Consider the following 118,022-nt stretch of genomic DNA (forward strand, 5'->3'; position numbering starts at 1 on the left):
GGTTTGGAGAAGAGCGACCCTCGAAAAACGTGTTTCGATTTTATTGTGTCCAAGCGCGGTGGGACTGGTTTTGTTCGGCACGCGTGACCGTGGCTCGCGCCCCGTGTGTGCACGTGGTGACCCGGGCGAGCGCAGTGAGGGGAGGTGACTGGGGCCGGGATGCACCCCCGGCAGCAGGCCCCCCACGCCCTGTCCCCGATCTGCACAGCTTGTGGGGGTGGGGACGCCGCTTCACCCAGGAAAAAGTGAGACCTGAAGGAAAACGGCCGCGTGGCACTCATTGCCGCGCTCGGTTCTGCGCAGGCATTTCCCTGCCGATCGCCTTGCGGGCCTGTCGGCGCCGTAACAAGCCATAAACGGCCTTCACTTGGCAAAGGGAGCGTGTCCTGCCGCCACCGTTGTGTGAAATTGTGAACGCGTGACCTCGCAGAGCAGGCTCTGAGCACCGCAGGCCCCTTCCACGTGTGACCCCTTTTAGACGCCATGCAGGAAACAGCTGGTGACATGGACGTGTGGGCTGCGGGCTGTGACACGGTGACACTGAGTGTCACCACAGCTCCCTGCGCCTGGCCGTCAGCGCCCCCGGACTCCTCCTGCCAACAGGCTAGGCTTCTTAAAATGTGCATTTTTAGGCATTTTTCGGAGTCGTTATTCCTGTGCCTCTAAACAGAGAAAAAGAGGGGAAGCTGATAAAAATCCAAGGCACACTTCCCCTCAGAGCCCCCCCTCTGCTCAGTGCCGCCTGGGGGCCCGCCAGGAGCCGGGTGTGCCCCCCACGCAGGGCCCCCGTGGCCGCCTGTCCCGGAGAACAGCCGTGACAGGGCGGAGGACCTCAGGACTGAGCCGTCCCCGCGCCCAGCGCGCCCGGCAGGGCTCACTGCCTGCAAAGCGGGAGAGAGGGTGGCTTCGGGTGGCTGAGCTCAGCGTCTCAGACCCGGGCCTTCCCCCTTCTCCCTGCCCTGGGCTTTCTGGGGTCAGTTCTGGCCCAAGGCTGGTCCCGTTCTTGATGACAATGTGGCTGGAGCCATCCCAGGACCTCTGCTCGTATCCTGTGTCCAGAGCAGAGAGAGGGCGCGGCCTCCACTGGCTGCAGTTGTTTCTCTTATTTGGAAAACGTCCTCGAGTTCTAAGCCCGTGTCAGGGACAGCTTCGGACTATGGTGCATGGATGGCTCTGCGCCCAGCGGCCCTGAGGGGACACCTGTGGCCTCCCCTTCACCCCCCCAGACTTGCTGATGAGTCAGGGCCCATATGCACTAACTCAACAGCTTCCACAGAGAGCGTCCCAGGCTGGGGACATGTGCTGAGGCCAGTTTGTGATCATGGTTTTTTCCATCAGTCTAATGAGAGCGACATCCAGGGCACACGTGACCTCCGCGTCTTGCATCCCACGTCCCTGGCTAAAAAATAAACAGTGTTGCTGAAGCAGGTAATAGGGGTAAGTGCCCGCTGAAGATGCTCCCGTGGGCTGTCACCCCCACACTGTCTGTCTCCCTCTGCAGCTGCACGTGAAGGCGACGTCAGGACAGCCCTGATCAGACGCAGCAGCTGGGCGGCCAAGAAGGGACTCAGGATCCCACGGAAATGGTGCACGTCACCTAAGGACGCACCGAGAGAAGCACTGCCACCCACCTCCCTTCCTTAGATATAAGGAAAAGAGATCTTGATATTTTAAGCACTTGCTATTCTTGAGACATTTAAATGTGGTGACCTCAAAAATGAGCCAAGGCAGGCAAGGGAGGGAGTGCCAACGTTCCCCGGGCCACAGTCACCACAGGTAAAGCAGGCCCTCCAAAGGCCACTGGCACGTTCGGCCACCCAACCTCGTGAAGCCGCACGTGCCTGGCCAGGAAGGTGCGGTCGGGTTGTTCCGCTGAGCCTGCGTGATCCTAAAAGCCCTATGGGAACCGAGATCTGGGGGACATTAGGAGTTCTTTGAGACCAAAGAGGGTATTGAGTACAGAAGGGGACAATTTGAAAAGGAACGTATCACTTTGCCCACTGACGTGGAGCTCTGACCCATTGGTGTTGCCCAGAAGGGTAAGTCTGGCAAGGCAGGCCCCCCCCCACAATGCTCTTTCCCTCCCCTGCTTGTAATTTCCCCCCTAGAAGTGAGGGGTTCCTATTAAAATGCTGTAGGGTGGGCTCTCTGCCTCTGCCCAGAGCCCACCTTCTACCAGAAAGGATACAAATACCACGTGTTCACTGCCCCACTGCAGCCAGACCACGGGCATGAGATCCAACCCTGGGCCATAGAATCTGAACACCATGATGGCACGATTTCCACTCTATACACACACAGGCCCACACACACGCACTCGCCCAGTGTCCCGCTTCTGAGACAGGATCCGGTTTTGTCTACATTTGAACTTGCAGTTGAACCAACCCTGGAACCATCCACACCTCTTACTATGTGAGTTCATGTACAATTCAAGATCGTTGCAGAACACAGACCACTAGCAAAGGAGTCACTGAAGAGTTTGATAGACTACAGATAAAGGAAGGGCACAGAGAGAGAGAACCTGCAGGACTAAAACTGAGAAATTCCTATTGGTGTCTAGGTATTCACGGTAATATTCTAAAAACAAGTATCTTTCATTTTATGCCAAGGCACTCAATGGGTATAACAATGCTACATGAATAATTCTCGTTTGTTATCCTTCCTATCTTTACATCACCAGTACCTTAAAATGGGCACCGCTGTTAAGACTTTATCATATGGCACCCTTTCAAAAACATGCAGGGCCCAATTTTTTCTTTTTTTTAATATATCTTTATTTATTTCAGGGAGAGAGGTAGAAACATCAATGATGAGAGTCGTTGATCGACTGCCTCCTGCAGACCCCCAACTAGGGATCGAACCCACAACCTGGGCATGTGCCCTGACCGGGAATCGAACCGCGGTCTCCTGGATCCTAGGCCGATGCTCAACCGCTGAGCCACGCCTGGCCGGTCTTTTCTCATTTTCTTAACAGACTTGAGAGCATTTGTTTTTCTAGTTCCATTCTGTACTGTGAACTCAGAAGTTCCCTGTTTCATGAATATTGAGAAAAATCAGTATGTGCTACAGGGGAGTCAGGAAGACCTTGGACTAAACGCTAACCAGGCACGCACCCCGCGAGGGACTCGGGCTCACCCCTCACCTTCCCTTTATCCTTCCCTCCACCTCCCGCATGCTTCAGGGCCTCCGCATGCCCAGCTCCAGGAGCTCGCTTTGATTAATCTAACACAGTTAGTAGAATGGGTCCTGCCCAGGGGTTGGCCCTTTACCGTCACCTATGGCATCCCCAGGACAACAAGCCTGGTTCAGGAATGAGTGTACAACCCAGTTTGTGCCAATGCCATGGAAGGGGGGCTATTGGGAGGGACTTTCTGGGTGGTGGCACTTAGTCCGGAACTCCAACAGGCACTCTGCCACGATGACACTGTTGAGTCACTGGATTAAGCCCACCCTCAAAACTGTCTGTCCCGGCCAGGCTGGGCAAGAATACGGACTCATCCTCAACTACAATCTCTGCCAATTTGCCAGAGCTGATCTCTCACTCACAGTCGGCTGTGGGTCTAGGTCACAGTCCAGGAGAGCCGTCCTCCGGTGGCAGAACCACCCTATGAACACGTCATTCCACAGTCGCCGGGCACGTGGAGAGAGCGTGAGGCTTCCTAAATGTTCCTCCAGGAGTAAGCATGCATCACATTTGCTGTCATTCATGTGACATGCCTCACACCAAGAGGTCACATGTCTGGAAAGGAAAATTACGTGCCAGGAATGTCTCTTGCTCTCCTTAACCCCCAGGCTGTCGCTCAAGCCAATACTCCCGTTTATGGCCTATGCAGCTGAAAGCCGGGCGTACGTGGTTACTTTCAACCGAAAGTGTCTTATATCTCAATGGAAGCAACTGCTACCGTTTTCACTCAGAGGGTGAAGAAATTTCTCAATATGCTCACAGCTCAGCTGGGCGCCCGTTTCTGGATTCCCAAGCGGGGAGAAAACCTGGCCACTGTGGCATCGGCAGTGGCCACGAGCCAGCATGGCCTGCAGGTCGCAGTGACGCCTTTTGAACAGAAACCCGCGTCCAAAAATGTACAGCCTTGGCCATGAAAGCACGGGATCCTTCCAGAGCCTTCTCAGGCGGGTCTCGCTGGCGCCCACGTCGGCCTATTCTGAGACGTGTTTTAAATAAAGCCCTGGCAGCAGGGCCCCGAGCTTCAGAAATACACACTGGCTCCTCCGATCAGTCACTCGCCCCTCTCTGAATGCGGCCCAGCGGTTCATTCGCCCCCCGAATTACTTTGTATGTGATCAGCCAAGGAATTGAACTTTCCAAATAAAGATTTAAAAGACACCCCTTCTGTTGGAGGTGAAGTGTCTGCTGGCTGGGTTGAGTCTCTTGAAAAGCACCTGGACACACTGTCCGCCTGTATGTCCGGGCACCGGTGCCCCCTTCTAGCCAAGACTGGCCTTGTCCTGGCAATGACCTTGGCTCCGAGTGGGACACCCTCTTCCCGGTGCTGCCAGGGAAATGCGTAGCAGGGAGCACGTGAACGTGTCTTTTGGGATTCTCCCATATGCCTTTTCTTCCCACTTAGCTTCAGAAATATATGTAGGCGCTTGCAAACCTGCCTTAAAAGGAGGGAGAGTCTGTGAGGAGCTCTCCAGACGGCGGCGTATGTAAGCGATGGGTGTGTTGTGGAATTCAGACCATGAAAACGACCACTGTGTCTCCACGCGGCCACCGTCTTCTGCATGGTGTCCCGAGCTCCCCTGCAGGACACTGATTGGGGATGAGCTGGCATGCTTGGCTTCCTCCTTAGGAGCTGACACCTCCTGCAGGAACACAGGGCGCTGCCCCCGGGGCCTTCTGCTCCTGGAATTCACCCCGTGGCATCTTCACCCATTCACATCATTGTAAGTGGAGCAGCCCCATTAGGCCAAATGGAGCCATTTCCACGTCTAAAGGCACCCATCTGTCTTTTGTCTCTTTAGGTTTAAGTTCGAGTCTCTGTCCAGATGCCCAGGCCTCCAACAGGCGGCAGTGTCTCTCGATGCCCAGTGGGGAAGGGCCAACCACCCTTCAGATCTAAGATGCCCATTGCCAGTGCCCTGCTCCCATACCACCTCCCAAACTTGCCAGAAATTATAACCGACCCTACAGTGTTTAAAGTTAAATTTTAAAGGTTCCATTGGTTGTTAGCAAAAGAACAAAACTACAGAATTAGGGGCAGTCACAGAGGCCCCAAATGTGTGAATTCTCACCAGGAGTAGAGTCCCTTCCTTGACGTGGGATTCGACACAGACGGCGTCTCTTTGTCCGCTTTTTTTTTTTTTGTTTAATGTTTTTATTGACTTTTAGAGAGAGGGGAAGGGAGAGGGAGAGAGAGAGAAACATAGATGAGAGAGAAACATCGATCGGCTGCCTCCTGCATGGCCCGTACTAGGGATCGAGCCCGCAACCCGGGCATGTGCCCTGACCGGGAATCGAACTGGCGGCCTCCTGGCGCACTTTGGTACCCAGGACCAACTGAGCCCCACCGGCCGGGCTCCCGGCCCCCATTTGCGTGGCTCTCACTGCTGCACATCCTACCTCAGATCCCGGCCCACTCCTGTCGTCCCCCCTAGATGCCCGACTTCAGGGACGTGTCGGGACTGTTAGGACAGGGGAAATGTGCAGTGAGGGTGTCTCCAAGGACTCTGCCCGCTGCCGGCGCTCACAGCTAGGCTGGAACCGGAGAAGCAGACCTCCGGGGCGGGGGACACGGCCTGAAGGGCATGCAAGCTGCCTCCTGAAGGGCATGCAAGCTGCCTCCTCTTTGCTTGTCCCACGAAGACCAGCGACTGCTGCACAGACCCGTGGGAGCCCTTAGGGCAACAGGCCGGCGGCGAAGACGGGGGAGGGACAAACAAGTCGCTTTCGTTATCGCCTTTTACGTTTCCATCCATCAGAATTATAGGCCTCATGAGAAATCGATACGGGAAATGCCTGGTTTCAGACCACATATGCCCACAGGTCATGCCCACTGAAACCAGAAAGTGGACCCAAGCGTTCCAAGCAGCCACGTGTTCGGAGAAGAGCCTCGCTCCTGACATGAGGGCCCTGGGCCTCGGACAAGCAGAAGGAAGGTAAACAGGACTGACGTCACGGGGTGGGGTGGGGGGCAGAAGACCAGGTGACGGCTGAGTCCTTCAGCCGTGGGCTTTGTGAAACTAAACACCAACCAGACAAACACAAAAGCCTATTTATTCCCACCTATTGGTTCTCTAGGTGGCTAGAGCGAGGGAGTCGGGCACCGTCCCTTGAGCTTGGCCGAGACTCAGGCAGGCAGGGGAGTGGGAAAGCTTTTAAATGGGAAAAAAGAGAAGACTTTTGGCGTTAAGTGGATTGGAGGCTGGAGGCGGGCCGACCGGAAGTGGGGTATCCTGTGTGACTGGTTAGGGGTGTCTTTGGTTTTCTCTGGCTGGTTCTACGTTGGAAGCGGAGCGGGGCAAACATTGGGGAAGCTGTTAGCTGTTAATGGAGTCCCGGCTAATTTTAGCCGATTGTTGCCGAAATGATTGTTTAGCTTCCTGGGTTGTCATGGTGACTCGAGGTCGCAATCTGACTTCTGGTGGGTCTGGCTGAGAGCAGGCCGGCTTCCCTGCTGGTGATTGTAGAGCAGGGGGTTGGCGGGTTAGGCGGCGGAGCTCTAGCTTTATGTATGGTCTGGACGTTTCCCTTTTATATTCAGTCTCTCGGTTGGGAATCACCGATGTGAAAATGCTGGTCAGAGCCATAGAATTGGGAGCTAGAAGGAAAAGCGAGAATCCTTGGCACCAGCCCCAACTGTCATAAGCGCGCACACACATACACGCACTCATACACACAGACACATCAACACGCATAGACACACAAACACGCATGTATATACATATGCATGCACACATAGAGACACATGCCTGCACATACACACATACATGTGCACATGCATGCATACAAATATACAAACATGTGTGTGCGTGCAGACACATGTATATACACGCATGTACACATATAGAGTCATATAAGCAGGCACATGCACGCACACATATACATATACAAACATGCATGTGTGCATGCAGATGCATGTATATACACACACATACACATATACACATATAGAGGCCTATAAGCAGGCACATGCATGCACACGCATGCATATAGACACATACACAGGCAGACACACAGACACACGCAAATGCACGTACACATACGCATACAGACACAGGCCCACATCTCTGTCTCGGCGGGCTGTTGGGGGGCCCCACGGACAGCCCCTCTTCCAGAAACCACACAGAGCCCCAGCCGTCCGGAGCCAGCTTGCTGCTCCAGGCCCCGGGATGCTCGGGGCCTGGGCTTTACCCTCACTCTGCATCCACTACGGTAAAATTAGCATCTAAATCCCGCTGCTGCGGCTCGGGGCGCCCCGTGTCTGCCTGAATTGTCCTGTACCCGTCTCAGGGGCGAGAGGGTGGCTGCCTCTGTCTGCTGCCTTTTAAGAAGAGCGTCAAGGCCCGTAAGCCCAGAGCGTTCCCCAAGGAGCAGCCCATCAGGCCTGTGACACCCAGGACGCAGAGCTCCGAACCCCGCCCGGTCCTGCGTCCCCTGTCCCCAGGCACAGCCCCCGCGGCTCCCCCGGCTGCGCTGCTCTTTTTAGCCCAGCTTTCGGGGGGCGGGTGCGCAGTGCACCTGGCCGCACCCAGGCCCGCAGGGACCGAGGGCATCCTGCCTGCGCTCCCGGAGCCCCACTGCCGCCCATCCTTGGGCCCCTGTGCAAATGCAGGTGTGCTGATAAAGGTCACGGCCTCAGAATAAGAGGGGGGGTGTCAGGGACAGGGAGGGCGCCCCCACCCCTGCCTTGGGAGCGGGGTTACTTATCACTGGGGGCTCGCCCTCTCCAGCCCCAGGGCCCCTATTTTTTTCCACGACTCTACCAACTTCACTCCTACAAGTGGGGTCACTTTGATCCACCTGGGGACGCCCCCTTCGCATCCTCGATGTGGTAGGAGCGGAGCCCCTACCTCCCTGGGCACCCCCTCCGGACTCAGGAGCACCCTCCCAGTGTTACCAAAAGGCTCTGGGCTGCCTGTCGCCGTATCCAAGTCACCGTAGGCAGGGCTGAATCATATAAGGCCGGCCAACCAAGAAGACGGAGCAGAGGAGCATCCAAAACCTGTCCTAAGGAGTGGCCGGAGGGATGGGTGATGCAGGGAAATGGGGCAAACCGAGGCTGGGGATGGAAAGCAGCCAGCGCAGGAAGTCATTCTTTTGATCTTGTTTGCCTGGGGGATGTCTCCATAAGGTGATGTCTTCACTCCTTTGATCTTGGTGCCTGGGGGATGTCTCCATAAGGTGATATCTTAACCCTTTGTTCGCAGCTGCACCACCTCCTCAACTGCTTCAGGCCTGGATCCAGGGAAGTGCAGGGTGCAAAGGCCCAGGAGAAAGAAGCTTAAGAAAAAATAACTTAAATCCTTGCTTACAGAAGTCCATGTGCTCTACAATATCATAAGTATTCAGGTGCTCAATCTTTTGGAAATCACCATGGCTCAGATCCCCAGGCCCAGCTCTGTCCCAGCACAACCCTGGGGGTCCCCCGGCACCCCCTTTTAGAATGCGGTATTCACAGGCATTCAAAAACATAAAATTTTACACCCTCGCCATTTCTTTTTTTCAAGATCTGCTGTCCAAAAGGATTTTCATTCATGCTTTAACTAGAGCTCATTCAGGATCTGGTCAAATCACAGGGAGTGAATGTGGAATTTATACGATAGAGCAACACAGGCCGCTAGCACCCCGCTGCTCGGACTGGAATTAGCCAAGCGGTACCTGAGGCTATTCTGAGTCAGTGGACCAGGGAGGCGGTGGAACCGGGAGCTGAGTCTGAATTTCTTGCTTTTTTCTTTCTTTAACACCTATTTCCCTTTTTGAAAAATGTAGGATTCGATTTTTATTTTAGTTACATTTTTGCAATCGTCAGCTCAATAAAGGTAAAAGTATACGCTTTAAGGATGACCTAAAATTAAAATGGAAAGCGACAGCTAGAAATAAAGCCCGCGGGGATCCAGCTTCCTCCTCGGGGTCCTGATGCAAATGGCAAATCCAGACTCTTTATTCCGTATCTGCTGGTGAGGGTAGTGGTGGGGCCTCATTTTTTTTTTCCTGTAATGTGTGATTGCCGTAGAGTGTTTCCTGTCTAAACCTTATTTTATCTGGCACAGTTGCCTCTCTCCTAATCCTGCGCCTAGAAATAAAGCTTTGGGCAGAGGGGTGGGGTGGGGGGGCTAAGTGCTTAGAGTGCCCAGCGGATACGCCAAGGTTGCGGGTTCAATTCCTGGTCAGGGCGCATACAGGACTCAACCAATGGTGCATAAATAAGTGGAGCGACAAATCGATGCTTCTCTAAAAATCAATTTAAAAAAGCTTTTAGGGGACTTTTTGTTTGTTCCATGCCTCTTAGTTTTCTGGGTTGCTGGTTTCTCCAGCTTCTAGTCTGGGAGATACGAGGCAAAAAAAAAAAAAAACCCATGGAACTCACCGCCATGTCACCTTTCCAGAGTTTTAAGTACTTAGCCAGAGAACTACAGAAAGGCACGTCTCTTCCATCGTTCCAGAAGTGGAAGCCGTCAGTTTATTGAGATTGATCGATCAAAGATGCCAAAGGAACTCAACAGGAAAAAAGAGAGTCTTTCAACAAACGGTGCCAGAAAAAAAAATGGGCATCCAAATAAAACAAGAACCTTGGCCCTTGCTACATCATGTACAAAAATTTACTCAAAATGGATCTTAGACCTCAATGTAGGAGCTCAAACTACAAAGCTTCATGAGGGGGGGAAAAATTCTTAGTGACTGTGAATTTGGCAAAGATTTATTAGATGTAACATGGAAGTCCCAGTATAAAAGAAAGAAAACCAGCCCAGCCAGTGTGGCTCAGCGGTTGAGCATCAACCTAGGATCCAGGAGATTGCGGTTCGATTCCTGGTCAGGGCCCAGGGTTCGGGCTCCTCGATCCCCAGCAGGGGGCGAGCAGGAGGCAGCCAATCAATGACTCTCATCATTGATGTTTCTCTCTCTCCCCCTCTCTCTTCCTCTCTGAAATCAATAAAGATATATTTAAAAAGGAAGGGAGGGAGGGAGGGAGGGAGGGAGGGAGGGAGGGAGGGAGGGAGGGAGGGAGGGAGGAAGGAAGGAAGGAAGGAAGGAAGGAAGGAAGGAAGGAAGGAAGGAAGGAAGGGAAAGAAACAATACGTTGGACTTATTCAAAATAAAAATATTTTTGCTCTTCAAAGACACAGTTACAAAAATGCCATCCAAGTCTATGCAAGGCCTGCAGCTAACACACTTTTATTTAGATTATATAAAGAACTCATAACAAGAAAAAACAACCCAGTTTAAAAGGAGCAAAATATTTGAGCACACACTTTACCAAAGAAGATATGGAAGTGGCCAGCGAGCACGAGGAAAGACGCTCAGCATCACACGCCATTAGGGAAATGCAAATAAAAACCAGGTTCTCAATAGAAGAGCAGACGGGAAGAAATCTGACCGTCCGAGCGCCACCGAGGATCGGAAACCGCCACAACTACATTGCTGATTAGCATGAAAACTGAAACAGCCACTTTGGAAAACATCTTGGCTGTTTCTTAACCTAAAGACACACCAACCATAAGACCTAGCAGCCCAGCTCGCAGGCGTCCGCCCAGGAGAAACCACAGCACGTGCTCAGGCGGAGAATCGCACACCCGCACTCACAGCAGCTTCTCCGAAACGGCCCTAAGCTGGAGACAACCCAGACGTCCAAGAGGAGGCGATCAGATAAATTGTGGTGCATCCAGACAGCAAAGTGCTACTGGACAATAAAAAATGAACGCACGCCCTGGCCGGGTGTCTCAGTGGTTAGGGCGTCGGCCGGAGCACCAAAAGGTCTCGGGTTCAATCCCAGTCAAGGGCACATACCCGGGTTGCAGGTTCGATCCCCAGCCCCGGTAGGGCTACATACGGGAGGCAAACAGTCGATGTGTCTCTCTCACATCGACGTTTCTCTTTTTCTCTCTCAAATCAGTAAATAATTTTTAAAAAGAATTTTATGTACGTTTCTGAAGGTGGCCTCAGGTCCCCTGTGCAAGAATGTCATTCAACTGGGATACCATCCGGATCTTGTCTTTCCTAATTTAATTGTAACCTAGTTGGCTCAGAACAGCTTTTTTTTTTAATTATTAATATATCTTTATTGATTTCAGAGAGAGGGAGAGAGAGGGAGAGAGAGAGATAGAAACCAATGATCAGAGAGTCATTGATCGGCTGCCTCCTGCAAGCCCCCAACTGGGGATCGAGCCCGCAACCCGGGCCTGTGCCCTGACCAGGAATCGAACCTTGATCTCCCGGATCCTAGGTCGATGCTCAACCGCTGAGCCACGCCGGCCGGGCTCACAGCAGCCTTTTGTCGCCTGTGATATTGATTGAATCACTGAGCATTGGAGGAAGTCGTTTAATGAGTGTATGTGTCCCTGCGCTATCCCAATCTGTTGCTCTTTTTTTTTTAAATTCTCACCCGAGGATATTTTTTCCATTGCTTTTCAGAGAGAGTGGAGGGGAGAGGGAGAGAGAGAGAAACATCGATGTGAGAGAGACACGTCGATTGGTCGCCTCCCGCACGCGCCCCCACGGGGCCGAGCCTGCCACCCGGGACCCTTCAGGCCTCGGGCCAGCGGGCTAACCGCTGGGCCAAACCGGCCAGGGCTGCTGCTCCTCTTTCTGTGAAAAGCCCGAGGCCTGCTGGACGACCCTGGGAGGGAGGGCAGAGCCGGCCCGCGTGGGCCTGGGCCCAGCGCCTGACCCGGGAGCTGGGGGGCCGGGGCCCGGCGCCGGGCGAGGGAGCGGATGAGCAGAGGCGCAGGCGCCAGCTCCGCTCTGGTCGAGCCGCACGATGCCCCCGGGGCGGCGGCCGGGGCGCCCGCCCGGCTTCGCGACCTTCGGTAGGAAGGGGAGGCTGGTTTACTGGCTCTGGAGGTCAGCACCCGCCTGTTCTGAGACTCTGCGTGTCCTCTGAGGCCCGGGAATGGTACCAGCGGTTCTGAGGCACAAACACAGGGAAAGATCAAAGAGAAAGGCACCGAACAGGGGAGACTGGTGGGTCCGGAGGAGAAAAGAGGGAAACAGGGGAGACATCGGCTTGACAGGCGAGAAGCTGAAACCTGACGGGAGAGGGGACAGAAAACATCGGAGAGGAGGCTTGAATGGAAGGTCCCACTGGCTCCCGAGCAGACGGGGTCCCGCGCCAGCTCTGTTTCAGAGCCTACAGCCCAGTGGACAAGTGTGTCCCCTTTGCCTTGGAAGCCACCTACAGCCTGACCACGTGAAACAAGAGGAAGGAGGCTTTCCTCCCGAGTCACATCTGCCCGGCCTTGGCGCGCAGCCCGGATTTGCAAATAGGCCGTGTCTGCTGAAGCCGCGCAGCCTGCAGACGGAGAGCGGGCTGAGGGGGCGGGAGGAAGGCACGGCCGAGGAACGGGAGCCTGCGGCACATAGAGATAGACAGATGATGATAGATGATGATAGATAGATATAGATAGATAGATAGATACATAGGTAGATGATAGATTAGATAGATAGATACATAGATAGATGATAGATTAGATGATAGATACATAGATTGATGATAGATAGATGATAGATAGATGGATAGATAGATAGATGATAGATGACAGAGATGATAGATATAGATAGATGATGATAGATAGATAGATGATAGATAGATAGATGATAGATAGATAGATAGATGATAGATAGATAGATGATAGATAGATGATAGATAGATAGATAGATAGATAGATAGATAGATAGATAGATAGATAGATAGATGATAGATAGATAGATGATATAGATAGATAGATAGATAGATAGATAGATAGATAGATAGATAGATAGATAGATAGATGATAGATAGATAGATGATAGATAGATAGATAGATAGATAGATAGATAGATAGATAGATGATAGATGATAGATAGATGATGATAGATGATGATAGATAGATATAGATAGATACATAGATAGATGATAGATAGATGATAGATGATATAGATAGATAGATGATAGATAGATAGATGACAGATAGATGACAGACAGACAGACAGATAGATAGACAGATGGATAGATAGGCAGATAGATAGCTAGATGATGATAGATAGATAGATAGATAGATGATAGATAGATAGATGATAGATAGATAGATGATAGATAGATGATAGAGATAGATAGATAGATAGATAGATAGATAGATAGATAGATAGAGATAGATAGATTAGATAGATAGATGATAGATAGATAGATAGATAGATAGATAGATAGATAGATATAGATAGATAGATAGATAGATAGATAGATAGATAGATAGATAGATAGATAGATATAGATAGATAGATAGATGATAGATAGATAGATATAGATAGATGATAGATAGATAGACAGGCAGATAGATGATTAGATAGATAGATAGATAGATAGATAGATAGATAGATAGATAGATAGATGACAGATAGATGATAGATAGATAGATATAGATAGATAGATAGAGATAGATATAGATAGATATAGATTAGATAGATAGATAGATGATAGATAGATAGATATAGATATAGATAGATAGATAGATAGATAGATAGATAGATAGATAGATAGATAGATAGATAGATAGATATAGATAGATAGATAGATGATAGATAGATGACAGATGGATGATAGGTAGACAGATGTTAAATGAAACCCTTCCCTCCAGGTAGGTCAGAGCCCTGCCCCCTTTGGACACATTCAGACAGAAGCTCTCCTGTTCCTGTTCCACTGGGCACTGGGAGGTGGAGGCCTCTGCCTAAAGTTTATATAATTAGTGACGAGAGCAGAAAAGGAGATTGGGCTCCTCAGTTCTAAGCTATGGGTTTTTGGGGGGGTTTTCTGTTTTTCTCTCTCCCTCCCCCCTTCCTTCCTTCCGAGTGAATCAACTCTCTCTCTTCATGGAAAACTTGTGTGTTTTAACCCCACTATCAGTCACTCGCTTCATGGGGAAAGAGGCATCGCCCCGACTTCCCGTCCCCACCAGGCACAGGCTGCCACTCTGCAGGCGGTTCTTGCTGCGCAAGCCGCTGTGAGGTGCGTGTGGTAAACCCCACGTCGGCAGGTGCACGGCGACCCCGCGCCTTCCGACGCCGCTCTGCGAAGGAGAGACGGTCCGTTCTTTGAATGGGTTGCTGCCAACTGGGTCAGAGCTGCTCACGGGCCCAAATTCTTGCTTAATGGGGCCGGGGGGGCGGGCGGTGCTCTGCTAATGACCAGTGTAAAGAAAGGTTATATTTTGCAAACACTTTAATCTTCGGATAAAGTACATGTGTGTCTAATACACAAAGCTACAAAAAAGGACAGGCTGAAATGAGTTAGGAGCTTGCAGATAACTCATTTTTTTATATGTCCTATAATCCTATTATATTCCTTGTTACAGCTTAACAAACAAAGGGTTTATTGCTTTACGAAGAGATCTCATCGTAAGATTCCTCCAAAAATCAGCTCCCCTCTTGCAAAATAATTTAAGTTCAAATATTTAAATTAAAAAGAAGTGCCCTGGCCGGTGTGGCTCAGTGGGTTGGGTGTCGTCCTGGGCACCAAAAGGTTGCCGGTTCGATTCCCAGTCAGGACACATGTGAAAGTTGGGGGCTCAGTCCTGGTAGGGGGGCCTGCAGGAGGCGGCCGATGGATGTTTTGCTCTCACATCAGTGTTTCTCTCTCTCTCCCTTCCTCTCTCTAAAAAAATCAATAAAAATAGTGTTGTTGTTTTTAAAAAAAAAAAAAAAAAAGAGTATTCAGGGTGTGGGTATGTCCCATGCAATGTCCTCTGTCGAGCTTCATGAAGGACCCGATGGGAGTGACATCCCGGCCACCACCCCCTTTGCTGTTTAATTCCAGGGTTTAAATAACTTTGGGGGACTTGGGGGTAAAACATCTGCTTATCTTGGCCCAGGCTGCTCTCTCTGGTTTTGGTGCACAAAAAAGAATTAGGGCCCAGCCGGGCATGGCTCAGCGGTTGAGCGTAGACCTAGGATCCAGGCGATCGGGGTTCGATTCCCGGTCAGGGCTAGACAGCTGATCAATGACTCTCTCATCATGGATGTTTCTATCTCTCCCTCTCCCTCTCCTTTCCTCTCTCTGAAATCAATAAAGATATATTAAAAAAAAAAAAAAAAAAAGAATTAGGGCCTGTATCACCTGGGACCTACTCGGAGAGGGATGTGCTGGCCACGGAGCTGGCCCATTGCCTCCAAGTAAACCCACCGCACACGCTGACCACACAGCAGGCGGCCAAGGGGACAAGAGGCTACTGCAGGCTCAGGCCAGCAGAGCTGCTTTGTAAATATGTTGACACTGTTTTTTCCTGCAGGGAAATGAAGGCCCCCTAAAGCCAGCTTGCCCTTTGGTTGTCCGGCTAATGGCACGATTGCCTCGGGGAAATCAGGGGCCGAGGGCGGAGGGTGGGGAACTGGCCCCCAGGCCCGCAAAACGCCTGCGGCCGGCTCCCTCCTAAGAGCTGGAAGCGAGAGCGCAGATCGGAAAGGGAAGAGCCCAGGAACCTCCAGGTCCTCTTAGAGATAAAGGCTGAGGGGAAACAGTGGGAACTTCATGGGCAGCAGGCACTACGTTACACGTGGGAAATTGGGGGGATTTCTTTCTTAGATCAGCCGTCTCCAGATTCGTTTTTCCCCCCCTCCGCTTTTTTCGCAGCAGCTTTTTAAATTAAATTTATTGGGATAACAGTTCATAGCCTTGTCTATATTTCAGGTGTACAACTTTATCGTATTTCTGTATATCCTATTACGCGCTCACCGCCCCAAGTCCAGCCTCCTTCCATCGCCATGTCTTTGACGCCCTTTAATCTTAGTCCCCTCTCCAGCCCCCTTCTCTGGCAACCACCATGCTGTTGTCTGAGTTCCTTTTGTCGCTTGTTTGTTCACTGTTTAATTTTCATTTCCTATTTCGTATTATGAGTGAAATCGTACGGTTCTGGTTCTTTTTCCTCCGTCTGACTTATTTCATGTAGCATCATACTCTCAAGACCCATCCATGTTGTAGCTCGTGGTGATAGTTCGGCTTTTTGATAGCTGAGTAGTATTCCGTTGTGTATATATGTACCACATCTTTTTTTTTTTTTTTAATATATCTTTATTGATTTCAGAGAGAGGGAAGGAGAGGGAGAGAGAGAGATAGAAACATCAATGATGAGAGAGTCATTGATCGAGCCCACAACCCGGGCCTGTGCCCTGACCGGGAATCGAACCCCGATCGCCTGGATCCTAGGTCGATGCTCAACCGCTGAGCCACGCCCGGCCGGGCATGTAGCACATCTTTTTTTTTAAACCCTCATCCGAGGATATGTTTTTATTGACTTTTAGAGAGAGAGAGAGAAACATCGATCAGTTGCCTCCCAGGCCTAGAGCAGGTATTGAACCCACAACCTTTTGGCGTACAAGGCGATGCTCCAGCCACCTGAGCCACCCGGCTGGGGCTGTGCCACGTATTCTTTATCCAGTCATCCATCAAAGAACACTTGGGACATTTCCGCGTCTTGATTTAAAATGACCTTGTGGAAATTCAGGCTTGGTCCGTGTGGGTGGACCAGGTCCCGCGTCCCTTCCCAGTCCCCAGGCAAGCTGAGGAGGCATCGTGAAGGCACATAGTAGGAGCTCGACAATGGTCACGGTACTAAACTGAACAAAAATACTAACGGGGTACTTGGCATGTCTTATGAAAAAAAAAAGTAAAGGTTTTTTGTTATTTTTTTTTAAATATATCTTTATTGATTTCAGAGAGAGGAAAGGAGAGGGAGAGAGAGAGACAGAAACATCAATGATGAGAGAGTCCTTGATCGAGCCCGCAACCCGGGCCTGTGCCCTGACCGGGAATCGAACCCCGATCGCCTGGATCCTAGGTCAACACTCAACCGCTGAGCCACGCCCAGCCGGGCAAGGTGTTTTTAAATGTGCTTCCTACAGAAAGGGAATGGGGTGCACACCCGGGAGGGGGACTGCTGGGTCGTACAATAGCCCAAGTTTTTCAGGCCCCTCCGTGATGTCTGCTACGGGATCTGAAAGAGGGACCGGCACGCCCATGTTCACGGCAACATACTCACAACAGCCAAGGTATGGAACCCACCTGAATGCCCAGGCCGATGAGTGATAAAGGGTACAGATGTAATGGACCCTGCGCGGTGTGCTCAGTGGTTAGAGCTTCGGCCTGCGAGCCGAGGGCCCGAGAGTCTGATTCCCAGTCAACAGCAGGTACCTGGGCTGCAGGTTCAGCCCCAGCCCCCGCTGGGGCGCGTGCGGGAGGCAACCGACCGGTGTGTCTCTCTCACATCGATGTTTCTCTCTCCCCCTCCCTCCCTCCCTTTCACTCTCTCAAAAAATCAATGGAAAAAATATCCTCGGGTGAAGATTAATCAAAAAAAAAAAAAAAAGGTCAACCAATGAATGCATTCGTAAATAACAACAAATCGATGTTTCTCTCTCTCCCTTCCCATCGCTCTAAAATCAGTAAATAAATACGAAAAAGTGTAATGGATATCATGGAATATCCAGCCTTAAAACAGAAGGAAATTCTGCCATCTGCAGCGACATGGGTGAAGCTTGAGGACGTTAAGCTGAGTAAAGTAAGCCAGTTACGGGAAGACAGATATCTCATGATTCCATTTATATAAGGCATTTAAAATAGTTCAATTCACAGACTCGAGGAGCGGCCGGTGGCTGTCAGGGCCTGCGGGGAGGGGGCCGTGGCCGGTTACTAGTCAGCAGGCATGTGGATTCGGTCCCGTGAGATGAGTAAGTCCTAGGGGCCCGATGTATATAACATTGTACCCGGAGCCAACGCTAATGGGTCGTACGATTAAAGATGTGCTCAGCCCTCGCCGGTTGGCTCAGCGGTTAGAGCGTCAGCCGCAGACTGAAGGGTCCCGGGTTCGATTCTGGTCAAGGGCAGGTACCTCTGTTAGCAGGCTCCAGTGCAGGAGGCAGCCAATCGATGTGTCTCTCTCCCATCGATGTTTCTCTCCCTCTCTCCTTCCCACTCTCTTTGAAAAGCAGTGGAAAAAAATATGGTCGGGTCAGGATTTAAAGAAAAAAATCAGCCTGGCCGGGCGTGGCTCAGCGGTTGGTTGAGCGTCGACCTAGGATCCAGGCGATCGGGGTTCGATTCCCGGTCAGGGCACGGGCCCGGGTTGTGGGCTCGATCAGTGACTCTCTCATCATTGATGTTTCTATCTCTCTCTCTCCCTCTCCTTTCCTCTCTCTGAAATCAATAAAGATATATTTAAATTTAAAAAAAAAAGATTAAAAAAAAATTTAAAAGGTATGTTCAGAGCGAAGAGCACATGTGAAGCATTCCTACCGTCATAAAATAAAATTTTAAAGGAAGGGAGGAGGGCCGGAGGGAGGGAAGGAAGAAAAGGGGGCCTGCAAGAAAGACATTTAAGGTTCCTGAAGGAGAAAGAAGCCTGTGGGCTGCCGTGAGGACTCCGTGAATGGCAGGGGCGTGGGGAGGCCAGGGCGCAAACCCCGAGTAACCCCAGCGCTGTGGCCCTCGGAGGCGGGCGGGTCACCCAGCACCTGCAGAGCTCGGTCAGGGCTGCACTGTCTCTGCACAGCCTGCCGGTTCCCCCCAGGAGCCCGGCCTGTTCCCCCTGAAGGCCTGCGGGCTTCTTGTCCCCTCTCCCGGCCCGGCAAGGGTGATCTTTTGCTGGTGAAGAGCTCTCACCCCTTTTTCCAAGGACGGAAACAAATAGATAGGATGCAGCGGGCCAGGGAGGAAGAGCAAGGTTACCCTCTGACGGGACAGATTTCAAGCCGCTCCCTAAAATAGCCGCGCGTGGCTCCGTTTCTGGGGTGTGGGGTTCATGCATTTTCAGGAGCCCGTTTTAAGTTCTGTAACCACCTGAAAATGTGAGCAGGAACGTGTGGCTGGGAGGGGATATATTTGCTTCTGAAACCTGGGGTGTGGGGGGGGTTCAACGCCCCCAGGCAGCACCTGGAGCAAAACGGAGCAGAAAATAGACCAGGCCGTAGATTCAGAGCGTGTGTGGCTTGTTTCCTCTGAAAAATGAAAACCACATGCCACACTCTCAGGTCACACCCGCTTGGTTATTGCGTCAGTCCAGGCTCACCATGAGCAACACGCCAGACCCTGAAGGGCCCACAGACACGCTCAGAGGCAACGAAGGGGGACGTATAGCTCGCGCTTTGGCCCGGGCACCAGGAGGTCGCCGGTTTGATTCCCGGTCGGGGCATGTGCCTGGGTTGCCGGCTCCATCCCCAGTAGGGGGCGTGTGGGAGGCAGCCGGTCAATGTTTCTCTCTCTCTCAAATTAATAAAACTTTAAATAAGTAAAAGGAAACTCTAACCAGCTGAAAATAGTGTCCCTTTAGGGTTAACAAGGTTCAGAGAAGCAGGGGGTGTTGGGCCTGTTTGGGGGGGGTGTAGCTGAGAGGTGGATCGGGTCCTGGGTCCTCGAGGGTTTTTGTCCTGGTGATTTCTACCCTCTCCTCTGCCGGGATCTTCAGCTGGAAGAATCGCAAAGGATAGCAGAGACAGTTGATTCGGAAAGAAATTTAAAAAAATACATCTTTGCCCGGCCGGGCGTGGCTCAGCGGTTGAGCGTCCACCTAGGATCCAGGCGATCGGGGTTCGATTCCCGGTCAGGGCACAGGCCCGGGTTGCGGGCTAGCTGATCAGTGACTCTCATCATTGATGTTTCTATCTCTGTCTCTCCCTCTCCTTTCCTCTCTCTGAAATCAATAAAGATATATTAAAAAACAAAAAACAAAAAAAACCCATCTTCATTAGATTGTTCTAAGAACGCGGCTCTTGCTAGCTCGGTGTCGCCCTAAGTCTCTGCTTGTACAAAGTGAAGAGACCCGAAGACGGAAGAGAAACCTTCGTTTACGATCCAAGTTTCAGCAACGCCCCTCAGCCTTTCCCGGGGGGTCCCCTGGCCTTAAGTGTTGAAATGCAAGGGCATGAAAGATGCGTTTCTGCGCCAAACCCATTTCCCAGCGAGCCCCTTACTTAGAATTCTCACAGCAAATCCCACCGTGTTATTCATTCTATCTTGAAAAACACATAAATCTCTACCTCTAAAGAATGGTCGAGATAAAAATAAAATAAAATAAACCAGAACACGGAGTTTTTACAGCTATGACTGGCCCGCGTATATATGAAATTGAATCCTCAGCCGTCTGGAAAGCCGTGAGAATCACAGATAATGTCACCAGCTTTATCCTGGGGAGCGACGCGAGCAGCACAGAGCTTCCTAACACCGCTTGCAGCTATTTTCTGGAACGTCTTGATTCCTCGGCGAGCAAGCAGACGAAGGAAGGAAAGGGAGCTAGACACTACTGGCAGTTTTTTAAAAAGATTTCTTTTATTGATTTTTGAGAGAGAGAGGAAGGGAGAAGGAGCAGGAGAGGAACATGGATGTGATCGGCTGCCTCCCGCACGCCCCCTACTGGGGATGGAGCCCGCAGACCAGGCATGTGCCCCGGCCGGGAATCGAACCAGTGACCTCCTGGTGCATGGAAAGACGCCCAACCATTGAGCCAGGGCTGAAACATTGGCGGCTGGAATACTGGCATTTTGGGCATAGGCCAGAGACATGAACATTTGACGGAAGTGCAGGCGGGAAGATAAATGACGTGATCAGCTGTCTGGAAGAAACTACCATGATTGTGAAATGTTTCAAGCAGTTGGCAACTCACTTTTATTCAGTCCTCGCCATGTTCCAGGAACTGTGCCAAGCCTTTCGGTGCAAAGCTTCAACTGTCCTCTCCCCCCCCCACCGCCCCGAAAAAAGCAAACAATCTCACAAAAGCGTTTTGAATGTTATACTGGTTGGCAGATAAGTCCCCACGTGTCTCTGGGGTTTCTGCGTGATTTACAAGCAGAGGGACTGACTCTGCTTGATTGGGATCTACCCTTTGAAGGCTGTTGGTAAAGAGCCTTGGAGCTCAGAGACGGAGCAGAGCGGTTTTATGGTCCCGTATCGTAGAGATATCCGCCTCCGAGTATGAAAGGGTTTCTATCTACAGTGGAATTGGAGCACAGGACACAGAGGACCTCACGCATGCGCCCTCAGAAGAATAGAATTTGATTAATGACTGGGAGGTAAATGATTTCCCGTAAATGCCCGATTTACAAAAGGCGAGACTTACCTCCTGACCAGTGACCGTCTGCCAAGAATCTTTCCCCAGCCTCAAGCGAATGAACTTGCTTCTTGCACCCTGGCTGGACTGCCCCCTCTTTGCACTCCTTGCCCATAAATACAGCCCACCCCAAACCCTGAACAAACTTATCAGGTTCTTTTGTTCCCTCTACTTGCTTTGCATTTACTTAGCCTTTAAAAACATTTCTTAGTGCTATAAATTTCCCTCTCAGTGTTGCTATAGCTTAGCCTCACAGATTTTTTGTATGTTGTATTTTTATTTCCATTAAATTCAGTGCAATTTTATTTTATTTATTTTATTTTATTTTTTATTTTATTTTCATTCAACAAGTATTTATTGAGGGTACTTTTTTTTTTTTTTAACTTTCAATATTATTTTGTATTAGTTTCAGGCGTACAGCATAGTGGTTACATAATCCTATACTTTTTAAAATTTTCCATGAGGTTTCCTTTTTAACTCAAGGACTACCGAGGGATTAGGTCCAGAGAGTTTTCTGATATTCTACAGCATCTATTTTTCCTGCTATATTTCTAGTTTGATTCCTTGTGGTTGCAAAACACACTCTGTATGATTTCACTTCTTTTAAATTTGTTAAGGTTTATTTCATTTCACGGGTTACCGTCTCTCTTGGTATATTTCCCATCGTCGCTTGAAAAGAATATAAATTCTGCTCTTTCAGGGCAGAGTGTTCTCTCCTTTTTGTTGATGGCTTTATTGAGTTCTCTTACGTCCTACCCGATTTTCTGTACAGTTGTTCTTGTTCCTCTTTGACTGTTTTCATTATATATATGTTATCCCATCCTTTTATTTTCAACTTGCTTATATTGTTATATATTTGAAATGAGTTTCATTTAGACAGTCCATTTTTTAAATCCACTTTCTGCTTTTGAATTGGCATATTTAGACCACTTACATTTAATGTAATGATTTATGTGTTAGGCCTCAGTCTGCCATTAAACTTATTTTTTTCTGTTTGTTCTTTCTACTTTTAATTTCTCTGTGTGTTTTTTCCTGCCTTTCTGTGAATTATGTGAACATATTGTAGAATTTCATTTTATTTATCTGTTTTTGAGTGCCTCTCTTTGTATAATTTTTCAGATGTTGCATTTTATATATATTTATATATATACACACACACACATAACTTGTCATTGTCACATTTTACCAGTTTGCACGAAATGTAGAAAACTTTTATCCCTTTACATCCCCATATCCCCTGGCATTTATAATATATAATATATATTATAATATAATTTATAATATTTATAATTATAATATACATATAGTAATTAAGAACTACATCAGTGTTAAAATTTTTGCTTCAACCATTAAACATAGTTTAGAAAAAATAACACGAAGAAACTCCGTTATTTTTGACGGCTGCCGTCTTTCTTCCCGGCGTTCCAAGGTCCCTTCTTTCATTAGCTCCCTTCTGTTTTTGTCATTTCCTAGTCGCCCTGCTGGCAACAAATTGTCTTTGTCTTCTTCATCTGAGAGTGTTTTTATTAATTCCTCATTCCCACGGCACATTTTTCACTGGATGTAAGATTTTAGGTTGACAGGTCTTTCCTCTCAGAACTTTAAAATGTTGTGACATTTCCTTCTGGCCTCGCTGATTTCTAATGAGAAATCTGCTGTCGTCGGTGCCGCTTTTCCCTGTAGGCAGGCTATCATTTCTCTGTTGCTGCTTTTTAAATTTTTTTTTTCTATTTAGTTCTATTTTTGACTCGGTGTGTCTTGGTGTGAATTTCTTTGAGTTTATTTATTTTTTATTTTTATTTTTAATTCCCCCAGCTTCTTGAATCTGTAGGCCATGTCTATTTCCAGATCTGGGAAGTTTTCAAGCATCATTTCTTTAATTACTTTTTTAGTCCTGCGCTCTCTCTTCTCTGCTCTGGGACTCCGATGACACAAACGTTTGACCTTAAAGCCTGGATACTCTGTTCTTTTTTTCCTTCCTACTTTCCTCTCTTTTTTCATACTGGGTGGTTTCAGTTCTATTTCAAGTCTTTGATTTTTTTTTCTCTCTCTCTGCTCCTTCCTGTTGTTGAGCTGGCCCATGGAATGTTTTATTTCATTTGTTGTATTTTTGCCACAATCTTCTATTTTTTTATTTGTTTCAAGACTGCTCATAGTTGCTCACTGAAGCATTATTTTATGACAGCTGCTTTAAAACCTTTGTCTGATAATTCTAACATGAATTGTCATCTTGTCGTTGGTGTCTGTGGATTGTCTTCTCACTCAGTTTGAGATCCTCCTGGTTCTTGGTCTGATGGGTGATTTCTCACTGGGGCTTGGATATTTTGGTTATTAGGAGACCTTGGTTCTTATTTAAACCCTCTTTTAGATGGTTTCCTTTGACATCACTCTGGTAGGAGAAAGGGTGAGGTGCCACCTCATTATTGACAGGCGTTGGTGGGAGTTTGTGTTCCCCACTCACCCTCTTTTGACAACCAAGGAAGGAATGACTCCTTGTTACTGCTGGGTAAGGATAGGAATCTGAGCTCCCAGCTAGGCTTCCACTCACATATCCTTCACTGGGAAAGGTAGGAGTGACTCATAACTGCTCCCCCTGTGGTCTCCTTGACACCCTGAAGGGGGTGCGCGTGGCCACCTAGGAGATACGAAAGTCTCCATCCCCTACCTGACCTTTGTTAACGCCACCATGGTGCTGGTGCTGGAACATCTGGTCACAACCTTGAAAAGGTGGGAGAGTAGACTTCCCACCAGGCCTCTGATGGAACGGTTTGGGGTGGGGCACAGTTTTCCACGGTGTTTGTTTTCTTTCTGGCTAGACTGCCTGTTTTGGATCATTTTGCTAGAGGGAAGTCTTTGGGTGCACCCAGCTCTAATGCTGTGATATATGAGGCAAAAAGAAGTCCAAGGGGACTGACCACGATATTGTTCCTTGTGTGCTGGGGTCTTTAACCAGCCTCTCTTCCTCCACCTTTAAGGGTCTTCCTGTGTATATTTTGTATAAAATGTCCAGGGATTTTACTTGTATTCAGCAGGAGGAATGGGGGTGTATGTCTACACCATCTTCCTGGGGGGCAGAGGTCCAGTGTTGACCTTGGAACACAATGGACAGTGTGATTTTTTTTTTTAATTTTGTAAATGGGGAGCCTATGACAGCTCGAAGAGCAGGCAAGGCAGGGTTTCCAGACCACCACAAAGAGTGTTATGTTCTTGCCAGTTGGGTTCATTTATAATCGCCTTGTTCCAAAATTGATCCAAAGGGATCTTACGACTTACAAGCAATGCTACAAGCACAAAGTCAAGAATTTGGAGCCAGCGGAGTGAGGTGATATAACAATGCATGTAGGGGGAGACCTGTAGAATTACTAGAGATGGACCCGAGTTCCCCATCAACCCAGAGCAAACAGGAGGCGCAGGGCCAAGGCTGGGCTGGCCTAGTCGCTCTGAATTTCACACTTTCCAAGTTTTGTGCACTCTTAGGGGAGCAAGTAAGCATTACCCTGATATTCTAGCGTTAATCAGCTAGTAAGCGTGACCTGCACCGCCGAGCTCGGGATTGTTTCACGAGAAGCTCTCGGAGCAGACTCCAGGCCACCCCCTGAGGCCCGCTCAGGCTGGGACCAGGCCGGGAATTTGCAGCTGGACCTCCCGGTCAACTTCCTCTATTGTCGTGTGGAACTGCGCGTAAAATATTTACTGCAGGCGCTGATTCCTGTTTAATTATCTTTTCCAACAAGTGCAGCCTGAGTTTGACAAGCAACAGAAAAGGCAAGTTAATCGCGGGCATCTGCTCATTAGCATATTCCTCCTGTAATTACTCGGGGATGCTACGCAGCAGCTGGCCCCCCCCCACCTCCGCCGCGGGCGCAGGGCCCGGAGGCTGCTCCGAGGGCGCGCCGTTGGCCCCGGAGCCCACCCAGCGCTGATCTGGGGTCACGGCCATGCCGAGGGGCCCGTCACAGACGTCTGCTTGGCTACTAGGAGGAGCTGTTCCCAGGGCGAGGCAGGGGGAAATCCGGTCTTCCCCTCCATCCGTGTTTGCAATCTCTGGGTGCCCAATGAAGGCAAGGGGAGCGATGTTCTTGAATTTTCAAAACCGGGGATTATTTGGAAATGGCGGCTTCTGCCAAGATGGGCTGTCGTCTCGAGCACGGCCCACATGGCAGAGACACGAACAACTGAAAGTTTGCCGTTGTCCTCAGCCGCTGAGCTCCCGCGGGAGGTGCCAGCGGGGCTGCCTTTCCTCGGGGGGGGCTCAGGGGGCGGCCGGCCCAGGTTGACACCTGGCTCTGCCGCTCACTAGCGCCTGGGCCTCCAGTGAGTCACTCGGCCTCTCCCTGTGCCCCAGATTTCTCGTCGGAAACATGGGCCAAGAACAGGAGAACTGGACGCCCTGGCCGGTGTTGCTCAGTGGTTAAAGCCTCGGCCTGCACATCCAAGGGTGGCAGGTTTGATTCCGGGTCAAGGGCACGTACCTGGGTTGCAGGCTCCATCCCTGGGGCACGTGCAGGAGGCAACCAATTGATGGGACCCTCTCCCCTTCCCTTCCACTCTCTCTAAAAAGCAATGGAAAAAATACCCTTGGGTGAGGTTTTTTTAAAAACAAACAAACAGGAGAACTGGATAAAGGAATAGAGTATTTTAGGACGGTGCCTGCGCTGCGACTAGCCCTCTCTCTGTTTGTGATCTTTGTGGTTACTTGGCGGCAAGCTGCCTGGGGGCAAGGTGTTTGTGTGATTCCACAAATACCGCTCTATGCAGGAGCTGCGAAAGCTCAACCTTTGGATTTCAAAGGACTCGGAGATCATCCTACTAGGGACGTAGGACAAGGGGACTTTCTGGAACTGGAACACCTCCCCCCCTCCCAAACTTCCACCTCTAGGGGGGCCGGGAAAGGGAAGTCGCAGGACTGATGGCCACTGCCCCCCCGCCCCCCAGCACAGCAGGAGGTGACCCAGGGCGTCTCAGCCAGCGAGCAGAGCAGGTGCAATAGCTCATCTGGACTTTCAGGGGGTTCTTCACTCATTTCTGATCTAAAGGGACCTGTTCATCACCCAGTGGGCTGTAAAAGTGAGCCAGCCTTGGCCCGGCCTCCCTTCCCAGGGCTGCTCCAATCTCGTGCCCCGTCCAGGGGCTCGCTGATGCCAGTGACCTTGGTCTAAAACCCCAGACACTCAGGGCTGGTGCACACGCAGGGGTTTTATTGCATCGGAGAAATCGCGGCCCAAGCCAAGCACTTCTGCGCGAAAAAAAAATGAGGCAGCACCGAAAGGGGTCTATTATCTGCTTAGCAACGGTTCGCTATAAATAAGAGTGCCCTGTTTTGCTGTTTTATGATTAATAGCTCAACATTCTCACAGAAACATTGGCCTTGCTGGCATCCCGGTTTCTTGTTTGCAGCAGACCTGGAACATTGCATGACCTTTCTCTGAATGCAAATTAAGCGCACAGGATTTTAAACAAAAGAAACACCGCCTCTTACTACACACCGATCCGCAAAGTGCTCAGAGCTGCAGCGTTCGTGCCCGTGAATTTTTCTTTTTAAATCCTCGCTGAGGATATTTTTTCCATTGATTTTTAGAGAAAGTGGAAGGGAAGAAGGGAGAGAGAGATGTGAGAGAGACCCATCGATTGGTTGCCTCCTGCAAGCACCCCTACTAGGGCCAGGGATCAAGCCTGCAGCCCAGGTACATGCACCTAACCAGGAATCGAACCTGCGACCCTTTGGTGTGCAGGCCAATACTCTAACCACTTAGGCACAGGGCCATGCCCATGAATTTCTTATCTCTGGTCAAATAAGTCATCAGTTGTGCCATCTGAAGAGGATCCACTCTGGGCTCCTGTCATTTACGAACCCCAGACCTGTCCCCACCCCCACCCCCTGTGAAAACCACAGGACTGGTGCTGACCAGCAGGACCACTCACCGGACACCCCCACTGGGCCCTCTGCCCCACCCCGAGAGGTAGGCATTGTTTTCCCCTTTCTGCAGTTGAGTAAACTGAGGCACCAATCCATTCAGAAACTTGCAGATTCAGAGAGCAAGTCGGTGGAAAATGCAGGATTTGAGCCTGATTTCAACCCAGCTCTGTGTGGCCGGAAGGCCAGGTTGTCAACCGTCAACCCTTACTCCCCGGTCATCCGTGGTCACCTCAAGCCCTTGGGTATGACACTGTTGACCTGTGATGAGAACACGGGAACTCAGATCGGCTCCTCTCCCTGAGCAGACCAGCCTGCCCACGGCCTCACTTCCGCTGAAGAAAGCGTTCCGTCTAGGACAGGAGATATGCCTGATGCTCCAGGAACAGTGTATTATTTCAGGGAGCCTTTAGAGACCTCAGGGCTGCTCAGAATAAAAAAACCTGGAGGTATAACTAGAGAATTATGAGCGTTTTGTGGGGAAGCCGGCATTATCTTTGCACCCTGTCGGTGATGGACGCTCACGCTGATGAAACACCAACAAAGCATTAGGTGCCTCGGGATGGAGGCGCAGCATCCCTGCCCAACAGCCAGGGTCTGGTAACCATGGGGACGGGGGGGAGACGGAGACGGGGATGGGGACCGCCATCCATCCGCTTACCTGTCTCCCTGCCCACACTCTGAGCCCTGCTCCTCTGAGACAGGATCCGACTGTGGGCTTCTCCCTGCCTGTCTGTGGGTGTTGCTAACTCATGCTCAAATAAGGGGAGGCATAGGCACGGCCTCCAGGGAAATGGAACCTATAATAGTACACCCCCCCCCCCAAAAAAAAAAAGAAAAACAGAATCCTTTCTCATAGGATTCGGGAAGTGAACTGTCTCAGTTACAGGACTAATGAGCCTTCGAAGTGGTGATCTGGGTAGTTCAGGGGTTTTACCTGCACACGGGCCACCCAAGCCTCACTTATGAGCTTCACTTATTGGTGAAGACTGTGCAGCCCCGTGGAAAACGTGAGGCGGGAGTTCACTCAACAGGGGCCTCCTGAGCGTCGGGCCTGCCTTATGCTTCCTACTTGGCAATGGAAACCGACGCCTTCCTTCAGGAAAGTTAATTCCGAGGGGCACCAGCAGGGGGCAGTGTCCTACAGCCCTGGTAGAAATGGGCTGACCTGAATCGGCTCCCAGGCCCTGCTAGAAACCTGAACTGTTCCCACACTGTTCATGAGAAGGAGAGCTGAAGAGCTGAAGTACAGGGTCGTCGAGACAATCCGCCTGCCTGAGTCCTGGTTCTGTCACTTACCGCTGTGACGTCTCTCAGCCTCAGTGTTCTCTTCTGCGTAATGGGGAGATGATCATGTCTAGCTCCCAGGAACCCTGTAAGGATTAACGTAAGAAAAACATTTAGTTTTGTGTTGGTCTCATTCTGTCGATGGTGATGCTATCCGCTAGGAAAGCCTGGGGCACTCAGCAGAACCCAGAGGACTCAAGGCAGCCCCATAGTCACTTCCCGGACTGACCTGAGCTGACACTGTGGCTGGACAGCTTTTGTGTTCCTTATTATAATTGCAGGGTGCACCCCAGATGCAGCCATCAGGGAACTTTGAAAAAGAAAAAGGTTTATTACTCACATTCATTGGTTGATTCTTGTATGTGCCCTGACCCGGGATCGAATCCACAACCTTGGTGTATCAGGCTGATGCTCCAGCCAGCTGAGCTGCCAGGCCTGGCCATTCAGTTCTTTTTGGATGTCCCTGTCACATAAGATGGTTTCAATCAATTAATTTTTTTAAAGTAGCAGTCTATTTATTTTTTTATCTTTTATTTTTTTTAATGTATCTTTATTGACTTCAGAGAGAGGAAGGGAAAGGGGGAGAGAGAGACAGAAACATCAATGATGAGAGAGTCATTGATCGGCTGCAGCCCACAACCTGGGCATGTGCCCTGACCGGGAATCAAACCCCGATCTCTTGGATCCTAGGTTGACACTCAACCGCTGAGCCATGCCCGGCTGGGCTCAATCAATTATTTTTAACGGAGTTTCGCAGTATGGCGTACTCTATGAAATGTGTGTGTCTCCTGTAAGCCTGTCCCTTTACATATACAGTTTTCTTTAAAGGGATGATCAGTATCATCTCTTCCAGAACAAAAATGACCACGTATTAAGGTTTTATGGGGAAAAAACGTGGCTAAGCTTGTCTTGTATGAGAATAAAGAAAGGGGGGGGGGGGGAATTTTTTTTTTAAATGGCTTTTTCTATTTCATATGTGAACAGTGACATCTGCTGGTGAAAATATAGAAGCATTTTTTTACGCAGGCTCTGGGGTGAATTCCTTTGAGCCTTTTCATCATGACACCCAAAGGCCCCTGGTGAGACCCCAGAATAGAAGTTCATACCTGATGTCCATACGAGCGTTAGTCTGAAGCATCACAGAATCTGGAGGAGGGGGCTTATTTTTATTTTTTAAATTTTTATTGAATTTATTGGGGTGACATTGGTTAGTAAAATTATATAGGTTTCAGGTATAAGACATCATCAGTTCTGTAGCACAGCATCTGTATACTGTGTGCTCACCACCCCACGTCACGTCTCCTTCCATCACCATTTATCCCCCCTGTACCCTCTCCTACCTCCCTCAACTCCCCTTTCCCCCGGCAATCACCGTATTTACGTTGCCTGTGTCTATGAGGGTTTTTGTTTGTTTGTTTGTTTGGGTTTTTTTTTTTTTTTTTGCTTAATCCCTTCACGTTTGTCACCCAGCCTTCCAACCCCTCCCTTCTGTATCTGAGTCTGTTTCTGTTTGGTTTGTTAGAATATTTTGTTCATTAGATTCCACATATGAGTGAAATCATATGGTACTTGTCTTTCTCTGACTGGCTTATTTCACTCAGCGTAATACTCTCCAGGTCCATCCCTGCTGTTGCAAGGGGTAAGATTTCCTTTTTTTCAGCTGAGTAGTACTCCGCTGGAGCATCATGCAGTCTAACCAGACGATACATTGACACTTTCTTTAGCAGATTTACTAATCTAGCTTTTATTTTTTTCCAATTTTTTTAAAATTGATTTTTTTAATTTTTCATTTTTTTTACTTATTTATTTATTTTTAGAGAGAGAGAAATATCGATTTGCTGTTGTACTTCCTTATGCATTCATTGGTTGTTTCTTGTATGTGTCCTGACTGGGGATAGAACCCAAAACCTTGGCGTATCAGGTCAATGCTCTAACCAACTGAGCTACCGGACCAGGACCCTGGCTTCAACTTTTTTTAATTTTTATTTTATTTTATTTTTAATACATATTTATTGATTTCAGAGAGAGGAAAGGAGAGGGAGAGCTAGAAACATCAATGATGAGAGAGTCATTGATCGGCTGCAGCCCGCAACCCGGGCCCGTGCCCTGACCGGGAATCGAACCCTGATCGCCTGGATCCTAGGTCGATGCTCAACCGCTGAGCCAGGCCCTGCCGGGCCCTGGCTTCAACTTTTAATTGTCTTTCCCTTGGTGAATTTTTCGTGGAGTAGATGTCAGCTTAGTTCCCCCAGGCCTAGGGGAAGCGCTTGGGGGCGTCCGCCTCATCGCAGTCCAGTGGCCACGGGTTAATTTTGTTCCCGGTTCAGTTCTGCGTGGCTCCGCACCAGGGAACAAAGTGTGTGAAGAGAGGGCCCGTGTCCAGGCGCGGAGCCCAGGCCTGCCGGGCGCTGTCTGCCGCTCTCCCCCGCCACGATGCAGCTCGCTCGGGGTGAAGCGGCCGCCGGGAGCTGCGTGCCTCCCAGTGGCCTATTCAGAGTCACGCAAAGGCTGCTTCTCTTGGCCAACCTGGCTGCTCCGGACGATGCCAGGCCACGTCGTGTGGATCGAGCCCTGAGGAAAACAGAAATCCTTTGCCGCCACAAGCTGCAAACCTGGCACCAGACATCAGGACGGTTGTGTGACAATAGGGACTCCGGGAATTTCCTGTGGCTTGAAAGGAAAAGCCCAGCTCCACGCAAGGACTGTCCTAAGCACACAGGCACCAGGCACCAGGACCGTTCCCGGGAAGGCGGCCCCAGAATCCCTGTGGGTCACACCTGCCTCCGGGGCGCCCTCCTCGGACAAGCACACCCCCCGTCGCCTTCAGCTTTATCCATTCCTCCTCGTGTCTCAGATCGGCCTCCAAACAGGACTGCAGGCATCGTTTCCTTCCAGTTGCAGGTGTGGAAACTGAGGCTCAGAGAGCACCTTACCAAGTGCACACCGCTGACCGGACAGAGTCGGGATCCCACCCAGGATCTGCCTGGCTCTGAAAAGCATGCTTTTCCCATTAAACTCATGTCGCGGATTCCTCTGGTCTAAAAGCTTTCAGATTCCTCTTTCACTAAACTCAGCCAAAGCCACCCCCCCGGGTGCCAAGCCCTCCATGCCCGTCCTAACCTTGCTTCAGCCCTTCCCCTCCACTGACGTCCCCAAGCCCCACGCCAGGCCCAGCTTCCCCACGCCTGCCCCTTTCCTCATCTGAAATGTCCTCTCTGCCAGCCCACCGCCCCTTTCAAAGCCTCGCCCATCCGTCAAGACTTCTGTGGCTCCCCAGGGACGGCTCCTTCTCTTGCAAACTCATCCGCTTCCACAACACTTGTCTTTTTTTCCCTTAGTTATAATTCTCTGTGGAAAGAGTCTCCTCTTGCTAGACTCAGCACCCCAGGGAAAGAAGCTGTGCCTTTTAAAAAATATCTTTGTGCACAGCTAGCATGGCTCAGCGGTGGAGCATCGACCTAGGATCCAGGAGATCTTGGTTCAGTTCCCGGTCAGGGCACATGCCCGGGGTTGTGGGCCGCTCGATCCCGTCAGGGGTTTGTCGGAGGCAGCCGATCAATGACTCTCTCATCATTGATGTTTCTGTTTCTCGCTCCCTCTCCCTTGCTCTCTCTGAAATCAATAAAGATATATTTAAATATATATACCTTTGTATGGCCTTCAATCTTTAGAAAGGGTATCTGGCACTAAGTATAAATCAACAAATATTTGTTGGTTGCATGGAAGGATGGATGGATAAATGTATGGATGGGTGGATGATGGATGGATGGATGATAAATTAATAAAGTGTTTATCTGTTTAAGTTGTTCTCTCTCAGGATGCAGGAAAATACATCTGATTTACAGACATACAAATAAAAGAGACTACTTATGATGGTATACTAGAGCAATATTGTTTTGGAATAACGGTGAAGTGGTTAATGAATATATTTTACATCAAGGCTGTATCTATACCATTAGGCTAACAAGCCTGTAAGTTTCAACAGAGCGGGGACTAGAATTGTAACTACAGCTACAAGTAGAACTGAATTCAATAACGATCCCAGTCTTTCTTTCTTTACCAAGCCAGAAGGAAGAAATAAGATAGTCTCGACCTTAAAAAAAAAAAAAAAAAAAAAAGCTCCAATTCAGCCCTGGCCAGTGTGACTCAGTTGGCTGGAATATCGTCCTGTGCACTGGAGGGTCACGGGTTCGATCCCCGGTCAGGGCACATACAAGAATCGACCAATTATGTATAAATAAGTGGAGCAACAAATTGATGTGTTTGTCCCTCTAAAATCAATTTTTAAAAAAGCAGCAGCCCTGAGGGACAGATATTTGAGTGTTTCAAGGATCCATGTGTCTGAGTAGGACTCACATTCCATCCAACAGAGGGCAGTAGCAACATGTTTTTTAAATAAGCATTTAGAAGTCTGAAATCCAGAGTTAAAAAAAAGAATCGGAGGGCTGAGATGTAACATCTTTCTGTTCTCGTCAAAACCCAAGTTACCCAGCCATCCTTCTGGCAGTTATATGGAGTTAAATCCGACAAAAACCACCTTCCTGAGCATGCTAGATAAAATCAACTGTCAGCCCACCGGTCACATGCTACCGACTGCGAATTATAACTGACAATTCTGTGTTTTATTAGAAGGATCATTCATCTGTTAGGATTCTCCCTCTTGTCTGTTGGATTTAACTAGACTTAAGTGAGTAGTTGAATATAGTTTGTTTCCCACGTATCCGCTTTCTTGAAGAAAGAAAAATTGAACCCTCAGTTGATAACAATTGTTTAAGCACCACTTAACTGTTGGGATGTATTATGCTTTTGGTCATTACTACAAATCTAGTTTTCAAATTGAGAAAGCACTGATGTTAAAAACCAGTGGCTGGCCAGCCGGGCGGGGCTCAGCGGTTGAGCGTGGACCTGGGATCCAGGCGATCGGGGTTCGATTCCCGGTCAGGGCACAGGCCCGGGTTTCGGGCTCGATCAATGACTCTCTTATCATGGATGTTTCTATCTCTCTCTCTGCCTTTCCTTTCCTCTCTCTGAAATCAATAAAGATATATTTAAAAAAAAAAAACACAAAAAACAGTGGCTGGCCCTGGCCGGTGTTTCTCAGTGGTTAGAGCATCAGCCGGCACACTGAAGGGTCCGGGGTTCGATTCCGGGTCAAGTACCTGGGTTTCAGGTTCGATCCCTGGTGTGCAGGGGGCAGCCAATCAATGTCTCTCTCTCACCTCTCTCTCCCTCCCTCCCTTCCACTCCCTCTAAAAATCAATGGAAAAGATATCCTCCGATGAAGATTAACAAATTAATAATAATATTAATAATAAACGTAGTGCCTGGCCGGGCATGGCTCAGCAGTTGAGCGTCGACCTAGGATCCAGGCAATCGGGGTTCGATTCCCGGTCAAGACACAGGCCCGGGTTGTGGGCTCGATCAATGACTCTCTCATCATTGATGTTTCTGTCTCTCTCTCTCCCTCTCCTTTCCTCTCTCTGAAATTAATAAAGATATATTTAATAAATAAATAAATAAATAAACTTAGTATTTAAGTTATAGAAAAGTCAAATAGATAATGCAATATATCCCAATGGTAATTATATTCTGATATCAAATACCTATTAAAAAAAATAAGCTTATTTTTGTAATACTGCATAAAAAACAAATTTCTGGATTTTTTTTTCATTCTAATTTCATTCCCCCTTTTTGTTCTTGCTCTGCCCCAATCAAGGGTTTTCTGCTTGTCTACCATCATCACGCAGCTGAAAGGGATGACCTACGCCTCTTCTCCAGCAAGGAGACGCTGCTTTGCACAAACAGCATCCTGGGACGGCCACCTCGGGGGGCTCACGGGACTCCTGGATATTTTAGGTTTCCAAGGGAAACACAGCGACGCAAGGATGCCATACGCCTGGGGACCCGCTAGCCCGGGTAAGTCACCTTGAACGTTAAATCATTAGATGGCTGCGTTCCCCTCCGTGACGCCACGTCTTTGCAAAGCTGGGTTTGGGTAGCTGCTCCGGAGGATGTGGAGAGAAAGTGTCCAGTCTAATGCCAGCGCTTCGGAGCTGTTGGTACCCAACAGGCGCACCCACGTGCCCTTAGTGCGAGAAGTGGTTAAGAATAAAATTAAAGTATTATTTTTTGCTTTCAATTTGCACATAGTATTATATTTTATTATTCTTTTTAATCCACACCTTAGGATATGTTTATTGATCTTAGAGAGAGGAAGGGGTCGGAGAGAGAGAGAGAGAGAGAGGCCTCAGCGTGAGAGAGAACTGGATTTCCTTCCCCAGGATGGGGTCCAGGTCCCCTGCCTGTGGCCTTGTTCCGACCTGGAGGCTGCACTTGTGACCTGGTACAAGCCGAAGGGATCCCGTTACTGACCTGCGGAGACCCCAGGGCGAGGCTCTAGGATGGAGACACACACACACACGCACAAGACCAAAAATTGCCAGTGTTACAGACACCAAAACTTGAGAGATAAGCACAGAGCCACGAAGCCAATATTTTATTTTATTTTTTTAAATTGATGAGAGAGCCCGGCCGGGCGTGGCTCAGCGGTTGAACGTCGACCTAGGATCCAGGCGATCGGGGTTCGATTCCCGGTCAGGGCACAGGCCCGGGTTGTGGGCTCGATCAATGACTCTCATTATTGATGTTTCTATCTCTCTCTCTCCCTCTCCTTTCCTCTCTCTGAAATCAACAAAGATATATTTTTTTAAAAAAATTGATGAGAGAGAGAGAGAGAAAGAAACATCGATCGGCTGCCTCCCATACATGCCGACCCGGGGACTGAACCCCAAAACCTGGGCATGGGCTCTGACAGGGCAGGAAACTTGTGACCCCTTCTGTGCCCGGGAGGATGCCGGACCCACCGAGCCGCACTGGCCAGGGCGAAGTCAATCCATCATGGTGAATGCCGGAGGCCCTCCTGGAGGTGGTGTCTCCGTTCCTTCTGGCTGGTATATCAACCTACCCAACACTGGGTGGCGCGTAAAGAACAAAAAATGAATGTGCCAGGGTTTGGGGTCTGGGAATGTAAGAGCGGGTGCCGCGTGGTGGCGCCCTGGGGTGGGGTGGCGCCCTGGGGTGGGGCCCTGCCCGGGTCCCCTGCTGCGTCCCAGTCCCCGACGCCGGGGGTGGCCGGGGAGGGGGCCGCGTCTCCAGAGCCTCCGCCGCGTCTTTAACGCAGAGCCCCCCCCCCCCCGGGACAGTCCCCCCCCTTTCAGGCCGCAGCAGGGGGCCCGGGCGCAGCTGTCGCCCACCCGAGGGCGCGCGGCGCGGCGAGGTCCCCGGGCCCACCCTGCGCCCCGGCGCGCACCCCGCGTCCCCCGGGCAAAGCTGCGCTGGTTTTGCTCAGCCGGGCGCGCGGGCTGAGCTAATGCGATGCTTGGCTCCGGGAAGTGCTGAGATCAGGGCTCGGACCCGTCTCCAGCACCCGCCCGGGCTCCCAAGATCTGCCTCCAGGCTCGGACCCCGCGCACGAGGCGAGGCGGTGCCCTGGCGACGAGCCCGCCCTCGCCCCCGGGTCTGCGGGGGTCAGAGTGGCCGAGGGGCAGCCACCGTCTGCGGCCTGGGCGGTGGCCGAGCTCGCAGCTGAGACCCTCGTGGCCGCTGGGCTCCAGCTGCCCGGGGCGCATGGCATTGGCGACAGTGGGGGTGACCCGCATGGATGAGCTGAGTTTCAAGGGGCCCTGAAACTCAGGAGTTTCAAGGAGCCCGCCAGCTCCTCTCTAGGGCCCCAGTGTGGGGGAAATAGCAGCCAGGAATGCCCCTGGTGGGTGGGCAGGGTCGGGGTGCCACCCTGACCCAGGCCCCAGCCCAGGAGGCCTCTTGTCCCCATGGGCCCCAGACCCCCCTCCTCCTGCTGCAGACCCTGGGTAGCCAACCTGGGGAGACCCGCTCCCCTCGCCCAGGGAGCGGGGGAGCCAACAGGTAAATCCATCAGACCAAGGCTCTGAAATGTAGCTGATTAGGAAGGACAGCCCGGAAAAGGGGGAGCCAGGACCCCAGAGGCCCCCTAGACAGAGCAACTGCCTGCTAAAATGCAAGGCGTAAGTAGGACCCAGCATCTCCCACCACAATAGCCAAAATGCCCAGGGTGCAATAATAAAAATTTTTTTAAAATATATCTTTATTGATTTCAGAGAGAGGAAAGGAGAGGTTGAGCGAGAGAGAAACATCACTGATGAGAGAGTCATTGATCGAGCCCGCAACCCGGGCATGTGCCCTGACCGGGAATCGAACCCCGATCGCCTGGATCCTAGGTCCATGCTCAACCTCTGAGCCATGCCCGGCCGGGCCAATAATAAATTTTTTTTTTTTTTAAATATATCTTTATTGATTTCAGAGAGAGGAAAGGAGAGGAAGAGACAGAGATAGAAACATCAATGATGAGAGAGCCATTGATCAGCTGTCTAGCCCTGACCGGGAATCGAACCCCGATCGCCTGGATCCTAGGTTGATGCTCAACCGCTGAGCCACCCCCGGCCGGGCCAATAATAAAAATTTTTAAAAAATCACCCGCCCTGCCCAGAACCAAGAAAACCGCAATTCAAATAAGAAAAGACAACCTAGTGACATTAACACCGGGGCAGATGAGAGGTTGGAACCATCCGAGAAGGATTTTTAAACAGCTGTTATGAAAATGTTGCAACAATCAATAACAGGTTCTCTTAAAACAAATAAAACCCAGAGGATATGATGCTACGTGAAGCCAGACAGACAGAAAGGTGAAAACCATATGACTTCACTTACAGGTGGCATCTAAAAAACAAAATAAACCAAAACGGAAACAGACTTAGAGAGACAGAGGACAGACCGGTGGCTGCCAGAGGGGAGGGTTTGGGGCCCGGGTGAGAAAGGGGACGGGACTGAGCAGTGCAGACTGGGGGTCACAGGGGACGTAGTAATAATGTAGTAACTCTGTGTGGTGGCAGGTGGGTACCAAAAACATTAGGGGGATCTCTTTGTACAACATATGATTGTCTAGATTGTCTAGTCACTATGTTATACACCCGAAACTAATACCAAATGATATTCAATGTCAGCTGTAATTAAAAAATAAAATAAATACCATTCCATAATCACGGCAAAGAAATAGAAATTACCACTCCCCCCCCAAAAAAAAACAAACAGAAAACAACCAAAAAAAACAAAACAAAACCCCAAACAAATAGAAATTAGAAAAGTAAAAAATACAACAGCAGTTTTAAAAAAATAAATCTCACGGGACAGGCTCAGGGGTAGAATGGTTATGACAATGGATAGAATCCCTGAGCTTGAGGATATAATTTGCCCAATTTGAGCAGCCGATCTGATCGAGAGGGAGACATAGACTTAAAAAATGAACAGAGTCTTTCCTGGCCGGGCGGGGCTCAGCGGTTGAGCGTCGACCTAGGATCCAGGCGATCGGGGTTCGAGTCCCGGTCAGGGCACAGGCCCAGGGGGCGGGCTCCATCCGCAGTTGGGGGCGTGCAAGAGGCAGCTGATCAATGACTCTCTCATCATTGATGTTTCTATCTCTCTCCCTCTCCTTTCCTCTGTCTGAAATCAATAAAGATATATTTACAAATACATATATTAAAAAAAAAAAGAACAGAGTCTTGAGACCTAAGGTACTATTCAAAAAACAACACACAACAGTAATGTTTCTGTCATCAGAGTCCCAGAAAAAGAAAAGAGAGAGGAGCTGAAAGAGTATTTGAAAAAGTATTAATTGATACTATTGGGATATTCTGCTATAACTTTGCGAAGTATAATCACCGCTGGAGAAAGCGTCTCTACATTATTTCTCATAATCGCATATGAATCTATGGCCGTATCAGTAAGATTTTCAGTTGAAACTATTTTGCATGTTCAGAGTTGTTTTTAAAACACACATAGAGCCCTGGCCGGGAGGCTCAGGGGGTCGGAGCATTGTCCGGATACACCAAGGTTGCGAGTTCGATCCCTGGTCAGGGCACCTACAGGAATCAACCAGTGATGCCTAGATAAGTGGGACAGCAAATCGATGTTTCTCCCTCTGTCCCCAAAAAAATCAATAATGAAAAAAAAAAAAAAAAAAAGGAACAACAGAAGGGAGGCCCCGTGGTTCAGCCGCATCTCTGTGATGAATCACAGCCTTCTGCGTTCAACCTCGGGCGGCCGGGGCACCTACGTGCCTTTTAACGCGCGCAGAGGCTCGGCTTTCCCCGGGGCCGTCCACGCAGATTCTCCAGAAGCCTAGCAGGTCAGGCCGGCGCCTGGCTACGGGTTTCTATGGCGCAATATCGTACCACGGCAGGACAGCCTTGGTTTTTCTGTGCTTGTTTTTTAATACTCACCCAAGGATATTTTTTCCATTGATTTTTTTTTAGAGAGAGTGGAAGGGGGAGAGAGAGAGGGGGAAAAACATCATAGACTGGTTGCCTCCCGCACGCACCCTGACCAGGGCCGGGGATCAAACCTGCAATTCGGACTGGGAATCGACCCCTGCACCCCTCGACCCCTTGACTTCTAGGTGCTCTAACCGCTGAGCACACCGGCCAGGACACAGCGATGTTATTAATCACCTTCCTGCGCTTGGTGGCCTTTTGACACTGACGGACGTTAGGGATACAGGTTACTCAATTCCGCCCGCTCATTAGAGCAGGAGTGACATTGGTATGAGGCAAGGGGGCCCCGGCACCCGAGGGAAACCCCCCCCCCACCCCCGGGAGTATGGGCTTCCCTCGGATGACCTGCTGGCCCAGCAGCACCTATGGGAACAGGGGTCAGGGAGCCCCGCTGGCCCTTGACTTGGCCTTGGCTCCTTCCCGGGGAGCAGAGGCGCTGGTCTCAGTGCCTCGGCTCCTGTAATTAAAACCTTTCCTGTTTTTCTGGCTTTTCTTCCGCTTTCTGTCTTAAATGTCACGTCCCCCCCGGGGCTGGACCCCACGCTCCGTCATCAAGGACCTTACAGTTGCCACTTTCCAAAACGACCACCCTCTTCTCCTGCCAAGAATTTCCGGGGGACGTGGCAAAGCCGGGCTGTTTGGAGTCTCAAAACGTGTCCTGTGACTTGGCCCGCGGGGCCACTGCCCAGGTCCCAGCTTCGTCCGTCTTTTCTTGACTTTCCTGGGCACGGTCTCAGGTGGCTGCTTCATTCATTCATTCGCTTTTTCTACAAGAAAGGCAACTAACTGCCTTGTTCCACACACCCGGCTTGAAAGTTATAACTACACGTCCGGGGCCTAAGGCAGGGCTGTGGGGCTGGAGCTGCAGATTTAGTGTCATAGGAGCCAGAAGCAAGCGTGTTTTCAAGGTTTTTGTTTTTTAAATTCTTTTTCATTGATTGGACAGAGAGAGAGAGAGATTTGTCATTCCACTTACTCACTGGTTGATTCTTATAAGTGCCCTGACCGGGGATCGAACCCGGGACTTTTTCGGGTGTCCAGGCCGATGCTCCAGCCCACGGAGCCGCTGAGCCCTGGCTGTAGCCCATTTTCCTCGATGAACTCCCCATAGCTCTCCTCTCCCTGGTTTTCCTCCCTCTCTAAAAGTTAGTATTTAAAAACGACCAGAGAATGAATATTAGAAAACAAAGGACAGGTTGCTTTCCTGTGGACTCGTCTTTGCAAGCGTGTGGCCAGCCCCCCTGTGGCCAGAGGCCCTCAACGGACGGCTCCCCGGGGAGGAATTCGCCGCCCGCGCCCGTTAGAGCCCAACGTGAGTGCACTTTAGCTCAGCGCCTCGAGCCCGGCTCGCGGGGTAATTGCAAGCTCGCTCCGATTTGGGTTCCGATGTATTTACTGTTGTAATTGGGCTCCTAGAAACCACCAGCCTTATTAAATGGAGAGATAAACAGTATCCCTGTGTGTGCGGAGCGAGCCTTAAAAGCCACAGATAGCCCTACCTAGTTGAAAGGAAATGTAAGTTTATTTTCCCCACGCAGGCGTTACTCCTTAGCAACCTCAGTTCCAAACAGTTTCCATCAGTGCGATTCTGTAAGCGAAAGGCATTTTCAACTATTTCCCGAGGCCTCACTGCTAACGGAGGGGAGCGATAGCGATATGTGTGTTTTGCTTATAAGTGCATGGAAATGTACTCTTAGAGTCATCCTTGGAAATGTTGGATGAAGACATTTATTTTTATTTTTATTTTTGGTAAAAATGATACAGAAAAATCACACCCCGACTCTAGAGCTGCTCGTCCAGTGCAGTAGTCACTGGCCGCTTGCGGCTGTTTAAACTGAAATTACTGAAAATAAAAATAATATTCAGGTCCTCGGTCTCACTCGCCACATTTCGAGGGCTCAATAACTGCGTGTGGCCCAGGCCGGTGTGGCTAAGTGGTTAGGGCGTTGACCCCTCGCACCTAAGGGTCACGGGTTCAATTCCCGGTCAAGGGCATGCGGGAGGCAACTGATCGATGTGTCTCTCTAACATCGACGTGTGTGTCTCTCTCTCTCCCTTCCCCCCCTCCTTCCCCTCCACTCTCTCTAAAACAATCAACGGGGAAAATATCCTCCAGTGAGGATTAGGGGGGAAAAAACAAGACACGTGTGGCCCTGGTCGGGCGGCTCAGTTGGACGCAATGACCCTCCAACCACCTGAGCCACCCGACCGGGGCGACATCTTCTAACGTGTTCTAATGGACACTTGTGCTGATCAAGAACAGAGGCCAGGATGACTTCCAAGTAGATTCTGGTGAAAATGACCGGCATGGCCCTTCACAGCGAGGTCCCCAGGCACGTGTGTCCCTGCCATGGGACACCTGTCCTTACAGCGTCTCCCTCGGGGCGGTGATGCATTGAGGGCCAGCCTTGTTGCCTCCATTCAGTTTCCTTCTCTGAGATCTGTTGATTCCAAGTATTGTTTGTTTGTTTGTTGTTAATTTTTCCATTGATTTTTTAGAGAGAGAGGGAGGGAGAGGTGGAGAGAGAGAGTGTTCTGTCCGAGAATCAGATCCCTATGCGGCGGTGGAAAGACAATCACTCCAGAGCCGATAATGTAACAGCAAAAGGGACTTTTATTCCAGCTGGCTGGGGTTCGGTCGTATCCAACGCGGTGGAATTCTGACTCGAACCCCGATCCACATTTACAACAGGCTTATATAGGGTTACAGTGAGCAAGCAATCATTGTCCTTGCAAGGGTTGTAAATTCTTCAGGGAGGGTGGGCTCAGGATGTTTCTCAACCACAGGCGCCTGAAGCTGGAGTGCACCTGGTATTTGTCAAACCCACCGGTTTAAGTTAATTCCTGGAACCGCCTCCACCCTCTGCAGTTTACTGAGTCACTCGTGTTTGCCTTTTGTCCTGCCCCGGGGCCTGGGGACCTGCCTCTGTCTTGGTGGGTCCTCATAAGAGAAAGAGAGAGACCCATCAATTAGCTGCCTGCTGCATGTGTCCCGACCCGGCCGGGGATCGAACCTGCAACCCAGGGACATGCCCTTGACCGGGAATCGAACGGGGGACCCTTCGGGCCACAGGCCGATGCTCTAACCACTGAGCCGCACCGGCCAGGGCCCCAGTTTTGTTTGAGAGCATCCTGGATTTAGACAAGCTGCAGGCTCTGTGCCGACTGGAGCCTCACAGGCCACTCGCTGCCATGCCATTCAGGAGGCGGGGTGCAGGAAAAGGGTTTCTGTTTCTGACAATTCCACTGACCCCTTGACCTCCGTTTCAAAATCCCCCAGTGGCTGGACTGCTGGCCCTCTTCCGCCATCACAGCCAGGCCAGGAGTAAGGAGCCAGGGAACGTGCCCAAAGACACACCCTTCCCGCAGGCCCGTCCCGTCTGTTTTGTGAGCGGCTCCACGCCGGGCCGCTGGGATTCTTTCCGGATTAGTTCCGAGGCTGGGGAGGACATCTGACACCCGGCCTGCTCTCCCGGGCTCTGTGTCAGAGGTTGGCCGTGATCCTGGGCCTGGGCCCAGGGACACGTGGGGCATTCTCGGGGAGCGGCGCTGGCCGGTGATGTCAGGGTTTATTTCCTGGGAGCTGTTTTCAGCCACATGTCACACTCAGCGGCCTCACCTGCTGCTTCCTAAGATATATGTTGGGGACTCAGATCTGGTTCTCCATCAGGGTCAAATGCAGCTCAGGGGACATTTTGCACTGGGTGGGGCAAAAGTCGGTTTACAGTTGTTCATATGGAAAATAATACAGTTAATTCGTACCTGGCCCTGGCCAGGCGGCTCAGTGGGGTAGAGCGTTGTCCGGCTACGCTAAGGTTTTGGGTTTGATCCCCGGTCAGGGCACATATAAGAATCAGCCGGTCAGTGTGTAAACCGTGGAACAGCAGATCTACCTCAGGCCTTGTCTTCGATCACCCAGCCAGGCCGCCTGACAGTGTCTCTCCCAGAGGCCCCCAAACTGCGGCCTGCTGGGCGTCACCAGGCACTGGGTGTGGGGCGGCTGAGCGGGTGCAGGAGGCGTTTGGTTACACTTAAGCGTTTTCAGAGGAGGCTTTCTAGATCTCGTAACATAATCCTGCGCCTTGCAGCTCCCCCAGGGCAGTACTGTCCTCGAGTGGGGCTCCCCCACTTGTTTGAAAATGGGACCGTGCCTTTCACTGCGTAGTTCTAGGGACACTCGAGACACGGTGACCGCAGCCGGAGTGGACGCAGACCGTCTCCAGGGCCTGTTCTTTTCTCGCATGGCCCAGCCCCTCCGTGACCTCAAGAACAAAGTCCCAGCTGCCCCGAAATGGGAGGCGGGTGCGCCCCGAGGGGAAACCCGGGCACTGATCACCTCCCACAGCCCCATCTTCAGCACTGTCCCCAGCACAGAGCACGACTGATTGGCTGGTCTGTAATCTCTCCACATTCATGTGTGTGTGTGTGTGTTTCCCGTCTCTTCTGCAGTCATGGCCTTATTTCTCCTTCCTGTTGCTCACTGGCAGCTCTGCCACAGAGAGGCCCAAACGACACTTCGGGTGCAGGTTAAAAATGCAGATTCCTTGCCCAGCTGGTGTGGCTCAGTGGTCCGATTCCCTGTCAGGGCACATGGAGCCCAGGTTTGGGGCTTGATCCCCAGTGGGGGGGGCATGCAGGAGGCAGGTTCTTGCTCCAATATTTCTCTCTCTCTCTCCCCCTCTCCCTTCCTCTCGCTCTCAATGTAATAAAAACATATTTTTTTAAAATGCAGATTCCCGGGCTCCACCTCGGACCCGTTGATCGAGATTCTCGGAGGGGAGCCTGGGAAGCAGATTGCCAACGCGCCACCCAGGCGAGTCTGTGGATGTCGACAGTTTATCATCCCTGCTAGTTTTGACTGTTAGTTTCGCTCCCAGAAGCTTTACCGAGGAAGTCGGAGAATCTATAGCCCGTGACTCAACCGTAGGACCGAGGCGAGGCCTACCGGGGTGCCGGTGTCGCTTACCCGCGCTGTGCTCGGGCCCCCTAACTATGACTAAGCACGAAGCGAGCGTGGCTCCCGAGGGGCTCAGAGGGCTTCGGCGATCGCCAAGCTCATTAATTCTCATCACGCTCTCCAGTGGCAAACGTATTCATAGGAAAGTACAGAACATGAAGCTTATTGTATGCGGGTGAATCAGACTGTCCAGTGGGAAAATACAGTCACCGAGTAGCTATTAAGATCATAAGACCGAATGGTAATAAGGAAGCCTGGAGAGCCGTTTCTGGGGCGGGAGAGGCCTTTGTTCGTGACTCGGGCAGGAGCAGGTTCTTTGCACGTCGAGAGTTCACCCAGCAGCATCATTCATTATGTACAAAACCAGGGGGGAGCCCCAAAGGCCATGGGTAGGAGAAGGGACCGATGAGGTGTGAGCCTTAGGTGACCGCAAAAATGAACCGACGACAGATACACGTTACAGATACTGGTCACAACATGGATAAATCTCACCAACATTAATTTTGAGGAGTCTTTTTTTTTTTTTTTAATTGGTTTTAGAGAGGGAGGAAGGCAGAGAGAGAGAGAAACAGCCCATCGATGTCGCGCTCTCACATCGATGTTTCTCTCTCTCTCTCTCTCTAAAAATCAACAGTTGGAGAAAAAAAAAAAGGACTGCCCCGGAATCTTAATAAAAAAAATAAAAAATCAAGTTCATAAAAATAAAGAAAATGGTTCTGGGATGTTTCTAGATAAATCAAGACTAAAAGAAGCGTGGTGGCTACAGGAGTGTGTTACTTCATTGAGCCTCGGATGAAAAAGTTCTATAAAAAAATCCTAGTGAGACAATTGGGAAACGAATATGGAGTGTGTGTGAGATATTAGCGAGCCAATGTTGACTGTTGTATGGTGTCGTAACATATAAGAATGCCCTTGATCTCAGGAAAAGCATGCTGACCTTTGGGAGAGTGTGATGAAACCTGTGATTTGTGTCAGACTGGCTCCGTGGTTAGAGACGAGAGATGGCTGAGCAAATGAAGCAAAATATGAGCTATTGTGACATCTGGACAAAGCAAATAGTGTGCCCAGTGCGCTGGTCTTTAGACTTTTCTTTAGGGTTAAAGAATGACCGGGAAATGGGGAAGTAAACAACTGCGGCGTGTTTCGTGTGACAAGTGTTTGACATGGAGAGAAATAGGGGGAAAGGTACTGATAGCTTAGTAGGGGTTGTCAGTTTCAGAGACCTGAAGATGTTTAGACGTTAAAAAAAATCCCTTCCGGATGAGAGGAGACTGCAGGCGCCCAGGCAATGGGGTATAATATTGTTAGTGTGCACAGTGAGATGGGACTGAGAAGACTAAGACCTCCTCTCCGGGGTTAGACATGAAGTGGACCAGAGCGGAGGTTGGCATAAGTCACTTTTAAAAATGGAGAATTGGTCCGGCTGGCGGGGCTCAGCCGTTGAGCATCAATCTAGGAACCAGGAGATTGAGGTTCGATTCCAGGTCAGGACACAGGCCTGGGTTGCGGGCCCCTCGATCCCCAGCAGGGGGCGAGCAGGAGGCGGCCGATCAATGACTCTCCTCATTGATGTTTCTCTCTCTCTCTCTCTCTTCCTCTCTCTGAAATCAATAAAGATATATTTTAAAAAAGAAAAAAAGATGATCACGTGATGAGGACTGGCTGCTGGAGGGAGTCGGGGTGGAGCAGGCCAGCTGAGGCTCTCAGAGGCCAGCCTTGACCCAAACAGCATGGGAAAGGAGCTTTCTCTTGGGTAACAACTGGACAATATTAATCTGGTGTAATACTGTTAGGAAGCAATGAATAAAAGGGAAGACTCCATGATTAAGAAACATTTTAATGAAACATATTTTCAAAATTCAAAAAATGTATCTTTGCCCTGGCTGGGTGGCTCAGTAGCTTGGAGCGCCATCCTCCCCCCCCCCCCAGGATACCAAGAAGGTTGTGGGTTTGATTCCCCATCAGGGTGCATGGGGGAGGCAACCGATTGATGTCTCTCACATCGATGTTTCTCTCTCTCTCTTTCTCTCACTCCCTCCCCCTTCTTCTCTCTGTAAAAATCAATAACAACTTATCCTCAGGTGAGGATTAAATTTATTTTTTGTTTTTAAAGAGTGATCTCTGGGTCCATGGCCCTCCAGGCAAAGGATTTCATAGACTCCCCAGCTCCTATGTCTTTTTTTTTTTAATATATGTATTTTTATTGAGTTCAGAGAGAGGAAGGGAGAGGGAGAGAGAGAGAAACATCAATGATGAGAGTCATTGATTAGCTGCCTCCTGCACACCCCCGACTGGGGATCCAGGAGCCCACAACCCGGGCCTGTGCCCTGACCGGGAATTGAACCGTGATCTCCAGGATCCTAGGTCGATGCTCAACTGCTGAGCCATCCCAGCAAGGCAAGGATTAAATTTTTTTTAAAAATGTATCTTTGTTTTCTAGAAAGCAGCAAGAAGACACACACACACACACACACACACACACACACACACACACACACACACCTGGATTTAAATCCTAGCTCTACCAGCTTTAGCTGTGAGAATGGGCAAGTTACTTATTCTAAGCTCAATTTCCTAATTCACGAAATGGGTAACACTCAAAATTGTTGTAAAAATTAATGAGATTCAGGCCCAGCTGGGCGTGGCCCAGCGGTTGAGCATCGGCCTAGGATCCAGGCGATCAGGGTTCGATTCCCAGTCAGGGCACATGCCCGGGTTGCGGGCTGCAGCCGATCAATGACTCTCTCATCATTGATGTTTCTCTCTCTCTCTCTCCCCCTCTCCTTTCCTCTCTCTGAAATCAATAAAGATATATTAAAAAAAAAAATTAAAAAAAAAATTAATGAGATTCATTCAAGCAACTAGCACCTAATGGGTGCACAAATGCAATGTGTGGAAGAAAACTGTCATGTTAGAGACTGACAGATGCAGCCAGTACCACTGAAACAAACTAACTAACCAAAGAAACAGTATAAAATATTTTACGTCATGAATATCTAAATTAGTCTCTGAATAACCCTTGGTCTTTCTACATTGTAATCGTAGTTAACTGTCAGGAGAAAAATAAAAACAAACAATTTAAAAAGGCAGCCATTAGGTATCAAATTGTTTCAAGCAATCTCAAAATGAACCAGCAGTAAATGATAATCTTGTATTCTTAGTGTCAAGCAAGGATAAAAAATGCAATGTTTCTTATCAACTGTAAATAATATTCATGATTCTTCCCCAGCCAGATGTTTTCTTTAGCTGAGATAGCCTTGGGAAAAAGAAAGGGGGGGGGGGAGTAGTTGTCTGCACCATTTTAATAACCGAGATTTTATTTAACCGACGCACTTCTTTAGGTTTAAAAAATTAATTTGTTAGAATTCCTAGGAGAATCGGTAGGATCTGTATTTTAAATGGCATTAGACGTACAAATGCAGTGTGAGTGATTCCAAAGGCTCGGCGACGCGTTTGCGGGGAGGCAGCGTTTCTGAGGGTGGCTTCATTGATCGCAGTGGAACTGTTTTATTCAGAGCGGCTCAGCTCAGCGGCCGCGGCAGCTGGCGTTCAGCGAAACGCCTCCTTTCCACCCACTCCCCAGCTGGGGCCGGGCGGGCACAAAGAGACCGAGATGGCCAAGGTCAAAGCATAATTTGAGAGGACTTCCAGGGTTTTTGCTTGAGCGACTTCTTATGCGGTCCTGGATATCGGTGCAATTAGTGAAAATTACGGGTTGGGTAATCATAGGTTTAAGGGGGCTTTATGGGTCACCTTGTTCAGTATCTTGGTTTTATACATCGTAATCCTAAGGCCTTATACATTGTTGCTTGGTTGCTGGGGTTCACAACAAGATCAAATTTCTTACAGTAAATTAATTTGCCTGTTTTTTTTCTGTCCCCATTGAATTGGATACAGAGGCGTCTCTGTACCCTGATGGACAGAGGCGTCTGCCCCTCTGATGGGCATCGTTGAAAAGCGAGAGAGCCATTAGCTCAATTCATTCAGACACTTTCTGAGGAGTGACCAGGTTTCAGCCATCGAGATAAGGTACTGGGGACACACAGCAAGTCCAAGGCCCTCTCCTCTTTCAAGGAAACTAAGGGGGGACGGAAGCGTAAACCCAGCCCATCAACCAACAGTGTATGGGAAGGGACGGGTCGAGAAGACGTGGAGAAGAGGCCCCGCCGTGGCCCTGCTTGGACGCGTCTAAAAGGCAGAAGAAACTGCGCGCAGTGGGGTAAGCAGGGCTCCAGCAGCGGGCTCCCGCGGGGAGAGCCCGGAGACGGGGCGGGGAGGGGGCCCCGCGTTCTTGGGGTTCGGACAAGGCCCAGAAAGCTGTCCAGAGCCACGGACGGATGCGAGCAAGGCAGCACCTTTACTCTCGAATGGTTTGAGAACCACTGTTTTATTTATTTTTTTAACCCTCGCCCGAGGATATGTTTTCTTTTCTTGTTTTTTTCTTTTTTTTATATATATCTTTATTGATTTCAGAGAGAGGAAAGGAGAGGGAGGGAGAGAGACAGAAACATCAATGATGAGAGAGTCATTGATCGAGCCCGCAACCCGGGCATGTGCCCTGACCGGGAACCGAACCCTGATCGCCTGGATCCTAGGCCGATGCTCAGCCGCTGAGCCACGCCCGGCCGGGCACCGAGGATATGTTTTCCATTGCTTTTCAGGGAGAGAGAGAGGGAGAGAGAAACGTCGATGTGAGAGAGACACGTCGATCGGTCGCCTCCCGCATGAGCCCCGACCAGGGCTGAGATGGAGCCTGCGACCCAGGTACGTGCCCTCGGCCGGAACCGAACCTGGGACCCCTTCAGTCCGCGGGCTGGTGCTCTAACCACTGAGCCACACCGGCCAGGGCAAGAGATCGTGTTTCTTTAAGACTGTTTTGCTCTAACAGGGACCAGCGTTGGGTCGGCTGCTGGGGACACAAGAATGCGTGAGGTCCTATGACCCTGTCCTTTTGGAACTTACATTCTAGCTCAAGTAAATGCTAAGGGCCTGCCCTGGCCCGTGTGGCTCGGTTGGTTGGGTGTCGCCCTGGGCACGGAAAGGTCGCGGGTTCTGGGTCGGGGCAGGTGCCTGGGCTGCGGGCTCGATCCCCGGCAGGGGCCGTGCAGGAGGCAGGCGATCGCACATCAGTGTTTCTCTCCTCTCCCTTCGTCTCTCTCTAAAAATCCATACACTGTCCTTTCAAAAAGAAAGAAGCCCTCAGGGCCTAGATGAAGGAAGCCGCGGTGGGATTCTACAGACGGAAACAGATGTTACGATAACGGCCGTGGCGACAGCTAATATAATAACAGTAATGGTGTTTATTACCGCCGACTGAACACCTCCCATAGGTCAGGCACTGCACGCCCACACGGGCGTCTGTCCTTCCCCGCGGCAGACAGAGCGACCCCCGCAAGGTGCATCTTGCGGTCGCCCTCTGGCCCTTCTGGGGCCTTCCCGCCTCGTCCCGCGCAGACACCCGAGTCCCTGGGCGGAGGGGCAGGGCCCAGCAGGCCGGGGGCCTTGCGGGTGGTGCCAGGCGGCCTCAGGCACCCCCAGGGCCCTCTCAGCCCGAGTGTTCCTCCCCTGGGTGCCCGCGGCTCCTTCCCTCACTGCCTCCCCTCCAACGTCCTCTTTCCAGCGGGACCCCCTCCGGCCAACCTGCGTGCCCTCACGTCCGTGGGGTTCTCTGCTCTCTTCACCTCGACGTGCATTTCTGCCGCCGCCTCCCCCCTTCTGACGCCCACCCTGCGGGCCATAAGCTCCAGGAGGGCAGGCCGTGGGTCGCCGCGGGTTCTCGGGACCCAGAGCGGCCCAACCTAGTCAATGAATACGCGCCCAGTGGGTGGCTGAAGGCTTCCTGCAGCCCTGTGCGGTCAGTACTATTATTTCCCCCCCTTCTCTGATGAGAGAAAAAAGGGTTAGTTAACTGAAGGTGTTTTTTTGTTTTTGTTTTTTAATATATCTTTATTGATTTCAGAGAGAGGAAAGGAGAGGGGGAGAGAGAGAGAGAAACATCAATGATGAGAGAGTCATTGGTGGAGCCCGCAACCCGGGCCTGTGCCCTGACCGGGAATCGAACCCCGATCGCCTGGATCCTAGGTCGAGGCTCAACCGCTGAGCCGCGCCCGGCCGGGCCACTGAGGGTTTAATGGAAGGTTCTAGATCAGAACTGGCATTCGCAGGGTGTTGGAAAGCTTACCTCTGCTGAGCTTGTATCAGGCACCCAGCGTTGTTCTTCTAAGTGCTTTATGCACATTAATATGATGTTCATCCTCACAGCCCCATTTTACAGATGAGACAACTAAGTCAGAGAGGGGCTTACGATGTTGCCTGGCATTCCGCGCTTGCTGAGGAGCTGGGGGCCTGTGCTCTTAACCACTTCGCTGTGCCACCCGCTTCTAAAGGGAGTTCTTTAGGGAACATGGGACTCCGCCTCCTAGTTGTCAGGGCTTCTAACCTTATTGCGATCGGGGACTGTCACCGTGGGGGGGGCAGGATGAGCAGGTTTCCTTCGCCCCTATCTGCAGGCGCCCGCGTCCAAATGCCTCCGACTCCTTCACTGGGTCCTGGGCTACAGGGTGGACGGCGGTGAAAGGGATCCAGAAGGACCCTGGCAGGTTACAGAGGGTAGTGGCTGTCTCACGCCCCAGCCCAAGCTGGTCCCCGGGGCTCTGACCCCGTGACTTCCTCAGGGACCCACCTTGTTGCTCTGGGACCCCTCCCAACCACATTCCAACCATCAGAAAGGGACACGGGGACCGGGGCTCCGGGGCCTGAAAGCTGCAGGCGTCATTTCCGCTCATATCCGACCGGCCGGGACCTAGGGACATGACCACACTCGAGTGTTTATTACAGGCGACCGAGCGTCTGGCTGGATGTTCCATCATCATGGGGAGAGGAGGCAACTAGCAGCCAGTCTCCACCACGGAGATACAGTCGTCAAGCACGTAACATTCCCCGAACCCGAGTCCTTGCCCCCCCCAGACCTGCTCCTCTCCGCAGGTACCCCCGACCCGGTGAGTGGTGGCACACGGGACAAACAGCAGTTCAGCTGTAGGCGCGTTGAGTTGGAGGTGCCTGCAGACGCCCAGTGTGGATTTCCAATGCCTGCCTCGAGTTTCTGAGTCGGGTCTGAGTTCAAGGTTCTACCCCGATCCCTAAATGATGCAGATGGCAAAGGCAGACACCCCGAAACAGGGCAGGGAAGGACCCGAGGGAGAGCGGCCGGAGACAGGGAGAGGTCGGGGAAGGCCGAGCCCGCCGGAGCCCGCTCCAGGGAGGGTTAGCGGGGTGGCGGGGGGAGGCTGCCGAGGTCAGGAACCGCGAGCGCCGGGAAGCCGCCTTTCGGTGTGGCCATTTGCCGTCACTGCCAGTAACAGACAAGCAACGCGTGTGGCGCAACGGGGGCAAACGCTCGATTTCAGTAGCTGGAGACGGGCTTGGAAGGAAATGGCACTTGGGTACAAGGGACAGTGTGAGCAGGGGGAGAATTTATAAGCAGAGGATGGAATGATAGGGATTCGAGTCTCGAGAAGACTCCCACCTACCAAAAAAAAAAAAATTAGCTGTGGAAGGGAGGAAGGATGGCTCATGGTTCAAGACAGGAGACGGGGCAGTGCAGAGCCAGGCCGAGCGGCAGGAAGAGGGCCGGGGCTGTGAGGTTCCCGCCGGCAGCTGAGCAGCGACGGGGTGATGCCATTACTGCTGCTCCTGAGCACTGACGTTCACCCAGCGGACCCCGTGCCAGGCGATGTTCTTCATGGAGCTCACTCTGCTCCAACGGCCTTTCTTAGACACTGAAAATAGCAACGGCAGCTTCCATCCCACCTTACCTGACCCTTTTCTGTTTCGTAGTTTGCTTCTGATCTCCGGGAATGCTCGGTAATAAAAAAAAAAAACAACGGTGTTTTTTTCGTTTTGATTCACCACCGGTTGTGACTCATGTCAACAAGAAATCTTGAGCAGCAAAGCGGCCGTCAAAAAAACCAACTTGGAGGCAGACTGTTTCATTAGGAAAATGGCTTATGAGGATTCGAAGGTACGTATTAATGAATGAATGCTCCCACCATCGCTGAAATGTTGGGTTATTAAAAAAAAAATGTGTCCATAGTTTTACAGGTGTTCACTTCCTCTTGGACTGTGAGGTGAGGACCGTGATAGGGATTTTCAATGTTTTTTTTTGTTTTGTTAATTCTCACTGAGGATATCTTTTCCATTGCGTTTACAGAGAGAGTAGGAGGGAGGGAGGGAGGAGGCAGAAAGAGAGAGAAAAACATCGACGTGAGAGAGACACAGCAACTGGGGGCGCGGAGCCAACCTGCAACTGAGGTCGGTGCCCTGGACCAGGAATCGAACCCTCGACTCTTTGGTGCACAGGCCTGCGCTCTAACCACTGAGCAACACCGGCCCTGGCCGGATTGTCAATCTTTTATTGTTTCCCACAAAGCCTGGCACAGTTCTGGGTTAATGGTAAAAGCGCAGAGTTTATTCGAGGAATTAATGCATGATGCTAAAAATAAAAAAAAAATAAAAAAATTTAAACTGCTTTCACTTTACACCCGAGATAAGAAAATTATTAGAAACAATTGGGTTTCATTTTGACTGGAAGTCTAAAAATTTTACTACTTAGTAGATGCTAAGGTGTTTTCCTGGGAAAACACATGTGGGGGAAAAAAAAAAAAACGGGTCTAATTTGGGAGAAGAAATGTATTCATAAAAACGGATATACACACATGGAGACGAACGCTACTAGAATGGTAAGAATGCCCGACAATATCCGTGCTGGTGATTTTTTGCCAGCAAACATTTTGAGATTTGAATATGGATAAGGCAGGGAACGCCGTGGGTGCTTGCCTTGCCCAACATTAGTGTCACTCACCAACACCTATTTAATATTAATGAGCTAAAGGGGCTGCGGGTGACTTCTCCGGATTCCAAGAGCAGATTTTACTTATTTCCAGCCAACCTTCTTGGAACGCCGGCATTTTCTGACACATCCTGATAAAGCAGGTTATTATAAAATTATACTTTACTTATTCAGACAATTGTTACTTAATAGGAAATAGAATGGCTGAAAAAAAATGGTCCCACGTTGCTGTAATTACTCTCTTTAAAGATTTCCCGTTCTCATTGGCCTATTTTGATACTATGTAAAGGTAAATCCTTAAAAGACTATCATTTTAACTGGTCTTCTCCATAAACTCTGAGTGCAAATAGTTTCCAAATGAGGACCTGTAACGGGCGAAATGATTAAACAGGGAACTGAGCTACAATTGTACGCGATTGATCACCCGTGGCCCTAGAATCAAGTTCAGTTCCTCTCGCTTATTTTTTCTAATGGGTTCAGTTTTCTGCCGTTGGTTCGATCGGGGAGCCCTGTAAAAAAAAAAAAAAAAACCGGCTCTGAGGACCGGAGCTAAGTAAATACATTGTATCCACCTTCTGGGCAGGAAGTTTGAATGAGCCGCTCGTCAGATACAGTGTTTCACGGGCGCGCCCGCAGCGCTGCCAGCTGTTAGCACAATGCGTGGGGGGCAGCGATTCGCCGGTAAGGGTGGCCGGGCCATTAAAAATAATAATAAAAATAAATAAAAAAGTCCTTTTAAATAAAACGGGGACTTGGGACTCGATGTGCACACGCGTGGCTTTAAGCGGGTTTATGTGTCGTGAAGTTTCAAGACCAGTTGCCTCTGCCCTCCCCGCCACCCCCCGCCGAGGTCAGGCGATAGGTCGCGTCCCTCCGCCCGCGGCCCCGAAGGTCAGGCCGCGGGGACCGGCGCCCTCCGTGGACGGCGACACCCCGCGTGCTGGCGGCGGCCCCCGCCGATGACCTTGCGCCCCGTTTTCCAAGGCAGCCGGGGAGGGCGGGGGCCGGGGGCCGCGTGGGTCCTGCCCGCTGCGGGCTCAGCGCCACCCGCGACCCCTCCGCACCCGTGGCCCCCCGATCCGCCGCCCGACAAAACGGGGCGCGTCCACGTTTCGGCACGTCCCTCGCCTGGGCAGGGCGGGGGGGCCCTGAGGCACCCCCGGGGATGGGCTCCCAAGGCGTTCCCGCGGCGCGCCCCCTTCTTTCTGTCGGACCCCGGACAGCACGAACCCTCGGGAGACACGGACCCCTCCGCCCGGCGCCAAGATGGCGACCGACCCCGGGGGGGACTCCGCGCGCCGCGAGCCACTTCCCCTTCCCGACGCCCCCTGCGCGGCGCCGGCGGCACGCACGGGGGGGCGGGGCCGCGCGCGACGTGCCTGCGTCCCCGCCCGGAGCCCTGGCCCGGCCGCGGCGCGCGCTGCCTGCCGGGATACTCGGCCCGCCCCGCCCCGCCAGTCCTCCCGGCTCTCGCCGCGCCCGCGAGATCCGCGTTTTCCAAGATGGTGGCGCTGGGCTCGGGGTGACTGCAGGAGACGGCAGCGCCTGGACGCGACCCCCCCCGCCCGCCCGCCCGGAAGCGCCCCCCGCCGCCGCCCCCCGCTCCCTCGCGCCCCCCGCCGCCCCCGCCGGTGCGTCACCTCTGCCGACCCCGCGCTCCCTCACGGCCGCGGGCGGCGGCGCCTCCCTCGCGCCTCCTCGGAGCCGCGCTCGCAGCAGCAGCTCGCAGCCCGGCCCCGCAGCCCCGGTGCGGACGGGCGGCGTCGGAAGGGGCGGCTGGCGACGAGCTCGGGCCGGTGTGCGGCCCCGGCGCCCGCTTGGCCGGCCTCGGTCTGCGGAGAAGGCCGCGCGGGTCCCGCATGAGCGCCGGCGGTGGCGGCAGCGACCGGGAACGAGGCGGTGGCGGGCGGAGGCGGCGGGCGAGGGCGACCACGACCCCTGAGGCGGCCGCAGCGGCGAGGGCCGCAGCCCCGGCGCGGGGGCCACGACAGGTCGGTGCGGCCGGGGACGGGCCTGGGTCCCCGCGGTCGCCCGGGGCGCCCCACCCCCAGGGCGGGTGTTGGGGGCGCGTGGTCTGGGGGCCGGTGCGGGCGGCGGGCCCCCGGTGGCCGCGGCCGCCGTAACTGTCAGCGCCGGGGCGAGGGCTGGGTGGCCGGAGGGGACGCCGGGCCCGGCGCGGGGGGCGCGGGGGTGGCCCCTCCTGGGCCCGGCCAAGGGCAGGTCCGCTCCGGGGCTCCCCGTGCCCGGGAGGGAAGCACCGGGACGGGCGCCTGGGCGGTGGGGTCCTGGGCGCGCCGGCGAGGAGGGCGCCCGGGGGTGCGCTCCCGGGTCGCTCGCGGATTCGGGGGCGCAGCGTGGGCCGGGGCTCGGGTCCGGGCAGCCCCCGCGAAACTGTTGGCCCCTCTCCCCGCCCCCACTCCCGCCCCCACCTCCGCCCGCAGTTGAGAGAAAAAAAAAAAAAAAAGCCACGAACTCGCTGCGGGCCGTGGGGCGCGGGTTTTGTTGGTCAAGTCCGCCTTTGAAGGTGGCACATGCTTTTTTTTAAAAAAGTCCTTGAAATCGGTAACAGTCATTCAGCGCGGACGCTGTTTGATGAAGCCGGCCATCCTCTAAAGGTAATTTCGCCTCCGTGTGTGTGTTTGTGTTTTGTTTTTGTTTTTTTTAAAACGTCCTGTCGTTTTAAATCCGAAATGGGATCATTGTAGAGGCTCTTGAGGGTATTTCTTAAGCGGCCGGGGTGCTGGCGAAAGTGTAAACCGGGAGCGTGCGTTTATTTACACGCCCAAGTTGCCCCCAGTCACGGAGACACGTGAATCCGCGGTCCCCGCTTTTGACTCGTGGCACCGCCCGCGGTATCGAGCGAAGCGGCGAGTTACTCCGGAATATGTTTGCGGGAGAAGGGCTTGCGAGGGAGATGACCTGAAGTTTAGAGGTACAGCTGTTAGAAAGTTAGGTTTCACAGGCGCTCGGGACCCGGCGAGTTGTCGACTGAGTTGGACAATTATCTTGTCGTCAGAATTCAGGGAGGAAAAAGGGACAGTTTTTGTCACGGGTGTAAAGGAAACAACTCTGGAATCAGACCCTGCTTGTAAATCTGAGCCACTTACCACATTATTAATGAAAGGAATACAATATTAACGCAGCCCGGCTAGAAGCCCTTTAAGAAACGGATAATCACGACACAACAAAAGTAATAGACTCAAGAAATAATGACTCTCTTTGCACAACTGGACCTTAAGCTAGGACAGTCTCACCGTGTCAATATTTACTAAGTAGCATTGGTGTGGCAGTTGATGTGTACACATCCCCCGGACACTGTCGGCTCCTGGGGAGGGAACTGTACCCAGTGATACAAAATTGCAGCGTTCGACTCCTTTTCAGAGGTTTTGGGAGCTGGTTATGTTCTTCAGGGCTTTCGCACAGTTTTGTTTAGCTCTGGGCGTGTATAGGTTAAAATTTAGAAGCATAATTTCTTAAGTAAGGGTACTTATCCGTCAATAGTGTGAGGAAGAGACACTCGTACCACTTGTCCACTCCATTTAACAAGATTTATTGCATATCTTCAACGTCTTTGACATGTAATACTTAATCAGTTGTATTTCTTAAACTCTAGGTCATTTCTAAACCACCCTTTCTCTCTCCCCTCCAAAAATATCCTCTGGCCCCTCAAAAAGAAAATAACTTGCTGTTTCTCTCATTATACAGTCAGTAGAATAATCCACAGCCCAAGCAGTTGGCATGGTAGTTACGGATGTCCATTTCCAAAATGATTGTTGGTTAGGTTCTTCAGTCCTGTTGCAGTTTTGTTTGGATCTAGGCTTGCATAGGGTTGAAATGTAGAAACATTAAGTACATATGCAGCTGTTAAAAATTAGTTTTCTGATTTTTATGACTGAAGACACATGTTCGCAAGTGATTTTTCAAGTAAAACATGTGGAGAAAGCCTTAGGCGCTCGTTTCGTGATGATTCAGGACAAGTAAGAGTGTTGGCTGGTTTTGATAGCCCCCCACTGCAAATGTAAGGATAAAACATAAAAATGGAAGGAATTGTGGTATATGTAGTGGAGATAGCTTTGGAATTGGATCTTGCTTTTAATTCTGCCCTTACTGTAGTTGTTTGACCCTTGACAAGTTATTTAATCTTGGTGAGCTGCAGTTTTTTCATCAGTAAATTGCAATTGTGAAACTAATTCAGAACTTTCTGGAGGAGTCAAGCACGTGAAACGCCGAACACAGGTGCACTTAATAAGCGTCACCATCCGTGGAAGTCTTCCTGGCCAGGTTTTCTGAATGATCCCAAAGCACCTTCTGTGCTGGGGATTCTGAGTTATCCCCGACGCTGTCTCCTTTCTGACCAGCTGTGAGCTCCTCTTAAGGGCAAGGATTCCTAGTGTTTACAGGGAGTGCTACCAGGGTGTATGTGGATGAATCAGTTACCAGCAAACCAGTAAAATGGGCTGACAGCATTTATTAGGTACCTTGTGGTCAGGCGTGAGCTGAGCTGGGGCAGGGGCTCCTCGGACAGGAGTCATGGCTCTGTTTTGGAAGCTTGTAGTCTCGTGACTTTCTGCACGTAGTGCCATCTTCTGTGAAGCCCCCTTGCGAAAGGGAGCCTCGTTCTCGGGTGCCTTTCCCGAATCTCTGGGCCCCCACCCTCCCACCCCCAGCTGCTAATCTTATAGAATACTGATTTTTTGTTTGTGTTTTTCTTGTTAATCCTCACCTGAGAGTATTTTTTCCATTGCTTCTCAGAGGGAAGGAGAGAGACATCAACTGTTGCCTCCCACCCCAGGGCGGGGGAGCGACCCCACATCCCGGGTACTTGCCCTGGACTGGGGAATCCAGCCTCTACCTTTGACCCTTCAGTGCACCCTAACCCCTGAGTCACACTGGCCAGGGCCTATGAATACTGCTTTACCCCTTTCTTTATACAGATGTCTGGCGCGTGTCAGATACTTCATAGCTTAGTGTCTTGGTCCCAGTCTACCACCCAATGTCTGGCACATGTGTATATAAAATTACAAATGTATTCGACAGTTGCCTGAAAATACTCTGGTATTTTCCTAAGGTGTGATTTTCATTCTGTCTTCTGATCATAGATTCGTAGAAGTTTTAAACCTGGGTGCGACTGTCCTGGAGGTCAGTTACTCCATTCCCTCTACACGTGGGAATCCAAGTGCACAGCTTTGATATGGCTTTCTCCAAGTCACCAGGTGGCAGGGCCAGAGCCTGAGCCGAGTCTCTGATTCCAGTGGAGGACCCTGCGTATGTGCAGGGGGTGGTGCTCTATCCCACCTGGGGAGGAGTCCGCCTGCCCACCCGCATTGTTGGAGATATGATTTCCTGCAGTGTTGATAGAAGGCAGCCTTCACAAGATGCCGTGGGGCAACCTGTTCTGGACATTTAGTGCTGGAAATAGGGCTTTTCTGGTAAAGGGGATGAAGTAAAATTACAGTAAATAGAGTGTTAATCTATAAATTTATATCCCATGCCCCAAAGATGAGATGGTTGGAATACTTAAAGGTGCTAAGAAATTGTTTCTGAATAAATACATGTTTCTTTGTGAGCCTTCCTTTTCACTTAATGTCAGAAATGTCACCTATCGTGCTTCGATCGGAGTTGCCTTTCACAAGTAAATACCATTGTGGATGACACGTCAGGGAGACGGTGAAGGCCTCTGAGAGGGAGAGGAAGCTAGTCCCTTTCTTTGGTACTGCTCCTTGCACCTGAGATGCAGCTGACAGTTATCACTGCTGGGTGCTGAGCCTTGTGACTGAACTCCCTGAGATTATACGTAAGGTTTTAAGTGCCTCAGAGCCTCAACAGGTTCAGTGAACAAAAGCCACCGAGAGCCATTAGTGTGGAGGTGTCAGGATCGTGGGTTCGTCCTTCCTCTTTAGCTAGCAGGTCATTTAGCTTTCTGAGCCTTTGTTCTGTGCCTTCCGTCATGTGAAGGTGTTACCTGCTTTGTCTTTTTCAGAGGATTATGCTTTCCAAGTGTGATTGTTCTTGGAAAAAATGGATTAAAACTGATTTAGTGACTTGCCCAAGAAAAGTTGGTTAGTGGTAGACAGTGATTGGAACCTTGGTATGTTTTCATGCTTTCTCCATTAACATCTGAACCTTTTCATAGAAAAGTGTTTGGGGAAATATTTAGCGTGTGAATTTATTTTAAAGTTTTTTTTTAAAAAAATTTATTGATTTTGGAGAAAGAAACATCGATTTTGTGTGTGTGTGTGTGTCCAACTCGTTTATGCTTCATTGGTTGACTCTTGTATGTGTCCTGACCATGGGTGGAACCCACAACTTTGGTGTATCAGGGTGATGCTCTAACCAACTGAGGTACCCTGCCAGGGCAAATTTATTTTAAATTTGGTAACTACGTTCGAAGTAAACAGTAGATCTTAATAGTTGCTGATGCATAATTCAGTATTATTAATCCAGAGTCAGATCCCTTCTGGGGTTGTTTTGCTTTTGACCTCTCCTGTTAATTTGGTAAATGGCAAGTGAATCATAGGGTTGACCTGAAAGGAAATGAGGTTTTGGAGATGTAGAATCTATAAGATAAGATTATTTCAGAAGTTCAGTTGCAGGAAACGTGCTGGAATCTCACACAAGACATTGCATGTGGACCATAGAAGGGAAGCGTATGTGAACCTTTGTTGATTACAGTCAGGACCTGTGCTGCAAATAAAAGCATGGAGGCAGTGTATGAGCCCTGAACACTTAATGGTACAAGCAGGGTAAAATCTCCCTTAAATGAAATGCTTGGCTGGCCACTGTGGTGTGCGATGTGGGTGGTGACTTGACAGCTCACTGTGTTCCAGAAGTCGCTCTTCTGTGCCATGCAGATCCATCAAGATTAGTCAGGCACAGAGAGATCCCTGAATGGTGCAGAAGTAAAACGTGAAAGATCTTTTGACCTGTCTCTCTGGTATACAGGCTTGTAGCTCTTTTTTAGTTCTTAACGTGTGCCCATTGTATATACTCTCAGTAATTCACGATGTTCCTTTTCACATTTGAGACAAGTAGTGCTGCACATGTGGGGCCTGGGTGAAGGTGCTCCGAGTGCTGTTCCTTCATTCGATGGCTTCTGTCTTCTTGAATCAGAAGGGATGGCTCGTCCATCTCAAGCCTCTGCGGCCTTCCCCCGGACTGGGAGAAGGCAGTCTTAGAATTGCCCTTGTGCACTGTAGCCACCATCCTGGCTCATTTATTTAATTTATTTTTTTTACTCCTCACCTGAGGATATTTTTTCCATTGCTTTTCAGAGAGAGTGGAAGGGAGGGGGAGAGAGAAACATCCATTGGTTGCCTCCCGTACTCGCCCCAACGGGGGCCAGGGATTGAACCTGCAACCGAGGTATGTGCCCTTGGCCAGAATCGAGCCTGGAACCTTCAGTCCACAGACCGATACTCTAACCACTGAGCCAGAGCGGCTAGGGCCTGGTTCGTTGGTGTTTATATTCTTTGTGTTGAATAAATTCCGAATTTCCCCCATATTAAATATGCGACAATACGAAGAGTAATATCACAGCACTGTGCGTACCCTTCAGTATGGACAGGGTTTGTTGCTTGGACTCTCGCTCCCTCCGAAACTGATGTGCTTTTCTTCAGAGATGATAGCTCTGGCGCTGCAGATACCACTCAGGGCTTTCTTCATACTCCCGACAAATACTTCCTTGTCTCTTATCAGATGTAAAGCATAGTCGGCTTCTTCAGAAGGGAAAGAGTGAGTTGCCCGCAGTGTTCTCCGTACAAAGCTGATGGCTCATAGGGAGAAATACGGGTTATGTCCAGCTGGTTAATTATCTTAGTGCTTTATTCTTAGGAATTCTGTTTATCGTACCTCTGTGTTTGTGTATATGTCAGTATTGATAACCTTACAGTGTGCATAAATAGGGATATTAATATTTACCTTTGGTATACATATTTAAAGTTTTTATTTAGGAAACTTAAATACATCTTTCAGGCACCCATTGTATGTGACACGTATAGTAATTGATAAATCCTATTTCACACAAAGAATAATTGAGGAACACTTTTCTTTTATAGTTCTCTGAAGTGAGCTGATAACCTGTCATATTCCATGTTGGTAATAGAAACTGTAATGTTCAAGATAATCCAAATTTAGATCCTCTAAGAAATGAAGTTTTTCTAATTACTTAAGTTGCTTCATTCATATTTAATTTCTTGCTCATTTTGCCATGTCTGTAATACATTGCAATTGATGGAATGTTTTAAGTCCTCCCGAAATTCATATATTGAAACACCCCCAGCATGAGGGTATTAGGAGGTGGAGCCTTTGGGAGGTGACTAGGTCATGAGAGTGGAGCCCTCATGAATTAATCCCATGAGTCCTTGGGAATTAGTGCCCTTATAAAAGACTCCGAGGAGCTCCCTTCCCTCCTCTGCCACGTGAGGACCCAGCCCGGAGGCAGCTGTCTGTGAACCAGGAAGCTGGTTCTCACCAGACACCAAATCTGCTGATGCCTCTATCTTGGCCTTCCAGCCTCCAGAACTGTGAGGAATAAATTTCTGTTGTTGATAAGCCACCCAGTCTGTGGTATTTTGTTATAGCAGCCTGAATGGATTGGGGCACACACTAAACATGTTCAGACACTAGAGAGGGAAAACAGAAAATTAAATGGATCAAGTTTGGTAGCTAAGGTAGGGATACACTGACTGTAGTGTTGAAATGAGAATTATATTAGAAAGTATTATATTAGAAAAACTGACCTGACCTTAGTCTTTTATGCTGTAAAACTAGATTTCAGCATTTCAAATCATACGGTTGTATAGTTCTTTAATTATTGTCCAGTGTACTATATTTCCAGTTATCTTCGGAATGAAAAAGAGTCTTAGGTCTCATTCAACTCAGTAAGGAGTCAGTCCACTCCCTCACCCTGAACATTTCCGTCTTTTGGGCTAGATGAAAGGTAGGAGGGGTGAGCTTGAAAATAGATGGGCCTTACCTGGACACTAAATAGGTCACTTATCTCAGCCAAAATGAGATGATTTACTCCTGGATTAAAGATTCTGTGGGAACAGTAATAGACATTTGCTGTCTGTCTTTTTATTTATTCATTTATTTTTCATGTGCAGTTGTAGATACTTGTAAGTGTTGGATGAGTGAACTGCTTCCTCGTCAGGTCAGGACTGCTTTTAGATATTGCTGTGGGCTGACTGAGTATGAACAGGACAGGACTAAGGGGCAGCCTGGACAGTGGACACTATATGCGACTGAATTCAGATTAACCATAGTGCAAAAAGGAACCCAGAGGAAATTTCACAATAATAGGTTATGGGAACTGTGTGGCACATTTGCTTCTGGAATTGTTGACCAGAATAAGTGATTTATCATTAAAGCCAAGAAATAGATAAACTTTCTAGTAAATTGGAATTTTTAAAGGATCTCCATAGATGGCGCTTGAGATCAACACTCATAAGATTCTCTCAAATAAGATTGATTAAGCCACACAATAAAAGGATAGCATTTTTGTCCAGCCGTGGGCTCAGTGGTTGAGCATTGACCTATGAACCAGGAGGTCACGGTTCCATTCCAGGTCAGGGCACATGTCCAGGTTTCAGGCTCCATCCCCAGTAGGGGGCGTGCAGGAGGCAGCCGATCAATGACTCTCTCATCACTGATGTTCCTATTTCTCTCCCTCTCTCTGAAATCAACATTTAATTAAGAGGTAATATTTTAATATTGGCAGATCATGAGTCTTCTGTAGTTATTTGGAGTTACTTTCTGAAACGGTCACAGAACACAGATGGAGGGGAGGGCAGCCAAGGGTCAGTTTAGAGAGTTCAGTTCCCTTCCAGAGCACAGTGATTTTGACCCCAAAGTTCTGTGTGTGTGTGACCATACAGCCCAGATTTACCAGCACAGCCTCAAATGTAATAGTTAGGTTTTCCCCTAACTAATCCCATAAAATCAGGAATTCTACCGTTTTTCTTGTTTTCAGAGAGCCTCTTGTATTTTGTTGTTAGTTGCCCCCTTTGCCCACCAAGTACTGGTGTAGAATTAATTACTTTTGAAAGTGAGGAAATACAGAAAATAAATGGATGTTTTTAAGAATAAAAGTAACGTCTTTTTCTTTACCCAAGTTGTTAAGTCTAGAAAAACATAAAAATGCCTGGCGAATACCAGACAGTATATCTGTATAAGGACCAAGGAATGAAACTACTGGGTCATAGGGGAACTGCCCAACTCTAAAGCGGTGGCACTATTTTACAGTTATATCAGCAATGTATGAGGATTCTTTCTGATTTCTTCCTTGCCCTATTTTTATTGAATGTATTGGGGTTACAATGGTTAATAAAATTGTATAGTTTTCAAGTGTACAGATCTGTAATACATCATCTGTGTATTTTATTGTGTGTTAACCATCCAGATTCTAGTCTCCTTCCCCACCATTGACCTTTACCCTCTTCTACCTGCTGCCGCCCCCATCTCTTTTATTTTAACCATTTGCATGGGTGCGAAGGTATCTCTTTGGTTTTGATTTTCTTTGCTTAATGACTGACTGATGGTGTCATTTCATGTGCTGATTGGTCATCTTCTTTGGAGAAAATATATTCAAAATCTTTTGCTGTTTTTTTTTTTTAATGTTGAGTTTTAAGTATTCTTTATATGTTCTAGATACAAGTTCCTTGTCAGATAATATGATTTCCAAGTATTTCTCCCCATTTATAGGTAGTCTTTTCACTTCCATGAATTGTGTGCTTTGAAGTACACAGGTTTTCAGCTTTGGTGAAGTGCATCTTACCTGTTTTTCTTTTGTCATCTTTGGTGTTATCTAAGAGGTCATTGCCTAATCCAAGGTCATAAAGATTTATACCTGTTTTCTTATAAGAGTTTTGTGATTTTAGCTCATACATTTATGTCTGTCATCGGTTTTTAGTTAACTTTTGGATATGGTGTGATGAGAGGTAGGGCTCCAACTTGACTCACTTATAGATATCCAGTTGTCCCAGCACCATTTGTTGAAAGGCTGTTCTTTTCCATTGAATTGTCTTGGTACCCTCATTGAAAATCAGTTGACCGTAAATGTAAGAATTTATTTCTGGACTCTTAATTTTTTATTGATTTGTATGTTGTTCAGCCACTGACATAACTGTCTTGATTACTGTACATTTGTAGTAAGTTTTGAAATTGGTAAAGGTGAACATTCAAACTTTGTTCTTATTTTCAAGACTGTTTTGGCTCTGGGGTTTCTTGAATTTCTGTGAATTTTAGGGTTAGCTTGTTTATTTCTGCAAAAAGGGCAGCTGAGATTTGATTAGGATTTATATTGAATTGGTCAATCTATTTGAGGAGTTTTGCTACTTTAATTTTATGTCTTTTGATCCATGAACATGGGATGTCTTTCCATTTATTTGGTCTTTTTTCTTTGGTAGCCTTCATTGTACATGTCTTGCACTTCTTTTTTTCAAAAGAATTATATTTTGTTAAACGTATTTCTAATAATTTTATTTTTAATGTTATTGCTAATGGAATTGTTTACTTAATTTCATTTTCAGGTTGTTTGTTGCTTGTGTATAAATTTTTGTACTGAACTTGTATCACGTATAACTTGTTTTTCTCATAACATGTTACAGAAGTATTTCTGTGCGGATGGCTGCATGTGCATCTACCTCATTGCCCTAACAAGTGTATATTGAGCCCCTGCTCTGTCATAGGCAGTTTTCTAGATGCTGGTGGAGACAGCAGTGCACAAACCCCACCCAGACTCCTGTTTTCATGGACTTATATTTAGTAGGGGAAGAGATACTGTAAACAAGCTGTGTAAAATATATTGTATCTTGCATAGTGCTTTTAAGGAAAAAATAAGGAAGTGGGATATAAAGTGTTTGTGCATGGAGGGGATGGATATACATTATAGGGTGGCCAGAGAAAACCTCACTGAAATGGTAACTTGAATAAAGAACTGAAGAGGAGAGACCTAGCCTGTGGGTATGTGGGGGAAATGTTTCAGGCAAAGGGTAATGAATATAGAAACCCTGGGGTTGGGGAGTGTCTGGTGTGTCTGAGGAATAGCGAAGGTGGCCAGTGTGGCTTTAGGAAAGGAAGTGACTGGATGTAGAGTCAGAATGTAGGGTCCAGACCATTTGGCCATAATAAGGTATTTGATTTTTTACCTTTTGAGTCATAGGGAGCCACTGAAGTTTCTTGAAAAGAGGAGCAAAGAGGCCTTAGGTTTTTAGCAAGATTACTTTGACTGCCAGGTTTGAGCGTAGACTGCAAGAGGGGAGTGTTAACTTTGTCTGAAGATCACGTGGGACAGGTCATATTTTGGTGGCCGTCTTTGAAAAATACAGTCTGCCACATAGGCCATTCCATGAGTTTGATAAATGCGTACACTTTTGCAGCACCAAATTCTATCAAGTTATAGAATCTTACACCCCTTCCTAATCAATTCCTGCCTCCACCCCCCAAATCAACCAGTGTGCTGATCTCTTTCTCCATAGATTAACTTGCTCTAGAATTTCATATAGGTTATATCGTACGTACTTGTATAAGGTTTCTTTTACTCAGTGTAATATTTTTGAGATTTATTCATGTTAATGCATGTGCCAGTAAGTAGTTTGTAACTTCTTTCTTCTACTAAGGGTCGGTTACCTGGGCTCTTTCCAGTGCCTGGCTGTTATGAAGAAAGCTGCAGTGAACAGTTGTGTCAGTCTTTATGTGGATATGTGTGATTTCTTTTCTCTTGGATAAATACCTAGGAATGTGATCATTGGGTGGTAGGATTGTTATTATACATTTGCAGATCGTTTCCCCAAATTTGTTGTTCTGTTTTATGCTCCTGCCAGCAGTGTTCCATTGCCCTACATCCTTGCCAGCATTTGGGGCGGCACTCTTTCTGATGTAGCCTGGTAGTAGATGTATAGTGGTTCGCCTTCATAGATTGAAGAGTACTTTCACTTGATAGATAATTGTAGGTTGACATGTTTGGGGTTTTTTTGAGCATTTGTTTCTGAGGAAAAGTCTGTGGTTATACTTATTTTTCTTTCCCTGTACTTAAAGTCTTTTTTCTCTGGCTTTTAAAAAAATATTTTTTTATCACTGGTTTTGTGATTATCCTGATAAGGATTTGTTGAGTTCTTTCTTATTTTTTAGTCTGTGAGTTTGCTTTTGTTAACTTTGAAACAGCGTCAACCATCATTTCTTCATTTCTTCCCATGTGCGCCCCTTTTCCAACTACGCTGTCTCCTCGGGGCTCCAGTTGCACGTATGTTATACCATGTGATGTTGTCTTCAGGCCATTGACAGGTTATTTTTAGTCTTGTGTGTCTGTGTGTCATTGTGCTGTCTCTTCCATTTCACTGTTTTTTTCCCCCTACAGTGTCAGATACTTTCAGAAATTTTAGTTTGTGTTTCTAGAGTTCCATTTGATTTGTTTTAGTGTTTTCTACTTCTTTGTTCATGTAGTGTTCCTTCGAATCCTTGAGCGTATTGAGCATAGTTATTTGAAAGTCCTTATCCACTGAATCCATCAGGTCTTTCACTTCAGAGTTTATTGATGGGTTTTTCTGTGGTTATGGGTCCTATTTTCCTATTTTCATATTTAGTAATTTCTTACTGGAGGCTGTGCACTGTATAGTCTGTAGTCTAGTGATTGGGTTTTGTTCTGTTAGAGTGTTAAACTTTGTTTTAGCTGCCCCCCCAGGTAACTCTGGTCAGCTTGAGTGCCTAGAGAAGGCTTTAGTTTAAGGCTGGTAGCTACCACAAAGGCCCGGCCCCTCTTAGTACTCTCCGAGTGCCTCCAGGGTCACCCTGTTGTCTTCACCCTGGCTGGGAAGAACTTTGGGATCTCCCAGTCCTGTAAGAGCACTGTGTTGAGAAAACACAGGCCTGCCCTGGCTGGTGTCACTCCATTGTGGGCTGTGTCTTGTGCACGGGTCCTGGCACACACCCTGGTTGCGACTGGATCCCCTGTAGGGGGTGTGCAAGAGGCAGCCAATCAGCGTTGAGCTCTCACATCCATGTTTTTTCCCTTCTCTTCCTCTCCCTCACTCTTTCTAAAAATCAATAAGAATATTAGAGGAAAGAAAAAGAAAACATAGTCCCCATTAGTATGAAAGTAAAAATGTGAGTAAGATGAGTTCTACCTCCCATCCGCCAGCTTACGACTAGATGCACTGACAAACTTGGGGTAGAAATTAATAAATTATTGTTAAGATATTAGGAACGTATAGTGAGACCAAAACAGACAGTGGTTGTTTACAGAAGAGCTGAGAGAGCCCTGCGGGATATGGCCTTTACAACCAGTAGAGTTTTAACAAGGCCTGACAGGTGAGGTGGAGGCTAGCAGAGGACAGGGTAGTATCTCTGAATGCCGTGTCCTGAGAAACACGTGCGCTGGAGCCAGAAATGCAGGTGGCCAGCGCACGATCGCCATAATCCAGCAACGGGACTGGGTCCCAGGTACCTGCTGGTGATGGCACGTGGTCGGCAGTAGGCTTGCACGGACGGGTAGGGTGTGAAGTTTGAAGTTTATCCTGTGGGCATTGGGAAAGCAATAAAAGAATTTTAGCATGAGAGTGACATGGACAAATTCAGGTTTTTAGGAAGATAATTCTAGCAACAGAAACAAGGGTAGAGACAGAAGGAAACCAGTTGAAGTAATGGGGTTCTGACAGTGTTGGTATGCAGCGGGGGGAAGCAAGAGGTGTTTCAAAGTTAAAATTTACAGGATTCAAGTATAAATTAGAAGTGTGTAGAGGGAATGAGCATGGCCTCTGGAAGCAGGCAGCTTGTATGAATCTCAGTCTCGTATTTACTAGTAAGTGCCCTAACCAAGCTGCCCAACAGAAGATGCCCCTCTTTTGTAAGATGTTACCATTTTCAAGCACTAGAAAGAAAATGAATGTTGCATATGTTATGTTCTCTGAAGCTTGGTCTAGTCCGGGAGATAAGAGGCTGGAAGGACAGGTTTTGGCCAAATTGTGTCTTGTTTCATCTGAAATGTTTGGGAGATTGGCTTTGTTTTGGAAGCAATTCAGAGCCAACAGAGGACGGATTGGAGCTAGTGTTGGCGTGCGGGGGGATCTCAGGAATTTCTGAGAGTGGCTGCACTAGGCGAGCGTGTGCCTACTGGGAAGGAGAGGGAGGAAGCCTTCTCTTCAGAACAGGACTCACAGTTTTCCCATTTGTGCAGCTGGACTGATAGTGCTGCTGTTACCTCACTACGTGGGTTTTTCTTAATATCTGCTAAATCCAGCTCGTGCCTCAGCTCGTTTATATTTCACTTCATGAAGACTCTTCTTTTTCCCACACTCAGTAGGAGCTCTGTGTGCAGATATCCGGTGCTGCTCATTGACAGCACTTAACTGTGCATTGCAATTGTATAATTTATTTATTTTTTAAAAGTATGTTTTTATTGAGTTCAGAGAAAGGAAGGGAGAGGAGAGAGAGATAGAAACATCATTGCTGAGGGTCATTGATTGGCTGCATCCTGCACGCCCCCTATTGGGGGTTGAGCCTGCAACCCGGGCCTGTGCCCTGACCAGGAATCGAACCCAGATCTCCTGGATCCTAGGTCGATGCTCAACCGCTGAGCCACACTGGCTGGGCTATTGTGGTTTTTATTATTCGTGCCCATTTTCCGCATCACATGGACAAGAGGTCATGTCTGGGTTCTTTATCATTGCGTCTTCACCCACTCAGCAGGTACACAGAAGCTAGTAGACATTTCTTACTGGGTTGTAACTGACATATAGCACTGTACTATTAGTTTTAGCTAGTAGGCATTTTTTGAGTGAATGGCTAAGAATTTGGAGGTTAACAAGTATCAACCTACCCAGTAGTTAGGCTCAGTAAAAAGAGGGGGATGGACCAGTTTTTTCTTGCGTGACTAGGACTATAAGATTGGGCACGTTCAGGGTGGAGTGAGTTTTTTTGTGAATAACTGAGTTTGATTTTAGATCAAGGTAGATGTGCACCATTGATAACAGAGTAGAAGGCTTGTAACTCAAGAGGGAAAGACTTAAAAAGATGTCAGGATCTTCAGTGTGGAGGTGCTGTGGGAATGGGTGATGTTGCACAGAATTAATTTAGGTTAAGAGAAGGGGCTAGCGATAGAAATTTGGAGGGGGCCGTGAATGAGGAGGAGCTGCCTGTTGATTGGAAACCTTACAGATAACACAGTCGATTAACATGTACTTTGTATGTTACATGTATTATATCCTTTATTCTTACAATAAAGTAAGCTAGAGGGAAGAATATTAAAATCACAAAGAAGAGAAAATACAATTACAGTATTTTTTGGAAAAAAGAACTATATGTAGGTGGACCTGTGTAGTTCAAACCTGTGTTGTTCAAGGGTCAGCTGTGCATGTGTGTTCATTTTCTACCGTCATCCTGTAGGGCACTGGGTGGGCTTCTCAGGGACTTGGTTTCTTCATATGTAATAAAAGGAAATGGATCTCAGTTTCTGTTCCACTGAGACACTCTGTCTACAGATGAGTTAGGAATTTACAGTGTTTATTTGGGTGCATGCTGTAAGCTTCAGAATTTGCTTTTTGATAAGAGTTAAGTTTTGATAGATACATTTGATTTAAGAAATGGGGGCGTGCGTGGTAGAGGAGGTCAGAGGGGGGAAAGGGGAGACATATGTAATACTTGGAACAAAGATAAATTTAAAAAAAAAAATAATTGCTACCACATGTTGAGGCCCTATTATGTACCTGGCAGCACTGTTTCACATACTTTTAAAACATTTTTTCTAGTACAACAGCCTGGCACCTGAGGCACACAGGTCAGACCTGCCCAAGGCAGGCAGTGGAAAGATAGATGCCCACATGTGTGCCTAACATAGATGCTCAGCACACAGAGTTCAGTTAAAAGCTAAACTGCTGTGGGTCCATGAGGGAATTAGAGGCACGTGGTCAGGCAGTTGTGATGTATTTTCAGCCCTTGCGGAGGGAGGTGAGAGTGCAGAGAGGGCCTGCGCGGAGCTCTAGTGACAGCGGGAGGCATGGGTCTGCCAGCTGAGCCCTCCGCCACGCCTGCCTACCCAGCCTCATGCCCCTGCGTACCACAGCAGGGGCTCTTGTCTCTTGACGTGTGTGTTTGGATGCTCATGAATATTATAAAAAATGAATTTGCAGTTGTCTTATATAAAAGAAATTGAGTGAGATGTTTTATATTTTAGGTTAAACCCCTGTAAGATCCTGATTTTAGAAACCACCAGCTCCTCAGAAGTTCAGCGAAATATGGTATGTTTCTGTTTTATTTTCTTGGAATTCCAGATTGCATGTGTATCTGAGTGGCACGGTTAGAGTAATGACGAATGCGTGCGGCAGATGTGGGTGCCTGCCAGGTTCGGAGCATCGCGCCAGGTGCTGAATCACTGTGCTCCCAGGTAGACGGTGTGGGGGGCCCGCGGGGGGTGCTGAGTTTAGAGGAGGTCAGTGTGCTGGGAGGAGTAAGACAGTGTGCCTGAGAAGACGGGGCGGCAGGTTTGCTCTTACGCTGGGTTAAAAATAGCTCCCATTTGTTGAGACCTTACTGTGTGCGGGGCACTGTTCGAACCTCCATGTGTTGGTTTGCTCATCCTCGTGACAGCCTCAGAAATAGATCCCACTGTTCGTTTAGCGCTACCTATGAGGCAGCAGCTCAGGGAGAGTCAGCCGCTTGCCCAAGATTCCCCAGCCAGCAGGTGAGCGCACGGGCTCGAGTGCCGGCCGGCTCTGGAGCCGTGTGCTCTGCCGAGCGCTGGGCCTCGTGCGGAAGGGGCCAGAAGGGGACTCGACTCAGTAATTTTCGAACTCCGTGCGGCTCTGTAGTGAATTCATGCACCTCAATTAATTACTTAAAAGGTATTTTGAGTGTCCCATGCTTATACTTACAGGTGGGGGAGAGAGACTTGCCTGGTCCTTGTAAGTCCAAGTACACTGTCTGTCTTGTGGGAACCCGAGAGGGGACCTGGTTCCTTTCAGGGCACCATTGCCTCTTCCCCATAGGACCTCAGGAATGTTCTTAGGTTCTTACAAGGAGACAGGAGCTGTGATTGGAAAACCTGAGAAACTGAATGATTTCCAGGTATTCTATGTCCCATTTATTACAGCCCCCGAAAGTTACGTGTGTACTTATGCTAATCCTCACCTGTATCTGAATTTGAAGCCCAGGCTTATAGGCTGTAGAGGTGTGGGGTCACGCAATCTTGGGGTTCTCAGCTACTTCGCCTTTTCACGTAACCACCTTCTGTGGCTGTCACTCGAAGGTGTGAGTTTCCAAAGGTTCTTTTTTCCTCTCTCCCAGTTTTCTCATCTTTCCTGAGTTGGCTTCTCAGATGGGCCTGGATGCACAGTTTGGCAGGGAAATCATCAAGGGAAAGACTGGTTCCATGAAATGAGCTCTTGATACTGGACGTCTCAGGCATATGCCTGCAGAACTACAGCATGATTGAGATGCCCGATGAGTTTGACTGTGACAGGAAAGTTAGCTGAGGCCAAGTAAGGGGATCCAGCGGCCCTAGGTTAGGGAGGAGGAAATGTTTTCATAATCTGCCTGTCTCATGAAATTGAATAGTGGTGGGTATATGGTTGAGAAAGAGCTGAACCCATTTTCATGTTAAATTGCTTAAATAATAGAGTAAGTGGGGCTAGGCTTAGGTGAACATGTGTGTATATGTACATACATAGCTCTTCTATTAAGCATTTGGCTACCTGGAAAATACTGTGACTGTTAGTCCCATTTAAATATTACCATAATTGTGGGTCCCAATCCATGTTCTAAATCTTTACTTATTTACATTTATTTATAAATGATGCATTTAACATGTAGGAAAATGAAACAAATCAGAAGATTCTAACCCTGGGTGGAAAGTTGGTAGAACTGGGTTTTAGTAGCTCCACCACTAATTCTAAAATCTTGGGCAAATCAGTTAATCACTCTGAGGCTGCTTATTTAGTTATTTTTTAAATTGTTACTCTCGTGTTTGCCCTGATTAGGTAAGAGCCTAAGTAAGTTGTCATGAGAGTCAATCAAGATGTTGCTGACCATCCTTTGTAAACTGGGACCCTCCATAAAAGTACAAGAGATGATTACCAGTTTCTGAAGAGATGGGTTAAGAAAAGTTCTGGGAAGTAGTCCTTAAAGAATTTCTGTGATTACTCTTCCGATGAATGTTGCGTTAACACCTCATTGGAAGCTTTGAAGATTATGTTTTGAACAGTGAATCGGGTGTATATATAAAGTGTTCTAACTAAAGATTTGTTTAATTTATTAGAATTATTAAATCTACGCTCAGATCAAGTTAGCAGCTAGACTGGTGTGACAACCTGTTTTTAATCAGTGACTCAAAGCTGTGATCACCCTGATGTCAACGAATGGCCACAGCTTGTAAAAGGTAATTTTTGAATGTTATTTTACAGCCTTTAAAAGGCTGTCATTGTAAAGTAAAGTACGGTCTGTAAAAAGTGAAGAAAATGTATGGTTGGCAAGAGTTGATTTGCTTCTCCATTTACTCTCCTCTCTAAAATATTCCGCGCCTTTCCCTCCCCCAGACCTGTCTGTGTGAATAAAAGGAAGGTAGCCCTCAAAAGTTCCAATAAGCGTTTTATTTTGAACATTCTCGAAACTATGAAAAAGTTCTCAATGAGCATTTTCAGGTGTGCCTCCTGTGTGGCGCGAGTCGTACCTGGACGTTGGCGGGAGCGCTTCTCTCTCCCGGAGAGCTTGAGGCAGCGCGGCCCAGGGAGCCTCCGCGGCCGCCTCCAGCTCGGGCTGCGGCGGTGTTCGGGGCGGCGGGCGGCAGGGGCCTCGTTTTCTGCCCGCCAGATAGCACCTAAAACAGACTCTTCCGAGCTTGTGTTTCATTCTCTAATGTTCCTTGCTTATTGTTTCAGTTTTTAAATTTCGTTTCTGATTTGTTACTCTGACCAACCGTACGTGAACCTGAGTCCGTAGTTTTTGTTTCTCCTGCGATGACCTCTCCTGAATGTGGTAAAACTGCGAGCACGGGTTGGACCCTTACTTCCAAAACCCTGGCAGTAAAGCTGCTTCGTGGTTTTGAGAGTTTGGAATCCTAACTTTGGGATATTTTTGGTAAAGTATTTAGAATACCGTGGAAATATGCTATAAGCAGAATCTGGACATTTATTCCGATACATACTAAGAACAACTGTGTCAACCATGTGTAAGACCCGGAATAGCTCTGTTTTAGGGTAATAGTCTCTCAGTCTTTCTTTTTCTGTTAGCCTGAATTGGTTTAAATTACTTGGTTTGATTATAATGGTTCTTAGTAGCTTGCTTTAATTTGTTAATATTAAATGATAACCTAGTATGTTTACAATAGCCGGGAGGCTTTTCGATGCTAATATTTAATAGTCTCTTGTTTCGGGATCAGCAATTGGAAAGTCGAATGTCGTTGCCATTTGATGATGTCTTTCACCTCTGTCCCATTTCAGAATCCCAGCCCGGCGGCAGTTTCACTGTGCTTCCCAGACTCGGACTTGCCGTCTCGCTCCTGTCTGTCCCTCTCTGCAGGAGTATTTTAATTTTCCTGTCACTGTGCCCTCATCCTCCCCCCCTCCCCCGTTCATTTGGAAAGTTCTGCCGCCTACCTGTTTGAAAGCTTCTAACCTGCCTCTCTTCCCTTAGTGCCAGCAGGTTTATTTTTTGTTTTGCAAGCCTGCTCTGCCTCCTTACAGTATGACACCTGATGCTGGAGGGTCGCACTTTCAAAAATGAGTCAGCTGGCACATGGGGTTATCATCAGTTTTTAGCTCTTCTGTCTGAGAGACACCAGTTTGGAAGCAATCTTGGGGTTCTTGCCCACAAGGCTGGTGGAGACCAGGTGTGTCACCAAGGTGATTTGCTTGCTCCCTGGGGGAGAGGGTGGAGTGAAATTTTTGCATTTGTCACTGCCAAGTCACTGCCACCTTCAGCACGCCCTGATCTTTAGTTCCGATAGAATCTTGTATGAAAGCAAAAATGTAAATATACTGCAGGGAAGATCTACCATAGATGCTGGAGCCCCTTGTTTCCCCATTTCCCCCCAGACTCTGACCTATAGTGAGGGGTAATTTTAAAAGTCTGATAAATTAGTTTTTTAAAGATAAGAAATGTATAAAACACTTTTTTGCTGGGCTCTGATTTTGAGATGCTTTTGTTGAAGTTCAAAATTCGAAGCCTCAAGTCAGTGATAAATTCACAAATCAAGTTTTTGTAATGTCATTGTGAAAACTGAGCTTTTGACCTCTAAAGTATATTTTACTTACTTTGAGAATTTCAAAGTGTTATTAATCAGTATTCTGTTGATCCACCTTACTACACAGTGACTGATGCTGCTTGTAAAGGGAATTTCTTTAACAGCGTGGTAGGGATGGGCAAAATCGGGTCATGCCCCAGAATGAAAGTAAAAGGCCCTTAGTGTCTCAGAATTTTGAGTATTTCTACATGCATTAGCAGCAGTATATTAAAAACTAATAGAGAATATCTGGCAGCTGTTTGTAGCTGCCGTTAAGTCACAGGTGGTTACCTACAGCAGAGCATTAGTGCTCCAATGGCACCCACCCTGCCAGTGTATTTCCAGGGAACGCCAATTTCATTGTTGAACCCAGATGGTCATGATCAGAATGGTAAATCTGACCTGTCTCAAAATTCACTAAGGCTATTGGGTTTAAATATGACTTAACTAGAGCAGAGGTAGGCAGACTTTTTCTTAAAAGGGCCAAATAATAACCATTTTAGGTGTGCAGGCCCTTATGTGTCTGCGTTTCCCAGCTCTGCCCCTGTAGTGCAGAAGCAGCCCGGGCAGCACGTAAATGAGTGGGCGTGGCTGGGCTCCAACACAGCTGGACCAGTGCAGCTGCCCCAGGCCCAGTTTGTCATCCCAGGCAAACCCCTGGGATGACCCCTGACCTAAAGTTTGGGACTATGAATACCAGTGAATATCTAGAATACTGCATATAGCCAATACTTGGTTGTAGGAAGTTTCATAGTTGTATGTTTTTATTATAAATATTTGACTTTGTGAATAAATATGACTTACGCTGTTTTGTATGTTGGTATCTAAATGTAGTGTGTACAGTTTCTGTCCTTAACAAGAAGTGCTCTGAGTTATTATTAGTCAGCCCTACAGTAAATGTGTTGCATGGCAGTCGAATCTGACCACTTTTTTCTCATGTTGAAATCTTGAATTACGTTTAAAACTGTTAATGATTAAATCTTGTTTCCAAGTTTGTCTTCCCCAATGACATCTGCCCCTTTGTGGAATGTGGCATGTTTTGCTGAGCTTTCCCCACTTGCGTTTTGCAGATCACCAGGAGAACCGCAGTCGGACGACATTGAAGCTAGCCGAATGTAAGTGGCTGGTGCGCTGCCTGTCTTCTCAGTTTCTCTAGATTGCTTTACGTGGTACCACATATTTGAAAATAACTCAGCCAAACGAGAGTAATGCTTTAAAAGATAAGCTGAGAGGTAGTTGCCAGGAATTGAGAGAGGTGGGGAAAGAGTTCAGTTTAACAGTCATTTATTAGGTGCCCTCTGTGTGTAAGGCATCAGGTGCTGTGCACACAAAGATGCATAGGAATTCATTCCTAACCTGCAGAAATTTACAGTCTACTCGGGAAAGACGTAGAAGCAGATCATTTCAGTCCTTGTGGTAGAAGGATGCTGGGGATGAAACGGAGCATAGAGGACCAGGGCACTCAGGTGTGCAGGAACCCAATCCAGAGGGCAGGGAAACGGGTGGCCAGGGAAGGCCAAGTTAATTTTTTTTTTTTTTAAATATGTTTTTATTGATTTCAGGGGGAGGGAGAGAGAGAGAAACATCAGTGATGAGAGTCTTTGATTGATTGGCTGCCTCCTGCACGCCCCCTACTGGGGGCATCCAACTAGCCACACTGGCCAGGGTGGGATCATATAACTTTTTAAGAAATGGGTTTTTTAAAACAGTGTTTTGTGGAACATGAGGTTTGGTTAGGGGATTTGAGAAGACTGAAAACTTGGAAAGCTACTGAGCAGAATGGGTCAAGAAGGGGACCAAATAATTTTGAGTGTCTTCACACTGTTGAGTGGCTGGCTGAGGTTAGAGACCTTGTCATACCAGAAGCAGCAAGGTGTTTCAGGGTTAGGGATCAGTAGAGCAGATGGGACAGAATCCCTGGTGGCACATGTGTAGGATGGTAATGTTGGAGTGGTTTAAATTTATGTCATTGGCAGTGGCCACCAGTAGAAAGGTTGTTCCAGACGAACATGTTGGGTTGATTACAAAAAGCCTGAGAGGTCAGAGATGGTGTAAGTGAAACTCTTAAAAGGATAGGTGAGGAGGAGGTAGAGAGGTTGTGTGTTTATTGTGCCTGAGATAGCGATGGTCTGAAATAGAGAGGAGGTGAAGGCCGTGTAAGTTAAGGAAGTCAAGTATTTTGGGGTTAGTGTTGAACTAGATCAGGCACACGAACATTAGGGCCACCATGCTGATGGTGCAGTTGGGGGCAAAGTAGAGCCGTTAGTTGTGTGTACAATGTACCAGAACATGAAAGAAAGGAAGAAGGTATTCAGATCGATGACATGAGTTTCAAAGTACAAGTTTTGTTTGTGTTGTGCGGTGTTTGGGGAGATGAGCAATGTTTGTTTTTATACAAGGAGTTAGAAGAAGAATGATGGACTTAAAGGTTTTACTTGTATAGGAAACCTTCCCATAAAGGGTGCGTGCTGAGCAAAGGCTTTGGGGGTGAGCCAGGCTTTAGTGAAAGCTAAGAGGTCAGCAACCGCTGTGTAGAGCAGTTGGAAATAGGGGACAACCTGCATCAGAAATGGGTTCCAAGGGATCTTGGTGCATCAGGTTAGGGGGATGGACCAGGAAGAAAGAATGGGAAAGCATAGGTGAGACTTCATTGCAGAAGCTAAGGCTGGAAGAATGGGAGGCACGGTAGGATGTTTGTCACAAGTTTGCAGATGAAGCTTTTGTTCTAAGTTTTGGTAGTTTTAGCCAGCTGTCATATTGTTCAATGTGGCCGGGTTAAGGTAGAGTAACGGGAAATTAGATCTATCACGGTGTCTCAACAAAGGTGTCTAAGGTTCTAACCATAATTGCTATGGGAGTATAGCTCTAAGTCTTCATGTCGGCCCCCATTCCTCCAATTCCTGTACCTGCAGAAACCATACCCAGGCAGCAGTTTAGTGAGTTGAATAGGTCCAGGTTTGTTTTACCATAATCTCGTGAGTCCTGATTTACAAAACAGGGAATGAAGGATTCTTGGTTTTACCTAAAAGTGAGCTGGGGTGTCCAATTAGTGGCAGCGTCTTACAGTGAGTGAAGCATGATTTTTTGGGCACTTAGAGACACATTTGTACTTGGCACCCTTTAGGGAACACGGAGCACATCTTAAATAGTAATTTATAGGAAATTAAAGAAGATACCTGTTTGTTTTTGGGAATTCTTAGTGTTGCCTATTTCCCAGGGTGCAGAAAAACAGTAAAAATTTTAACAACTGCATGTCATTTTCTAGTTTAGCCTAAAAATAGAAGTAACACAATAATGCAGATTTTTTATTTAGTGGCATGTCTGTTCTTCCTGGATTTTGTTTAAATTTATACACACTCACCATGTAGTAGAGTCTTTTTGAACATACTAATTTAGACTCTTTGTTTCTTATTGATTTCAAAGTAATTTGCAGTAACTCCATATTTCTCATCTTTGGTAGTTGTTCCCTACCTGTGTCTCTGACACTTAGGCTCTGTGTTCAGGTGTGTGACTAAGACAGTAACTGGAGCGAGGGTAAATATATTGAGTGATGTATGGTTCAGTATTCAGCAGGGCTATTTAAATAAACACTTAGTTTTCTGTAAGTGTCGGAATGATCCAGGACACTGTCCTCAGGCTACCATCATCCTTTCTAGGTAGAACGAAGTTACTAAACTTTTGCAAAGTGGTTATTTCTGCCCTTTTAATTTTCTTTCAGAAATGTGGGCGTTTTTTGGGATCAGTTTATTTGTAAATACAGTGATATGTATGCACACAGCCTAGAGAACTTAGGTACTCCCACCACCTTGATGAGCACTTAGCATATGACAAGCCACTGTGCTCGGTACTACATGCATCATATCATCGGGTAGGCAAGCCGAGCCTTTTAATCAGTAGACTGAACAAGATTTTAGAGAATTGGTATAATTTCTTCTTTAAGTTTTGGTAAAATTCACCAGGGAACCCATCTGGTTCTGGTGCTTTCTGTTTTGGAAAGTTGTTATTTGTTAATCCAATTTTTTAAAATTAGATATCCAGGTTGTCAGTTTCTTCTTGTGAGCTTTCACAGATTGTCTTTCAAGGAATTAATCCATTACATCCAAGTTATCAAATTTGTGGGCATGGCGTTGTCCGTAGTGTTCCTTCATTCCCCTTCTAGTGCCTGTGGGGTCTGTAGTGATGTCTCCCCTTTCGTTTCGGACATTAGTACCTCACGTCCCCTCTCCTTAGCCTTCTAGAGGATTACTAATTTTATCGATCTTTTCAAAGAACCAGCTTTTGTTGATTTTTGTTCATTTCCTGTCTTCGGTTTCATTGATTTGTGCTCTGATTTTTATTTCCTTTTTTCTGCTTTGGATTTAAGTTTTGCTCTTTTTCTGGTTTACTAAGGTGGGAGCTTAGACGATTAATTTTAGATCTTTTTAATATATGTATTCAAAGTATAAATTTTCTTCTAAACACTGCTTTCACACAACTTTTGATGTTATTTTTGTTTAGTTCAAAATATTTTTTGTTTTTCTTGCTATTTCTTCTTTGACTCATGTTTAGAAATATGTCGTTAGAGATTAAAAGTAAATAGGAGAAAAATATACATGCTATGTGTCTTTATAATCGAAGGGTAGACAACATACAGTTTGATCTTACTTTTTGACCCACTCTGACAAAGTCTCTAAATCGGTGCATTGTACCATTGGTGTTCACAGCAATTGCTGATGTAGTTGAGTTGATGTCTGACATGTTCGCCATTGTTTTATGTTTGTTGCCCTTGCTCTTTGTCCCGTTTTTGTCTTCTCTTTTTCTGACTTTTGTGGTTTTACTTGAGCAAAATAATAAGCTGAGAGATCTTTATCACAGAATTTACAACACGGTAGATACTCAAGTGTATAATTAGCCAAGAATTACATTTTCTATTGTGATTATCTTTGAATCTGGAAAAAACCATCGAAGACCATATTTACATATTTACTTCACGATCGTCCCAGAGATCTACAGGTACACTACACTGATGCCGACCATATTTACATATTTACTTCACGATCGTCCCAGAGATCTACAGGTACACTACACTGATGCCGACCATATTTACATATTTACTTCACGATCGTCCCAGAGATCTACAGGTACACTACACTGATGCCGACTGTATTATGAGGGAGGTGGATGGGTATATATATATTTTTTATTACAACTTTAATGTAAAATGTGACACTTTTTAAAAAAACTTTTTTTTTTTTAAAGTGAATGATTTTCTATAAAGATTTAGTTCTACAATTTTTGTATTTACTGTATAACAAGCACTCTGGGCATTGAGATTATAAAGATCAATAAATCATTAATTAGGGGTTATTCTGGTATACATTTCGAACAGTAAAATTATTGATTTATATTAAAAATTTTTAATGAAAACTAGATCTTACCTTATAGTTAAAGTCTTGTTGGTTGGACTGTGGTAGTAATGAGTTCACGTAATTCGCTCAGTTGGGTTGTAACAGGCCCAGCCTTAAACCTGAACTGTGTCACAGATGACTTTTGTCACATCTGTTTCTCTAAGGCCTAGTACTATGTAGGCTACCTTTGTTCACGCTCCCAAAATTGTTACGTTAAATGTAACTGGGGGAGTGGTGGTGCGTCACAAAGGCAACATCCCTGAGGGAACAGAGAGACACTCCACTTGGTTGAGACACCAGAGAAGCAGTGCTGCTGGTCAGCCTTGTGGGCCGATCACACCCGCTTGGGCCCTTGGGTTGCATCTCTGGCTTCCTGATCCTCCCACCTTCACCCTTAGTTAAAGTTAAAGGCACTCTGCTCACAGGCTCTTTCTGAGCTTGGCCTTGCTCTCTGCTCTTCTGTCTCCACCGTTAGCTTTATGTTGCATGTCACAGCTGCTATTTCTTTTAGGTTCTGTCATCTTTAATTCTGATCTGCATCTTGTTGCTGTTTGCTCGCTGACACATCTTCACTCTCTGACAGCTGCTATTTCTATGGCTTCATCTTTGTCTTGTACTTGTCGCTTATTTTCCAGCCACCTAGTAGAGTCAATTTAAGATCTTTCCTGGCTTTCACCGCCTGTGCTGTTGGCAGCCACTTCCATGGTTCTAACCCCCGTGGTTGGCCGTCGATACAGGGACATTAAACACGCTTTCCTGGTGTTTGTCACCTGGACCGTTAAATTCAGTGGCTGTGCATAGTTATGGTCAACTTATAACTCTTTTTCATTATTATTATTATGGGGCTTTTGTTTTTTTTGTTAAGTACTGGACTGTTCCAGTGCTGGTATTAGTGCCCTTGATGACCCAGGCATTGGATTTCCCTTTTTTGCCACTGATGCTAAAACCAGTTCTTTTGCCAATTGACCTGCTCTCTGAAAAGTTGCAACACGGTAACAGTGTTTCCCCCAGAGATTTATTTTGAAAATTTCCAGACATGCAGCCAGTTGAAAGTTTTTACAGTTGACACCATATGCCTACCATCTAGAGTCCACCACCATGTAGAGCCCACCACCATCTGGAGTCCATCACCATGTAGAGCCCACCACCATGTAGAGTCCACCGCTGATGTTTCCTTTGCTTTATCATATACCTGTTCATGTAATCCATCTTTTAAAACGCATTTCGTAGTCAATTGCTGATATCAGTACATTCTCCCCTAAGGTGAAACCATTTTTAAAAAGGTTTCTGTCAAGTTTTCTAGAGTCGCTCTGGCCCTGCGCACGGGATTCGCTCCATAGAACATGTGCTTGTGGGACCGGATCACTGCCGCAGCCCCAGAAATCAGACGGAGTGGGAAGCAGCCTTTTACGTGCGGAAGCGCTTTCAGGTGTCTGCTTAAACTTTGAGACTCGCTCCAAGTCTCACTTGATTCACCATAGGGAAGGTGTCCTTTCACAGGGAACCAGCGTGTCATAAAGGACCGGTTGGTTTTGGGATAGGAAGACGCGGTGAGGTGTGAGGAGGGGCGGACAGCGCCGGCTCCTCTTCGGTGGCATGGTTCAGAATGGCGGAGAAGGTGTCCCTGAACGTCATGCTTCCTTCCTCCCTCTCTCCCTCCTCCTTCCCTTTTCTTTAATTTTGCCTGGGACGGGCACACATTTTGCTGCATGGATTTGCCGGGGGGAAGAGAGTGCGGAGGCCTGTGATTAGGTGGAAGTGTCCCTGGAGGGCAGGGAGCACGACTCTAAATAAAGACGTGAGAAATTTTTCCGTAAAGGGCCAGGTGCTATTTATTTTCGGCTTTGCAGGCCAAGGCCTAGCGTGTCTGTCAAACTACTCAGCTCTGCTGTCCTAGTGCGAAAACAGCCGTGGACACTGAAACTGGAATTTTAGATAATTTTCCATGTCACAAAATGTGTTTTTTTCTGACTTTTCAACCATTTAAAATTATAGAAACCTTCCTTAGCTTGCAGGCTATAAAAACAGGTGGCAGGCTAGACGCGGCCCCTGAGTGATGACTTGGCCGACTCCCATTGTATAGGAACAGTGTCCACACTCCTGACCTGTGTGCTCTAAATTTCACAGGGACACAGAATTGCACACAGATAGTTCAGGGTGTCACGGGAGTGAGGAAACAGGAAAACACTTACTGTGCTTGATTCCATTGATAGGAGGCCTTGGTGTGGCTTCTTTCCAGCCCCATCTGAGACAGCTGCTACTTCCAAGGCGTTGGGTCTTCCCTTACTGGTATTAAATCTCCCCTCAGTGGTATTAAAAGCCCTAGTTTTGGAGTCAGGCCTGGGTTCAAATCTCTTTTTAGATGTGTGCCTTGTTATGTAACTGCTGTGAGCATCAGTAGAATCAGGGTTAATGCACTGATTTATAGACTTGTGAGGGTTGTAATAATTGTAATAATAGTAGTGGCTAACTCTTCCCTGTGCTTGCTGTGTTCTGGGCAGTGTTCTACACACTTTACATAATTAACTCCTTTAACTCACGGCTATGGTAGTTCTCAGGTAGACCACCATTTTGACTTTTTTTTTTTAAATCCTCACCCAAGGATATTTTTTTCCTTTTTTTTTTTAGAGAGTGGAGGGGAGCGGTGGGGAGGGAAGAAGGGGGGGGAGAGAGAGAAACATAGATGTGAGACACATTGATTGGTTGCCTCCCACACTCACCCTGACACCCCGGGCCAGGGATCAAACCTGCAACCCAGGTACGTGCCCTTGACCCAGAATCAAACTGGTGACCCTTTGGTGCTTGGGCCGATGCTCTAACCACTGAGCAACACCGGCCAGGGCAATACTTTTTAAAAAAAATCATACTGACTGTTTATAGTAAGCCTTGAGGTCACTTAAATCATGCATATAAAGTTTTTACACCACTAACATTTTTTCCATCCATAATTATTCATTGCAAGTAGCAATTACTATGCAAGTTGCATGTTTACGGTAGAAAAAATAAATTAGAAGTAGAAAGATACAAGAATTTTAAGAGACCCACTCAGTTACATTATTCAGAGAAAATGGCTGTTCACACTTTGAAACAGCAATGCCTTCACCCTACACTCGCTCATCTGTAACTGAGTCTTGTCAGTGCTGTGTGAGGAAGACAGGTCCTTGCCAGTTTCAGATCTTGGTGATTTTTATTTTTCTCATTGTGTGAATGGTAATTGTTTTAAGTAATCGTGTGTCTTTGGGCGTTTTTCAGATTTCATAGAAACAGTGCATTTTTGCAAAAATTTCCAATTATTTTCCACAAGTGGGATCTGTCACTTACATGGTTCATTCTGACTCATTTTGAAGACTTGATGGGTGTTCCTACTTTTCCTCCAGAAAGGAGACACGCACCTGTTTACAGTCCCACTAGAGAAAGCTCCTGCCCTTGAGAGGCTGGCAGTAGCCTCCCACCTTTACTGGAGAGTCCCGAGTGGGGTGCCAGCACGTGGTATAAATCCAGCCTCTCCATGTCTCTCCGTTTACATGCAGTCACTTTAATACTTGCATAGAGATATATCTAAAATAATAGTCTTTAATTTTCAAACATGGGCTTGTATATAGCTACATGTAATAAAATACCTCTTAGTCATGTTCATGTAGTTTTTAAGTGTTTTTTGGGGGAGGGGATCTTTTCCCTGCTCGAATGCACTGAGTGGTATATTTGGAGAGTAGAAATAGCAGAATGAGTAGGGTGCGTTTGCATTGTTACTTTTTGCCACTTTGATAGCTGAGAGACAGAGTCCTACTTTTGAGGGAAAACTGGACTCATTGGATCCCCCCTTTTGTACTGCATATTTGCCTTCTTGTGAGTGTGCAGTTTGTCACGATTAACAAGACGCATCTCACAGTTAACAAGATGCAAACTCTAATGCCATCTGCCAGCAAGTCCTGCATAATAGTATGATGATTGTGGGGACAGTTTGAGAATTAAATTAGGTAAATTTTTTTTTTTAGAGTTTTGATTATTTGTAGTTTTCATTCTGTGCATGCAAACTTGGGACCAAAAGGAATAGCTGTGAATGAGCTTCTCTGGATCCAGTAGACTGCTCGGCTCAGGTTATGGTGCCCTCGAGTCAGAGTAGAAGCCCGACCTCAGAGCCGAGGGAACCTGGAAATAGGTCGTGGTCCGGCTCCTTGCGTGATGGAATGCGCGGTCCCTTCTTCAATGTTGTGGGTGGCTCTGCTGGAACAAGAGCCCATGATGGGACATTAACCTGCATACTTCAAGTTCACAAAGTAAGAGGAATACACAATTCTGCCCCAAGGGAATTTAACGTATTTCCTATTCCTATGGCATGACATTAATGAGGAATTTTAATGGCACGTTTCGGTTCAAGATTTATGATAACACAGTATTGGATATTTCATTCATAAATTTATTTTTAAATCCCCCATATGGAAGATAATTGAGTTCTCTCTGGAAAGAAACACTTCTGTGTTAACTATAAAGCAGGTATTTTACAAATGGATGAAATAAAATGGTGATTATATAAAGGAAAGCCGGGTTGATACTTTAAATAGACTCATTTCTTATGTTAATTTTTAAAGTGATAAAATACTAAAACTCTTAGTCATAAATCTTGTGAGCTTCACCTGTTATGATAGTTTAACTACATTTACCATCAAACAGGCTCCCCCACTTTTAAACCAAAGGAATGCAGATTCTGTTAAAACAGTGATTTTGATCAGCATTGGTATTTTTATCATAATGTCAGGAGACTGACTGAATATTTCACTGGTTAAAGAAGCCTCCTGTCAGTAGACCTCTGTTTCTACAGCTCATCTGAGTGTGCGAGCTGATTACTTGGTGCTTGACTAACTCGCTGGGATCTGTGGAGCTTTCTACCTGGGGGCTTACTAATCACTGTGCTGTTGTTTGAATGTTCGGACAGGAAGCGAGCAGCCGCAAAGCATCTAATAGAACGCTACTACCACCAGTTAACCGAGGGCTGCGGAAATGAGGCCTGCACGAATGAGTTCTGTGCTTCCTGCCCGTCTTTTCTTCGTATGGATAACAATGCAGCAGCTATTAAAGCCCTCGAGCTTTATAAGATTAATGCAAAACTCTGTGACCCTCATCCCTCCAAGAAAGGAGCGAGCTCAGCGTACCTTGAAAACTCCAAAGGCGCCGCGAACTCCTGCTCCGACGTAAAAATGAACAGGAAGGATGGATTGGGAGCAAGAAATGATTTTAAAGGTAAGATGCTCTATTTCTAAGAGAATTTCTGACTGAAACCAGCTTGGAGATTTAAAATGACTCGTGAGGGTTCTGTGCGTGTGCGGCCCAGTGGAGTGACTGTGGGACGTCGTGGCCCAGTGGAGTGACTGTGGGACGCGGTGGCCCAGTGGAGTGACCGTGGGACGCGGTGGCCCAGTGGAGTGACCGTGGGATGTGGCGGCCCCCTGGAGTGACTGGGACCTGGTGAGGGCGCTGAGGCTTGTTCTAGGGCCGTGACTGTTCTGCTCTTCTAGTGGTTTCCTGTAAAGCAGTTGCCTTGTTGATGGAGTGGTGGGAATTTGTAAACATTCCCACCAGGAAAAATGTATTAAGTGGTAGCTGATCTTCTAAAGCAGGCCGCAGAGTCTGTTTAACTGGACGAAATATCGGGCATGAGCTGTGGGACCCAGCGCCGGGCAGGGAGGTGGGCGGCGGCCTCCGTGTCTGACGGGGCGGGGGCTTTGTGACGTCACCTGCGAAAGAGCCCCGGTTTCCTTCTGGTACCTTCTTCCCGTGTTTTGCTCACCGTCTCGCAGGCGTTGGGCACACGCGCCGCCTGTTGAGAATCATCGCCCAGCAGTGGCAGTCTTTTTTTTGTTTGTTTTTTTAAAATATGTCTTCATTGATTTCAGAGAGAGGGGGAGAGGGAGACACATGGGCGATGAGAGAGTCGCTGATCGCTGCCCCCCGCAGCCCCGAGGGGATGGGACCCGGCGCCTGGGTCCTGGTGGACGCCCCGCTGCGGAGCCCCGCGGGCGCAGCCTCGGCGCGGGCTGCTTTCCGGCCGGTCCTGCTGCGGGACTGTTGAGCCTCTTTCTGAGTCCTCGACTCCACGCGCGCTTCGCCCCGCGAGGGATGGCGCTTGGATCAGGAGCGAGACGATGGGGCGTCCGGGCCACGCGCGGGGCTCGGGCTGCTTGTGTCGGGCGGGGCGCGGACAGGACGGAGGCGGCCCGTGGAGCCAGCCTGGCTTCCCGCAGGGCAGGCGCGGCCGGGAGGCGCCCAGCGCTGGGCTCCCCGAGGCCTCGCGTCCCCGGGGCGGGGGCGGGGCGGGGCGGCTGCCCCAGCAGCTCCTTGGAGCCGGCTGCGGGCAGAGGGGCGTCGGGAGCCCCCTCCGCCCGACGTTGCCGGCGCCCCCCGGAAGTTGCGCCCGGAAGTAACGCTGCCTCTCTCTGCAGACGTGACGCACCTGACGGAGGAGGTGGTCTACGAGATCCTGGAGCTGTGCCGCGCGCGCGAGGACTACTCGCCGCTGATCCGCGTGGTGGGCCGCGTGTTCTCGAGCGCCGAGGCGCTGGTGCAGAGCTTCCGGAAGGGCGCGCAGCGCTCCAAGGAGGAGCTGAAGTCGCAGGGCAAGGACGAGGACAAGGACGAGGACGAGGAGGAGGCGGCCGCTGCCGCCGCGCAGGGCGAGGGCTCCGCGCCCGCCCCCGCCGGCCCCCCGGGCGGCCGCGCGCCCGCGCCGGGCCTCGAGGACGTGTCGGTGGACGTGGAGGCGGTGCGGCGGGTGTACGCGCGGCTGCTGGCCAACGAGAAGGTGGAGACGGCCTTCCTGAACGCGCTGGTGTACCTGTCGCCCAACGTGGAGTGCGACCTGACCTACCACAACGTGTACGCGCGCGACCCCAGCTACCTGAACCTGTTCGTCATCGTCATGGAGAACCGCAACCTGCACAGCCCCGAGTACCTGGAGATGGCGCTGCCGCTCTTCTGCAAGGCCATGAGCAAGCTGCCGCTGGCGGCGCAGGGCCGCCTGGTGCGCCTGTGGGCGCGCTTCAGCGCCGAGCAGATCCGCCGCATGCTCGAGACCTTCCAGCAGCTCATCACCTACAAGGTCATCAGCAACGAGTTCAACAGCCGCGCGCTCGGCGGCGAGCGCAACCTGGTCAACGACGACGACGCCATCGTGGCGGCGTCCAAGTGCCTGAAGATGGTCTACTACGCGAACGTGGTGGGCGGCGAGGTGGACACGGGCCACAACGAGGAGGACGACGAGGAGCCGGTGCCCGAGTCGAGCGAGCTGACGCTGCAGGAGCTGCTGGGCGAGGAGCGGCGCAGCAAGAAGGGCCCGCGCGTGGACCCGCTGGAGACGGAGCTGGGCGTCAAGACGCTCGACTGCCGCGCGCCGCTCATCCCCTTCGAGGAGTTCGTCAACGAGCCGCTCAACGACGTCCTGGAGATGGACAAGGACTACACCTTCTTCAAGGTGGAGACGGAGAACAAGTTCTCCTTCATGACCTGCCCCTTCATCCTCAACGCGGTCACCAAGAACCTGGGGCTGTACTACGACAACCGGATCCGCATGTACAGCGAGCGCCGGATCACGGTCCTCTACAGCCTCGTCCAGGGGCAGCAGCTGAACCCGTACTTGAGACTGAAGGTCAGACGCGACCACATCATAGACGACGCGCTTGTCCGGGTAAGTGGGCCGCCGCCGAAGGCAGTGCTAGAGAGATGCTAGTCACTGCGACGCGGTTGGGGGAATTCGGTTTATAAGCGCAATGTACGAATCATGGGCATGTTTTCTGTTTTTTATTGAATTCGTTGGGGTGACGTTGGTTAATAAAATTATGTAGGTTTCAGGTGCACAATTCCATATACATCATCTGTACACTGTATTGTGTTTGCCACCCAAGGTCAAGTCTCCGGACATTTTTTTATTGTAAATATAAGTCTTACACTTCTGTCGTTCCTGTTCAACTTAATTGGTCTGTTCCACAAAGTATTGGTTGTCTTTTTATAATGAATGATCTTTCTCTCTTTGAAAAAGAATAGATTTTCTAGATCTGCACAACTAACCCCAAAAGTTCCTCCATTCAGAAGTAAGTGGATGTTGGGGAAAGACCAGAGCATAGGAACCAGGGCAGTGTGGAGATAGCCCATAATAAGTGTGCATGTCGTCTTAAACGGGAGGAAAAGAGTGGTACAATAAAACCACATCAGAAAGTAACAAGTGCTGTGCAGATCACTCATCCCGTAACATCAGAGCTGCGTTACTGTGAAGTTCATGACGGGCCAGGCAGGGTGGGCGTGCTGCTGGCAAGACTGCCTGCTCGGCCCCTCGTGTCCCTGTGTGACACTGCCTGGCTGCGGTAGTTTCCTCCCCCTTAAGTATCTGTGTGGACCACGCTGGATCTGGGAGGTGGCCGAGCTTCTGGGAAAACAGCTATTTCAGGAATCTTGCAATTTACGGTGCCAGTTACCATCCACCCAGTCCAGGGAGCTGCAGCTGCGTGCACACTGGGAACACAAGTGCCCCCCCACCTAGCTTCCTGTTTCTCCTGATGGGTTTCCTGCCATTCCTCTGCTTCACAGAGGAATACGTTTTACTGCCCCCATTTAAGAATGTGGGCCTGGCCAGAAGGCAAACCAGTTGCCCGTCAGTTGTAACACAATTTACATTTGTCACGGGGTGCTTTATCACAGGGTTTTATTGTATTCATAATTAATTCCGGGTCTAACCCGCATTGCTGCTGCTTTTTTATCCGCTTGAGGTAAAATTTAATGTCACCCAAAACTAAGAGACCATCAGCCTTCTATGCTCACGGAGGAGGAGAGCCCCGTGACACGGGCAGCTGGGAAGTAGTGATACTTAGTAAAATATATTTTAGTTTTCTGGTTCGGGGTTTGTCTAAACCTGAGAATTCCCAAAACTAAACCAGTAGAAAAAGTTGTTTGATGCCAGAAATGTAAAAGTTGCAGAGTTTCTGTGCCCCTTTTCTTTGTTACTGTTTTTTAAAAGTACCAAATATGTTTAGAGTGTTGAAGAAAGATTCTCGGGCAGTTTAGCAGAGACAGAAAGGAGCATTAACTGCTGGCAGTAACTACGGTTGCTTACTTCCTGGTGACCTTTTTATTTTACTTCCGTAGTGTTGAGCTGCGTGAATAATAATATACTTAATAAACTGATCAGCAGGCAGCAGGCAACTGACTTTACATCGTTTGGCCGAGCGAGGGTGGTTTTGTGGAGAGCGCTGGGAGGCCCCTCTGAGTTCCCGCTGTTAGAGCCGAGCTGCTGGTCCCCCAGGAGCTGCTGGGGCTTCCCGGGGCTCACACCGAGCACCTCTCCCTCTTAACTCCACCCGAGCGCCCGCCTTTTTCCTTCCCTCCTAAAAATAACACTGAAAAGATTAGAGAACGAGCATCACAATAGGTCTTGGAAGTCAAAATTGATAATTGGCCTATTTTTTGGATTATTTATAGCATGTAATAAAGTCACAGTGTGTTGGTAACTGAAAGTAGGTTTACCACCAAAAGTAGCTGAAGGTCATCCTCGCCTGTGAACTGTCAGAAGTGCGGGTGGGTTTTTAGCACTTGGGATCCTTATTCCCCAAGGATCTACCTGGCTTTTTACTCCCCATTCCTCGTTTTATATCACAGACAAAATAAAGCTCGTTTTAGTTTGACAGACAGAATAAACCTATTGACCGCGTTCTTAGGCTCTGTCGATTTTCAGCTACGGAGTGAAAATGAGAAACTTGGCAGTGAGGTCAGTACTAGTAGTTAAGTGCAGTGGTGCCTCGGTTTTCGAACGTCTCCGTTGGTGAACATCTCGGATTTCCAACGCCGTAAACCCGGGCGGCAATGCTTTGGTTTTTGAACCCTCCTCGGAAGTCGAACATGCTGCGCGGCTTCTGCTGAGGGCAGGATCCTGAGGCCCAGCTCTCGGCTGTGGATCCCTCGGTTTGCGAACATTTCAGAGCTCGGATGGGCTTCTGGAACGGGTCACATTCGAAAACCGAGGTACTGCTGTAGTTAAGGTTGTAGGACCCCAGACCTTATAGCTAAGCGGAGCCTTGGAATTCATCTCCTTGTTGGTTTATAAATGAGGCCCAGAGAAAGAGCTACCACGTACGTGACAGCCTTGAGCGAGCTTTCTGTTGGGTCTTATTTTCAGTTACTAGTTGTAAAACTGACCAGCTTGGAGGAAGAGGGTGGGTAGTAACGTCAGTGAATAATTACAGGTTTTTTTTGTTATTTTTTTAAAGAAAAATATGTACACAGCCTTCAGGTACCATGTAATTCAGATGAGACTAGTCAAGTGTTTCCTAACCAGAGTTCTTAGAGGAACTATCCGTGTGACAGCAGAATAATTAGTGTTTTTACCGCATTTTATTGAGCCTAAGATACCATTGGTTGTAGGACACACTGTTACTTCATTGCTTCTAAAAAGGGAAATGCTGCCGGGTAGTTGTAAGACGCTGTCACTTGTATGGATTGTCCTGGTTCTAGAGATGTGGACACAGAAAAGTGAATTCCAGAATCACGGAAATATAACAAAATATAAGTTGCCTTCCTTTCCATAAATGGGCATCTGAGAGTCATTGTAAGAATGACCCCACACCCTTAGTTACGGGGGTATCTCCCCGTGACTAGTTCTCACTATTTTTTATCGCTGGTCCTTAGGAAATAGTGTAGTGGTGAGCATGAGCTCAGAGACGGTGAGGGTTTTACAGTGCTTGACTGGTAACATTAATCTATTTGTGTGTCCTTTTAAAAGTAGGTTATTATTTTCCTTAGGCAAAGCATTCTCAAGGGAAAGAGGGTATCAACTTTTTTTTTAATTACTTTTTATGTTAGGAGATTGAGGGTATGTGTGTCATGGAGGAAGACAGTATTGCCATCCATGAGGTGCCCCAAACTCCCTCCACGTCTGAATGGAAAATCTGTTTAAAAAGAAAATTTCAGGTTAGGAGCTCTGGTGTTGATCCCTAGGAATTTGTATTCTGGTAGGACCCCAGATACTCTGATTAAGCCAGACTCTTTGGGAAGATGGCTGCTAGTAGTTTATATATACACGTTTCTTGGCCATTTTTAAATACAAGTACATGCTGAGGAAACCGGCAGGCTTTAAGATGATCTAGGATAGCAGGCTTAGAGCAGGGGTAATGGTGGTGTGAGACTTGGTTCAGATTTGTCAGGGAGCCCTAGAATTTGGAGTCGAGATCTAAGGCCAGAAGGCATGGCTGAGATGTAGAATTGGATAGGAAAGTCCAAAAATATGACGCTTGAGGAAAGTGAAACTCGAGAGGTAGGTTCTGGCCTGCAGAAATTAATGGCAGAATTGGAAGAAATCAGTCAGGGATTTAAGGTGTAAAAAAAACTGTGCTTTATCTGTCCTTAGAGGAATGAAAATTATACCTTGATTGTCTAAAAATCCCATGTAGTCAGCAATTGAAATGCACTCACTAGCAAAGTGTTTCCCCAGAGAGTCTAAGTCTAGTAAATGAACCAAAGTAGTTTAATGCAGCCATTCTTAGGGACCCAGGTATCCCTAAGCTTCAGAGAGGCCCGTTTTATCTGAACAGCACTGCTCCCACTAAATTTCTATACCTTTAAGGACTCTTCCCTCCCCCCCCCCCCCCCCCAACTAGGGGTAAGGATGGATTGGACATGAGGAAGGGCCCAGACTACTGTAAGGTTTTAAAGAGCGGGGGTTTCATTTTGACGCCTGTAAATGTGGCAAGAGTGACACTTTCGTACTGAGCCTTCGTCCCCTCTCTACCTGATTCTGCGGAAGCTTTGATGTCAGATTGCTTTTTCAAAAAAACGATCTCTCTAGGATTTCATCATCATGACCAATTAAGTGTTCAGAGATGAAAAATCATTTTATCGGACAAGTGATGAAATCAAGTCTTGAGTCATCTAATGAAGAGAGGTAGACGCCCTTACATCCGGCCTACTTTTTATTTCCCCAGCAATCTGTCTGTTGCCAGTCTCCATATTAAGTCAATATGAAATATGCCCAACTTTAAGAAAACCTATATATGAAAATCCAGGTCTATATGAACGGAATGACCTCAGTTCAAGGATGCACAGATGGTCCTTTTCAGAACGTTCATTGACACATTTTCCCAATTTCTGAATATCCTCCTGCATTCAAGACAGCTTTTGATTTTAAAAGACACTTTTAAATGGTATGTATCTATTACATAAAGCGATAGACCTTTACAATTTAATTCTTTAATTCTGTAATTGAACAATGGGTTGAATGGTTATTTTTAAGAAAAATAAAAATTAGTCTTATGTAATAATGGCCTACTAGTTGCTAAATTTTATGGTCCATATATATATATATATATATATATATATATTTTTTTTTTTTTTTTTTTTTTTTTAAGTATATCTTTATTGACTTCAGAAAGAGGAAAGGAGAGGGAGAGAGAGAGACAGAAATATCAATGATGAGAGAGTCATTGATCAAGCCCACAACCGGGCATGTGCCCTGACCGGGAATCGAACCCCGATCGCCTGGATCCTAGGTTGACGCTCAACCGCTGAGCCACGCCCGGCTGGGCCATATTTCTTACAATTAAAAGTAATTTTTTTAAAGGTAGGCTGCCCATGGGAACGTAAACAATACAGTATTTTATAGACCCGCTTATTTGTGTCTGAGACTGATAATCTAGAACAGCTGATAACGGGAAGTTTTCACCAGCAGAATGCAGCTGTTTTTCAAGCTTCTCTTTTTACATATTTCCATTTGAATGCATCCCGATTCTAAAGGTAATATGTATTTATTGTAGAAAATTAAAATGCAGGGAAACGTAAAGAAAATAAAGACCCCTCATAACTTTTTAAGAAGACTGCTAGTCCTCGCTGAGAGGCGCAGTGGCTGGGCGCCCGCTGTGGGCTTACCGGGTCTCCTGTTTCCCAGCTCGGACGCCAGCGAGTTCTTGAGCTTCCACCTGGATGAGACCTTGTGCAGGGGGCTCGCCTGAGCGCTTCCTGTATCAGCTTATTAACATAGTACGGTGCTCATTTTACAGTTAACGCTGCAGCCGAGAAAATTATGTTTGTAATTATAATAGAACATAATGCCGAAAGAATTTAAGGCATTAAGGTGGAGAGCAGAAGGTGGGGATTGGTGGGAATGCACAGACATGGACTGTTTTTATTAAGAATGAAGGTAAATGTGCTTTAATTGTCATATGAAGTATCTCGGGCAGAAGGAAGACTAGAACACAGGGCCTCTGGATCCTGTAGAAATGACCCCAAATCCTTTAAAAGCTTATCGGTCACATTGCTGTGAAGGCAGTTCTCAGGTAGTTCTGTTTTTCCCCTTTGAATGCATCGTACCTGATAAAAGCAGGCTGGTCTCCGTGCGGTCGGGTGTGTACAAACATGGACTTACACCCCGTCGCACCTAGGCAGGTGGCGGCGGGGAGGAGGGAGCTGGGAATGGTTCCCGGGCCATAAGGGGGGTGGCCTGCTCGGTAAACCACACTCGCGCCAAGGTGGTAATTCTGATTTAGTGCTCAGAATTCTTGAGGCTTGGAACAGGTTTCCAACTGGGATGATTTTTTCCCCCCAAGGTTATTTGCAAAACTTGGGACTAGGTGTTAACATCAGAGTTGACTCTTATTCAAAGAGCAGTGTTGTTTTGAAAGGTAACGACGCGGCGCGTTACCTTCATAGTGCTGCGCGCTCTAGAACTCTCCTGTTTTTATTAAGTCTTTGCTCCTTTGCCATATGAACAGTACTGTTCCCCTTTCCTTTGCAGATGAGGAAACTGAGGCTTAACTGAGTTGCTTGATAAGGTTTAAAGGTTAAAAGATAGGTTAGTTGGGACTGGCATACGGCGTTCTGACTCAGTCTTTCTGCAGCACTGTCTCAAAATAAATGACGCTGACACAGATTGGCATCGTGTTTCTATCAGGTTAGAGACCGCCGCTGTACAGGACCCAAAAGTTGAAGGTTTCCAGACCATGTTGGTCTTTGTTCCTAAAATGTTTTTGACTGCAAGCCCTAGTAAGAGAGATTTTACACAGCATCCCAGGACACACACGCATGTCTGTCTGTGCATATAATTAAAGCGAAGGTTTTCACAAAACAGTAGATGCCATTACTGTGTGGAGTGCATTCTGATTCCCCCCCGTTGGTGGGAAACCACTGAGTGGATTGGACTCCCCACTATCAAATGGCCTTGGAAGTTTGAAAAACATCCATCTAGGGCAACCGACCTGATTCATGAGTGTGTGTGTATGTGTATTTTTTTTTTAATTAAATTATTTATATATAGACACACAAGAATATCCAAACTAAGGCTGTTAACCTAAAGTAGTTATTTTAGGACTATAATAAATTCCAATGATGTTTGTGCCTTGCTCAAAAATATTCCTAAAATTCTAGTTGAATAGTTGCCAATAACCTGATCACCCTTAAATATTCTGTTTTGGGAATATTTTTTTTTTTTTTTTTTAACAACCAGAAGGCATTTAAAGTTAATTTAGTAGATAAGGTGGCTGATCAGTCAGGCGTGCTGTTAGTAAATTTCAGGTATGTAAAACAACAAATTGCGGTGTAAATATTTCACATTAGAAAATAGTGTGATTTATTTTTTTAAAGAGGCTTTGATTCGTCTCATGACTGAAATTGCTATATTTATAGATACAAAGAAATAATCGGTAAAGATTTATAATCAAGATGGTAGATATTAGAGTTTGGTAATTTATAAGAAGTTAGGAAGGATATGAGCAAGCACATGTCTCGTCTGCTTTTAGAAGTAAGTAGATGTGAAATGTGTTTGAATCCATTAAAAAGCAATTTATACTAAGTGCTATTCTAAGAGATCATCAGTGGCTTCCCTGTTCATCTAGTGTATTTTTTAATTGAAGTTATTTTAGATATTAAGACTTAATTCTTCATTTTCTAGTCTAATGTAAAAACTATGTAGCTACCAGTTTTGAGTCAAACTCCTATTTCCCATTGTTCTTGCTAAAGTGACTGAGTTGGGGCGGTCGCTTAGGAGCTGTGCTGACATCTTTTTATGTCCTAACGCCATAGCCCAGGTTTCTCACACATAAGTAACAGAAAATTGAATTCGACTTTTCCTACTGTGTGCCAGTTTCGTAAGAAATAGTCCGCAGAAAGTAACGTTTGTAATTCTCCGCAGGTTTCTTTCCTGTCCTTTTTTCCATGAGACTAAGTCTGTCTTCACTGGCTTTTTATCAGTTTGCTGCTTTTTTCCATTTGAAACCACCCAGAAGTCAGGAACTGTATTTGCTCCCTGGCCCTGCGTGCGGTTGCTTTGCTGTTGCCCTAACCCTGGCAGTCACCTTCTTGCCGTGTCTCTTCGCTCGCCAGCTAGAGATGATCGCCATGGAGAACCCGGCGGACCTGAAGAAGCAGCTGTACGTGGAGTTCGAAGGCGAGCAGGGAGTTGACGAGGGAGGCGTTTCCAAAGAATTCTTCCAGCTGGTTGTGGAGGAAATCTTCAATCCCGACATCGGTAAGTGTCCAGGGATGGGTCGCCGTGTCCTGTCTTTCTGAGCTAAGAATTTGTTTACCCAGGTTTATAAATGTTCTCAGTTATGGAGTGGAGCAGAAAAGGTGGTTTTGGGGTGCATTACCCACAATTACAAATCCTGACGGAATCTGTGGGCTTTGGGGCCGAATTCCATCACTCATTTACTCAGGTTCTTACTTAGATTACTTAGCCAAGTATTTTAAATACCGGGGATTATCTCTTGAGAGTGGTACATTTGGAGGACTTCTTTGCTCTTAGTCATCAGATTCACAGCATTTCTGAGACAAGAGTCTCGTAGAACATCGTGCCCGGAGTTTGGCGCGCTGGCTGGTGGCCCATTAGTTAGGTCTGTGACTAAGGCTTCCGGAGGTCACAGTGCGGGGAAGCGCTTCCCCGCCTGATGGTGATTGCCTCCTGGCAGAGCTTTCACTGAACACATTTTGCGGAAACCTGGTCTCCATATTGAAGAATTTGAATTTCTCTGGTAGGCAAGGTAGGCAGAGTGGAAGGGGGGAAGAAAGCTCGGACAGGGGACTGAACAGTTCTGAACTGGTTCCACTGCTGCAGACGAATGACTGAAGGCGCCCCCAGAATATCTAGGAGTGGGCCCCGCCTCACGCAGGCAGCCCCGTACCTGCTGCCTGTGGATTCCCAGTGTGTACGCTGAATTGACTTCTGTTCTTAGTCGGTCATCTGTATACATGCGTGTAAATGGAATGAGACATTTCGAGTTCATGACAAGTAGTTATGGTAAGAGTATGTTCTAGCAAATAATAATCGGAAGACCATGTTGTTTGTATGTAGTTTGCTCAAAGTAAACCAAGGCACACACAACCCCATGCCCTTTTTGAGATAGAAAATTACTAAGCGTCCTAAGTTTGGCAGACCTTTGCAGTAGGTTCTGATGTATCTAGAAGTATTAAACATTAGCTATAAAGTATGTTTACGTTATATACAGAACTAAGAAAAAGTGTACATTACACATTTCTACTTGATGTAAGGTAACTGAAATGATTGCACAGAAATAGCAAGAAAGGAAATCTTAGACAAGCCCCACCCTGTTTTATAGCGGGTTTTTCCAGGCTCCCGGAACAAACGTGTCCAAAGTGGAAGCTCCTTGCTCTTCAGTTCCCGCTCACAGAGGGCAGCGAAGTGACCTGTGCGATAAATATTATGAGGAACTTGTAGTTTGCTGTTTCTGAGACCAAGGGCATGCATGTGTGAGATGTCATCAGATTTATTAATTGTAATTACTTTGGACTGTTTTGACCCCGTTAATCCTGTATTTACAACTAAATGAAGCTTTTAGCACTCCGCTGTATGTCGTAATTTAGTCCCGTAAAAAAAAAAAAAAAAGTGAAATTCAAGCACAAATGGGATAATCTTCAGACTGTTACTTCATGAGCATTACATCCTATCAGGAAAATGTCTTAGCTTAATTTTTGCTCTTATGATCAAGGGGGCCATTTTAAAGTTCCTTTCATGTTTAACTCTAAATGAAAAGTATTTTTAAGCTTTAAAAAAATCTTATAATTGCTTTATGTGCTGTATTGATTTCTGAAATTCCTTTTTTCAGATCTAATTCTTAAAACTTTAGTTTTCAGGTAGCAACTGAAACATCTTAGTAAAAAAAAAGTTGTAAAGTCAGTTATGAGATTTGGATGTTCATCTACAGGGAAGAAGCTCATTCTGCCTTAGTAAAGGTCATTTAGCGAGGCAGAGCCAGAGATTTCTGTTTTCAAATGAGTGGTACTCAGACAGGTCTCCAGGTTTGGATTTAGATCACAGGACGCTGAAAGAGGTCCGCAGATGCCAACTACCTTTGTCTTACTTACCGGCACACAATTAGTGTGTGCAGTAAACACCTTTTGGTTTTGGACAGAACCTGAGTTAATATATTGAGTTTTCTAAGTGTATACTTGGCACCATCTGGCTTTGTTAGAAAGATGCTAGACACACTGCATGGGACCACTGTGTAATTTTGAAAAAAACAAACCTTTCCATGATGAAATCCAAAGTTGTTTCTTAAAACAGTACATATGGGTTAAATACTTTTTTATAAATGAAACATATGAAAGCCCTTTTTTTTTTTTTTGCATTTCTTTCAACCCTTAAATTAACTTAATATATGTTAGATTAGACAACTTGAATTTAATGAAAATGCCTTTTTTTTTTAATGTCTTTATTGTAATTTTAGAGGAAGGGAGAGGGAGAGAGAGAAACATCAATGATGAGAGTCACCGACTGGCTGCCTGCTGCACGCCCCCTGCTGGGGGTCATGTGCCCTGACCAGGAATTGAACTGCCATCTCCTGGATCCTAGGGTTGCTCAACCGCTGAGGCACGGCCGGGCCACAAATTCTTTCATTACATTGTTTCCTTGGTTTCTTTAAAATATATATAAGTACTACCTTTGCCACAATTTAAAATAATCATATATTTGAACTTTGGTTTCTCAAACACTACTGTAATAGAGGAAAGTTTCTGTATACCTATTACAAGTCTACATGTGTAATTACTTTGTATTTGTATTCATCAGTGTAATAAAATATGAATAATATATTTTTAACAATCATTTCTTACAGGTATGTTCACCTATGATGAATCTACAAAATTGTTTTGGTTTAATCCATCGTCTTTTGAAACTGAGGGTCAGTTCACTCTGATTGGCATTGTGCTGGGCCTGGCGATTTACAACAACTGCATACTGGACGTGCATTTTCCCATGGTCGTCTACAGGAAGCTCATGGGCAAAAAAGGGACTTTCCGCGACTTGGGAGACTCTCACCCCGTAAGTCTTTCACTTGGCGTCTTTGTCATATTTACACCCGGTAAGATCATGCTGTTTTCATCTGTGTGAAGTACCATGAAGACTTGAAACCTCAGAAAGGAAGTTTTTTGTGGATATTGCTGTCAGCAAGCAGGTTTTATAAGGTTGATTCTGTAGACAGTGTCTTCAAACATTTTGTTTTTTAATCATGAGAGGGCCAGGTGAAATCAGATCAGCCGTGAGTAGGGCGTGGGGCGGCTATAGTTGGTGTCTGTTTGTCCGCTGTCGCCCACCCCAAGACTCGGAGCGCAGTGAGACCCGCTGCTGGGGGGGGGGGGGGGGGGCGCACACAGGGGGCACTGTCAGGGACGGGGTCTTCAGTTTCTGTATTGTAAGCGTCTGGGGGACAGGAGGGGTGCTACTTGTGTCTGAAGTCTTACTGTCAGAGCTGCTTTTCTCCCGAGAAGAGCCTCCCGGACTGGGGGTTCGCGGCCCCGGTAACCCAGGCCTCCGTCGGCTGCTAGGTTCTGTTTCAGAGCCTGAAGGACTTGCTGGAGTACGAAGGGGACGTGGAGGAAGACATGATGATCACCTTCCAGATATCGCAGACGGACCTGTTCGGGAACCCGACCATGTACGACCTCAAAGAGAACGGCGACAAGATCCCCATCACGAACGAAAACAGGAAGGTAGCCAGTGTTTCTATGGCATGTGTTTTGTGTCTCTCTGAACAGAGTTTGAAAACCAACCCACAGAAAGACCCAAGAAGCGAAGCGACCAAGTTCTCGACCTGGGGCAGGTGGTCCGGGAACACGTGGTCGAGCCCGAAACTAGGAGGGCGAGTGTGGCTCTGGCGGGACCCACAGCAGAAGCCCCGAGGAGGGCGGCAGGGCCCTTCAGTGGTGTGTGGTTTCTGTTGACCTCTGGAAACAACGGAATAACCCAGAGTGTTATAAGTATACAATGAACGTTTGAAAAAAAGTGTTTATAAGTTTTGATATATTACACACACTGAGAACATAAAAGTACATTCTCCTTTTGGGGTTTGATACAGCAGCAGCTTCCCGAATATTCTGCAATAGAAACCGTGAGATTTCCTGGTTTGCTTAAATTAACTACATAGTACTCGAAATGTCTCTCGGGTTTGCACACGTAGCTGAGGGAACCTCAATTGTGCTGACGCCCAGCTTTATATTCAGTCTAGTTAATAAAATACCAAAATTGAAATTTATTAGTTTATGTACATGGCCTATCTACAGGTTAATACTATTGCAGAGAGCTGTGAAATTGTTAAAGGCATTTCCCTTTGTATATTTTTGAATATTTTTTCTTTGGAAAGATACAGAAATAATAAAAAAAGCTGTGCATCTCAGTAGCTTGTTGTGTGTGGTTTGTATGTTATGTAAGAAGTTCTTGTGGTTAATGTTCCCGCAGGAATTTGTCAACCTCTATTCTGACTACATTCTCAATAAGTCGGTAGAAAAGCAGTTCAAGGCTTTCCGGAGGGGTTTCCACATGGTGACCAATGAATCTCCCTTGAAGTACCTGTTCAGGCCGGAGGAAATCGAACTGCTTATATGTGGAAGCCGGGTAAGCGCGGGCGGCTGCGGAAGCACCGTGTTGCTTACTGTTTGCAGTGCTGTGGTGCAGAGGATGTTAAGACGTATTTTATTTTAAATTTGCAGAATCTAGATTTCCAAGCACTAGAAGAAACTACAGAATATGACGGTGGCTATACCAGGGACTCTGTTCTGATTAGGTGAGGTGTTTAATTTTTTTAAAAAAATCCGTCACTTTATTTAAAACATTACAATTATAGTTGCCATGTATTATGTTTCCAGGTGTACAGCCTAGTGGTTAGACTACACTTAGATAACTAAGTTACTAGGATATTATTGACTAGAGTCCTTGCTGCACTTCACCTCCCTATGGCTGTTTTATCACTGGCAGTTTGTACTTAATCCCTTCCTATTTTCCATACATCCCACCTTCTTGCAACTGTCAGTTCTGTGTATCTGTGATTTCTGCTTTCTTTGGTTTGTTGTTTAGATTCCACATTTAAGTGAAATCATACGGTGTTTGCCTTTGCCTGCCTGACTTTTTTCACTTAGTGTAATACCCTTTATTTAGGTCCATCCATGTTGTCACAAGTGTCCAGGTTCCCTTTTTTATGGCTGAGTAATATTCCATTGTGTATTTGCACCTAGGCTGCTTCCATATCTTGACTATTATAAATAATGCTGCAGTGAACATAGGGCTGTATTTATCTTTTCGAATTAATGTTTTTGTTTTTATGGGATAAATACCCAAAAGTGGAATTCTTGGGTTGCATGATGGCTCTATTTTTAATTTTTGGCAGCCTCTACATTCCCACCAGTGGTGCAGGAGCGCTTGCTTTCTGCTGCGTCTCCGCCAGCACTTGTGTTTCTGGTAAAAGCCATTGTGACAGGTGTCAAGGCCTGGGCCCATTTTTAAGTTGGCTTGTTTGGGTTATAAGTTGGGGATACCGCGTGCTGTTCCTTACGGAGAAATGATGTTTTAAATCAAGGTCTTAATTTTGTCTAGCTTTTATTATAATATAAAATTCTCACTTAATACTTACGTCTTAAGAGCACGTGATACATGGTTTGAAGGGCAGACTAGTCCCGTGAGATGACGCATATAATCGCTTCCAGATCAGTCCCACTGTTAGTGATGTCCTAAAGGTCTTTTTTTTTAATCCTAACCTGGGGATATGTTTTTCTGTTGCTTTTTTGGGGGGGCGGGGGGGAAACACATCGATTGGTTGCCTCCTGCATGAGCCCCGACCAGGGCTGGGGATCGAGCCTGCAACCGAGGCACTTGCTGCAGGCTGATGCTCCAACCACTGAGCCACACCAGCTAGGGCTCTAAAAGTCTTTCAAACAAAGTTCAGCCGCTTAGTCTTGTCAACATAAGTATGAAGATATTAACTCATTAGAGTCTGCAATTAGGAAATTGGAGACATAGAATAGTGGTTGTAACCCCCGTGGTACCTTGGTGTGATTTATTTCACGTCAGGTATCCAGAACTCATTGACATGAAATGAATAAAAAACTATGAAACTGTAAAACTTTTCAACTAAAAATCAACAGTGTAACATCTAGTGTAATATAAAACACCACTAAATATTTTTAATGTTATAAAAATACAGTTCTAGTAAAACTTAACCAGTAATTCAATAAAAAGATTAAGTGAAAATGTTGAGTCGCAGCACAGTTTGTGTGGTCTCCAGTTGCTGGTAAGAAAGCTCTCAGATGCCTCTCAGTGCCCTTCCCCACCGACTTTTCAGGATGAGGCAGCACTGCCGCTTACGTGACAGTGAGTTTAATCCACTGAACTTGGCCTTTCATTCCTGGATTAGTTTATAAATCTGTTGCTCTGTTTACTTGGTTAGGATCTTGAGAATTTTTTATCTGCGTTCATGAGGAATATTGACTTGTGATTTCCTTTTCTTACATACATTTATCAAATTCACCAGTGAAACTACCTGGGCCTTTGAGATTTCTTTGTGGGAAGGTTTGAGTTTTGAATTTTTTTAAGTACAGGTTGGTTGGTCACGTGCACCCTTATGTCTTTTCCCACAACAGTAGCATTTTGCATCCCTGTTACATCTCTATTACACTAGATATAACGTGAGAATCAGGAAATCGGCGTTGGTACAGTCTGTAGACCGCAGTCCCGTGTCATCAGTTTTCACACACGCGCTTGTCTGGGCTGTAGCTCTGAGCACCTCTAACGCCTGCGCGTTTGCACGAGCGCTGCCGTCATCCCAGCACAGGGCTTCTCGCCGCACGCCCTCCCTCGCTCCTCGTTCTGGTCACGGCCGTCGTCTCCTCGAGACCCGCTGTGTTGCGGTGTTCACAGCTCGTTCTTTCTGCTGCTGCGCAGGGTGCCGTGCGTGGTGTGCACGTGCCTCCGGCACAGGCCACTTGGCGTGTTTTCCTCTGCTGGCTACGAGGAAAAGCGCCGCGCGAACATTAGGCACAGGTTTTTATGTGAACGTAGGTGTTCATCTCTCTGGAGCAGATGCCCCGAAGTGCAGTCGGGTCCTGTGATAAGTACATGTTTTTTGCTAAACTGTGTTGCAGAGCTGACCCCTTGCATTTAAACGGCCAGAGCTACCCCTGCCGAGCCCGTAAGCCTCGTCTCATCCTGCTGCTGCGCGTCTGATCTGGTCGTCCCCTTGCATCCCCGATAGTGGGGATTGGCCTCGTCTTTTCCTTATGTCTTCCTGAGAGCTTTGCAAAATTACTGATTATATTAGAGCTCGCTTTCTATTTCTCTAGTCTTTTCCTGTTTTTAATTACATTGCTTTCTACTCTTTTAATTTCTTCCATTTGGGGGCTTTTCTCGCTCTTGCACTAGGCTCATTTAGGATAGAAACACTGACTACTGATTTGAGACCTTTCCTCTTTTCTAATGCAAGGATTTAGTGCTTTAAATTTATTCTCATCCTGATTTTGCTGTGTCCCAAACATTTAAATGTTGTATTGTCATTTTTCTTCATATCTGTGTTTTTAGATACTTTCCTGTTTTCTTTCTGTTACTGATTTCTAGTTTGAGAACTCCCCGACTTCACTTCTGAATTTGTGGATCTGTGTTGGTAATTTTGGATCTGGCTGGTGGGTGGTTTCTCTGATTTCCTGACCAGCAGTCCTGCCAGTTGCTCAGAGAGGGGTGTCGAGTGGGCCATTGTAGATTTGTCTGTTCCTTCTCTTGGCTCCATCAGGTTTTGCTTCGTGTACTTGAAGATGTTTCGTTTGGTACATACACTTTGAGCCTCAGGACGTCTCTGTAGTGAATTGGTCCTTTTATCATTGTGATTTGCCTGTCTCTAATTTTTTTTCCTTCAAAATCGTATCTGATATTAATATTAAACCTCTAACACTTTTTAAAATTAATTTTTTTTTTGCCTGGCCGGGCAACGCTCAGCAGTTGAGCGTCAACCTAGGATCCAGGCAATCCGGGGTTCGATTCCCGGTCAGGGCACATGCCCAGGTTGTGGACTCGATCCTCATTGATGCATCAGAGCCACATGCAGTTGTAAGAAATAACACAGATCCTGTGTTACTTGACCCTATTTCCCTCAGTAGTAACTGTATAAAATATTACAATGTCACAATTAAGGTACAGTCAGGACGCAGAGAAACCCCCCTTCTTGCCCTTTTATAGCCACACACACACACCCTCCCCAGTCCCTACCCTGACATCCTCTGATCTGTAATCTGTTTCTTTAATTTTGTCCTTTCAAGAATGTGATAGAAATTAATTCTGTAGAGTCTCCTTTCTGAGAATGGCTTTTTCTACTCAGCCCAATTTCCTTTGAGAGTCATCGAAGGTTTTGCATATGTCAGTGTGTTTCTTTTTATTTCTAAGCAGTATTTATTCCTTTATGGGTTTACCAGTCTTTTTAACCATTTGCCTGTTTAAGGACTTGGCTGTTTACAGTTTGGGGCTATTGTGAGTGAAGTTGCTATGAATAGCCACGTGTAGTTTTTTAGTAAAAACAAGTTTTCGTTTCTCTGGGATCAGTGCCAAGAGTAGTGTCAGTTTTTTTACTGTTGAGTTTCAGAGCTCTGTGCATATTCCAGATAGGCCACTCTTTCCTTCCTCCACGCGTGACAGACATCAGTTGACCGCGTGTGGGTCTGTTTCTGGTGTTTTTATCTCTCGGTTTTGCTTCAGGTCTTTGAAGCTCTGTCACCGGTGCACAGCTGTTGAGAATCCTGGGCTCCTGGTGGATTGGTCCTTCATAGCTGTGTGAAACCCATCTTCACGTCTTGTAACTTTGTTTGCTCTCAGTCAGATATAGCCCTTCCTGGTTTATCTGGTGTGTCTATGTTTTGCTGTAGTTTTACTTTCAACCTCTATGTCACTGAATTCGAAATGAATTTCTTATAAAGAGCATAGTTGAGTCATGTTTTTTTAAATCCCTTCTGTCACTCTGCCTTTTAATTATGAATTTACACCATTCATATTTAAGGTAATTATTGATCTGTTAGGGCTTATGCCTGCCATTTTGTTCTCTTCTTTCCTCTATGGTTCTTTGTTTCTATTTGTTGCCTTCTGTGGGTCAGTGAGTTACTTGAACATTTTTTAGGGCTCTTGGTTTATGTTTAGTGTTTTCTGTATCATTTAGCATAGTGTCCTTTTGGTGGTTGGTGTTGGTATTTTATGTTATGCATTTGTGGCACTGCTGTCAGCATCTCTTCCAGTAGGTGTGGCGGCGATCTTGCTTTCAGTCAGTTCTTTCTCCCGCCCTTAAATCTTACTGTCTGGACTGTTCATGCTGTTACAGCTTTTGTTAGTCATCAGGTACAGTTAGGACACGAGGAGAAAGGTAGTCCATTGTGCGTGCCTGCATTTCTGCTCTTTCCCTCATGACAAATTCTCTTCATTTTCCTTGGCCTGTTTCCCCTTTATTCCTGAAGAATAATTTCATTTAGCTTTGTGGGGTTTGGTTGGTTTCTTGAATCTGTAGGTTTGTGTCTTTTGCCAAAAATGAGTTTTCAGTCCTGCTCGGAGTCTCCTTCAGGGCCTCTGATGGATACCAGTGCTTAGTGCTTTGTCCTTAGAACAAGAGAGGAAACAGATTGTTACGATTTTTTTATCTTCTTTCACCTTCTCCTGGTATTTTTCTTACTGTATTTGTTGGTTCTGAAATTTCCACTAGGCTCCTTTTTATTACAACATCTTTCTTTGCCAAGATTTCTATTATTTTATTTGTGAAACAATAGACTGTGTAATTGCTCGTAGAATCGCTTTGTGGTGACTGCATTGAAGTGCTTGTCAGATGACTCCAGTATCTTCGTCACCCCGGTGTTGGTGTCACTTGATTTTCTCTACCCTCCACGGTGATTTTTCTGGTTCTGGTATGACAGAGGTTTTGGACTGCGTCCCGGACATTGTGGCTGTTATGTTAGACTCTGGGGCCTGTTTACATTCTCCTTAGCAGGCCTGGTCATTGGTACAAGAGCATGCAGGTCGTGGCCCACGTTCTGTGGGTTGTGGTTCCAGTGACAGATCTGGGTTTCGGAGCCTTTGTGGTGCTCTTTGGTCCACCTCGTTTATTTCACTCCACGGGCCCTGATGGTGTTGCTTGTGGGGCAAAATGAACTTTCCTCCAGGGTGAGCTGCCTGGTGACTCAGGCCGTGGGGCAGGAGACTGCTTCCTGGGCCCCGATCCCCGTGCTCGTGTTCCTGGCCATTGAGTGTCTGGGCTGGCCTGTGGGCTCCATGCAGAGGTCCCTGCCCAGGCCACGGCCACCTGGGTGGGAAGCAGTCTCAGGCATGGGTGGCTTCATTTCTTCTTGATTGTTAAGGCTTTTATCTTCTATTTCTCTGGTATTTATCATTGGGCTTAAAAGCCCAATTATTTCCTAGTTCTGTCATCTTCCAGAGTCTTGTCTTCAGTTGCCCTATTTCTAGCTTAGTGGTTGTGACATAGCCTCTCCTGCTCTCTTTTTAAAAATTTTTAGCTCAACTTGAAGTTTGCTTAGTGTTCCTGTTTTGTTGGCAAGTGTTTGTGTCCTTTCATTTTTAAAGGAACATTGTTCTTGTGCACATAGCAGTGCTCACACCCATTTTGTGTTTGACTGAAGCGAAGCGAGCGTCTCATGCTTCAGGAGGCTCCATGCGTTGATTTCTGCAAAATCCCTTAAAGCCTGGCCTTGTGCTCCTCTGTTCCTGGCCCATGTTGTTTTTAAAGCTGCTTTGCCTTTGTTTTCCTTGATCTGCTCTGTGAGGAGGGACTGCGGACATATGTCCAAAGCGCAGGGTTTGCTCAGGAGGGACTTCGCTGGTCCAGAGCTCTAAGCGCCCAGAGCTGCCTGAGCCGCGACCCCCTTGCACTCGCCTGCACAGTGGGTCCGGTACAGCTTCCGCCCACACTGGCCAGTGCTCTCCTGAGAAGCTTTCGTTTGAGGCTCCCTGTCCCCCGGCTGTGAGACAGCAGCGTCTTCCTCTGCCCCCACCCACCGAGGCTGATCCCAGCCAGGCCCTCCGGCCGCTGGTGTGGGTCCTGTCCACTCACACGCGAGGCCTCGGGGTAGCTTATAGGCATTGTCTGTAAGTCTCGTTTTTCCATCCAACTAGCTCTTTTTCATGGGACACGCTGGGCAGGATTAATGAGACGCAGGAACAAGTCAGTCTTACTGCTACGCTCATCTTCCCCCAATTCCTTACCTGTCTTTCACTGGGTTTTGTATCTATTAATTCCCTACCTGCATCCATTATTTCATGGGGGTTAAACAGTGGTGATTTGGAAAATAATTTTTTCTATTCTACATACATAGCTGCCGTTCTTTTTCTCATCAGTGGTGCTATTTGCTTACTTTGATTTTCAGTAGAACTGTTTTTTTCAAAGCATGATAAAAATACCGTACGCAGTTACTCAGTAATTTCTACAGTGGCCATTGAGTTTGTAGGTTTCTTTGGGCCTTTTTTCTGAAAATTGGTACGAACTCACGGATTTTTATACATTGTGTTTTCACAGTCATTATTGTTAAGGATACTATACTTTTAACATGACCCCACTAAATTTTTTGTTTGCTCACTTGGACATTCTTAACTTTAGGTGTGAAGTAAGCCATTTTTATAAGAAATTATTGAGGAATGGCTTTTAGAAGCCAATTGTGGGTACAAAGTGTGACGTTTGCTATTAAGTATTTTTGCTTACAGGCCTTTTTCATGGGACAGAACTAGGAAGGAAATTTTCCCACTAAGTCCTGGAGACCCTCCTCTCACTGCAGGGGTCTCCCACGGTCCCCGTGTGCTGTAAGGCTGCAGTGTGGTGGCTCATGTTCATGGACACAGCGGATGTTTCCAATACTGTGCTATTAGAAGAGAATTTTCTCATGTGAGGATCACACACGTGATCCTGCCAGACTGTCCTTCACAGAAGGTGCAGCATTTTGCACCTGACTCCCACCAGCAGTGAGCAAGAGGATGTCACCATCTAAAATTTCCCCAACCTGATGTTTTGTTAAACTCGGTGCTGGCTGAGGGTAGGACACGCAGTGCTATTCTCATTCGTGGTTTCCTCACTGTGACTGAAGTGGGCGTCTTCTCTTGTAAGAGTTGATGGTAGTTCTTCGTCTTTTTCATTTTGCTGGCTCCGTTGTTATTTTCTTTAAAGTTGCAGATACTTGCTCCTGCTTTGTTGTTTGACTTTGATCAGAGGGTTGTTTGCCAAGTGAAAGCTTTTATGCAAATACTGATTCTTCCCTTTATTCCGCTTTGCTGTGCATATATCTTTGATTTCAGAGAGGGGGAGAGAGAGAGAAACATCTTTGAGTCACTGATCGGCTGCCTCCTGCACGCCCCCTGCTGGGGATGGAGCCCACAACCTGGGCCTGTGCCCTGACTGGAATCCAACCCTGATCTCCTGGATCCTAGGTTGATGCTCAACCTCAACTGCTGAGCCACACTGGCCGGGCCAGGATTTTTGAATATTGTCCACTTGTCTGAGTTTTGTGTCTTGATGATGGTGTTTTCTACCTGCTGTTGCATTTCCCATCACATTCATTTGGGAGTACAGGTTTCTGTTCTTCAGGACTGAATTTTCCCATTTATGTGCCTAGAGGTTGGATGTTCAGGACCTGCCATTAGATCCCATGGGGAGGCGGTACAGAGTGTGGGTGGCTTTCCATGGTCTCTCCGTTGCTCTGGTAACAGCATTTTCTTTAATATATGGTTCTGGGGCCCAGCACTTTCATTCCTTAGCTCCATCTTGTTTAATTAGAACCTTTTTCATCGCTGCTGCTATCTTACAGCCTGAAGCCTTTCACAGGACACCTCTGATCCCTCCCAGGCGTGGTGCCCTCCTGAGACTGCCATTCGGGCCCCGGGTACTTCCTCTGCCCTGTGGGTGGGCCTAGTTCCCGCTGTTTCACCTACTCCTGCCGGGTGGGGCAAGTGTGCCTCGGCCCCCGCCCCTCATCCAGGCCTGGTTTGGGTATTTTCATCAGACTTGCTCTCTGTTCCGACGTGGGTAGGTTTTAGGGATGCGATTGATGTAGCGACCTTTTTCAGTAAGTGTTTTCATTTTTTTAGAAAGAGCATCACGCTGGTCTGCTTCCTGGAGGGTCTGCCTCTTCCACCCCAGGGCCCCGCTTGAGGTGTGGCTGGTTCCTCAGGCTTGGTTCCCCCCTGCAGGGCGGCTCTTCCATCTTGAAAGAGGCCTACGGGTGATGCTTTCTTGCCGGCCACCCGAAAGGAATGAGCTGCGTGTGGTGTGGTTTCCAGTCTTCCCTGAGCTGCACCTACAGGTTCCATGTCCATTTCCTGTTGTCATCTCTCCACCGTTTTCTCTGGGCCAGTGAGGTCTGCAGGAACCGAGGGAGGGGAGGCAGGTCAGTGGTCACCGTGAACATGTCTGATGGATCTGCTGCACCAACAGAAATGCAGCATTTGGTAAGAGGAGGTGTGTGCTGGGAGAAGCTAGACCCGTGTGCTCTGCTGGATTCCAGAAAGGACTTTCCAAAATTTAATATGTTCTTTCACCAGTTAGAAATGTTTTAAATTTATGGATACCTGCATGTTCAGACGAGCCTTTTGTTTTTAGAGTAACTGTAGCAGGGAGCGTTAGGACAAGTTTTATTAGGAAAGAAGTCGGAAAACAACCATCCCCTGCTCCCCCAGCACACTCTCAGTGACAGTTGTTTGCCTTTGTGTTGGTATGTTTTCTTTTCTTCTTGATCTGTAGCACCTTTTCGCCCCAAAGCCAAGTAAGGTGTAAGTAGCCAGAGTTACTCTTTTAACTCTATATACTCGAGGACATCCAGAGTGAGTTGTTCAGTTCATGGGACTTGGGTTTTGTTTTGTTACTGATTATATATTTTGAATATACCACAGTTCACCTAATTATTTTCTATTGACGGACACTTGGGTTTACAAGTTTTTACTGTTGTAAGTAATGTCATGATGAACCTTTCACATCTTTAAAGCTGTTCCCTTCAGATAAATGTGCACACGCGGGATTCCTTGATCCCCAGCAGTGAATCCTTAGGGCGCCTGGTGTTGCTACAGATCGTAACGTTGTGATTCTTTTCTCCTCAGGGAATTCTGGGAGATTGTTCACTCGTTTACTGATGAGCAGAAGAGACTCTTTCTGCAGTTCACAACGGGCACCGACAGAGCGCCCGTGGGCGGGCTCGGGAAACTCAAGATGATCATCGCCAAAAACGGCCCAGACACGGAACGGTAACTATCACACTGTGGCCCGTATGGAGAAACTTGCACTCAACGCCGCGGGGACTGTCCAGTAGCCTCTTTCATAACACTGGCCGCAAGGAGTTACTGCAGGGCTCACTTGCTGTGGAGTTTTGCAAATTGGAACAGAATTTTTAAATTTAAAGTCATATTATGTAAATTATCAGTTTCATAATCTTAACGATTAATCGTGGTCTCTCCATTGCATGAGTTAACATGAGCAGTATCCTTAATGGCTTAAATATATAGACACATTTCTATTAGTATCCTGCATTAATGTAAATTTACTTCTATTTATCAGCAAATACTATTTCTAACGAGCATTAAAGAGCACTTGGTTCAAGGTAGAGCAAGAAGTTCCCAGTGACGAGCTCTGCAGTGGGGACACCGACACCCGCGCTGTAGATTTACCGTGAGGTGACGCGCCTACAGCAGCACCTCGGCGGAGGCAGCGCCCTCGCCCTCCCTAGCTCCGCGTTGTGAGACGCAGGCGGCAGGACGGTACCCCCGAGCCACCGTCACTCACGGTTCCACTCTCCCTTCTCCGCGCAGGTTGCCCACATCTCATACGTGCTTTAATGTCCTTTTGCTCCCGGAGTACTCAAGCAAAGAGAAACTGAAAGAGCGGTTGCTGAAGGCCATCACTTACGCCAAAGGCTTCGGCATGCTGTGAGGGGCGGAGGCCGCAGCTTTCCCGAGCGCCACGGAGGGCGGTGGTGTCCCGCCGCAGGCTGAGATGGGAGCCGCGTCCCGTGCCTGCCTCCCTCCTCCACGGGGATCTGGGCTGGAGCAGCAGATTTCAGCGACTCATGAACAAATCCTTTATTATTATTATTTTTCTGCGTGAAAGTGTTCTTATTCTTTCACTTGTATGTACAGAGAGGTTTTTCTGAATATTTATTTTAATGGTTAAATCACTTTTGCTTGTGTTCATTACTGCTTGAGGTTGAGCCTTTGAGTACTGAGAAAACATATACCAACAAAACTGCTCCCCTAAGGACAAGATCGCCACGTGTAGACCATGTAACCTTCAAGTAAGTATGTGCTATTTTTTGTCCCTGTATCTAACTCAAATCAGGAACTGTATTTTTTTTTTTTTTTAAACAATTTGCTTTTGAAACTTGAAGTCTTGAAAACAGTGTGATGCATTTGCTGCTGTTCTAGTCCCCAAAGAGCTTTCTGTGCAAAATGTTGAAATCAATAAAGATGGAAGGGAGACCTTGGAATGTTACCTGCCGCCCTCAGAAGTTTACTTTAGCCCCAGCACAGGTCAGCGCACCTCGTGCCAGTGTTGTCCTCGTGTGTCCCGCAGTGAACCGCTTCCGTAGCCAGCCGTCCCGTAGGTGAAGGACAGGGGTTGCTTTTCTTCGATATTTTAAGTTTACTGGGGAAAAGTGCATTTGGCCAAAAGAAACGGTGAGTGAAGCCTGTTGCAAGAAGGTTAGGTCTGTGTATGAACACGAAGCATGTGAAAGTGCACTTAAGACAAATCTTAACTCTCACCTGCATTCTAAGTAGACAATCCAGAGTCTTCCCTCGTGTCGGCACCATCCTGTCCAGCCTGCCCCCGTCGAGGCACGAGATCAGTGCTGCAACGTCGTGGAAAGGACGGCTGCTGTGCCTTGTTCTCTCACACAGTGAGCAGACCTGCAAGTGAACGGAGCTCTCCCTCCCAGTCCTCTTTACCTGTGTCCCCAAAGATCAAATTTTACTCCAAAACGTGTTAGGTACAGATAGGCTTAAATTATTGGACACTCGGCAGTAGTTTCCCCTCTCTAGTCTGTGTCTATGATGTTAATTTCTTTTACTGCAATATAATAAAAGGATTATGTATTTTTAACTAAGGAGAGACATATATATCCTTTTACTACAAGCTGCAGCTCCCGTGCTCGGCTTGTGCCTTGATGGATTTAATCACTACGACAGATCAGCCTGGAGATTTGTTTGGAATTGGCAGGAAAAGTACAGCTTTGAAATCACTGGAGGGAAGGGATGTCTTTCAGAATGGTTTTCATTCTTTAGTAATTGGTATAGAGCTGTTGTGTACCATAATGCTAAATAAAGCGGCCACATTTTCACCATAACTACTGAAGATACGACAGTGCTTTCCCTGGTGTGATGAGGCGCCGCGGGGCGCTGCGCCAGCTCAGGCGCCAGGGACCTCGTGCTGCGCGCTCACCTTCAGGGCCTCCCCGGCTTCTGTGCATAATGACCGCGAGGAGAGAAACCCTGGAGGCGTCTTATATGATAAATTCGTGAGGAAACCTGTGCTCTTCCATTCTCAAGTTTTATTGTGCTATCGAGGTTACACAGCTGTAGCATCTGTGTGAAACCTTTGAATGGTACGAGCACAGGTTATCCCAGAGAGGCTAGACTTGAACAAACACGTATTTTGAGAGGACAAGTTATTGGTGATCCAGACCAGCTGTTCTTGCTGCTTGGAAATTAATAGTTGTCCTGGGAGGTCACCACTTCCCTGACATCCCTCCTCACTACTGTTTACTAGACAATAGTAGCTCTTTACCATAATGGATAGTTCCATTAGGAAAGGCCATTTTTTGCCCAGAAACTTGTGTGAAACAGTTCATTAGTTATTTTCCACATGAACCGTAAACGTCCTTTTCCCACCCTGCACTGTGGGTCTCCAGGAAGCTCTAGAGAAAACAGTGAGCCCTAAACTCAAATGAAACACAAACTTCCTTTTCCATTCCACTGTTATAGAAAATCTCACCTGACGTTTCTGGAGCCCGGCCGCTCGAGCGCATGAGCCGCACTTCCTCACCCTGTGCACCGCGTTCCTGGGCGTGGTCAGGTCTGCGATGAAGTCTCGTCCAAAGCTCCCGAGCTGTCTGTGTCCGCGGTCTTGATCAGCCCTTCCCCTGACCCCAAAGCATTAAAACCCAGCTTCCACTTGTCCCTCCATCATCTTTCTCCCACAGTGTTGGTCTAGGTTCCAGGCAACGCTGCAGAGAAGATGAACTCGGTGCACGCACCCTCCCTCAAACCGCAACAAAACTAGATCTGCAGAAGTTACATCAAAGGACGGCCTCGGGGACTTGAAAGAACAAAGTTGGAGGTACGCTTCCTGGTGCCAAAGTGTACACAAGGCATAGTAATCAGAGCAGCATGGCCCTGGCACAGAAACACACGGATCAATGGCACAGAGCACAGCGCCCGGAGATAAACCCGCGCCTCTGGGGTCAGTATTTGACCAAGGAGGCGGGAAGCGCGATGCGGTAGACAGTCTATTTGACAAATGGTGCTGGGAACACTGGACAAGCACACGCAAAAACAAACTAGACCACCTTCCTACACCACACACAACAGTAAACTCAAAATGGATTAAAGACTTAAATGTAAAACTTGAACCCTGAAAACTAGAAGTAAATATACGTAATATTTTTTCTGAAAAATCGTGTACAATATAAACGTATGACAAAATCAAACTAAAAAGTTTTTGTATAGCAAAGGAAACCATCCACCAAACAAAAAGCCTACTAGATGGGAACAGATACTCGATGGTAATACATCTGATAAGGGTTAGTATCCAAAACTTACTAAGCACCAAATAATTCAATTAAAAAATGGCCAAAGGTCCTAAATAGACACTTTCCCAAAGAGGACACACAGATGGCCAAGAGACACATGAAAACCACGACGAGAGACCACCTCAGACCTGTCAGAATGACCGACGACAAATCAGACGGGCGCAGCCGCTGCGGAAGCCAGCATGGAGGTTCGTCAGAAAATTAAAAATGGAGCTGCCTAAGGAGCCAGCAGTTAAACACTAATCTGAAAGGATATATGCACCCCTGCGTTCACAGCAGCACCTTGTTACTTACAGCAGGCGAGACACAAGCACCTTGAGTGCCTGTTGTAGGCAAGTGCATGAAAAAGGACACACCATGGAATACTAATAGGCCATAAAAAATGAAATCTTACCTTCTGAGGCAGCGTGGCTGGACCTAGAGGATATTACGCAAAGTGGAATCGGAGAAAGGCAAATACACAATTTCACTTACATGCTGCACCGCAAACGAACAGGACAATGGACTAACCGAGAACAGCCTGCCGGTCGCCACAGTGGAGGGGGCTGGGTGAAAGACGAAGGGGTTGACAAGCACAGGCTGGTGGTCACGCAACAGTCACGGGATACAGTCAGTAACTCACCGTGCCAGGTGGGTGTTGGAAATATCGGGGGGTCACTTTGTAAAGCCTGTGACGTGTCAGGTGCACAGCACAGTGGTTAGACAGTCACAGGCTTCACAGTGACCCCCAGATCTACACAGTAACGACGAATGTAAACTGTGGTTGAAGTTTTCCATACGGATGGAAGCCATGTCGGAACAGGCAGGAGGGGCAGAGGTGCAGACCGGGCTGGTCCCACCAACGTAACTGGGAGGGGCGTCTTGGCTGCAGAGGTCCCCGAGGAGCGAGGGGGTTCCCGTGCGGGAAGAGACGTCCCTACAACTGGCTGTGAAAACCAGTGGGGATTGCGGCTGAGGCTGCTGGAGTCCCAGGCTTTCCTCTTAAGGGGCCCGCACACGGGCTTAGACTCGCTCTGAGCTCCAGCACTGGGGCAGCCGCTTGAGGGGTGTCGGGGACACACGGGGAGGAACTAAACTGCCCAGCATGAAAGTGAGGGCTGGAGGGGCAGCTCTGTCCCAGGGAGAAGAGCTGGCAGAGGCCACTGTTCCTTTGCTGCGCCCTCCCCACAGAGCCCGCAGGCCAGCAGCACATCACCTTTGCTAACACTATTCCCCCCGCCCTCACCCAACTTGTGGGCCCACCCAAGCTGTTTCCAGGGGCTCGTGCTGCAGACGTCCCTGAAATCTGCCATGAGAGAGCACCTGGCCTTGGGTCACAGCTTGGCCTCCCGCAGACACCTCCAAGCCCAGTACAAGTAGCAGCCACTTGCAGATCACTGTAGGCCATGCTGGTAGCCAAGCTTGGCCTGCTTCCCAGGAGGCTGCAGAGCCTTCTCACCAAGCAGACAGCCTCAGACCATGAAAAGGCACCACCCAGCCACCTCCAGGAGTGACACCCTCCAGGGTGGACTCAGCGGGCACCTAAACTAGTGAAGCAAGTCCTCCATGGGGTCGGTGCTTGCACAGCAGATGCCACAGTGGGTGTCGCCAGTTCTCACAGCCCATCTGCCTGGGGGTAAATCCCTCCCATTAAACAAGGCTCAACTACGTAACAGGATGTACAGAGGCCACACCAGGGACTCAACTGGAGTGCCCAGCTCAGGTGACTGGGGAGGCTGTGCCACTGGACCCGCAGGACACCTACTACACAAAGCCACTCTAGCAAGACCAGGAGATGTAGCCCCTCTACCTAATACACAGAAATAAGTTTGTGTGGGGGCGGGGGAGGGGGGGAGTAAAAGTGAGACAAGGGAACATCCCAAATGAACAGGAAAAAAAACCTCTGGAGAAAGACCTAAACAAAGTGGAGAAAAGCCATCTACCAGGTGCAGATGAGACCCATTGCTCACTGAGACCTTCAACAAAGCGGAAACAAAAATGGAGATAGAAATACATGAACCGAAATGGATACATTAGAGGGAATCCCAGTAAATTAGATGAAGCAGAGGATCAGATCAGCAACCTGGAAAATCGGGAAGCAGAGACCACCCAATCGGAACAGCAAAAAGAAAGGTTCTCAATTCCTTGCTCTCTCTGGCATCCCCATGATGCAAACGTTGGTAACACCTGATGATGTCCCAGAGGCCCCTTAAACTATCCTCATTTTTGGATTCTACATGAAACTTTCCTAACCTGGTGAAGGAAAAAGACAAACCTTTCCAGGAAGCGCAGAGAGTCCCAAACCAGATGAACCCAAAGAGGCCCACACCAGACACATTGTAATTAAAATGCCAAAGGTTAAAGACAAGAATCTTAAAAGAAGCAAGAGAAAAGCACCTACCTACAAGGGAGCCCCGTAGGACTGTCAGCTGATTTCTCAACAGGAACTTTGCAGGCCAGAAGGGAGTGGCACCAAATAGTCAAAATGATAAATGTCAAAGACTTACAACCATTATTGCTCAACCTGGCAAGGCCATCATTTCAGACCAAAGGACAGACAGATTCCCAGAAAAAAAGCTCAAGTTGTTCATCACCACCAAACCGGTATTACAAGAAACTGTGAAAGGTCTTTGAGAAACAGAAAAACAATTACTTACCCACGGGTCTGATCTCAGGCTGCAGTGGCCATTCCTTGTCCGTTTGTGAGTTCCACGTGGGAAACGCTGCCTCATGTAGAACTTGTGAGAGGGAGTGGCCAGCCGAGGGTCATAAAAAAACCCAATTACTTAAAATGCAAATGGATTAAATGCTCCAATCAAAAGACGCATAGTGGCTGAATGGGTAACAAAACAAGGCCCTTATTACATATGTGTCTACAAGAGACTCACTTCAAATGAAAACACAGACGGAAAGAAAAGGGATGGGAAAAGGTATTTCATGAACATGGAAATGGGGGAAAAAAAGCAGCTGAGGTAGCAATTCTTGTATGAGACAAAAGAGACCTTAAACTGAGATAACAACAGACTCAGCAATTCTACTTCTGGGTGTTTATCGGGAGAAACCCAAACACTGCATTCCAAAGACATGCCCATCCTCACGTTCACTGCAGCAGCATCACAGACAGCAAGGTACGAAGCAGCCTGAGTTTCCGTCAGGAGATGAACGGCTAAAGGACGTACACCAGGACACGGCGGCGCCATTTAAAACAAAGCAAAACGAAACCCCGGCCTCTGCCACAACACGGATGGACCGAGAGGGCTTTTGCGCTCAGTGACATAAGTCAGGCAGAAAGACAAATGCCACATGATTGTAGTTTTACGTGGAATCTAAAAAAACTACATAAAGGAACAAGTAGACCAAAAGCAGACTCATAAATGCGGAGAATAAACTGATGGCTGCCAGAAGGGAGAGGAGTTGGGGGGCCGGGTGAGGAAGGGGAGGGGGTTGAGAAGCACAATTGCTAGGTACAGAATGGTGACGGGGTGCGACGTGTAGCATGGGGGATATAGTCAGCTATTGTGTAATAACTGTGCATGGTGCCAGGTGCCAGGTGGTGCTAGACTGACCGGAAGTTACATAAATGTTTAATCACCGAGTTGTACTGAAATTAATATTATACATCAACTGTAATGAAAAATAAAAATTACTATAAAAAAAGATGTGCACTCAAAAGTAAGGGTTTCCAAATCTAACAAACAGAAGGGGATACCCATTTTCACTGGCATGCAGCAATGTCCCAAAGGCTTCTAAATTCCAAAATAGCATTACAAGGCTTGTTATAAAAGGCTACTGAAAAAAAGACCCAAGTGCAGCCCAGGTGCCCATCAGTAGATGAGTAGATAAAAAGGCTGTGGCACATTTACACCATGGAATACTATGCAGCTGTGAAAAAGGAAATCTCACCTTACTCGTGACGGCAGAGATGAACCTGGAGAGTATTACCCTAAGCTAAAGAAGCCAGTCAGAGAAAGACAACCACCACAGGATCTCACTCATGTGGGATATCATGAACAAAATAGAAACAGACTCATAGACAACAGAGGGACAGCTGCCCGAGGGGAGGGTGGTAGGGGCGCTGTGTGAAAAGCTGAAGGGATTAAGGAAAACCCCAAATTCATAGACACAGGGAACAGCATGGTGATTACCAGACGGAAAGGGGGTGGGGGAGGTAGAAGAGGGTAAGGGGGGATCAATGGTGATGCAAGGAGCCTCGGGACAGGAGCGCGGTGGAGGGGGCCAGTGGGGGCAAGGGGGACATCTGTAATACTCTCCATAATAAAGTAAATTTTAGAAAAAGGAATGCAGCCTTGGCATCTGCAGCAGCACGGAGGGACCGAGAGGGTACTGTGCTCTGAAACACGTCAGACAAACGCGAGGTGATTTCACTTCTCCGTGGAACCTGAAGAACAACAGAACCAGACTCAGACTCAGAGAACGTTTTTTGACGGTTGCCGTACGGGAGGGGCCTTGGGGAGATGGGTGAAAGGGGAAGGGGTCAGGAAGCACAAGCGGGCCATTACGAAAGTCACGGGGCTTAAGTGAAGCGCAGGGAACAGTCAGCAATATGGTGACGACTACGCGGCGGCCAGGTGGGTGCTAGACTTACTGGGGTGATCACTTCGTAAGGTACAGAAGTGTCTAGTCACCGGGTCGTGCGCCTGAAACTAATGGAATATCGTGTGGTGACTGTAATTGACAAAAAGCTACTGGAGATGGAAACGGTTCCCTGGGGAGGGCTGGTGTCTGCAATGGGCGGGGTGGGCGGGGCCTCCCCGGGGAGGTGCTGCTGACCCGGCTGGGCCCTGGCACCGCGCCCACGGGAGCTCCTCAGCCTTGACCCAGCTGAGCTCGGCGCCTGCTGCTCTGGCCGCTCCTCTCACCTTGCTTCAGGTTTCCTGTACTTCCCAGTCCTGTGTTCAACCTCGATCACGCCTGGGGATTCCTCCCCACGCCCCTCTCCTGCTCAGACTCTGCCCGTGGGACAGCTTCCTGGCACCTCAGCCAGGACACCTACAGACCAAGCTCCCTCGCAGCTCTGCCTGCTGCTTGGTTTGTCCTAATAAGCACCCCTTTCACCCCGTCACTGAAACCCCTCAACTCTGTCAGTAACTCCCCCTCCTCAAGTCTCTCCAATAACCCTCCACAGACGCCCGCTCGGGCCCATCCCCTGGCCTGGCCTGGATGCTCCCAGTAGCTTCCCCCTAAATCCCTTTCCAATCTTTTCCATTCGGCTCAGTTTGCCAATTTTAATATTATCTGCCTCAAAACTCGTTCCCTTTTGAATAAACCTCCAAGCCTGGTGCTCCAGCCCCTGGAGACCAGCCTCACCTAGTGTTCCAGTTTTGCCATGTGTCCCTGTGTCCCCACTCAACATCCTCAGAACCCCACCCACAAAGACTATGGACTCAGAACGTGTCTGTAACCCCAGAGCCGCCCGCATTCCCACGCTGTACAGCCTGTGGGCATGTTCTCATAGGAGCAGAAGTTACTGGGATTTTTAAAAAAACTTACCTGGAACGGGAGCAGGAGGGCGGGGAAGGCTGTTTTATCTTTGCCTCTCCCTGTCGAGCTGCGGAATGACTTCGCTGAAGCGGGGGCCCGGGCCTCCCGCCGCCTTGTCAGCCGGAAGAGTGACTGGAAATGACTCGGTGCTCAGGAGACTGTCCAACTGGCTAGTATTTTGTTTAGAATGTTGGTGTCTGTGTTTATAAGAAACACTGGCCTGTAGCTTTCTTGGTGTCTCTGCCTGGTCTTGATGTTTCACGTGAACTCCGTGGAGACCTA

The 118,022-nt window shown here is 47.8% G+C and overlaps 1 protein-coding gene and 1 long non-coding RNA gene across 6 annotated transcripts; one reads left to right on the forward strand and one right to left on the reverse strand.

Annotated features, from left to right (window-relative positions):
- The first annotated feature begins 54,523 nt into the window (after positions 1–54,523).
- Positions 54,524–109,942, forward strand: UBE3A (ubiquitin protein ligase E3A). 5 transcript variants are annotated; one of them, XM_087829184.1, is made up of 14 exons: positions 54,524–54,601; positions 69,775–69,838; positions 71,854–71,973; positions 73,277–73,435; positions 74,886–74,930; positions 84,136–84,440; positions 85,640–86,880; positions 94,548–94,692; positions 97,295–97,500; positions 98,004–98,168; positions 98,914–99,069; positions 99,165–99,238; positions 108,559–108,702; positions 109,264–109,942. In XM_087829184.1, coding segments are annotated over exons 5-14 (2,559 nt in total). In that variant the 5' UTR covers positions 54,524–54,601; positions 69,775–69,838; positions 71,854–71,973; positions 73,277–73,435; positions 74,886–74,928; the 3' UTR covers positions 109,385–109,942. The 5 variants fall into 5 exon arrangements, with proteins under 5 accessions (XP_087685310.1, XP_087685309.1, XP_087685306.1 ...); XM_087829183.1 differs by having other exon boundaries at positions 73,277–73,422; XM_087829180.1 differs by lacking the exon at positions 73,277–73,435.
- On the reverse strand, positions 109,426–115,667 carry LOC148090668 (uncharacterized). Its single transcript, XR_015716373.1, has 4 exons — positions 114,896–115,667; positions 111,443–111,560; positions 110,215–110,358; positions 109,426–110,095 (listed from the first exon to the last, which is right to left on the reverse strand). It is a non-coding gene; the product is annotated as an uncharacterized LOC148090668 (long non-coding RNA).
- Positions 115,668–118,022: the final 2,355 nt, after the last annotated feature.

Source organism: Miniopterus natalensis, chromosome 22 (assembly GCF_054644295.1).
Source record: "Miniopterus natalensis isolate mMinNat1 chromosome 22, mMinNat1.hap1, whole genome shotgun sequence".
Classification (NCBI taxonomy): Eukaryota; Metazoa; Chordata; class Mammalia; order Chiroptera; family Miniopteridae; genus Miniopterus; species Miniopterus natalensis.

Bases quoted from the DNA above. Each gene is read 5' to 3' on its own strand.
- UBE3A (XM_087829180.1), top strand. From the start codon at position 71,954: ATGGCCACAGCTTGTAAAAG. The intron at 97,501-98,003 runs GTAAGTCTTTCA...GTCGGCTGCTAG, and splicing joins ACTTGGGAGACTCTCACCCC to GTTCTGTTTCAGAGCCTGAA. The intron at 98,169-98,913 runs GTAGCCAGTGTT...ATGTTCCCGCAG, and splicing joins TCACGAACGAAAACAGGAAG to GAATTTGTCAACCTCTATTC.